At 36.4% G+C, this 144,179-nt stretch overlaps 1 protein-coding gene and 1 long non-coding RNA gene across 7 annotated transcripts in view; one reads left to right on the top strand and one right to left on the bottom strand.

Annotated features, from left to right (window-relative positions):
- The window catches only part of LOC309866494, a 10,357-nt gene extending 3,186 nt beyond the window's left edge, over positions 1-7,171 (bottom strand). Inside the window, exon 1 of the long non-coding RNA XR_014312721.1 lies at positions 7,071-7,171. This is a non-coding gene — a long non-coding RNA (uncharacterized lncRNA). The remainder of the gene's footprint in view (positions 1-7,070) is intronic.
- Positions 7,172-51,858: 44,687 nt separating this feature from the next.
- ARHGAP5 (Rho GTPase activating protein 5) lies at positions 51,859-127,003 on the top strand. Of its 6 annotated transcripts, none has more exons than XM_082737918.1 (8): positions 52,679-52,805; positions 66,058-69,945; positions 97,775-97,922; positions 116,627-116,704; positions 119,476-119,607; positions 120,308-120,413; positions 123,420-123,747; positions 125,322-127,003. In XM_082737918.1, exons 2-7 carry the CDS (start codon positions 66,226-66,228, stop codon positions 123,745-123,747), a joined length of 4,512 nt encoding a protein of 1,503 aa, XP_082594044.1. In that variant the 5' UTR covers positions 52,679-52,805; positions 66,058-66,225; the 3' UTR covers positions 125,322-127,003. The 6 variants fall into 6 exon arrangements, with proteins under 6 accessions (XP_082594042.1, XP_082594044.1, XP_082594041.1 ...); XM_082737917.1 differs by lacking the exon at positions 52,679-52,805 and adding an exon at positions 52,950-53,190; XM_082737916.1 differs by lacking the exon at positions 52,679-52,805 and adding an exon at positions 51,859-52,430 and having other exon boundaries at positions 123,420-127,003.
- Positions 127,004-144,179: the final 17,176 nt, after the last annotated feature.

Below are 144,179 nucleotides of genomic sequence, written 5' to 3'. Positions count from 1 at the left end.
TCAAATAAATAAATTTTAAAAAGATCTTTAAGCACTCATTCATAAGATTTGGAAAGCCGGGTTAATCCATAGCAAATTAAAGGCAGGTAATCTGTTTGAGGATTTTCACCAATGAAAAACAATTTTCACTGAAGTATAATTAATATCCAGTGTTATAGTCATTTCAGGTAAACAGTGTAATGATATAACAATTCTATATAGTACTCAGAGCTTATCACAATAAGCATGCTCTTAATCCCCTTTATTTCACTCATCCTCTCACCCGTCTCCCCTCTGACAACCACGTTTGTTCTCTGTATTTTTGTCTCTTTTTTCGTTGTCTCTTAAATTCCACATATGAATGAAATCCTATGGTATTTGTCCTTCTCTGTCTGATTTATGTCATTTAGGATTATACCCTCTAGGTCTACCCATATTGTTGCAAATGGCAAAATCTCATTCTTTTTATGGCTAAGTAATATTCCATTGTGTACATATACCACTTCTTCTTTATCCATTCACCTGTGGATGGATACTTGGACTGCTTCCATATTCTGGCTATTGTAAATAATGCTGCAATAAACATACGGGTGCATATGTATTTTCAAATTAATGTCTTCATTTTCTTTGGGTAGATACCCAGTAACGCAATTGCTGGATTGTAGGGTAGTTCTATTTTTAACTTTTTGAGGAATCTTCATACTATTTTCTGGACTAGCTGCACCTGTTCGCTTTCCCACCAGCAGTACATGAGGGTTCCCCTTTCTCCACATCCTCGCCAATACTTGTTGTTTCTTATGTTGTTCATTTTAGCCATTCTGACAGGTGTGAGGTGATATCTCATTGTGATTTTGATTTTCATTTTCCTGATGATGAGTGATATTGAGCATCTTTTCATGTGTTTGTTGTCCATCTGTATGTCTTCTTTGGAAAATTGTCTATTCATGTCTTGTGCCCATTTTTAAATTGCATTATTTGTTTTTTCAGTGTTGAGTCATATAAGTTCTTATATATATTTTGGATACTAACCCTTTATTGGATATGTCATTTGCAAATATGTTCTTTCATTGCATAGGTTGCCATTTTGATGGTTTCCTTTACTGTGCAAAAGCTTTTTATTTTGGTGTAGTCCCAATAGTTTTTTTCCCTTGCCTGGGGAGAAATACCTAGAAAATGTTTCTAGGCTGATGTCAAAGAAATTACTATTCACCACTGTACACTTTAATGATTTTCCCTATTCCTGATATTTTGAGTGCCCCTCCAACCACTATTCCATTCTGAAAAAAGGAAGCATGAAACAATTTTTGGTACCAGACCACCATGTTTGTATGATATATTCCTACTGCCGTAGGTACAGTTGACTGAGTCAGAGATTCACAGTAGGCACAAAAACAATCATCAAAGGCCTAGGTGGATTGGCTGTGGGTTTGGGGCAGTGACAGCTGTCCTTTGTTGGGTAAGGACTATTAAGCAACCAGATCCTCGCACGGTATCTGAGCATAAGGCATAGACAGAGACTTATAGAAAACACAATGGCAAAGAAGCCATGATACACAGGAAGAAGCTCACAGAAGAAACAAGGAGAGGCTGAGAAGGGCAGAGTGGTCAGTCAGAAGCAGCAGAAAAAAAGAGATGCTACACCCGCACGGAGCTGACTTCTGTGGGTGGGGCACCAATGTCCGTCTTGAGAGGTCCTCCTAAGCTTGCAGGTCTATTGTTCCACATTTGAAGCCCTTCTCATCACCTATGCAAGGTTCTCATGCCAAGAAGCTGGCTGTGGGGTTGCTCAGATTTTTTTCCTGCTCTTTTTTATGCCCTTTTATCTCTTAGAAAATAAATTCAATGAACTGAGGTCACTTTTATAAGTTTCTGTGTCTTGCAAACTATAGAAAATGTACACAACTCCCTAAGTGAGATGTTGGCATTTCTTCATAGTTAAGGACAGAAACAGCATTTGCTGAAGGCTTGTTATGTGCCAGGCACAGTCCCAAGAGCTGTATGTGCATGATCCGCAATTCAATTCCATGGCAACTCTGAGAGAGAGAGATTTTTCCATTATCCCCATTTTTACAGATGAGGAAAAGGTCTCAGAGAACTGAAATAACATGCCCATGTGAGCAGCTAGTGAGCGGCAGAAGCAGGGTCTGAATCCAGACTCACCGGGGACTAGAACTGACATTCCTGACAGCTGTACAATTGTGGTAGAGATGGCCAGTTGCTCCCCCCAACTCATGCTCCACCTTCCATAGAACATAGTTGTTGCTGAGAAGTCACTACCTAGCTGGTCAGTACATTTCCCAACCTCCTTGCTTCTAGGGAAAGCCATGGGACCAGTTTTTGCCAGTGGTGTATGAACTTTGGTTTCCTGTAAGGAGAATGCCCTCTCCACACTTTCCTCTTCTGCCAGCTGAACACAGATGAGAGGGTCAAGGCTTCAGGGAACAACAGAGCCACAATGTGGAAGAGCCCATTTCCCTGAGTCATAACATGGAAGAAAATTAATCACTGAAGAGGAACACCTGTGTTGTATTATTATATGAGCAGGAAATAAACTGAGACGCTTAGGTCTTTTTTTTTCCCCACAGTCTAATACAGCTGTGTTGCCTCCCTTTCTTGCCTTGAATGTAAAGAACAAAATGAGAAGCTTAAAGCTCGAACCTCTCATGCCCGGGGTAGGTTACCCAAGGTTGTTAAAGGATTGTGGTAACTATCTCCATTTCACTTTTTCCCCACACCAGCTATAGCTTTCTTGTTTTAACCAGCATAACAGAAAAACCAGAAGGTGTCATAAACACAGAGTGTGTTTGTAAACACATTGTTCTCATGCCTTCTCAAAATTCTTGAAGATTCAGGAGGAAACAAAACAGCAGAGCTCTGAGCCTAGTAGCACCTCTCATCTGTTAGCGGCCTCCATTCTCGTCCAACTTATGTTTAGATTTCACTTCCTATTTTACACCCCCACCTGCTGAATTGCAGCCACCTTTGGTGTGAAACCCAGCACCTGTTTGATGGGCTCGTGAGAGATGACGCAGCTGTTTTCAGTAGTAAGCAAAAGAGTAACACACCTGGAAAAAGACAGAGACTGGAAAGGATAGAAGCTAAGGAATTTGAAGAGCTGCCTGTACTGCTACCTGTTTGTGGACTATGTCACTGATGGTGAACAACGGGGATCCATCCCACAGGCCCCTTAAAGGGAGACATATAGGATGCACCTGGAGTTATCTGCCTGAGGAGATGGAGGAGAAAGAATTTACTCAAGAGTAACCATTCTTACTGGTCAAGAGTTGCCCTGTGGGTTGGTAAGACCCCTACACTCCCAGGTTTCATATTCTTGAGGACCAATCTGGGAGGTATACCATACTCAGGTATCAAAGAGGCCCCATTGAAGGGAGGAAAGGATAGGAGGAGGAGCTCTGGCAGCATCTAATATAGACTTCAATGCTGGGAAATGCAGGTGGGATTCGAGCCCATACCTTCTGGTATGTCACTGCCACTATGTCACTGCTCACTTGGCTGGGCGGAAAGAAGGCAGACCTGAGAGTTGGAACATTTGTCTGTAATTCTGGAATTGCTGCTATTCGCTACTTGACCTAGACAAACCATTTAATATCTGGACCTCAGTCTCCTTATTTCTAACATAAGCATACTGGACTTATTCATTAATTCCCAACATGTGTCAGTGGTAATGTTGCAGAATGTTGTTTAACAGGTATAGCTGGGAAGAAAAGGTTTTCTGCCCAAACAAGATTGGTAAATGGAACTAATGAAGTTCTATAGATTTCTTCATTAACAGGTATCTCAGAGTCCTTATAATATATATTGTACAAGATCCTTTATTTGAGAAACATCTTATAGAACGAGGTTGATTTTTATTCTAATATTTATTGAGCACTGTTTTCCAGGAATCATGCCAATAATTTATGATTTTTTTAAAGGTTTTATTTATTTATTTATTTATTTATTTATTTATTGCCAGACAGAGATCACAAGTAGGCAGAGAGGCAGGGAGAGGGAGGTGGGGGGAAAGCAGGCTCTCTGCTGAGCAGAAAGCCTGAAGCAGGGCTCTATCCCAGGACCCTGGGATCATGACCAGAGCTGAAGGCAGAGGCTTTAACTCACTGAGCCACCCAGGTGCCCCTAAAACTCATTTTTTAAATACTTTATTTGAGAGAGAGAGAGAGAACAAGTAGGGGGAGCAGCAGAGGAAGAGGGAGAAGCAGGCTCCCAGCTGAGCAGGGAGCCCAGTGTGGGACTCAGTCCCAGGACCTAGTGATCATAACCTGAGCCAAAGGCAGATGCCAAACTGACTGAGCCACTCAGATGCCCCCAAAATTCATTTATTTTTTAAAAACTGTGTTTGTTGAGCTCCTGCTATGTGTACTACATGGTGCCTGGCACTGGATATACCTCCATGAATAAGACAAAATCCTGATTTTTTACTTGGAGTTAAGATAGAGAAAAGAAAGGCAATAAACAGATACATGAACCAAAAAATTGGCATTCACCATTTCATCTTATTCCCACAACCACCAGTGAGACAGGAACTTTTAAAATTATGCCTATTTTGTAAATAATAAGACTGAGGATTTGCGAGGGTAACATTTAAAATCACAAAGGTAGAAATGACAGAACTAGGACTATATCTGCATTAAAGTCTGCTTGAACTATGTCGACATCAGGTGCATAGATTGAAATAATCAGTATCCTGGGACTCTTACATACTTTGCATTGATCCATGTTCAGCTCATGCCGGTAACCACTATTGTCTTAACCACTTTGCTCTATTGTCTCTTCCACCATCTTAAAGGTCAGTGCCCTGCAAAACACCAGCCTGAGAAACAATACACCAGAGATATTCTGGAGGAAGGATCTTTCAACCCTAATGAGACAAGTGGCAGCAAAATATTTTGTTTAAACACGGGGCAGAGATTCAGAACTCAAATGATTGAGAAGTGACAGTATTGTAAAGTATCTCATAAAGTTTTGGGAGTTATGCCTTTTAACAACTCTGAGTAGACTTACATTATTCTCTTCTTACCATAATAATTAAATTTTTCCTCTATAAAAAGTAAATGATGTTGTGGAAGTTCTTGCAACTTTAATAATCTAAGGAGTGACTTGTCAGCGATAAGCTGATTTAAAAAGCATATACTTTATCTTGACAACTTCCTTTGAAGAAAATAAAAAATCCAGGGCCCAAGTTTTATGATCCCTTGGTCTGTGATATCCCTATCAGAAATAATAAAGTAGGGAAAGGAGGATTATGCTTCGCTGTGTATGTCCTATTGAAATGGTCAGGATGGTTGAATATTAGAACTAAGAAATATTCTTTGAAGGTATGAACTATTTGTATGTAGGTAACACTTTCTTAAGTCCTTAGCTATCTTTACTATTCAAAGACTTTCCTTAAAACTTCATCTTCATCTAGATCTAATCTGACTCTGAAGTTTCCCAGCCAAAAGGAATTTGAGAGAGTTATAGTTCACATGAAATCTCTACAGTAGATGGAAACCTCTCTTTTCTTCTCTCTCCTCTCTCTCTCTCTCTCTCTCTCTCTCTCACACACACACACACACAATATTATCTTTAGATAACAAAGTAACCAGATTTGAAAAATGGAAAAAAACAAAAACAAAACAGATGGCTTTTTTGGTAAATTTTCACAGTAAAGGGTCACAAACAATTAAAACAAGGTAATCTTAAAAAGATGGGACCTCAATCATCTGAGGCCTTTAGAACCACATCCCCACTGGCTCTGGGAGGTAGGAAAAAATATCAGAAGAATAGTGCCTTTTACTTCCATCAATTGATATTCAATAGGGTCATGCTCTTTAGGTGTGCACTAGGTAAAGGAATGAGAAGGGGACAAAGAGCAGGAGAGTCAATGTTTTGACCATTCACCATAGACCACATGTTGTTGTTTTTAATGTATTATCTTATTTAATGGGGCTGAGGTAGGAATCATGTATCTTTGATTTCTGACTGAGATGCAAGTAAAAGTGATTTGAAATGTGTTGGAGGCTGTGCTGGGATAATATTAAGAGCCCTAACACTTTTAGGACTTTAGGACATTAACCCCTAAGGCAAGCCTCAAAAACTTCTCAACAAGAAAATATGGTTACCTATGAAGAACCTCTTTTGAATAACCAAGGTTTCATCAAACATGGAATGATTTTACAATGTTCAAGTAGATGATCAAGGCAAATGCATCTTCTGTTTTAAACAGTTCATAACAGAAAACTAATTGCAAATGATTGCAAAAAGAAAAGAGCAGGGTATATGGATAGTGAGATAGAAAACCGCATTATGAAAGGCCATCTCATTAGATCTTTGAAATTATTGTTCAGGATTCCTGGGCCCTGGTTAAGAGGAAGTAAATGTTTAGTTAGAGTTCTCATCGTACACAAGGAGGAGGCCATTTGCTAACAAGAATTCTTTGGATACTCATGTAAATTTGGAAAAAAGAGAACAAACGCTTGCAAAAGAAACTTTTGCTTGTCCTGGTAGAATAAAAACAGAACTGTAACTGCTTTCTAGCAATTATTGGGATAGTAAAGGTCCAGTGTTTTGTTTCAGAGGGGATTTAGTGCAACTATACCTCCTACACTTTGATCTCTTTGATCTCTTTCTACCTTGTTGATTCCCAAGTGTAGACTCCCCTGCCTGGGGTCAAAAACCTACCTCCAGCCTGAGATAGCCTAGTTTTTCATCAGGATGACACAAACAGGACACCTCCCACTCTACAAGCCTATACAGGTGGTCATTAAAAGGAACTACTCGTAATAGGTACAGGTGGCTATTTTTCCCCTTTATTAATCCATCAAATATATTTTGAGACATTCTCATGTCTTTACCAGGCCTTGGACACACCAGAGTGAATTATACCTTGTCATCTTTGTAGAGCTTTCAGTTTAGGATAAGTGACAGATAAAATCAGTAAACCACAGTATGATAGTTAATGGGACAGACACACACTTGGGGAGCACAGAGAATAGATGCTTCAGAAGACCTTGGAAAGTTTGAAAGTTTCCCCACGTTGCCAAGCAATAATGACTATGAAAAGATTGGAATAAAAATTTTTCTTTGTGTACCTTGTTCTGTTGGTGTCCAAACATACGGATGTCCTTTTGGAAGTCTACCATACTTCTTTTCCCTGATCGCTGTCAGCTCTTGAGGGTTGAATGACTCTGGCCCTGAGGACCTATTGGTGGCTTATTATGGAATGAATGTTTGTGTCTCCTCAAAATTCATACTTGGGAGCCACACCCTATATTGCGATGGTGTTAGGATGTGGGGCCTTTGGAAGGTTATTTGATTTAGATGAGGTCATAGGATGGAGGCTACAGAAATGGGCTTAGTGTCCTTACATGAGTCAGGAGAGAGATTATTTCCTCTCATTTCTCTGGCATGTGAGGATACCCCGAGAAGTCAGCAGTCTGCAACACAGAAGAGAGCTTTCAACCAAATCTGCCCATGCTGGCACCTTGATAATGGACTTGCAGCTTCCAGAACGATGAGAAATAAATTTCCGGTTTCTTTGTCATTTAGCCAGTCTATGGTATTTTGTTTTAGCAGCCTGATCTGACTAAGACATGGCCTCTTGCTTACCTTCACTTAGTCTTACAGGTCACATTGGTTACATGCTGTCTGAATCCTTTTGCAGGCTTGTTACAAAGGCAGTGCTGGGCACAGATCCAGCTGAAGAGCTTGGCCTTCATTATTGTCTTTTAACCAAAGCACAATGTCAGCTTTGTCTCTTTTATTATGCTGATAGCCAGCACTAATCAAATTTAACATTTTTGTCCTTCTATTCATTTTCTATAGCTATCATTCCTCTGATACTTCATTACCTACTTCCTCAGAAGACGAAGTTTTTATTCAAGGTAGCAGGGGTGGTGGTGGAGAAGCTGATTGCAAAAGATTTATCCAAGCAGAAATTCCCATAAAATCAGTTAATATCAATTCAATGAAAACTGAAGTGTCTATTTTGTGCCAAGTAGAGACAATTTAAATTTGGGGAATCTAAACTGACATATATGCAAATAAATGAGGGGATGCAAAGCAGTGTGCAGATTTAATGCAATCCCTATCAAAATGCCAACAGCATTTTTCACAGAACTAGAACGATCCTGAAATTTGAATGGGACCACAAAAGACCCTGATTAGTCAAAGTGATCTTGAAAAAGAAAAAACTGGAGGTATCACAATTCCAGACTTTGAGTTGTTACCAGACTTTGAGTTATGTTACAGAGCTGTATTAATAAAAACAGTATGGTCTTGGCACAAAAATAAATACACAGATCAATGGAATAGAATAGAAAACTCAGAAATAAGCCCATGATTATATGGTCAATTAATCTTCGACAAAGGAGGAAAGAACATACAATGAGCAAAAGATAGTCTCTTAAACAAACGGTTTTGGGAAAATTGGACTGGAACATGCAAAAGAATGAAGCTTGGCTTTCTTAAACCACACACAAAAATAAACTCAAAATGAATTAAAGACATAAATGTGAGACCTGAAACCATAAAAATCCTAGATCAGAGCACAGGCGATAATGTCTGATGTCAGCCATAGCAACATTTTTCTAGATGTATCTCTTGAGTCAAGGGAAACAAAAGCAAAAACAAACTATTGGGACTACATCAAAACAAAAAGCTGCTGCACAGTGAAGGAAATAGTCAAACTAAGATATAACTTACTGTATGGGGGAATATACTTGCAAATGGTATTTCCGATAAAGAGTTAGTATCCAAAATATATAAAAAACCATACAACTCAAAACTAAAAACACAGGGGCACCTTCGTGGCTCAGCAGTGGGTTAAGCCTCTGCCTTAGGCTCAGGTCATGGTCTCAGGGTCCTGGGATCAAGCCCTGCATTGGGCTCTCTGCTCAGCAGGGAGTCTGCTTCCCCCTTCTCTCTCTGCCTGCCTCTCTGCCTACTTGTGATCTCTTTCTCTGTCAAATAAATAAATAAAATCTTTAAAAATATATGTATATTTTTAAAAAAACAAAAAAAAGATAATCTGATTAAATCTGGGCAGAAGACATGAACAGATATTTCTTCAAAGAAGACATACAGATGGCCAAAAGACACATGAAAAAATGCTCAATATCACTCATCATCAGGGAAAGGCAAATCAAAATCACAATGAGATATTATCTCATACCTGTCAGGATGGCTAAAATCAGTAACAAAAGAAACAACAGGTGTTGGTGAGGATGTGGAGAAAGGGGAACCCTCATGTACTGATGGTGGGAAAGCAAACAGGTCAGCCAGTTTGGAAAAGAGTATGGAGGTTCCCCACAAAGTAAAAATAAATCTACCCTACAGTCCAGCAATTGCATTACTAAGTATTTACCAAAAAAATTCAAAAATACAAATTCAAAGGGACACATGCACTCCTATGTTTACAGCAACATTATTTACAGTCACCAAATTCTAGAAGCAGCCCAAGGTTCTACGGATAGACAAATGATAAAGAAGATGTGATATACACATATATACAATGCATTATTATTCAGCCATAAAAAAAGGTGAAATCTTACTATTTGAAATAACATGGATAGAGCTAGAGAGTATAATGCTAAGTGAAGTAATTTAGAGAAAGACAAGTATCATATGATTTCCTCATCTGTGGAATTTAAGAAACAACAAATGAACAAAGGAAAAAAGAGGAAACAAACTAAGAAATAGGACTCTATTTCCTATTTCTTTGTTTGTTTGTTTAGGGAGCACATGAGTGGGTTGGGGAAGATGGGCAGAGGGAGAGGGAGAGAGAATCTTCAGCAGTCTCCACTCCCAGCATAGAGCCCCATGTAGGGCCTGACTTCATGACCCTGAGATCATGAACTGAACCAGAGACTTTACTGACCGAGCCACCCAGGTACCTACCCCAGACTCTTAACTATAGAGAACAAACTGTTGGTTACCAGAGGGGAGGTGGGTGGGGAAGATGTGTGAAATAGGTGGGGGCAATTAAGATTTCATGTATCATAATAAGCACTGAGTAATGTATAGAATTGTTGAATCCCTGACTATGTTATATTGTTATATTGTACAGCTGAGACTAATATAACACTGTGTATTAACTGTACTGAAATTAAAATTTAGAAGTTGATTAAGATAAATAAATGAAGGTCAGATGGATGGTTGGATATGGATGGGAGAAGTGGCAAACAGATAAGGCAAGTGCCTTTGCCCTCCAGAATCTTACCAATAGGAAAACAGTTCACACCCTTAGTAGGATATATGCCATAACTATAGTTGCCATGTTGTCTAAACCAAGACTGCCAAGTACTGGCATTGCCAGATAACTAGGACTGAAATTCACTTTACCTGTAACACAAAATGAAATCTTAAAGGAACAAATTAATTCTAACTGGGAAGAGCGGGATGTCTATACAAAGGAACTGGTATGTAGGTAGTCTGTGAACAGTGAGCAGGATTAGACCATCAAGCAACCAAGAAGGACAAAGTTTTGGGAAAGAAAGAACATAGTAGCAAGGGCACAGAGCTGGGTAAGCCCAGTGCTGGAGGTAAGCCCAGAGCTGCTGGAAGATGAAACTCAAGAGAGGGTTTGGGGCTGATGGTGAGGGAATTTTTGCTCCATAGAAAACGAGGAGCCATAGATTAAACCTGACATGGGAAGGAGGACACAGGATTCTGACAATACATCTTAAGCTCCAGAAGGCCAAAAACCATGTCTTCTGGTTCAACTCAGTTCTACAAATAAGCATCAGAGCTTGAAGGAAGATTAGAAGGGATCTAGTGTCTAGTCCTAACATCCCTCAATCCAAATGAGAAAAATTAATGACTTAAATGACTCACATAACTACTCAAATGACTCATGTACTACTTAGTGATAAAAACAGATTCCTGCTTTGCCACTTACTATCTCTGGTTTTAGGCAAATTATTTAACCTTTTCAACTCTTAGTTTCCTCATCCATAAGAGGATGGTTGTTATGATGATTCAGTGATAATATAAATAAAATGTTTAGTAACAGGCCTGATTATGTAGGAAGAACTCAGTAGTCACAAAAATTATAGTTAACAACAAAAATAATAACTACATTATTAGCAAAGTCCCCCATTCTGTCTGAAGCTCTTTTATATGTGCCTGTGGTACCCAATCCTGACTGATCGTCTGAATCACCCAGGGTGTTTTAGAGGGTTATAAATTTCCTGGACTACCCCAAACCTACTGGCTGTGAATCTTCAGGTGGCTAGGGAATCTGGACTTTTGAAAAGTTTTCTAGACATTCCTGACAATAAGAACCAGGATTAAAAACAACTAGCCGTATTTCCTGCTTTTCAATGTTTATTTTCTTAGTCTTTGAATAAGAACATGGAATTACTTCCATATTTCAGTCCCTTAACTGTAGGTGCAGGAGGTAGGGTTGGGGCAAAGGGTATTGCACATAATGCTGGGATCCCAGGAGATTAGAAACACACATCTGTACTCAAAAGAAAGGAGGGATTGGACAGCAAGATTGGAAATGGGATATTTATCCCTGGTGGAAATGATTAATTATGCCCATTTTGCACATACATTTGCATGTCTCTTAATATAACATATGCAAATACATCTTTAATAGCATGACTTGTTTGCCAATGTTGAATGCTAACTGTAAATAATTTCTCTTTTTTTGTTGTGCTTAGGAAACTTCAATATGGCACTTGCTGGCAGACAGTTGCTATCTCCTGGATTTAGCAACATATTAAGTAATCATTTCAGAAACATTTTCCACTTACTACTAACAAAAGAGATCTAGACAATAATTTGTAGTTGTCTGTGGAAATAGAGGATAGGTAGAGCAGGAATAATTTAAATGTATGGAAAATTGAAAAAATGTGACCTATAGTTTCCATTTTTTTCTTACTGTTTGTTAATACAGAGAAAAAATAAGCTATTAGAAATTTTAGCCCTTCTTTTAAGATTCCAGTTACTTTTTTTAAAAAAATATTTTATTTACTCATTGGACAGACAGAGATCACAAGTAGGCAAAGAAGCAGGCAGAGAGAGGAGGAAGCAGGCTCCCTGCTGAGCAGAGAGCCCGTTGCGGGGCTCAATCCCAGGACCCTGAGATCATGACCTGAAGGCAGAGGCTTAACCCACTGAGCCACCCAGGTGCCCCTCCAGTTACTTTTTTGATAATGTCACCAACAGCCAACAAAATATGAGCAATAGAATAAAGGAGAGAAAATAGCTGTGGGCCTTGCCAATCAGTCCCTGGAAAGATGGATCACTGAATACCCCCCGTCTGCATTCCCTTCCCCCTTGCCCTCCTCTTCCCCACTCTCAGTCCTCTGGCCATTCAGTCTGTAGAAGAACCCCAGAAACACTGGTTCAACCTACAGATTCCTAGGGCCCCACTTCCAGAGTTTCTTCCTAAACACAGCATATCTAGGGGTGGACCCAGGACTCCACACTAAAGGCAGTCAGTACCTTCTCTCCCCGATCAACCCTGTGATTTTGAAATAGACAGTTCTCAGGATACACTTTGAAAAACACTGCCCTGAGTAATGTAGAATCTCAGTGTGGCTCCTGGACCAGCAGCACCAGCATCACCTGGAAATTTATCAGAAATGCAGAATCTCAGAACCCCTCTAGCCTACTCAGTCAGAATCTGGATTTTAACAAGACCCCCCAGGTGATTCATAGGCACATTCAAATTTAAAAAGCACTGGTCTAGGGATGCCTGGGTGGCTCAGTTGGTTAAGCGGCTGCCTTCGGCTCAGGTCATGATCCCAGCGTCCTGGGATCGAGTTCCACATCGGGCTCCTTGCTTGGCAGGGAGCCTGCTTCTCCCTCTGCCTCTAGCCTGCCTCTCTGTCTGCCTGTGCTTGCGCTCTGTATCTCTCTCTCTCTCTCTAACAAATAAATTAAAAAATCTTAAAAAATAAATAAATAAAAATAAAAAAAATAAAAAGCACTGGTCTAGAGTAAGCATCTTCTCATCTCTTTGCATATGTGAACCTATTTGTTTCCCCCACAGCCCTACCCTTCTTAATTACCTGGGATTGCTAAATTCTTGGGATGGGTCCCCAGATGGGCCAGAAGCTCTGGGGGAGGGCCCACCAGCGAGTGTTCTAACAAGCCCTTTTGTCCAGGTAATTCTTTTTTTTTTTTTTAAAGATTTTATTTATTTATTTGACAGACAGAGATCACAAGTAGGCAGAGAGGCAGGCAGAGAGAGAGAGAGGGAAGCAGGCTCCCTGCTGAGCAGAGAGCCCGATGCGGGCCTCGATCCCAGGACCCTGAGATCATGACCTGAGCCGAAGGCAGCAGCTTAACCTACTGAGCCACCCAGGCACCTGTCCAGGTAATTCTGATGCATACTAAAGTTTGAGAACCACTGGCATTGATGTTACTGGCCTGCATTTAAAAATGACATTCACTGGAATATTCAGCATCTTCTGCTGTGTATAACAAATCGGCCAATGTCATATGATATAAAGCAAATCCCACAGGGTCTTGCTTCATATTGTCAATCCTCCAGAATCAGTCAATCCCATAATATCTCTTACCTCCTACTTCACTGGTGAAGAGGATACTTTGACGAATACAAGTGTCGGAAGTGATCTTCTCTTGCAGTAATTAATGAAATGCCAGGATCCGAGAAGAACCTGGGTAGCTGTGCTGTATAAAGTGGCTCAGACTGTTGAGTTTCAAATGAAAAATAACTTCCTGATCCAAAAACCTTGGAGGTTACAAATTCATATTTTCTACTTTCTGGCAACTGACTCAACTGAAACAGCCTGAGTGAAAATACCAAGTTTGGCTGATGCTCAAAAGAGAGCCCCTGAACATGAATGGGGTGCGGTATGGTGGAAAGGTCAGGGAAATTATGACTGGGACACTGAGCAAGTCCATTTAAGCTGAATGCATCCACCTTTGTTTCATTCTTGTTTGGACTTCCCAATAGATTATCAAACTCAATGCCTGACCTAATACCAACTTGTTCTTAGAAGTTTTTGTTTCCCTCTTGCCCCACTATCAGTTTGACTGTCTTGGGCTTTCTGTATCTCTCTGTCTCTGTCTCTCTTCCTGTCTCTGGTCTCTCTCTTTTTTTTTTTTTTAAAGATTTTATCAATTTGACAGACAGAGATCGCAAGTAGGCAGAGAGAGAGGGGGAAGCAGGCTCCCTGCTGAACAGAGAGCCCGATGCGGGGCTCCATCCCAGGACCCTGAGATCATGACCTATCTAAAGGCAGAGGCTTAATCCACTGAGCCACCCAGGCACCCCGCCTCTTTTAATTTAATTTAATTTAATTTAATTTAATTTGTGTGTGTGTGTTCCAAAATTCATTGTTTATGCACCTCACCAGGGCTCAATGCAATACGTGCCCTCCTTAATACCCACCACCAGGCTCACCCAATTCTCCACCCCTCAGATTGTTTTTCAGAGTCCATCGTCTCTCATGTTTTGTCTCCCCCTCTAATTTCCCTCAACTCACTTTTTCTCTCCATCTCCCAATGTCCTCCATGTTATTCCTTATGCTCCACAAGTCGGTGAAACCATATGATAATTGACTTTCTCTGCTTGACTTATTTCATTCAGCATAATCTCCTCCAGTCCCGTCCATGTTGATACAAAAGTGGGATATTCATCCTTTCTGATGGAGGCATAGTACTCCATAGTATATATGGACTATATCTTCCATATCCATTTGTCTGTTGAAGGGCATCTTGGGTCTTACCACGGTTTGGCGACCGTGGCCATTGTTGCTATGAACATTGGGGCACAGATGGCCCTTATTTTCACTACATCTGTATCTTTGGGGTAAATATCCAGTAGTACAATTGCAGGGCCATAAGATGGCTCTATTTTTAAATTATTAAGGAATCTCCACACTGTTTTCCAAAGTGGCTACACCAACTTGCATTCCCACCAACAGTTTAAGAGGGTTCCCCTTTTTCCACGTCCCTTTCCCTGCCTTTTCATCATAGTCTATGTTCTCTGCCAGTGACTCTCCCTAGCATCCCATCCCAATCTCTTTGAGGAAAAGATCAGCATGCCTCCCTGGGGATAGGGATGGGGGGAGGAGTGGATTGCAATATGGACAAAAGGAGAGAGGCTGCCAATAAGGCTTTTGTTGGTACTGTTGATTACTTTTTGTGCTGTTGGAGACTTGCATGTTATCCTGCTATCTCTGCTCCCCCCCCCCAACCTTTTTTTTAATTTGTGAGTGTTTGCCATAGATCATTATCATGATAGTTCTCGTTGGGACTGGAGTACTAGTTTATCAAAATGTCAGCATAAAGACCAAAAGTCAAGCAAATTTGCTGCAATAAGGAGAGGCTTTAAATTTGCTGTCAGTTAAGAAATCCTCTCGAATTCAAAGTACAAGCCTGGTTGAAAGCATTTTTTAATAATTGTGACTGAATGAGTGTGAGGTTAACCCGGTGTGCACGCACTTTGATCTTGTGCCTTGTTAAATTTCTCAGTTTTAATAATTGGGGCCATTATTTATGCCATGATTTCAGGAGCTATGCTATCAGGGACTGCCTAAAATATAAAATCAGTTTCATTTTGCTAATTTTACTTGTTGAAACTCACACTATCCCCCTTTTATTCTCTTTGAATGTTAATGATAGTGTACCCTGGAATAACTTTCTTCTTCAAGTTTTAATTATAGTTTGGTTAAAATACCAAACCATTTTAACATTGAAAATATTTGGCAAATAAGCCTGATAAGAGAATTTTTATAAAAGTTCTCATTGTGTCTTGGATAAAAACACAAAGAAATGAGGCATGGGGAAATAGAACTTTATCTCCTTGGAATTTTATGTCTTTCTGCAATACATAAAATTGAAGTCCTAGCAGACCAAAGGGGGGAAAAAAAAAGAAAAGAAAAAGAAAGAAAGATTCCTTAAATCTGATTATCAAAAAGCAATTCATCTTGCTTGAGTATTTCCATCAATGCATCCCCAAAGCCACTTTCTCAATTAGCCTTCCTGTCTTGATGTATGGATTTTTGTGCATGTGTTATCATTTGGAGAAACCTCTTAGCATATGGTGGAAAAAACACTGTTTTTCTAATTTTATGTTTTATTTCTTAATGACCTACTTCTCTGCAGTAGCTTTAGTGGACTGGTTTAAGTTCAGTCTGACTCTTTGGAGAGTGCTTTACTCTGTGGCAGTTGTCTCAGCTGGGATAGAGCCAAGATGTTTACATGAATGTGGTGGGGGAAGGGAGTGGTTACATCGTCTCAGCTTTTGCCACTTTTGGAGACAGCTTACAAATTGTAGGCACTCAGAATAAGTAGCATCATTAGTGGGTGTAAAATGCCCTAAGGATATGGAGTGATTTAGAACTCTAGGATTCAGTGAAGAGAGAAAGTTAGGGGCTCAGTTGTCTCAGGGAACTGGATCCAATAGTGTGCTCAACTGTGACCTTGGGTAAATCACTTGACCTTAATTCTTCATCTTTAAATAGGGTGAATACATGCATTTTCCTTTTTTTTTTGAAATGCTGCAAGTTATCAGGGCAGTATTGACCACACACAAAGAAATCTTTTTTACTTTAAGACAATTATTTTGGGTAATGTTTTGTAAAAGACTGCTTCTGTGTAGATTCTGTGAAAATTGTAGGTGCCATAAAGGACATTAGCTCCTAGCTGAAGGGGTCATTGACAGAATAATTATTTCATTTCCCTAAAAAGGAAGATGGGCTGGGCTCTTTGTAAATTTGGTCTTTTGAAGCTAAAGTAGAAATTGTATGCATAATTTAATTAGTCAGTATTTTGTAGCCTAGATTAAGTGATCTTGCTTACATTAATATTTCCATCAAACATGAACACTCTTGGTGAATCAATAAAGCAAAACATAAGTACTCAATTGAGTTCTTCCTTTGCAATCACTATGTTATGCACTGCTGGGTTTCCAGAACTTTGCTCTCAAAAAGGCTTATATTTTAGATAACTCTCCAGCAGAACTTTCTATGGTGATGGAAATGCTCTATGCTGGTGCTAACCAAGATAGTTGAAACTCGCCACATAGAGCTATTGAGCCCTTGAAATGTGGCTAGTGTAACTGAGGAACCAAAAATTAAAATTTTATTCAATTTTATGTAATTTAAATTTAAATCACCACATAAGGGTAATGACTACCTTAGTGGGTGGCCATTTTAACTGAAGACAAAATCAATGCCCATAAAACCATTAATGACCACCATAAAGAGGTATACAAGGAAATGTTAACTTGGATGAAGGAGATCTTGAGCTGAACCTGGTACACTAGAGTAAAGCAGAAAATGGAAGAGAAGAGATGTTCTGGGCTGAGGGAGTAATAAAACAATGACATGAAGACAAGAAGAGCCTGCTGCTATGTCTGAACAGTTAGGACATCACATTGATGGGTGCTGAAGAGTCCTGCTAGAGCTGAAGGGGAAAGAAGACTGGTGGTGAGGGAAGAAGGGGTGAGTGAAGGGGGAATGCCTGTCATGTACCATGCACTTCACATGTGTAATAGGACTTAATCCTCACAACCAACCGATGTACAGTTACTACTCTTATCCTTCTTTTATACCCAAGAAATAGAGTCAGGGAAGTTATGTAATTTCTCCCAAGGTCATTACCTAGAAAACAGTGAGCTAAGGTTTAGAATCCAGGTAACTTTCCTCCAGGTGCCATGCTCCTTAACTGTATCACTCTACTGCTCTGGTCTAGTATGCAGATTTTGGGGTGCCTGGGTGGCTCAGTGGGTTGGGCCTCTGTCTTCAACTCAGGTCATGATCTCAGGGTTCTGGGATTGAGTCCTGCATCAGGCTTTCTGCTCAGCAGGGAGCCTGCTTCCTCCTCTCTCTCTCTCTCTGCCTGCCTCTCTGCCTATTTGTGATCTCTGTCTGTCAAATAAATAAAATTTTAAAAATCTTATAAAAAAAAAAAGAATGCAGATTCTGGGGACGCCTGGGTGGCTTAGTTGCTTAAGCAGCTGCCTTCGGCTCAGGTCATGATCCCAGTGTCCTGGGATCGAGTACCACATCGGGCTCCTTGCTTGGCAGGGAGCCTCTTCTCCCTTTGCCTCTGCCTGCCATTCTGTCTGCCTGTGCTCGCTCTCTCTCTCTCTCTCTGATAAATAAATAAAAAATCTTAAAAAAAAAAAAAAAGACACACACACACACACACACACACACAAAGAATGCAGACTCTGGTATCGTTGCTCTTCTGTCTCTGTTAATTTATAGCTATAGACATCTATAAATTAAGGAAAAGAAAAGTACATCATTTAAGAGCTTTGTGGTAGGACTATATAAGCTATTGCATGTGGCCCACCTAACCGTGCCTGGTACCTAATAAGGACTCACTAAATCTTTGCCTAATGTTATTATACCAGAAACAGACTCAAAAGGCAGCAAAGTAGTTAGGAGTTGTATGAGTAGGCATTAGGCAATTATTGCAGCTTCTTGAACTGAGGATTGTCATGTTGAATCTATTTTTTTATAAGGGACAAAGGATAGGGGTACTTGGCTCGTTCAATCTAAAGAGCATGTGACTCTTGATCTCAGAGTCATGAGTTCAAGCCCCACATTGGATGTGGAAATTACTTAAATATATAAATATTTTTTTTAATTTTAAAAAATAAAGAATAAACGACAGAAGGGGGGAAAGGAAGGAAGACTGGAATCAAGGAGGCCTCCACAAGGCAGACATCCAACAGATGACAAAGTGTTACTTTATTTTTGCCCTTGACACAAGAGTAATAAATATTGATTGGGGATAATTTTTAAATTTGAAACATAGGCAAGGAAAAAAATGAAATCTCCCATAATACCATATCTAAGAGATAATCACCATCAGTATTTTGGTATATGTCCATCCAGGTTTTTATGTTTTGTGTTTGTGTGTATTGTGTTAATTTATCATACTTACCCACAGTAAAATCGTACTTTTGGTATACTTTTCTATGAATTTTGGCTAACGCACACTGTCGCATAATAACCAGTATGACTAGGATACAGTACAGTTTCATTGCCCTAAAAATTTCCTTTGCTGTCCTTATTCCTCCTACTGCCAACTGTAGCCACTGGTGACCACTGATCTGTTTTGTATTCCTATAATTTTGTCTTTTCTGGAATGTCATATGGTGGAAGCATATAAGATTTAGCCATTTGAGTCTGCCTTCCCTTATCAGCATAAGGCATTTCAGGTTTATCCATATGTGTATAAGTACTTTGTTTCTTTTTACTGCTGAGTAATATTTCACTGTGTAGATGTACCACAGCATACTTCCATTCACCAGAAGAACATTTGAGTTGTCTCCAGCTTTTAGCAATTTGAAGAAAACCACTGGAAAATAAGTTTTCATTTCTCTTAGGTAATACCTACAAAGGGTTTGCTGGACCATTTGTGAAGTAAATGTTTATAAGAAAATGCCAATCTCTTTTCAGAGTAGCTGTACCACATTTGTATGTCTACTACCAAGTATGGGTGTTCTGGTTGCTCCACATCTGGACCAACACCTAATCAGTATGATCAGTTTGTTTGTTTGTTTGTTTGTTTGTTTTAAAGCACTCTAATAGGTATGTAGTGCCATATAATGGTGGTTTAATTTTCATTTCTTTATATGAATGTTGAGTATCTTTAGATGTGTTTTTTTATCTTCCAATAGAGAAAATGTTATTTCTGCTTTTCCAAATATATACCTTTTATTTCTTTTTCTTAACTCATTGCATTGACTAGGACCTTAAGTATGGTGTTGAATAGGAGTAGTGAGAACAGACATCCTTATCTCGGTCCTGTTCTTAGGGAGAAAAGTACTCATTCTTTCACCACTGGACATGAAGTTAGCTGTAGATTTTTTGTAGATGCCCTTTATTAGGAATTCCCTTTATTAAGGAATTTTCCTTCATTTTCTAACTTGCTAAAAAGATCATGAACAGGTGTAGAATTTTTTCAAGTGCTTTTGCATAAAATTGGAATATCTTATGATTTTTCTTCTTTAGTCCATTGATATGGTGAATTACATTGACTGATTTTCTAATGTTGGGTCAGCCTTGCATTCCCAGGATAAATCCCACTTAGCCATAATATACTATCTTTTACACATGTTGTTGTGTTTAATTTACTTGTGTGTATATGTATATATATTTTTTAAGATTTTATTTATTTATTTGACAGAGATCACAAGTAGGCAGAGAAGCAGGCAGAGAGAGAGGAGGAAGCAGGCTCCCCACCAAGCAGAGATCCCGATGCGGGGCTCGATCCCAGGACCCTAGGATCATGACCCGAGCCAAAGGCAGAGGCTTTAAACCACTGAGCCAGTCAGGCGCCCCATGTATATGTATATTTTTAGAAACAAAAACAGAATGACACCATATATACTCATTTGTAATCTCTTTCTGAAAACTCGTATTTTCTTTAAATGTAGAGAAAATACATGTTTGCAAAGTTCTTGCTGATTACTTTAAGATATTCATTTTTTCCCCTATTTTCTCTTAGTAGAGGAATAGCTAGTTTTTCTGTGTATTTTGTTTCAGTTTCATTAAATTCAAAACCTGGAATGAGAAATTTCCAACCCACACAAACCAACTCTTAGCTGATAAACTTTGAAAAGAATTATCCACATCTTGACAAAATATGAAGAGAAAACTGCTCTGAGTTTCAAAGGCCATTATTAATGGTGAGAGCAAAGAGATGAACAGAGACCCTTGAAATGCAGCTACTCATCAAGGATTTAGGGAGTCTAAAATTTCTGTCATGTCCTAGTTACTTTATACAACTGAGAGTTCTGATGTTTGTGAAGTAAGCTATTTTTTAAATAGCTTTTATTAAACAACACTTAAACAGCTATTTTTAAAATAACTTTTATTAAACAACACTTGTGTAGATAGATATAGATGTAGATATACTTATGCATATACATAGGCTTGAAGAGAGCATCAGCAACTTTTTGATAAGTTTTGTTCTGTAGAGTTTTGTTTTGTTTTATTGTGTTTGAGGTATTTCTTAATTGGACAAGTAAGTTTTTGAATTTCTTTTTTAAAAATAGAAATGTGAATATTTTCTACTCCAGAAAAAAAATGCTTTCAAGACTAATATGCTCCAGGAGTCCACTTTGGGCCTACTTTTAGAACTCCAAAATCTGGGTTTTTTTCCCCCAAGTTTTATTTTAGAAAATGCACTCTAGTTACTCTTCACATCCTCATAAAGAAAATGGCATTGCTTTATTTTGTATGTGAGACAGAGTTCAAGATAATGGTAAATTTTGCCAAAGCCTCAGGGACACTAAGCATGAACTCTGGGAGGAGCTATTTTGGGGCTTGGTTTTGTTTTGTTTTGTTTTGTTTTAGTGTCCCTCATTTCCAGTCCGGGTTAAGACTGGTCTGGGTCCCTCAAAATGTTTGCACGAGAGGATGAACTTCAATGTTTGCATCGTTTCCCCTGTTTTACACTCTCCTCGCATAGACCACAGCTGAGACTTTTAGAGAAAAGGCGCTTTGGGCAAGTGCAAAGTGGTATTGTCATGTTGCTACTGGAGCTGTCTGTGAGAGCCAAGAAAATAGGACAGAATAAAAAGGAAGTAAAATAAGTCATAGTGAAACCTTCTCCCTCAGAGGAAGGAAAGCAAACATTGAAATATTGCTTTTTTCCTGGCTGCTTATTAAAGGGGAAATTTGCCTACTGTGCTGGAAGATTCTTCTGTTCATCGTTCTGTTGATGCCGAGCATCCAAGTTGAGGCTTGTTTTTGTATGCCTCACTCATTCTGTTTCTTAAGGTGAACTCTGCTGACAGTAAGTATTGAACAGATTCAGCATTTCACTGATTGCAAATGATGTCGATTTGTTTTAATCATTCAATAATTTATCTTAGACCAATTCCCCGAAACAGTCTAATTTGAACATGTTTTGCTACAAAGTCTTTCCAAATTTCTAAAATATATGTAGTCATTGTTTATATAAGAATGGAAGTCTTATTTTATTTTGGATATGCATCAGTTTGTTTGAAGTAAGATGCAATTTGGATATTTTGTGGAGCTGACAAAATTTTGTCACTTTCAGAGATGTTTAGGTAGAGGATATTGTAAATTAATTGAATCTGAAAACCTTAAATTTATAGGTATAGAATTGTAGTGTCACATTATGCAATTAAATACCCCACATTCTATTTTCACAAGTGTAAGGTCACTGGTCTAAATTGCAATTACATAATTTCTGTTATGATTGTTAGTGATTGGTATAATTTGACTAATTATTGCCTAAACAATGGAAGTTGGCTGGGACTCAAATTGCAACAAATGCTTTTTTATATGAGAAGAGCAAGGAAATGGAATGCTTTTTTTCTTTTGTCATTCATTACGATGAGTTGCAATTAATCATAAATATTGCACTGGGGAGTGTAGAAAGCTTTTTTTTATTTTCCAGGATCATCTTTCCTGAACAGGATAGAAGGAAACTCTCCAGAGAAAAATAAATGATCATGTTTAGAGAAACATCACATTGACTGACTAATTGGAAGGATAGTGGAAAAATCCCACAGGAAATAGTCCAGAGCCTGTGACTTTTATAGTCAATACTCTTCTTAGACAGAGCAAACATTCCTTTTAATGGCACAAAAATCCATTTAAATTGAAAGTACCATCTGCCCAACCTTCTTATCTGACCACAGGGTCACAAATAACCATTGTCAGATAAGGAAATAATAAAAATGTTTCGTAAAACACAGGATAAACTTGTGTCTAAACAGCAAGAGTGCAATTACAAATTTGGACACACTGCCATTTGAAAAGGCACTTGTACTTTTAGACAACTAAAGACTACATAATTTACTAAAACCTTTTTAACCTTTCCAATTCTTCCAGCAATTTCTTTTGTCTGTTTCAACCACAAGCTTTGAATGAATTGGTGATAAGAGAACTTGGTCATTGTCATTCCAAAGCCATGGAGATCTGTGAGTGTGTGTGCAGGTAATTCAGAACCCCACAATTCAAAATAGAAAGTTAGAAAAGAGAATAGTGTGTGCTATTCAGCTATGCCCCCTAACTCTTAGAGACAACACTGGTTCTTAGGATTTCTTAGCATCTCTACTGGGGCTGTGGAACCCAACAGCCCCTACAGGTGAGTGGGAAGGTGTAAGGATCCATTGCTGAGGGTGCTGCTAGGACATCCCAGGCTTAGAGTGGTCCACAAGTTCCTTCTAAGGAGCTCCTCCAGGCAATAAGGTTTTCCCAGTCAAAGTGACAGGAGTAACAATTCCATCTCTCTAACAGCCACTTCCCACAAATTTAGGTAAAGAGTTGCCTGTTTTCCCCAATACCTTGCAGGGAGACTTGTTCCTTGGAGTGTGTTCATAGAGGCTATATTTCCATGTCCCTAAATGTATTCTCAATGCCAGAAAAATTCCTATTGAAAGAATAACAGATTGTACAGGTCAGGTCTTCTGTGCCACTATCACATTCCTAAATTAATAGTGTAGTTTCTGAGGTATTAAATGAAATATATTCATTTTAGTACGACACAATGTAGCATAAATAAAAATGTATAAGTTCCTCATTTAAATCGCATTTGAACATTTTACACTGCTTACCTTAGAGATTGCCTCATTACCTTGGCAACTAACGACAGGTAGGCAGAAACAAGCTAACCATTGTAGAGCTGGAACTTGTGGACAAAAGAGGCCTTCTGGGAGATGGTATATCATATGGTCTATAAACATGTCAGATCTGGAACCCTGCTGCCTGGGTTAAATTCTTATCCTGCCGTTATCACCTATGAATCCTTAAGCAAGTTGCTTAACTCTTTGGACTTCAGTTTCCTCATTTGTAAAATGGAATATGTAATTTACACATCTCAAAGGATTATTACAGAGGTTAACTGAGATCATTCGTGTCAAATTCTTGATAAATTTTAGCTGCTGCTAAGTATTTATCTACTTTGATATTCCTTCTTCTGCCCTTTCAGACACTGGGATTATTCAGAATTATTATTAGTTGGAATTGTTATTGAGACTTACTTAGTCTACCCAAATTTTGAATGTCTAAACAATTCTAGAAAAAGCTATTTGTGTTTTAGGTACAAAATAGACACATTTCCAGTAAAGGCCTATCTGTGTTTCTCTCAACATTGACAAGATATTCTTATACCATAATTATACCCAAAGTTATTTAAGTGGGCCCAGAGCCTCTACAAAATTAGGTAAATGCAAACTTTGCGGGTTAACTAGCATTCTGACAATTTCTGAAAGTCATGATTATAGACATCCCTGGCCTGCTAGGGACATAGTTTTCTCACTTGTCTTGGTAGAGAGAGCTTTGGAGTTCCACTGGCCCCTTTCAGGCTCAGAGAATTGTTTTGTTCATTTCAGAAGATGTAGTAAAATGTGAAGGGAGAAGATGCTTGAGCATCTACATAGCCTTGTGCCCACCTGGCCTTTGATGGGTTGTTAGTGGTTTGGTTCTGGAGTTCATATTTTGAGTTATATGTGGATTAGAGGCTATTGGCTGGCATTTTTTTAAAACCAGGACAAAAAAAAAGTTACTTTTGTGTTTTTAGGTCATAACACTATGAATGTTATTAAAGATTAGTATGGAATATACAAAAAATTGTTTTCCTTCGAATTCTTGACCTAAAAAAAGTAACCTTTTCATTTTAACTTCTGAGCTTACCTTGCAATACAAGCAAATAGACTGTAGCAATATTATACTCCTTAGCTGCAGCAGAAAACATTTTATCTTTCTTGGATGCTGCAAAATCATAAACTGGAGAAGTCAAAGTCAATTTATGAACGCTCCAAGATCTTGCTAAGAAAGTAGCTAGAAAATACATAGAAAAGGAATATTTATCCTTATGATACATGTGAAATAATCTCAGAACACTTCCCTAAGTGACTCTACTCTTCTATATAGGCTATGTGAGATTATGAATGCTTTGAGTTTACTTAACATGATGCTTTTGGGAATGTGGTATAATTGAAAGCTTTGGAGATAAAACTAGCGTCAATTGAGTTGAAAAGTTCCTTTTTAAATAAGAGCTGTTAAATTATACTGCAAAATGTTGGAGGAAATATTACACACTATCTAAATGTGAAATTAATGTCTCCCTCAGCATTGCTATAAGTAGTGCATCTCAACTTAGTTCATAATTGAGCAAATTGTTTCTTTTGTTTCTGGTGATTCAGATTTCTCTTATAATAATATTCCTTTTTCTTATATCTCTATAATCAGGTTCTGTCACTAGGCTAGGCTGAGCTATCAAATTAATGCCTCCCAGGAAGGTGTTAATAAGTCTTGGAACAAGGAGGTAAATATCTACGTGATTTTCTGAAAGTGTAGCAAATTTGCATCATGATTTTCTTTGGTGAGTTAGAACCTAGACATTTCACCAGTGCTCCTCTTTCTCTTTTGCAACTTGTGTCTTCATTTATGTGACTCATTTCCTTTGTTAAGCTTGTCTCCATGGACACTAACCATTCAATAAGCCACACTTTGGGCATTTTAGAGGGAGAGTGCACACAAGTGGTGGGGGAGGGTAGAAGGAGAGGGAGAGAGAATCTTAAGCGGACTCCATGCCGGTGCCCATCCCTAAGGCAGGGCTCAATCTCATGATCCTGAGATCATGACCTGAGGTGAAATCCAGAGTTGTTCTCTTAACTGACTGAGTCACCCAGGCACCCCCACGTTTGGGCATTTAAAAACAGGACATAAATTAGCAATTCTCAACCTGTATTTTCAGTATCCAAGGGTGTATTGACATAAATCAAGGCCACCTTTAGTTCTTTAAAAATAAGCTCAAAATAGCTCTGAACTTCTAGATGCTGCTGAAAATTAAAATGAATAATTATTGTGTAACAACTTGCTTTCTAAGATTGGAAACACTGTATACTTGAAAAATTCTTAGTATAGATACAACTGCCTGATTGAAGAAATTGGTTGTTAAGCAAACAACTGAATTGTCTTAGAAATATAAGTTATACCTGCTTTCATTTTTGGATTCCATTCCCTTCCCCTAAACCCATGATATGTAGAGACACTGTGTTGATATTAAAAAATTTATGAAGAAAATAGACCCTGGATCTTTCTTTTTACCATTGAAATGTCTAGGCCCTATAGATCATTATCAATTTAAAAATTGGCTTCCTTCAGCAAAATGAAATCATAGATGTGCGATTTTAGAAACTCTTCATTTTACAAAAGAGGAAAAGTAGTCCCACAACATTTAAAGGAATTGTTTGAGTTTACCCAACTAGTTAGTAATAGAGTTTTCTATCAAGGCCTCTCCCACCAGTACTGTATTTCTTTTTCCGCTACACCAGGCAACGACTATGATAGCATGGCTCCATCTACCCTTTTTTTTTTTTTTAAGATTTTATTTATTTAATTGACAGAGAGACAGAGATAGCACAAGTAGGCAGAGTGTCAGGCAGAGGGAGAGGGAGAAGCAGGCAGAGGAAGAGGGAGAAACAGGCTCCCCACTGAGCAGGGAGCCCGATGCAGGGCTCAATCTGAGGACCCTGGGATCATGACCTGAGCTGCAGGCAGATGCTTAACCAACTGAGCCACCCAAGTGCCCCTCCATCTGTCTTAGAATAAAGCAAGTGACAAGGCAACAGAGTAGTGAACTGAAACGTGGCAATTTGGGGTAAGGTCAATGACATTGTTTTTTAAAGTGTGATCTGAGGACCACTTATATTAATTACCTAATTGCCTGTTAAAAATATCAATTCCTAGACCCTACCCAGGCCTATTGAAACTCAGTCTCCTGGGGATAGGACCGAGGACTATGCAGTTTAAACAAGCTATATAGGTAATTTTTTGGTATGCTATAATTTGCATCCATGTGCCAATGATACCCTACATGTTTCACTAAAATATTACCTAATATGTTTTAAATTGTCATAATAACATAATATATTCCCATTTGAGAAGGGTGTAATGTTTTGCAGTGGGTTCTAATGTGTAGTGCAGAGGAGTCCTGTGGTGAAAGGGAAGGGCATTGAGTTTAGGTTCCAATCCAGGCTCTACCACCTTGCTGTGTAGGTCTGGGCCAGTTACTTAACTCTCTGAGCCTCCAGTTTTTCTTCTTTAAATAAGAATAATGAAGCCCTTTCAGGATTGCTGAGAGATAATGGATATAAAATACTTGGTAGGCCCTGGACCTAGTGTAGTAGAGGCATATATTTATTAATTACTGTCATTATCTAAGTTAATACAACTATGAATTTCCATGCCTCTTCCCTTACCTTGCAAAGTGGAAATACACTAAATTCTACACTGGTTCGCACCTAGCTACCTCGTGTGGATTATTCCTGTCCTTTGCTCCTCCCTCTCTCCTCTGTGGCTTCCTGCCTACTTTTTGGATCTTTGACTGTTCGTTAATCACCTCCACCAGGAAGAAAGGTAAAATAAGAAATTGGACTCAAAGCATCCATTTTCTTCATATATCATTACTTTTAGTAAAAGTTTCAGTTTGTGGGAAAAAGACCGAATCACGAGCCAAAATAACATATTTTGGTTTTCGGAGAATTTAATTTACCTATTTTTTAGATCGTTTCTGTTCCTGCTCTTATAATGGATAGCTTTACATGCTCTTGTTTGAAAAAATGACTTTAAGCCACACTGCATGATAAAAGGACATTTCTACATGAATCATCTTGATTTGGTTTTTTAGGGAAACTGAGAAGATTCGGTTCAACAAAAACTCATTAAGATCCTATGGAGAAGGAGGCAGAGTATGAAGTAGGTCAAATTCAGTCTTCCTGGTCATGCCCTTCAGGCATTGCTGACAGGAGTTTCTAGCTTGACAGAAGTAGACTGTGTGTCGATGAATTCCTCGTTTGCAGAGCTCCTCGGCACAGGCTCAGACTTAAGAGTAAAGTGCTTGGCAAGGCCTGTGGTCAGGAGTCTCGATTTTCACATAAAATGTTCTCAGTTTTTTAATTTGTTTCGCGTTCTCCTCGTGAAAGGCTCCATATTGGTGCTTAGTGTTAGGTATCTTCTGGAACTGAAAGGAGAGCGACAGGTTCAGCCACAGGAACAGAGCTAGAGGTGGTCACCACCCAGAACATCACACAAAAGAGAGTGAAGCATTAGGGAGAATTTTTCTCAACCTTGCTGGTATGTAGTCAGACTCCAGCAGGAGAGTGAGGTGAGGGACAGTGTAGGGGGAGGGAGGAGTGTCAGCTGTGTGGAGGCCTGGTCTTCTTATCTCCTCATTTTTCTTCTTCTTCTTTTTCTTTTTTAAAATATAGTATTTATTTATTTACTTATTTGAGAGAGACAGAGATAGCAAGAGAGAGCACAAGTGGGAAGGACGGGGAGAAGCAGACTCCCTGCCAAGCAGGGAGCTCCATGTAGGACTCGATCCCAGGAGCCTGGGATCATGACCCAAGCAGAAGGTAGACACTTACTTAACCCACTGGCCGCCCAGGCACCCTTGTCTCCCCATTCTTTACCCATTGCCAGGCTTGGGTTCTGACAGGATGTCTGATACTGAAACCTAGCTGACTGATGATCTGGTTGAGATGCATGGCCTAATGGAACCACTACAGTGGAATCTTCTGGAGGGCAGGTATTTTTGTCTGCTTTATTCATTGCTCTCATCCCACATCTGAAACCAGATTTGGCATAGAGTAGGCACTCAGTATATATTTGCTGAATAAATGGATGAATTAATTATGAGAGTTAATAAATGTTTGTTGAGAGCACCTGGGTGGCTCTGTGGGTTAAGCCTCTGCCTTCAGCTCAGGTCATGATCCTGGGGTCCTGGGATCAAGCCCCACATTGGACTCTCTGCTCAGCAGGGAGCCTGCTTCCTCCTCTCTCTCTGCCTGCTGCTCTGCCTACTTGTGATCTCTCTCTCTCTCTCTGTCAAATAAATAAATAAAATCTTTAAAAAAAATGTTTGTTGAAGAAAAGAAAGAAGAGGGGGGAAATGGGAGAGGGAAATGATGTGAGGGTGATGCGTTGGTCGAGTCAATCTGATTATCTAAGACTGCCTCTTCCAGACAAAAGAAGATACTTCTTTGATCAAAGGCATATGAGATTCCTGCTACTGGGAGACCCTCCAAATAGTTTTAGGGTCTACCCCTGATAGTACTAAGGCTGGTGACTGGTTGGATTGGGAAAACAACAAAAGTGATGATGGATAACAACAGCAGCAGCGACTAACATTTATATAGCACTTACACCATGTGGATAATCTTTTCCAATCTGTTTGTAAAACTTGATGAATGATAATAGAAGTCTAATGGCACTTTGCCACAGCGGTGTGAATATTATATATCACATTCTGATATTATATGGTAGCAAGGCCATTTAGTCACTGGAATGTGATGTTACAAACAGGGCCTAAGGGCAACAGGCAAGTCTGGTTTTTCTAAAAGATACTTGGTGTGTGTGTGTATACATCTAAATGCCTAAAGCCTCCTCAAAATCATTTTAGTAATAGCCTCAATTCTGGAAGGTGGGTTGCTAGGTAAAGCTAAGTGTCATTTTTACCTTAATACCACATTCTTTTATTCAGATCATAGTTTTCTGGGAAGTTTCCAAAACCACAAATGCAAATGACACATGCATCTCTAGAAAATTCCCTTTTAGGAGAATGGCAGTAAGCCAACAAAGGTGAAGTATAGAGCATATTTTCAAAAAGAGCCCCAACTAGGCCTGTATTTCATAGATCTGCTATGGGACCCTTATTTTGTTCTCTCTGCTGCTTTAACACTTTGGCTCTTGAAGGCACTCTATTTAAATTCAGTGAAGGCAAACTGGAATGAATGGAACCATTAAATAAATTGTAGTGTCCTTGAGTGTGTCCTCTGTGAAGGGCCATGGGTTTGGGAGGAAGACAAACCTGATTGGTGTGAATTCCAGCTCTGCCAGTGATCATCTGTATGACCTTTGTAACTTTCTTAGCAACTAGAATTCCCCACAAAATAAAGAAATAACTTCTGAGTGTTGTTATTAGGATGAAGTGGTTAATGGACATAAAAATGTGTAGCACAATAACATGGCATTGATAAGGTGTGTGCGTAATTACTTCTCTTTTTTCTTGGTCTCAATAACCCCGGTAGCACCCTGCACAGTATAGACTGCTGGAATACCTGCACAGCCCAGAACTAGAAAGAATTAAGGAAAAAACTCAGTTGTTCCTTCCATCTTTCTTCTTTACTTTCACACAAAAACACTTCGCTTCGATACTCTGGTCAACAAATGTTTGGTTTTTTTCCCCTACAACAAGCAATTCTCTGTGACATCAGCTGGGTGTCCTACAATTTAACTCAATTCTAACACAATCTCCTTGGAGACAGTATCCAGATCCCACAGTTCAAGGGATCATTCCCACAAGATAGCTCCCATCGCACATCAGACACCAGTCTCAAGCAATAGGTCCCCAGGTTACCCAAAATTTCTGTCTTGACTTGGTTTCAAGTTGGAGCGTCCCACCCATTTGCTAGAGCAGCTCACAGAACTCAGGAAAACTCTTATATTTACCATTTTATTAAAGGATAGGAAAAAGGATATGGATAAATGGGGCAGTTGGATGGCAGTGGGTTAGGTGCCCAACTCTTAGATTTGGGTCAGGTCATGGTCTTGGTGTCTAGCCCTCAGCTCAGAGTCTGCTTGGGATTCTCTCCCTCTCCATTTGTCCCTCCCCCAGCTCGCTCCTGTGTGTGTGCACACACGCGCACACACACACACTCTCTCTAATAAAATAGATAAATAAAATCTTCTTCTTTTTTTTTATAAAAAGGATACAGATGAACAGTCAGCTGAAGAGATACTTAGGGTGAAGTCTGGGAGGATCCCAAGTACAAGAGTTTCTGTCACTGTGAACATGAGGCACGTCACCCTCCTGATGTGGTTATGTTCACCATCCTGGAAGCAATCTGAACCCCATACTATTGGGATTGTATGGACACTTCCTCATACAGGCATGATCAAATATTAACTCCATTTCCCACCTCTCTCCCCTCTCTGGAGAAGTGGGGGTGGGGAGGACTGAAACTTCCAAATGTCTTTTAAAATTTATTTTTATTTTTATTTTTATTATTTTTTAAAAGATTTTATTTATTTATTTAACAGAGAGACAGTGAGAGAAGAAACACAAGCAGGCGGAGTAGGAGAGGGAGAAGCAGGCTTCCCGCTGAGCAGGGAGCCCAGTGCGGGACTAGATCCCAGGACCCTGAGATTATGACCTGAACCGAAGGCAGACGCTTAATGACTGAGCTACCCAGGCAGCCCCAATAATTTTTTAAAAACATTTTTTAAAATCTGAAGTGCCTTGGTGGTTCAGTGGGCTAAGCCTCTGCCTTTGGAGGCCCGCCCACCTCTCTGTCTGCCTCTCTGCCTACTTGTGATTTCTGTCTCTCAAATAAATAAAAATTAAAAAAAAAAAACTTAAAAATTTTTAACAAATTTATTTGATAGAGAGACAGAAAGAGAGAGAGCGTACATATGGGGTGGTGTAGGGGTGTTAGGCAGAGGGAGAGGGAGAAGCAGGCTCTCTATGGAGCAGGGATCCTGATGCGGGACTCAATCCCAGGATCTTGGAATCACGACCTGAGCCGAAGGCAGATGATTAATGACAACTGAGCCATCCAGGTATCCCAAATTCCGACCTTCTCATCCTGGTTTAGTCTTTCTGGTGATGAGCCCCTAACCAGGAGCCATCTAGGAGCCCTTTCAGAGTTACCTCATTAGAACAAAAGATGCTCTCAATGCTCCTGTCACCTAGGAATTTACAAAGGTCTTAGGAGCCCTATATCAGGGCCTGAGGACATAGAGCAAATACATATTTCTTATTATAAATCACTTATGAGCCTCAGGGAAGCCCATTCCCTCTCCCATACACTGTTGCAGTTATAAGTAGACATGGTAATCTAGCCCACTCTGTGACACAAGCATTATCTTAAACAAACACACACACACACACACACACACACACACACACACACACACACAAATTTTTATTTTACTCCCTTCTTAGCTTTCTGCTGCCTGCAGAATAAAGCCCAAGCTCCTGTTCAAGCATGTGAACTTCCTCTCTAGCTCTAGGTCTGTTGACTCACTTCTTGCTGATCCTCATCTGTTTCTTCAACCTTGCCATGCCCTTTTACACCTCCGTGCCTTTGCATATTTTGGGATTTTTGGTTTCGTGTTTTGTTTTCCAGCCTAGAATGCCCTTCTAGAATGCGTTCTTCTCCACCCAGGGAATATCCAGTATTCCTTCTTTCAAGGTAAAGTTCACATGATATCTCCTCTATAAATAATCTCTGGACTGCCTGAAGCCAAGTCAGTCACTTCCCTTTATGCCTTTCTGGCTCCCACAGCTCTTTGTTTATATCTCTGTTATAACAATGTTATATAGTAATTAAAATTCAAACACACCTAGCAATGCCACTTTCTGTTTTGTGAGCCTAGGCAAGTACTTAACATCTATTAGCTTTGTTGTCTTCATTTGCAAAACAGAGACAATATTTGTGCCTGACAGTTATTTCTGATATTAAATGGGATAGTCTATGTAAAGCACAGAATACAGTGCCTGGAACATGGTCTTTTTCTTTGTTAGACTGTGAACCCTTTCATTTTTATATTCCCGCCACCTAGAACAAAACCTGAAATATAGTAGGTATTTAATGGATGTTTGTTAGAAGAAAAGAAGGAGGCAAGCAAGCTACCATTCTTCCATTAACAAAGAAAAAAATGTTAAACTGTATTTCTGAAGAAGGCTCATTAACTGTTTTTTCTTCCATACTTTAGTTATATTATTCTTGTATCTTCGGTTTCACCAGCTATAAAATGCAGGCCCCTCCCCTCCCAAAAAAGTTTACTAGGTATAATACATAAAAATGACACAGCCTTAAGTCCTCTAGATATTTCTTAGCTACAGAAACTGAGCCAATGCTGTCCCAAAAAAGGGAAGAAAAATTATCTCCTATTTTAGGAATATATATAAACAGTGAAATTAAAGAAACATGGTAAAATGGAGATAAGCCATTCAGTAGTTCAAGAATTTTCCATTTTTGTGTATAGTGTTAACACTTTTTTTTCCAGGAAAATTCATTTGTCCATTTATCAATTCTTTTCTAATTAATTGTTAATCATATAATACTATTGTCATTTACTTAAAACTCAAGACCCAATTATTAAAAATGAATACTGAGTTTTACTGTAATGATCTACTTCAGCCCATTTCTTTCTGTTCATTTAAAAGTTGAGCATTGGCAGTGGGTAGCAAGATTTTTGAGTTCTGGCGCAGGAGCAGGTATTGACAAATCAATGACTCCAGCCAAGTTTATAATTTGCCATCTTCATAGCATTGCTGATTATTTCTCAGATGCTTTGAAAATTTTTAACACTATTTTTTCTGCAATTTGAGTTCCTCATTTGCAAAAAAGGAGGTATAAGTACTTATGTGAAAGTATGAAGATTAAATTTAAAGGTTAAATGAAAAATGTATATAAAACATCTAATATCGTGCTTTGCCTGTAGTAGACACCCAGTAAGTGTATGTTCTTTCTCATTAGGATTTTGTTTATAACACCATGTTTTTATTCAGATTAACCTGTTTGCATATGGATCTACCTTACTCTACTATAGACCCACCCAAGGCAGAAATTATGTCATACTTCTCTTTGGATCCTTAACACCAGCACACTGACCCATTACAGGAGTTTAATACATAATGATGGAAGGCAGGAAGTAAGGATGGGAGGAAGAAAAGCAAGAAGAAAGGGAAGAGGAAGCAACTAAATGCCATGAGTACCATGGGACAAAAGTTGCTGTATAGTTATTCAAGTTATTGTGTTTTAAGTATTTATGTTTTATTATATTAATTCTAATAATTCTAAAACATTAACATTATAAAAAATATAGTTGAATTCTCTTTCATACTTTTGAAACAAAAAAAAGACTGATATATGTCTCCTTTTGTTTTATGCCATTTCATATGAACAAACATTACTGAATGAAAATTGCTTGTCAAAAATGTGACAAATGTGAGATAGGGCTGTGATTTTGAGAGCATGTGTCATTTATGCCAGCAAAATGAGGAGTGTCACCACGTTTCAGGGCTCCTACATGGTGCTTAAAAAACCCTGTAGTCTGCAATCTACTCATTCTGTGACCTAGTCAAGGTGATTTATCACAGGTAAAAACCATACGTTTCATGCCTTTTTAGTGACATGCTTGACACATATTATAAAATGATACAATCTATATGGTATAAAGTCATAGTGCATACCAATCAGAGATGTTATGCTTTGTTGTTACTAATTCACTGTTTGAAAATAGCTTATCTGAGGGTGTCTGGGTGGCTCAGTTGGTTAAGCAGCTGCCTTCAGCTCAGGTCATGATCCTAGAGTCCTGGGATCAACTCCCACATTGGGTTCCCTGCTCGGTGGGGAGTCTGATTCTCCCTCTGACCTCTCCCTTCTCATGCTCTCTCTCTCTCAAAATAAATAAATAAAATCTTAAAAAAAAAAAAAAAACAAAAACCTTGTCTGAGATCAAGAAAAGAAATAAGAACCCGCTACTAGGATAATTTTCAGTCTGCTCAAATAGGCTCCCAGTACCCTTTCTCTGATGTGTACTGGGACTCTTAACTTTCTTCACTTTAGGCTTTTTGTTGCATTGCTGTTCTTTTCTCTTAGTCAACAGTTAGTGAATGCTGCTTTCTTTTTAATCTTTAAAAAAGTTTTAATCATTCCAGTGTCAACAACAGAAAAGCGTTAAGAAATAACAAATGCCTCTTTGCCATCTTCTGCCTCCTTTCCACTCATTCTATCCACTTTCCCCACAGGTGGGCATCCTTCCCAACCTTTCCTACATATCAAATATATAGATATAGGTACCTGTACCTGCATATGCATTGTTGCATATGAATGGGATCCAGCTATACAGATGCATTATCAAGCAACATGTTTTTTTCACTTAATTTGTCTTGGAGATCTTTTCATGTTAGTACACATAAATAGATCTCATTCTTTCTAATGGTTGCATGATATTTCATACCATTGTTCTAACATAATTGATTTTTCCATTCCTCTTTTTAATCAGAATAAGTTTCTTTTCCATTTTTCATAATATAAATAATACAGCCATGGACATTCTTATCTTTACCTCTCCATAGGCCAGAGTCCTAAAAATAGAATTGCCCTGTTAAAGAGCACATCTCTTTTTGGAGTGCCACTGAAAGAAGGTTATTGCAACATTTAGTAAACACTTTTTTTTTTGTTATTCTTCTCCATTTTGCAGGAGGTTGAAATTCTACCCTGTAACTGATCCTTCAAATATATTGAGATATCAATATAAAGAAGATTTAGTTTCTTAAACAGGAGGGGGAAAGGAAAGATTATGTCACTAATGTTAGTTTAATCAAGAAGTGTTAATGATGTGATATTTGGGTTTTCACCATAACAAGATTCATTTTTGAGTTCAGCTTAAGTTTTTTTTTTTAAGAGTTTATTTATTTATTTGAGACAGAGTGAGAGAGGTAATGCACAAGCAGGGGGCAGGGAGCTAGGGAGAAGGAGAAGTGGGCACCCCACGAAGCAGGGAGTCCAATATAGTCTTCAATCCCAGAATCCTGAGATCATGTGGAGAAGGCGGATGCTTAACTGACTGAGCCACCCAGACACCCCTCAACTTGAGTTTTACATTGATTTTATCTTGTGCCACATCTGGGATTTTAAATGGGTATTTAAATGGGTAGTCATGTAAAAAAAAAAAAAATTATCCCACATCATAGATTTGAGGAGTGAGGCAGGTAAATATGGGATGAAGTGCTTCTGAACATATTAGACAATTGTAATCCAGTTCTACTCAACCCCTACAAAATGATTTCTGTTAAATTTAATGTACATTTTCTGTTTTGGTTTATTTCTGTTTTTGTAATCACATAAATATTTCTATTATTTCCTTTAAATTAAAGAAAGGGAAGCACCTAAGAATTCTGACCTTTTAAATGTTAAAAATGAGGAATGTAGGCTACAATTATGTGGGTCATGCTTTGAGCTAACTTCTAAAAAGGTAATGGAGATTTCCAAGAATGGGGATATATCACAGCCTCTCAAACAGAAGGTTATGAATAATGTTCAAAGAGGTTTGAGGAGCTAGGGCTACACTGGGTGATGTTTTTGTGGGTTGTTTGATAATGTCTTTTGGACTCCCTCTTTTATTCTCCCAGTTCCCTTCCATACCTATCCTGACTGCTATAGTCACAAATGAACATTGACCTTTCTTACCACTTTATTGTTAAGTTTGTGTTGCAGCTTCAAAAATCAGAAAATTTTAAGTGGAAAAGGAGTCCTTGGCCATTGATTCCTTTCTCTTGCCCTGAAGTGATAAAATTCTGAGCTGTAATCTAATGTAAACACACATCATCTGTCTTTCAAAAAAAGATTCCTATTGAGTTTCTTTCACCTTTTTTTGTACTTAAGAAAAGATGGTTGATGAGAATGGAATGATCAAATCAAACTCCTCTCTCTATGTCCTGTGCACATGTGCCTATTCCTTCGTCCTTTCTGACTCCATCCACCCCTACAGCTCCTTCTCCTCTTTCTAGCTCTGGTTGAAAGCCTTCTTGCTACATTCTCACTCACAGGGGAGAACCTTATTCTATCATGTTTATCACTATAATTTGAGAGGGTTCTCCTGTTTGTCTTTCCTATTAAACAGTGAGGATAGGGGATCTATTTTTTCTTTGTGTCTCTAGTACCAAACACAATATATAATGATTAAATGAATGAATGAATGAATGAATGAGCAAATGACTGACGAAACCAATTGGGAAAATAGTCCCAATTTATTTCATAAATATATTTCAATATAGAAGAAGAAAACTGGGTTTTCTCCTCTCAAGTTTCTGAGTCCAGGTTAAAGCAATATTATCTTACTTAGAATCTTTAAAGTCTTTGTGGAGGGGTGATAACCAATTACTTTGGAAAATGACTACTACATGATTTGGTGTTTGTTAATGTGTCAAAAGCCATCATGACGGCATTTGTCCATCCATCATTTGGTAATTTTCTGGATTCTTATGTAATCAATGGAAGTGGTTCCAGAGGTTTGTTGTAGAGACCTCTGATCATTTGGACTGGGCCAAACTAATTAATAAAAATTTTAATTCTCTGGGCGCCTGGGTGGCTCAGTGGGTTAAGCCGCTGCCTTCGGCTCAGGTCATGATCTCAGGGTCCTGGGATCGAGTCCCGCATCGGGCTCTCTGCTCAGCAGGGAGCCTGCTTCCCTATTTCTCTCTCTCTCTCTGGCTGCCTCTCCGTCTACTTGTGATTTCTCTCTGTCAAATTAATAAATAAAATCATTTAAAAAAAAAGTCAAATCTTTAAAAAAAAAAAATTTAATTCTCAGGGGCATTTGTACCAAGAAATATTCCAAAATTTTTGTGATTGTGTTTAGATTTCATTGCCTTTTTTTTTTTTTTTAATTTGTAAGTTGAGGGCAAGAATGATAAGACTTGTATCAAAACAAAATATATTGTGAAACCTGCTAAACAGTGGCATTTGGGAAACATGGTGTGTGCTTTTGTAAAAGTGATTAAATGGAAACAGGATTAGCAAAAATTTAGGGTTCAAGATTAGCATAGAAATTAATTTCTGAACAAGCAGGTTGTCTTGTTTCATTTAATTGCTTCCTGTGTGATTATGTAAAGCTGAAATTAATTTCTGAACTTTTTTTAAGGCTTGCAACTATAGTTGTGTCTTTCAACTTCTTGTTTGTGTCTAGATTCCCATTTTGTCTCCTCCCGTCATGCAGGGGCCAACCAAGAGCCTATATTTTAAAACCCTTGTGAATTTCTTTCTTTCTTTCTTTCTTTCTTTCTTTCTTTCTTTCTTTTTTTTTAAGATTATATTTATTTAGAGAGAGATAGCGAGTGAGAGCATGAGCAGAGGAAGAAGTAGACTCCCCACTGAGCAGGGAGGACTACGCAGGACCTAGGATCACGACCTGAGTGACCTGAGTGGAAGGCAGCCACTTGACCAACTGAGCCATCCAAGCGCCCCCACCCTCATGAGTTTGAGTTTCTGAGCAGTTGTTTCTGCCCCTATTTATCTCATGCAGCACTTTCTAGACTGTATCTGAACTATTCCTTAATCAGTATATTTTTGAGGAAGATCTTTACCCTGCTGAGCAATCCTGGGAAAGTTTTATGAAGTTTTTATGAAGTTTTATGAAGAAACTGCTCATCAGCACATCATCTTGGTGTGACTTCTCAGATTCTTACTCAGCAGAAGTTTTTACACCTGGGTGGAATGTAAACCTACTAAACCATTGTTAGACTGGGACTGGTTTGTTCTGGCAGAGTTCTCTTGTTCCAAATTGAAAGCTACTCTTCTTCCATGTCCATTAGGTGCTCATTGCCCTTAAAACACTGGCTACCCAAAGTTTCTTGAAGGAGCAATCTTTTTATTTCTAGACTTCCAAGATTCTAAAACAAAATGTTTTCCTGTAGTTCAGCTTTAAAATGATGGTGCAATTACAAATAGAAGCTATTCCTGTGGCTACCTAAAATATCTACTGAGAGTTCAAAGTGATCAAGAAGAGGAAGAGATATGTGCATGGCATTTATATGTGCATGTTTGTGTGTATGGTTATATTCGTTTGTATATAAACTCACTTCAGGAAAAATATAGAAGGGTAAAATAAATGATAAAAATAACACTAGAATCATATTACTGAAGAAAAGTAAACATATTGAGTAGATATATAAACATTAAAATATGACTTGAGAAAAATGTATAAATATAAAGGGGGGAATGCCTGGTTGTCTCAGTCAGTTAAGCGTCTGCCTTTGGCTTGTGTCATGATCCCAGCGTCCTGGGATGGAGTCCCACATGGGGCTCCCTGCTCCACAAGGAGTCTATTTCTCCCTATATCTGACACTCCCCTGCTTGTGCTTGCACATGTGTGTTCTCTCTCTCTCTGGCAAATAAATAAATTAGATCTGTAAAAAATATATACATAAAATGTGACTTGATATTTTAAAATTTAAAAGTATATTTTAATTAATTTTATTGAAATTTACTAAGGACAGCACCTGATAGAATTTCACTAACTCATCCATTCTCAAAATTTTCCTAAAAATGCTATTTACAGAAGAAATAATATTTCTATTAATTATTTTAAGGTAGAGTTTAGTTTCAACATTTAAGAAACACACAAACCCAGATATAGCAGCATTATAATCTTTTAATCAATTCCAATCAAATAGCATAAACTAGAAAAATACTGAGTTAATAGTCATCAGTAATTAGGACAGTGATAATTTTGGAGAAGAAAATCACCTACAGTGATTATTTCAATAACTTACTCATTACTGTGAAGAGAGCATAAACAGCTTCTTTTAGTGTTCTTTGCAGAAATAATCTCCTAATGACTGCTCCATTCTAAACTGTGTCATTGACTTACTATGCGATTCTTTGGACAGACTTCATTGTTCCCATCTATGATATAGGGATAAACATGTTGAAACCTAGTTTTGGAGATCTATGACTAAATGAAATATGAAAAGTAAAGCCATATTTAAGAATAGGCAAGCTGGATATTTAAAATGGGTTCACTAAACATAAACACATAGGAATATTGATAAATTTTTTGTAAGAACAACTTCCCTAGCACGAAAAGCATATTAATAGGGCCACACATTGACATTTACATCTACTTGTGACATTTAAATCCAGTTGTATATGGTTGCTAAATAAAAGACCTGATATAATCAAAGAAGTTTTAAAGCTCAAAGGATTCTTAAAGAAAGCTAGTTTAACCTCCTTATTTTTTTCTTTTAGAGATTTTATTTATTTATTTGACAGAGATTACAAGTAGGCAGAGAGGCAGGCAGAGAGAGAGGAGGAAGCAGGTTCCCTGCTGAGCAGAGAGCCCAATGGGGGCCTCGATCCCAGGACCCTGAGATCATGACCTGAGCCAAAGGCAGAGGCTTTAACCCACTGAGCCACCCAGGCGCCCCTTAACCTCCTTATTTTATGAATAAGAAAATTAAGGTTCAGAAAAGAGAAGACTTTTACTCATGTGTTTAAGGAGATACTACAAATCCAGATCTCCTGGCTAGGGTTGGGTAGTTATTTCTCTTACAGGCCTGAATTTGTTGGGACTGTGAATATGTATGCCAAACGTTGTCTGGAAACTTAATGCATAGTGTCCCATAGGTACAATTTTTCCAAATGTATATATGCCACTGGGATTTAAAAAATACACCCATTTAAAAAAATGCTAAAAAAAAATTGATGGTAGGTTTTTGTTTTTTTTGTTTGTTTGTTTGTATTTGGTTATCGTTTTGTATTCATCTCATCAATAGATTATCAAAATACAAAATATCACACAGAAACCATGGAAAATTTTTGAAGTGTATATGATGTTTGAGAACCATGACACAATATCTCTTTTCCTCTCTGTTCATTACAACTTGTAATGATTCAAAATGTCACAAAAATTAGAAAAGGGTAATGAGGGGCACCTGGGTGGCTCAGTGGGTTAAAGCCTCTGCCTTCGGCTCAGGTCATGATCCTAGGGTCCTGGGATCGAGCCCCGCATCGGGCTGTCTGCTCCGCGGATAGCCTGCTTCCTCCTCTCTCTCTTTCTACCTGCCTCTCTGCCTACTTGTGATCTCTGTCTGTCAAATAAATAAATAAAATCTTTAAAAAAAAAAAAGAAAAGGGTAATGATTTCTTTATTTGTTACTATTATTATTATTAATATGAACTGAGGGAACAGAGGGCCAGTAGTACTGATGAAAAGATGAGTCGGAGACTAACGAAACAATAGAAGACAGTAGTAACTCTGACACTGGTAGGTACTCCATGCCCCTGGAGCATTGGTCACCATGCGCTCGTGTCAAGTGAAGGTGATCTCCTTGTTTTACACACATGTTAAGATACATGGAACATTTTATTTTAATGGCATTTTTCACTTGAGAAAAGAGGATCATAGGAATATCTACCTAGTCCTTTATCCTAACTTACCAGTGGCACCCCTGACTCTCTCTGTTGTTTTGTTTTTAAAGATTTGTTTATTTATTTGAGAGAGAGTGAGAGAGAGAGAGCTCGCACAAGTGGGGGCAGGAAGAGGGAGAGAGAAGCCCAAGCAGACTCCCTAGGGATTGGGGAGCCCAGTCCAGGGCTTGATCCCATGACCCATGAAATCATGATTTGAGTAGAAACCAAGAGTCAGATGCTCAACCAGCTGAGCCCCCCAGATGCCCCCACTCTCTCTGGTTTTTCAACATCTCTAGAGAAAATTACAAAATCCTATTTTTACAATCAGCACTGTCAGGTCTTCCTTCTTTTTAACCTTATTGCCATGTAAGCTCATTTCCTTTTGTTCATTCTTCACTGCATGCTTTATATGCTTCAAAGTAGTTTTCCTTTTCTGAAGCAAAAAAAAATCCAAGTTACTTCAACTCTTACGGGGCCTATTTCCCCCAAAGGAGCACCCTCTAAAGTATCTGTATTAAATTGTGCTGTGCGAGTAGGCTGTGAGCAGCACATCCCTAGAACGAAACACTCTGCCATGAGTCTGCACAAAGGCAGGGTTTGAGAAAATATGCCAAGCCTTTCCCAGATGAAATGAGGACCCGGAACACACAGCCCTTATTACAATTCAGCAAACCAACTGCTCATTCACTGAACGTTCTCAGAGTCTCCTCTGCTATTATAGTCTGTGGGTTCCATGCTCGCCTTGATGTATGCGGCCTCATCCCCATTAACTTTAATGAGTTTTACTCGCACATCAAAAGAGACTGACCCACGTATGTGGGGAGCTGCCTTCCGCTTTATTTCTCAGGAAGCAAGATGCCACAGGGGTAATCTTACATGGGATAATAGCCAAGGTCTTCCTTAAGTCCTTCTCCCCATAGCAGATTTTTTCCTCTTTCTCTTTGCATTTGAAGTGCTTGCAGTCCAACTAAACTTTTGCATTTGAAAGAAAAACTAAGATTTTTTTAGGCTAAAAATTTGGCAACCCAGAAAACCTAGTTTTTATTTAAATGATTTGAGAAATAGCACACATTGTTAAAGAATTGTGCCTGTTATTGTATTGAATCAACTAATACATGTACAAAAGGACATTTTTAACTCTTGGATTTTCTAGATTTGTTTAAAAGGGTTGGTGTTTTAAGTGTTTAGCTATATCACAATTATTTTTCTATACTACTATTTCTACTGGTCCTGCTGTTGCTACTATTAATATACTACCAAAAGTACTTGCTGAGTAAGAATTCTGCTTTGCTTGTCTTAAAACACCTCCTTTTCTCACTTTTTTGGGAATGTCCTGCTAAAAGTTTAGTTACATTGAAGGAAATGGAAACAGTATATGAAGGAGGGATGGTTTTTAAGAAATGGAATTTGTGGAATGCCCTTATTTTGGATGACTTGCAGACTTCCAAATTCCACAGAAACCCAAATAAAAACAGTTATATGCCAGTTAAAACAAGACTTCACTCAGTCTTGGAGCAGCCTGTATGTCATTTGGTGGTATGGCACTAACCTAAAGACTGCAAAAAACAAAGTCACAAGACTACAAAATTGACAACAGAAGAGAAAAATGAGTTGATTCAAAGTGCTTTTAACATTCAGAATGTAAGTCTGAAAATATCCTAATCATGAAAGTAATTTGAGAAAGTTAGTTGGTTAATTTGATTAAGAAGAAATTATTGCCCATTCAAATTTGTCCTTCTTCAGTTTATCTATATATTTATATACCCACAAACCAACTTACCTACCTACCCAGCTATCTATGCTTGTCATGTTTAAAATGAGAAATTGCACATGACAAATCTATTATAGCATAATTGAGATTGAAAGACTTATTTGCTCTTTGTTAAAAGATGCAAACTATGAGCCTACTTCTAAGACATGATACAATCCTGACATGAAAATGAGCTCATTGCAAATAGGAACCATGTCTTTCATGTTTATATTTCTAATTTGAACAATCTTTGGCACATAGTGGGTACAAATCGATGATAGTTAAATGTGAGGATATACCAAAGTAGTATTTCAAAGAGATAGCCTCCCTAAGTTTCAGAACTCCCGTACATTTTATCCTTCCAGTCAGTGTAATTTTAAGAAATGTTGTGAATGAGAAGGTATAATTAGTATGTGCAGCATTAAACAAAAAGCCTCTATTTCAAATTCTAAGAAAGTATGTAGATATATGAGAAAGTATATATAAGGAAGTATCTAGGATGAACATATAAGAAAGTATATATGATGAAAATATTTCTCAGAAAATTACCCAGAGGTAGCAACTATTAATATTTTATGTATTTTTATCCAGGCTTAATACTTAATACTTAAATATATTCATATGTTCTTTTATATTTGAACAAATTTGGGATAATATTGAATCTCCAGAATGTATCTAACTCCAGATATATTTCATATACAAAATGTAGGAAATAAACTAAAAATACCCTATAGCCAGTATTATGTTATACTTAATATAATATTACTTTGAAACGATAAGAGTTCTCAACAAGATTAAACTAAAAGCTAAAGCCAAATAAGATTTGGGGCCAATGAGACTAAGGAGGTTCCTGGATCTCTAGATTGTCAGCATTCCTAAAATGTTTCTTATTCATATGAAGACACTTCTATTTTTAAAGGAGGACATTCTATCTCAGTAACTTAGGGTATTTATTCTCTATGATTTAGGAGAGTTTGATAGGCAAGTCTTCCCTCTATGCTGCAGGTGTATATAGTAGCATTTGATCTAAAAATATCCTTGCAAATACCTATTATTGGGATGATTTAGCTAAAAATACTTACCCGAATGGTAGGCTGTGGCAGCCGATTTCGGGTGACTTAACTGATGAGACGATTGGATTAAAGTGAAGAGTTTTACCCTAAGGTAAATTCAAAGAATTGTCAGCAGCCTGTTTCAATACAAGGTGAACATACAGAACACTGTCATAGCCAGGGTTCTTTTATTAGAATTAGGATGACACTTGGGATGCGTACCACAGTAACATGAACCCGCAGGCCACACCGTGGATGTACACACAGTAAATCAGAAGGCAGGATTGGAGCTGCAGTAGCCTCTTTTCTTTCTAATCCCTGAATCACTGTGGCACATGATTTCTTTGGGGCCAAGAAGTTGCCTTGCCCTGCAAAATATTAAAAGGCTTGGCAGTATTTTGAGGTATCAAATGAAAAGATCACTTTGAAGTGCTCTAAAATTATAGTCCTTTGGTTTAAAAGAGTTAACTCACTTTCAAAAATACTTATAACTGAAAATGAATCAGTCACCAAGGAGGAAAAGATTTGTTGTAGTTACTCACTTTTGATTGAAGTGACTCAAAAGTCCTGCTCAAGGCTCATGTTATTGAAATCCTAATTGTTGTGGATCAGGAAGCTCACTGTTGAATAATTCTTTACCCAGTTTTTCTGATAGAATGAATATACTGCTTCTAACAACAAAATCAAATAAAATAATGGCATGAAGCTATCCTGTTTGAGTAAGGAAGAACTAGGAAATAAAACCTAAAAAACAATGCATTGCCAAATAAATAAACTGGCTGTAAGAATGTCCTAGAAGAGAAAAAGTACTTTACTTAACGACATCTTATCTTTTCCAATTTTTTGCAAGTTGGGAAAAAGAAATATTGCGATCATGCAAGGAAGTGATTCTTGAGAAGTATTGGGAAATATTAAAATCAAGTCATCATTGCCTTAAGAAAAAATCTTTAAGATTGTTTGTGGAAAATTCAATCCAAGAATTTAAGATCCGGTGAGGCTCAACTCAATTATAAGGCCAAGAGCCCAATTAAAAAATGGGCAAGAGCTAAATACATATCTTATCAAAGAAGAGATACTGAAGCACGTAAGAGATGCTCAACATCATTTGTCATCAGAGAAATGTGAATTCAAACTGTAATAAGACATTACTTCATATCCACTAAAATGGCTATAATAAAAAAGACAAACAACAAAAAATATTGTCCAGGTTGTAGAGGAACTAGAACCCTCATACATTGCTGACAGGACCGTAAACTGCTACAGCCACTTTGGAAAATGTTTGACATTAGCTTATAACATTAAATATACATTTACCATATGACCCATTAATTTTACCCAAAGGTATCTAAGAGAAATGGAAACATATATCCACAGAAATATTTTTATGGTCAAAGAAGCATTATCCACGACAGCCAAAAAAGTGTAAACAATCTAAATGTTCACTAACTGATGAATGGACAAATGTGGTATATCCATATAATTGAATACTAGTCAGCAATGAAAAAAGAAGGAATTATTGATGCATGCTAAAATATCAATGGACCTCAAAAATGGAATAGCAAATAAAAGAAGCCAGATGCACAAGACCACATATTGTGTGATTCCATTTATATTAAATGTCCAGAATAGGCAAATCCTGAGAGAAAGAGGGGCTGAAGATGGAAATAGGATTGACTACATGGACACAAGGGAGAAAAGACACAGATTGTGGGGACCCAGTACTGGCTACTTGGATGCTCTGGATTATACTGCTTGTGGAGGATGCAAAGTGATGAATACATTGTGGGAGTATAAAGAACTGTGGTATTAGAAACCACAGAGTGACCTTTTGGCAGAGAAGGTTAAGAGCAGTTGACCTTATAATGAGGATGGGGCAGGGTTGCTCTGGGAAATCCAGAGGTTCAAAGCAAATGAAATCGATTTTAGGAAGGAGTTTTAGAGGAATGTAAATTAATTCAGTTTCATCAGGATGAAGTTTGTTTTGTTTTGTTTTGTTTTGTTTTGTTTTTTCTCTTGTAGGGAGAAACAAAGTAAGGGCACTAGACAGAACTGATAGGGAAGCTGAGAGTAATAGCTTTATCCTGGGTGTGGTGGTGGGTATGAGTGGGTGTTAAACTAAGTGTGAACCAGGAAAAAGTGAAGCCTGGTTCCTGGACTAACCCTGCAAAATAATTTCAAACTTAATAATGTCAGAGTGGCAAACAGACAATTTTGTGGATGCAGAAATTTCAGCTCAGGAAGCTTCAATGTCTTCTGAAGGTCATAACATAAGCAAATCTCGAGATACAAATTCAGGTTTCCTGACTCCCAGTTTGGTGGGCTTTCTACTGCAGATGAATTTGTGCCTCAGCATTCCTTTGCACTGTAGTAAGACCATTTAGGGATCTTCTTTAAACTGGTAATTGATTGCACTGTGTTGAGGAGGATATAGTGAACAGGAGTGTTAGAAGAGAAATGCCCCAACTTAAAACAGTAACCCTCAGTTCCCTGGGGTGATGGAAGCCAACAGTAACCTAAGTATCAGCAAAGCCACGTGGGAAACCTTCCAAATGGAACACATTTTATCATAATTCTTGTGGTCCAAAGGGAAACACCAGAGTATGTGGAAATCAGCATTATCAGCATTAGAGATACTATCTATTGTCTATACCTGAAAGCTTTGGAATAGAGTTTTAGTGCAGAAACAGCTTAAAAATAGAATCTGTGCCACGAGATCGCAAGGAATATAGACAGTACTATTGGCAGATTTACATAATTAAAAATAAAGTCACTAAGTAGAATAAAATGCATTTGATATGTTTTGGTCTCTAAGACCTTTAAAGAAAAGAAGGCATCATCAATGACAGGCTACAATCCAGTGGTGGCAATAATATGTTTACCTATACCATTTCATTCCATTACATCAGAGGTTGCTCAAATGGAACCAGTCAATGCCCAAGGTGGCCTGTAAAAGACCCAAGAGAGAATGAAGAGAAAAGCAAAAGCAGATAGAGATTAAAAAAATAAAAAAGAAAGATAGAAGAAATGATCTAAAGTTGGGGTAAGAGGGAAAAAAGAGAAAAAAAGGAAGTAATAAAAGAGCAAAAAATAGATTTATGTGGTAGGCAGTTATTGCTTCAAGAAAGTTTACCTTAAAAAAAAAAAAAGAAAGAAAAGTTTACCTAATCCTGCTTTATATATTGTATCTCTCCATTTTTAAATACCATTATACTCCAGATTTTTATTTATTAATTTATTAAAGATTTTATTTATTTATTTGACAGAGAGCGATCACAAGTAGGCAGAGAGGCAGGCAGGCTCCCCGCTGAGCTGAGAGCCCAATGTGGGGCTCGATTCCAGGACCCTGAGATCATGACCCTCGCCAAAGGCAGAGGCTCAACCAACTGAGGCACAGGCACCCCTATACTCCAGATTTTAATGGCACAAGAAATAATATGTTCATTGTAAAAAATTAGAAATATAAAAAAGCAAAAAGGAGAAAATTAATATTAGCTATAATCCAGTGATCTAGACTAGATCTCTGTTAACATGTTGGTCAATAATATTGTCATCTTGTTTTCAAAACATTTTCTTTCTACAAAAATGGAATCATACTACTTTTATTTCTTTGTAGCCTGATTTTTTTTTTTTCACAGAAATCATTATGGATATTTTTCTATTTCAGAAATCTATACTTTTAAAATATTTTAAATATTTGCCTTCACTTAAATGTAATTTTACAAAAATTTGATCTACAGGACACGTTATGAATTTTTGCTACTTTACTTTTACTTTTATTACCATGTTTGTAAAAACTCAGAATTTTTTCTTTTAAGATTTTATTTATTTATCTGACAGAGAGAGAACACAAGTAGGCAGAAAGGCAGGCAGAGAGAGAGAGGGTGAGAGAGAGAGAGGGAAGCGGGCTCCCTGCTGAGCTTAGAGCTGGATATGGGGCTTGATCCCAGAGCTGAAGGCAGAGGCTTAACCCACTGAGCCACCCAGGTTCCCAACAACTCGGAATTTCTAAAGTAAATACTTTTTGAGGAGGAAATAGAATTACTTGTGGGTACTAAAGCTAGAAATAAATGAAGCATATGCTATCGTCCTGTGCTAAACTATGCTGAAGAGAGATTAGAAGCCTATTTGGGGAAAGAAGAATATTATTATCCCTCTCTATGTAATAGATGTGTTTGAAAGAAGTTGTGTGTCCAATCAGAAAAACGGCATTATTATTTGAGAGGCTTTTTGAAGAAAATGCAAAAGCTTGGATTGGCAAAGCAAACATTTATCATCTATTGCAGCTTGTAATAATAGAGAAAAATAACAAAGCCTTAAATGTGAAGTGATTAGACAGCTTCTCATTGATTTCAGAAACTCTTGTGCTGCACCAATTCTTTACAATGTTCCTTAATGTTATTACAGCTATTTGTTGCTAGTAACTCAGTTACCTTCTAGAGAGATGTGACCTAGAAACTATGGGTTACACTCAGGGTAAGACATCTAACTTGACTTTCACAGGTAAATCCAGCAATTTCTTTAAATGATTTATATTTTCCAAAGTGATTATCTCAGCTAGTATTTCAAAATATAATCTAAAGCCCTCTGTTAGTAATCTACAGAAATCCATAAAACCTAGAGTGTTTTATGTTATTATTCATCAAACATTCATTGAACTTTCTACTAACTATGTTCTACTTATTATACAGGGCCAAACATTCATTTGCATTTCTTACCTAGAGGGGCTCACAATCCAAAGGTGGCCTAAAGAGAGCAGGATTAAGGGGTATTCACAAAAATTATGTTCTTGCAGTTAAATAGTCAAGCAATATGAGTTCTTGTTACCCACTGTAATGATACAAATCACAGTGGTAATGATCTCAGAGAGAGAAATCAGTTAGCAACCTTTGCAATTATTTTTTTTAGCTTTGTGGGGTTAACCTTATTGGGGTTGATTAAATTCAAGCTGTGATCTTTCATAACAACTCAATGGAGGGTCCAGATGGCCCAATAATACCTCCTTTTGTGAGAGAAAATAACTTGAAGATTTTTGTCTAATGAAAGTATTGTGCTGGTGGGACCTGAATGAATTGTTATCCCTTTAAAAGGAGTCTGCATTACAAGTAATCTTTATGAAATACTAATTATTCAAAAAGAGAGGTCTGCTTTCACTCTTCCAGTTATGTCCTAGGACCAGAGTGGCAAGAACATGACATTTTGAAGCTAGACTCTGATACCATCTTTGGGATTTCAGTCTGAAAGTACAATTCTGGAAAATCAACAGAACAAGGCTCCATGGAACAAAATGCCAGGAAGGTCAATGCATTACTTTACTGCTATTCCAGTCCCATGCTCACAATTACCTTAACTCCTATGAAAATATTTTCTACAGTAACAGACAAGACATAATTAGCACCTTTTCTTCATGCTGCAAAATATCATTGGTAGCCATAAAACAAATTTGAACAAAAGTCTTTCAGCGCACAACTCAGTGCATGGTTACTGGGCTTATTGGTTATATCACAATTTGCCACTTGTGAGAATAGCACTCCATCCCACTCAGCCTTCTGTCCACCTGATAGTCCTCACTATATCAGACGGGCGGAAAGAGAATTCTAGGCAAGAGGTGAGGGTTAGGTGGGAGGAGGAAGTGAGTTGTGAAATTCAATAAGAAATTACACAGTAAACAATCCTTTACTGCTTTGGTTATTTATCTAATTTGCCTTCGTTATTCTCCAACTTCTTTGTGTAGCCTGTCTGTAATCAGGTGACATTCTGAAGTAGTTTGTTCTTCAGAAGCTTGTCTTGTATCAGACAAGCAACAAGTATTGGTCAACTTTATTATGAATGCAAAGGCCCTTTATTTGGCCTTTCATTTGTTCTTAGTTGAGGCTATAAAAGCCAAAGTAGTTATGATCAGAGATTTCCAGCAGGGGGTGCAGCTGCTTCTATAGGGTAAATTCTTTTGAAGTCAAATCACATCAAACATCTAAATATTGTACTGTTACCACTGATGATAGAGCTGGGATTTTGATAACATTTATGGCTGTCATTTCTTTTGATCTTAGAAAGACCATGCATATTAATATTTTATTAGGATGTGTTAAAGAACTAGCAATTTGTGGAGAATATTTAACTTAAAAACCTAAAATGCCTGACCAAAATTTTATTCTGCTAATTTTTTCAAAGTAAATGAAGAACAAAGCTTCGGGTATTTTAAATTGTCCAGTACAGCAGAATAAGTACTTAATTTTTTATTTTAGAAAAGAAGAGTAAACGATCTGAGATCTCTCTCTCTCTCTCTCTCTCTCTCGTGTGTGTGTGTGTGTGTGTGTGTGTGTGTATATGTGTGTGTGTGTAAAAAATACATTACTTATTTTTTTTCAAAATTTCTCCTTTGGGGTGGCAAGCGTGGGTATTTAAAGCTATTTCTCTGAAGGTATGGCTCCTGATCAACTTTAAAAATACCATCTTATTCCTTGTTTTTTTTTTCCCCCCTTTATTGCCTTTTATTTGTAAATATTTGAGCATTTTCAAGCACAGAACTTTGGCCTCCAATTCCCATGTTCAGATTTATATTTGTACATAAAAGTGTACGTTTTATTTTCTGAGTAGAACAAGTAATATAAAAACAATAAAATATGTTAATTTTTTTATATTGGTAAGCAGCTTTAGACTACTAATACTGATAAGGAGCAAAGTTTTAAAGTTCCAGACCCCATAAATCAAGATAGATGATGTAGGAGGACTAACAGTAATGTCAGCTATGAAAAGTATCCTTTGAAAATCATGGCTTTGTTTGTTACATTTTCTGAGTCTTCATTATGAGAATGTAACATTTCAAGACTTGTTTTTCCCTCCAGAATCATGTCTTGATCCTTTAGAATCATGTCCTGTTTTAAACATTATCAGGTAAAAGGTGTAATTTTCACCTTCTTTATATGATGATGCTTCTTTTAAAAGCCCTGATTTATTTGACTTGAGTTTATGTTGATACATGTCCATAGTTATGAAATTTCTGATTATTTAGGAAGTAATTTTCAAAATATCTTTAGGGTGGACAACACTCCATAACAGTTAACATTTTAGAGTGTAAGTCGTGACTCTGAATCGATTACTGTATTTTTAAGGACTCTTAGTACAAAGGTCAAGAAATAGATTTAAATGCACAAACTTTCTAACCTGCACAAGTGGTATGGGTACTTATGGCATTAGAACCTCACATCGACAGTTCCATTCTCTTTCCCCAATTTCTTCTTCTCCTCTTTTTCCTTCCTTTCTATATTTACTTCCATCGCAAGTTTTCTTTTGCATCTTTCCTTGCCTATGGTTTGTAACTAAAAGAAAGAAGTGCCTAAGGACCTTAACTACTTACCTACTTGGTACCATTCAGATGCAAGAAAGTGTCTGGAGTAAGGGATTTCAGTGATGCCTTTTTAAAATTAGGGAGGAGTAAGAGACATAGAGAAATTAAACATGTCTCTTCTACTTTGTTAAGTTTACCTTTGAGAAATGTGAACAGTAGAGGGGGAGGAGTGTGGAACAAACTTGTGCTGGAATATTGTGATAGATTTACTGACAAATATTTTCTGATTTTTACCAAAAGGCAGTTTTTGTTTTTCCAGTTTACCAGCAGACCATAAAGGTACTTCTGGTTGGCAGTAGCTGTATCATTATAACACAAAGAAGCAAACTTGGCTAACTTCAGTACCTTATGTAACATAAGAAATAAAGAGTAACTGGAACTTAAAAGATTTTTCATACATTAACTTTACTGATGATGAACTGTTTTCAAGATGGGAAACAAAGCTTTCCCCAGAGAGAAGTTCTCCCCCAAATTACTTCTTTTAGACTTAACAAATTGGGGTGGATTTATGTTTCTGCTCATTCTTTTATCTACTGGCAACTATTTTAAGACCTCTCTATGAGACAGATTCTGATGACCTTGGGAAAGTCACAAGACTTCAGTTTCTTCAATGGTAAACAAGAAAGGTATTTTTTTCCACCGTCCATCTTTTCTTCACCTTTCAATACCAATGCTCGGAAGAGAAATACAACGAAAACCCAGTGTACCCCCAAACTTGAAAAATTTCCATGTCTCAAAAAACACTGAATACACTTACGGTAAGATAATAAAAGCCTGGTTCCTAAGGTTGGGCTGGTAGTGGTGTGAACCGGGTCTTTGGGGCCACCCTAAGCCCCTAAATCTTGGTATCTCGCTTAACTTCCATAAGAACGGAATAAACCATGGGCCTGTCTGAGTCCGTGCGGTGTGGGCGGAGAAAGGGATTCTAGCTCGTATGGAGTTTTGCCTTCTGGGTGAGCATGGCACCAGGTCCGGGGCGGGTGATGTCTGTAGTTGGCGAGCGATCCCCAGGCGGAAAACTGGCTGCACACGTAGGAGTAGACATGAGAGCATGTCCCCGCGAACAAGCGAGGGCGCATATTTTTCTCCCTTGAATTCTTTAATGCTCTGAGACCGTAGGGGGATTTATCGAGAATCTTTCGGTGCCCGTACGATGTTTTGCAACGGCTAACACAATATCAGGTTCCTTTGCAGTATTGTGGTTTGCTCTCAGTTTCAGCCAGAAACCGGAACAGAAGGAAAGGGAGAAAGCAGGGAAGGTTCGGAGACGACCGCGCTCAGGGCTGCATGGTCTGCAGCTTCTAAAGCGTGGAGGATGGGACGGAGAAGGAGAATACCGAGAAAGGGGAAAGCTGAGGAAAAATACCCACGCCAATGGGTAAAAGGGAAAAGGTGAGAAGGAATAGAGTAGGAGAGAGAACCAATGGGTGGGAGAGGCGGAGGAAGAAGGGGGAGGGGAGAAGCCAATGGGGGAGCCCGGACGCGAGCGAGGACGCGGCCCCGCGCTTGCTCCCCTCCCTCCGGCCCGAGCGCTCGCGCCTTCCCAGGCTCCCCGGAGACGAGGGCAGGGGCGGGCCCAGTCGGGCGCGCGGCGCGGGAGGCGCCGCGAGGTGAGGGCGGCGGGGGCGGGGAATTGTGGGGAGGGCGGTGCGGGTGCGCGCTCGCGCGCGCCCCGTCGAGACTGCGCCGCCGCTCCGCCCCCGGCCGGGTGTGTGGCTGCGCGCGCGCGCGTGCGTTCCGGCGGTGCGCGCCGGGAGAGATGCTGAGGTAAAGTTCGGGAGAGAGGGAGAGAGATCCGTCAGCGCGAGGGAGCCGGAGTGGCCGCCATTACTGAGCCCGGCGCGGCGGCGGGCACAGGGGAAGGGGGGAGGGACGGGGCCGCCGCTGGTGGCGGGAGGGAGGGTGGGAGGGTGGGTTACCCGCCTGCGGGAGCTGTAGGGCTTAAGGTTTCGGGGCGTGTGTGTTGGGGAGGGCGGGGGGAGGTGGCTGAAGGGACGCGGCGCTTGGTGAGCGCGCCGGGGAAGAGAGGCGAGCAGAGAGTGGAGGAGGAGGAGGCAGCGTCGGCGGGAGCGCTCCCCAGGAATGTCGCTGCCGCCGCCACCGCCGGGGCCGCTGCCGTTGAGGAGGAGACGGAGGAGACCGACGGTGTTAGGTAGGACCTTGCGATCCCCGCTCTTCTGGGCCTGTCCGCTCTCCCCCCTCCCGGACTGGGACCCTCCCGCCACCGGCTGCCCCGCTCGGTAGCCGCCGCCGGTTGTAACCAGTTCAAGGCGCTGGGGCCCCGCAAGCACGGAAGGGAGCCAGGCGCCGAGCTCTGTCCTCGCAGGCCGAGCGGGGAGCGGCTGCCACGGGGGGCGGGGGTACGGTCGGCGTGAAGGGCAGAGAGGCCGGGGGAGGGGGCGCTTTCTCCACAGGTGACGCGGCCGGGGTCGGTGGAGGCCTGGTGGTGGCCGAGGATTGCGCCGGCCCCGCCAGGCGTCCGCTCTCGCCCGCCGCCCTCACTTGCCTTGCTCTCCGATGGTACGAGGGGAGGGAAGGTGGCGGTGTCTGTTGGCTGGGTTGCTGCTGTTAACGAGTTCCACCTGGAAGGGGAGAGGGAGTAGGCGCATATTCGCGGAAACATAATCTTGGTTGCAAACTTAAGCGCCTTTCAAGGGGATCGGCCCTTCCACTTTTTCCCGATTTCCCCCACTTCTCCTTGGGTTCTCTTCACCAATTTCCCATCTGCTGCGAAAGCTCGGGGTAGGGTGTGAGAAGTTGCACTGCGCAACGAAAACGCGGAGTCTTACCAGTTCACTGCGGCTGGGTTAAGGCTTTGATACTGAGTTTTTGTGAGAATAACCTCTAGATTCTCCCTCTGTTTCCACTAAAGAAAAGTATCGGGGTGGGGGTGGGGAATCGCGCGGGAGCGCGCGCGCACTTATCCACACATAAATACTCACTCCCTCACACCCTCCTTCTACAGCGTTATTAGAAATGCAAGTGAGGTGGAGACTGTGGGTGTAGCTGGCGCCGAAAGGTGCTCGGAAGTAAAGGCAAACTATTAGGGTGTTTGGTAAAATTCCGGGAAAGTTGTAGGGAGACGCTTATACTTACGCCGTATGATAGAAATCCAGTTTTGGCTCATGCTTAATAAATGGGAGTTTTAAGTGTTTTTAGAACTAGACCAAAATAGGCATACAGATTGTGTGTACACCCATTTTTAAGCTCCTAACGAAAATTTGCTTTTTTCTTTGTTATAGTTAAGAAACTACCTTTTTTTTTTTTTTTTTAAAGAGTCAAGTGTAAAACGGTAGAGTACGTTGTATTTACTGATCTTTGCCATTGCTGCTTTCTACAGGTGTTGGCCGGGCATGTGGAGGGAAGGGTTTGCGGTCTTCATTTTGAACATCCAAAACCAGTACCCAATTTCAAAGTATATGGGGACAGGGGAGTTATTTGCATTCGATACACTTGGATTCACTTCAGGAAGTATTTCTCAAAATCTCCTAAAATGTTTCTTGTAGCAAAAATTTGATCCAGATACAACTATTTGGAAAAATACTGAGATATGTTAGTAAAATGTGTTTTGGAGATGTTTTATTGTCAATTCCAGTTTGACTTCAATATGATAAACTTTTTTTTTTTTTTTTTTGGACAGAGAGAGCACAAGTAGGCAGAGAGGCTGGAAGAGACAGAGGGTAAGCAGGCTTTCTACTGAGCAGAGAGCCCAATGCGGGGCTATATCCCAGGACCCCGAGACCATGACCTGAGCCGAAGACAGAGGCTTAACCTGCTGAGCCACCCAGGCTCCCCTTGTTAAAACTATTCTTAATGAATAGTTTTAGATATACATACTATATAGGTAATCTACTGGAAAGTTTGCAGACAGTTTCCATTTTAAATTCTTTCTCACTTTTGGCCTTTTCATCCATCCTTTCAGATTGACTCCCATTTCCTATATCTGTAGTAGAGCAGAGGAGATGTGTTAAGTGTTGATCACCAAAAACTTTCATAGCCCTTAGAGCACTGTATGAACAAACATACATGATTGAAAAGCTGGGTATAGCTGTGTATTTAACTCTCAAGAATGGTGCTATTGCGCTATCGATCTGATTGACTTAAAGCAGACTTTAGTCAAGAGGACACAGATGACTAGATAACAATTGATTTGGTTGTCCTGTGCAGGCTACATTTTTTTTAACCCTCCTCAGCATGTGGTGTTATTTAACCATTCTTTGTATATGTTCGTTTTAAAAGCATTGGGGAATGGGTGGGTTACACTTTGCTGTAAAAAAGACTTGTCACAGAAGTCTGGTATCTCTGTCATTTTTAAGCACCCACCCCATTTAAATTACTGTAGCAATTTTTAAAATGTATTGCAAAATTCATATTTTAAATTCTGTCACATCTCCAAAATGCTTTGAAATCCCTCCATGCACATACACTTTTTTCTGTTTGAAAAGCAGATTTAGTATACTTACTTTTTGGAGAAAATTATTTTGACTTTGAAAGTTAAGTTTTATTTTTTTAAAGAAATAGAATATCGTTTCTGCATTCCTTTTTTGGAATTGAAGTTGTGATACAGCTTAGAAAATAGTTTTGTAACTCAGTTTTTTAATACTGAAGGAAAAGTTTTGTCTCAGAATTCTACTAAAGTATTTTCAACATTAGCAGGCCCTAAGGTAAATTTTGCCTTTTAGTATGAAATGGCATAATAAAAACTTTCTGGTGGCTACAGAGTAAGTTTCAAACTATAGTTTCTATACAAATTATTTTACAAACTCGTTCTAGACCTGTAAGACCCATGATTTTTTTCTTTGCACACCAAGAAGTTATGCAGAGAATGTAATTTACCCAAGAAGTGCTGTGTTGTATGGTGTTCTGTTTAGTAATATCTGTGTTCCTAAAAAATGTTTATAAAATACATTTAAAGTACACCAGGGGAGCTTGGTTTTCTATAACAAATGGTGAAGAAACCTTGATAAAGTGACACATCATTTGGTGACTTGAGTAATCAAGCTCCTTATTTGTTTAAATGAAGGCTTTAGTTAATCATTTTCTCAAACCAGGAAAAACTGTATTAGAAATTTTAAAAAATAGTTCGGTGTGAAGGATTTTAAGCATGAACTTTAACTTAATTGGTTTTAAAACTCTGTTACTTGAACCCCTTATGGATTTTTCCTGGATGGCTTGAGACTTCCTCTGAAAACCCAGCAGTTACTATTTTTGTTTGTTAAATGTATTGTACTTAAATCTAAGAATTTCTTTGTAGAAAGAAATCTGCATGTAAAGGAAACTTAAAGCCTGTGTTTTTTAATTCATTAATTCATATTACCTTTATTTAGCATTTACTGTGTGCCTTGCCTTGGGGATACCAAGATAAATTAGAGATTGTGTAGCTTGAGCTTTAGTTGAAGAGGAACTATAAAGGAGTAAAAATGGGCGAGCCTGGGTGGCTCAGTGTGTTAAGCCTCTGCTTTCTGCTCAGGTCATGATCTCAGGGTCCTGGGATTGCCATCGCCCCCGCCCTTTCTCTGCCTACTTGTGATCTCTGTCAAGTAAATAAATAAAATCTTTAAAAAAATTTTTTAAAAAGGAATAAATATGTACATGCAGAAAAGAGAACTATTATCTAAGATGCTCTTAGGGAATCATTTACAGAATAATCATTTGAATTTGGATGTATTAACTGCAAATAGGAGTTTGAATATAAGAGGGATGGTAAACAAGGTTGGTCTTTTCTGGAGGTTAACTCTACAATACCTTAGATTTGCAGTAAAAATAGATTGTTAATGTTTGGTCATGTCTTTTCTATTTGACTCCTTAGAACTATTACTTGGGAATAAGAGTTACAGAACTTCATAATTTTAGGTTTAAAATATGACCTGTGTATCATTTGGTTAGATTCTCAAGCTTTTTTCATCATGAAGAGTTAGTAGTAAAAGTGAATTTTCATTTTTCTAGCTTCATACTAGGTTTAGCTGTTTTGTTCCTACACGTTATTTTATTGAGCAGCTAGGGCATTGTGAATAATACAAAGAAGTATAAGATACTACTCCCTTAGAAGAGCTTACAGCTTTGGTGGGGAGAAAGCTTGACAATTTAGGAATGGTTAGATGCCAGTTCAAGATAGAGTAGAAGAGCCATATAGAAGGCAGGGCATAATGATTTTTAAAATTGTTGTAAAGGAATTTAGATAAAGGAAATAAGATTTAGAATTTGGGGAAGATGGGGATGAGTAAGAAAAAAGACAAGTTAAGGACACTGTGGACCAAAAGCACAGGGAAGTGAAGATAGATTGGCTGATGAGGGGAAAATATAAAGTAAAAATTTAAAAGCATCTGTACCTTTTGAGTGAAATGTTTAGGGGAAAGTTTTTAACACAAGGTTAATAGAAGTGTTGGGGAAATAGCTTTTGTGTTACTCTTTATCTTTGCTGTGTTTGGCATTACAAGGAACCTTGCAAAAACTTGTACGTTGATTATTTTATAGTTTTTTCATTTTCTTCCTGTTGATGTATTCTTCCTGGTCCAAAAATTTGTTTCTTTCTATACTTACTTTTTTCAGAGCCAAATATTAACTCTTTTTATTTACTTATATTTTTATTTTGGTTGACTGTTTAGAGAACTAGTGGAAAATTAACATTTCTATGATCTGGGGGATTGAAAGATCCAGATTTCTTTATTAACTAATAACTAGGTGTTTTCTTATAAGAGTATTGAATTAAATACGCTCTTAAATGATTTTTCTTACATTTATGATCTTGAGATTTATGTTATTAATTCTAATGTTGCCTTATTTAATTTCTGTATTTTCATTTTTCTTTAGAAATACTGTCACCTGAAACTCAAGTGACACCACCATCTTTTGCTGAAACTGATCAGTTTTTTGTTAAGAAACACTGACTCGTTTGTCTTTATTTCTTAAAATTAGCAGTCAGTCATCAAATTCTTTTTCTTGGATTGTTCTTTCGAATTCTTTGGTAGTTGAGGTACTTTCAAGCCTCCAGGATTTGTCCATCTTTTGGGCTTTGTGCCTCAGCAAATTAATTTTGTATTCCATTTCTAGCTTATAATGATTTCTTATTGCTTATTATAAGGTTTAACACCTGCTTGTCCTTGAAGACCTTCTATAGTCGTACTTTATGTCTTCAGAAACAAAATAAGTTTGCTTTTCAGCATGGCAGCTGTGCTCAGCCACTCCACCCTAGTCACACACCTGGAATGACTTCTTTCTAAAATTCAAATCCAGTTTATTTATCCTTCTTTCTTTCTTTTTAAGATTTATTTATTTGACAGAGAGCCAGCAATCACAAGAAGGCAGAGCAGCAAGCAGAGAGGGGGAAAGCAGGCTATCCCAGGACCCTGAGATCATGACCTGAGCTGAAGGCAGATGTTTAACCCACTGAGCCACCCAGGAGCCCCAAATCCGGTTTATTTTTCAAAGTTGGTTCAAATCCTTTCTCCTCACTATTACTTAATCTATTCCAGGGGTCTGCAGTTATGGCCCTTGGATCAGATTGGCCTTCTGTCCTGTTTCTGTATAATGGCTTTTTACGTTTTGAAATGGTTGAGGATACAATTGAAAGAATAATGTTTTGTGGTTCATTAAAATATATGAAAATTCAAATTTGTGTTCATAGACAACAACCATGGTCATTCATTTAAGAATTGTTTATGGCTGTTTTTGTGCTATGACAGCGGACTTGAATTGTTACTGACAGACACTATGTGATATATAAAGCCTAAAATATATACTGTCTGGCCAGTTTTCCAAACCTCATCTGTCCCAGCTTACACTGATCTTTCATGTTTTGGAATTCCTGTTGCATTTATCAGTTCCATGTTATAGCACATCACCTTTGTCTTCTCAGCTATGGTACCATAAAGTTTCTTTTAAAATTGTGGGGAAAGTGGTTTTGAGCCTTTTTTTCCCCTGCATATCTATACCTTCTTTTTAGTCTATATGTCTTCCTGAGATTCTTATTTAACCTTAGTGTTGCCATCAGTAAGAAAATTGTTAAGACTTATCTATCGTATTTTGTATAATGAAAATAATGATTTTCCTTTGTTACAGCATTATAATCTTGTATGTCAAAATCATGACCTTTCCCTCACTTCTCTGTTCTCCGGTGAGAATACCTCAGAATCTGGAAGGGAGGTGAATATTCATAGCACTAGCTTAGTGGACTTCCCTATACTATATACCTTTGTACCCTCGAAACCTCTGACATAAAGCTGAGATAGGCACAGTAAATACTTACTGGATTGTTCACAGAGGTTGATATAAATGAAATGACCTTTGTTTCTTCTGTTTTCACCACAGAGTGAGGATATGGTCTAGAAGGAGTTTAGAATAACTTCATACCAAGGCGTTGGACATAACGTGTTGTTAGAGGAAACTGTTGATTAAATAATAGGGTAGTTAATCGGTTTGGAAATAGTTTAGGTCATTGGTTTTCAAAGATATTTAATGAAGTGAAACTTTTTTTCAAACAAGAAGTACTTGAAATATCAAAAGATAAAAATGAATAAAAGCAGAATTGTCTTTGTTGAGTAGGACTTCACTGCTCCCAAAGTACTGCCTCCTTGGACCCTCCTGGAAGTATTTCCAATGAGCCTTCAGGGTTACCTAATCTGTCTTAACAAGTGGACTCTTGAAAAAAACTGGAGACTTTTTATTTTAGAATATATTGCTATACTAATAGTGTTTGGGCCCATAACATGGTTGTAATTTTTGTTAATTTTGACTATAAATACGACTTCAGGATTGCTTAGTGGTTTAGGATCTGAGTCTGGAGATTGACCCATGTATTCATCAGTAAGAAAATATATGAGTACCTGCTGTGTGTCAGGTGCTGTTTAGGGTGTTGGGAATATGGTTAAAAATAAATAACAACAACTACAACCAAAAAAACCAGAATAAAATTTCCATCCTAACATAGTTTAATTCTGAATCCTACCAAGATATGCTTCCAGGTTATTTAGTTGCTGTGTAAGTTGTTGAAATTTTTAATAGATTTTTCTTTTCATTAACTTGGTTATAGTTTTGTGTAAAGAGCAGTTCATATGAATGATGTTTTTAGCATTCCATTCAGCCTTAAGATTATGTGCTTATGTGGTAGAAAACTTGGTCAATGACATTATTATGGAATATAACTGACTTTTCTACAGGTATTACATTGTTTTTAGTTATCTTGTATGTTAAAATGGCTTTCCCCTTGTGATTTTTCATGGCATTGATAAATTTGTTACTGAGAATGAGCAGTGTTAAGAAAAGTAGTACTATATCGGTATTGTGCCGTATTCATCTTTAGTAATTCAGTTGCTACTTTTATTAAGCTAGTCTAGATTGTCTGACATTGTGAAATATATGATAGTCTTAGGGCTTGGAACTGTCTTTTCTCAAATATTTGTTTATATAAGGGATATTATATTTGGCCTAAAGAAGATGGAATGTGTAATTTCTTATAATTGTGATTCTAAAAAATATTTTTGAAAAACTAGGTGGTTATTCTGACTGAAGATACTATAGATATAGATCATAGTCTTCATTTTGGTGGCTTAATTTTTGACTTGTAATGACCTTGAAATCCATGTGCACTTACTCCATTAAAGCTGTCTATCTATTTATCTATTGATTTATTTTAGCGAGAATGGCGTGGTGGGGGTAAGGAGAGGGACAGAGGCAGAAGAAGAGGGAGCGAGAGAACCTTAAGCATACTCCGTGCTGAGCACAGAGCCTGACTCAGGGCTAGATCTCACTAAACTGAAATCACTACCTGAGCTGAAACCAGTACGATCAGCTGACTGAGTCACCCAGGCTCCCTTCCATTAATAGATTTAGAAAACTTTTAGATTAATATGTTACAGAGCTTATTTAGTAAACATCATGTGATTTCCTCTTTTTTTTTTTCTTTTGGCCAAAGAATTAACAACATTGTGATTTGAACATTTATTAAGATTTCATGAATTTATTGAGTAGCTAATACATGGGAAGCACTGTTGGAGGCTTTTGGAATACATTGATGAAATAAAGATTTGAGCCTTTGTGGATCTTTATTAAGTATGGTCTGGGGTGGGGAGAGGGAAAGAGTTAATGACAAGTAATAAATAAGTTGTATAGTAACTTAGGAGTTAAGAGGCAAGGAGGATTTGGGGGGGTTTTGGGAAAAGCAAGTGTAAAAGCAGAGATGCTGAGGAACAGTGTTCCTCTATGTGACTGGAGCAGAATGAGAATGGGAGAATATATGAGAGTAGGTCAGAGAGCAAGACAAGATTGGAGAAGGTAGATCTTATAGTATCCCACAGAAAGGATTTGACTTTGACTTTTAGGAGTCTCTGGAGGGTTTGGGGCCTAAGAATGGGAAGCTATGACTTAATGTTTTAAAGGAAATTCTGGCTACTCTGGTAGTAATAGATGGGAAGAGGAGCAGGAATGGAAGCAGGGAAACTAGTCTTGGAATAATCTGGGGCCAGATATGTTGGTGGATGGGGTAAAAAAATAGAGCAATAAATGTAATGAGAAGTAATAAATTCTCAATATATTTTGAAGATAGGACCAAAGGGAATTTCCTGACAAAGTATAATAATTTAAAAGTATAAAATAATTTTAAAATTCCACCTTATATTTATGAACACAAACTTTGTGAGAAGGTACAAAACGAATTTTGGGTTAAGTCCAGAATCACTAAGAATTGATTTTTCCTAGGTTCCCTGTAGGACTTAAAAAATTTTTCTTGCAGAAAGCACTTGATGTTATTACAACTCCATCAGAAGTAGTATGTTGTGTTTGAATGGCTGTCACGTATCTTAGAAAATTCCGTTGTATAGATGGCTTCATTTTTAAGACAGTTTTAGGGACCACTCAACAATATCAGGCAGATAGTTGGTGTATCCCTCCATCTCTCTCATCAGCTGTAGTTCTACTCAAATTATACATTGTTGTTAATTTCTGGGAAGGTACTTAATCTAAACATTTCCTTGAAAGGGTTGTAAAATGAACTTAAAGGTAGAATGAGAAAGAAACTGATTGCTGGGGCACCTGGGTGGCTCAGCTGGTTGAAAGCCAGCCTTCCACTCAGGTCCTGGGATCGAGCCCCACATCAGGCTCTCTGCTTAGTGGGAGTCTGACACCCCTCCCTTCTCTCTCTCTCTCTCTCTCTCTCTCAAATAAATAAATCTTTAAAAAAAAAAAAAAAAACAACTGCATTGCAAACTGCTGAAAAGCAGTACTTTGCTTAAGAGAATAAAGATTGGTCATCCAGAGACTCCTTTTAACTGGATAGCTTTGAGTCGATGATTGCTACTTTTGTCATGGTTTCTTCAGGGTAAAGATAGGAGAAAATGAGAACGAGTTACATGAAAGTAAAGTCACATCAAAAATCGGGAAGTTGGGGGGACCTGGGTGGCTCAGTGGGTTAAAACCTCTGCCTTCGGCTCAGGTCATGATCCCAGGGTCCTGGGATTGAGCCCCACATCAGGCTCTCTGCTCGGCAGGGAACCTGCTTCCTCCTCTCTCTCTGCCTGCCTTTCTGCCTACTTGTGATCTCTGTCTGTCAAATAAATAAAATCTTAAAAAAAATATCGGGAAGTTGTATGGATCAACATAATCAAATATTATCATTAAACATTTGAAAGGAATTTTCAGATTAAATTGAATAGCCTGCATATAGATATCAGCTATTAGTTTATTACTAGGAGCACACACAAAAAACAGGGGATTCTTTTATTCCTTTTTTTTTTAATCAGTGCAGAAGAAAAACTACCTTAGTTACTTAATGGATAGTAATTTTGACCTGGATGTTGAGGGCCAGTAGAAAATTCATGTATGTGTAAACTATCCAGGTGGCTGAAATTAAATGCCCTTGTATCCTGTTACAGCCAAATTCATGAATGCTATCTTTCTCTCATGAGGTGGTAACACCATACTCTCCCAAACAGATAGCAAAATGTTTTTGAGGGCGGGTTATAGCAGTTTTTTTCCTAGTCTTCTGGTTTCTCAAACTTTTTAAACTCTGAAAACATTTTTTAAATATTAAAGCTTTTGGAAAAACATTTTAAAAGAACTTTTGAGTTAAGTAAACCCTGTAAATCAGATAAAGCATGTACTGCTTTTGATGATTGAGTTGGAGGGAGAGAGCGCTTATTTGTCCAATATTTTTTACTACCTGAAAGTGAAAGAATTTTCCACCACCGTTTGAAAATCACTTTGTAGTGACTCATGACATAAACTCTGGAGCTGATTTCAGAGTAACCAGGTAGCCTTCCTGGAAGAACATGGATGTTCTTCAGTGTCTAATTGGTAGTTTACCGTGAATTTGGTGTGAAAACCATAAATGTCACACAAAGCTACCTCATTTTTAATTTAAACTTTAATATTCATGATTCAGAGCCTGCCACTATCAAATTTATTAGGATGTGTGTTGAAACCCCAATATTAAAATTTATCCTCCATATAATAATTTTATTCTCATTAGATATAAAGCCTCCCCAAAAGGGTGGTAACTTCATGCTCCACTCATCTCCATTTAATTTTAAGGCCCTTTTCTTCCTGTAGCTTTTAAAATACATTTTATGTTAAGAGTGTTTTTATTTCTGATTACACTCTATAACTTAAAGTAGAAAGTATTCTGTATTCTCAGTATTCTGAGGTATATGCTGTAGGAGAGCAAGAATGTTTCTTTTAATGTGTTTGGAATAAGCATATGAGAAATGAATAAAGTGACTGTTAAGGCAAGGGATTAGGTTTGTAGTTGAGAATTTTCTATAATACTTAGGTTCATGTGACTTTGTACTGTTAACCTTTCTATTTGTGTCTTTTAAACTAGAAGGCAGGGAACAGTCTTACTTGTCTTTGAATTGCTCTTAGTTTTAGAACAGATTTTTGTTTAATAAAGAGCTGCATGTAGTACTAGTGTATATACTATTTAACATAAAAAATTCCCCAGAGTAACCACTAGGTATGTTTTCTTTTGATGTACATCTTAAAGTGTACTGTCTGCAGTTTTCTGCTTTTCTAGTAAGAAGGAGGGTAGGCCTTGTATTTTCCTTTGTGTGTTTTCCATTTTTTTCTCAATTGTTATAGAATCATGCTGTTTTTGTGAATTTTGTTTTACCTTTTTATCGTTGTATATAACTTTGTTATCCAGTTCATTCCCTTTTGTTTTCTTATCAGTAAATACAAATATTTTTTTATGCAGGTTAGGTAAAGAAACTGGTGCTAGGTGCAAGTACCCAATTTAACCAGATGAATATTTTTTAGAAGTTCCACTAATGAAAAAGAGTTATCAGGATTGGATGGGACTCCCCTAATTTCTTTTACTTCTAATTATTGTATATACTGCTGCCAGGTAGATATTTTAAAGTTGCAATCTGATCATGTAATTTTTTACAAAAAATCTTTTGACAGCTTCACGGATTCCAAGAATCAGACTGATACATTACTTATTAAACTTCTTTTGTTTTCTAGGCACTTATTTTAAAAAATGATTTCATTCTTAAATTTGTATAGATAGCACAACCCCATTTTATAGGTGGGGATGCTATGACTCAAAGCAGTTTCGGTTTTGCTGTTTTCATAAACTCATAAATAATAGATTTAAATCAGTTGTATTTGTGGTTTTCTATTTCTTGTGTTGCTCCTTCAACACAGGATTATTTTATCATGAAAGTGAATCTAATAAATGCTTTGTTTGTATATCATATGGCAGATACTAATATTTGTAGTTGAAGCTAAAAGAATACACTTCAGAAGTACAAAAGTAAATCTGAAATTTTAACTTTTAACATTGTTTTACCAAAACTATTAGTCATAATTTTAAATTCAATAGTTTTTTTAATCATTAATAGTAGTATAGTAAATGTATAGTATAATTTGAATAGATGTTTACTTCACACCAATAGCTGTTTACTTATTTACTTGCAGTTGAGGTCAATGTAGAAGCCAGGTATTTGGGGGCAAGTGATGGTTCCTTTCTTTTTTTCCCTGTGTTCTTTATTTTGTCTGGATTGAAGATAATTTTCATGTATGTTGATGTATACAACTGGATATTTTCCCTGTCTTGTGAAACTTTGGCGTGGGAGAAATGATATATTACTTTTAATTCAACTTCAAAAGTATGAAGAATCTGCAAATAAAACTTATATAAAAGACTGACTGACTGCTTTCACGTAAATAACGTAAATTAAATTACATTCAATTCTTAGGGTTATTTCATGTTGCTGGTATGTCAAATAATTCTAAACGATTGTCTCAAGTAGACAATCTCAAAATTCTTCAGCTTGGTTCTACTCAAAATGTTATCCATGAGCTTTTTATAACTATTCTGACAGGAAATGAATATAGAAATCAAGAACATTTAGAAGTAGTTGGGCAGTAATTTTATGTCTCTTGAATCTTATTAGGGTTTGGATTTTTGAAAAAAGTTCACTTTGGATTTTACAGAATTGGACTCGCAGATATGAAATAAAAATTGATCCTTCACCTTGATAGTTTGAGAAACATTGGTCTAGTTAAATACTTTCAGTATTTGTATTAACTGTCCATTTCAGTTTTCCTATTGAAGTATTTGAATGTTCTGAATTCGTTTTGGGGCATAAAATTTGATAGACTTGTTTTTGAAAGTTGTAAGGGAGTTGTTAATGGCAACTGATACATTTAATTATCAGCAAGTATAATGTAGTCACAGAAGGCAAGAAAATTGAGGAAGGGGAAAAGACTAGTTATTTCTTCAAACTTAAAGGAAGGAGCAGAGGCAAAATAAAATGCACATTTGGTTATTAGGGGCTTATTTTAAATTTCTTGAGACATTACCTTAAATTATGTGTGTAGTTATTTTAATTGTTAGATTTGTCTTAAATTTTGAAGTCATCTTGCATTTAAAGCAATAAATCATAAGCAGTCTTTATGGTGGCTTCCAAAAATACATGTAATATTTATTGTTAATGTCCATAGTTATTTGTTATAAATATATTTAGTGTGTATATGATGTAATGTGTAATTTCATGGTTAAAGTTTTTCCTTTTTCTCTTTCTAGGAAGATGATCCATATGATTTTGAAGACCTTTCTGCACAGAAATGAGGGAAATACAAAGAACCAAATATAGTTCTGAACTTTGGGATCTGTATTTTGAGAGGATTTTATTTTCAGAATGAGAAGTATATCTGGTTATCTTTATGAATGTAGAGACATGAGAAGAGAGTTATGATGGCAAAAAACAAAGAACCTCGCCCCCCATCCTATACTATCAGTGTAGTTGGACTCTCTGGGACTGAAAAAGATAAAGGTAACTGTGGAGTTGGGAAGTCTTGTTTGTGCAATAGATTTGTACGCTCAAAAGCAGATGAATATTACCCAGAACATACTTCTGTGCTTAGCACCATTGACTTTGGAGGACGAGTGGTAAACAATGATCACTTTTTATACTGGGGTGACATAACACAAAATGGTGAAGATGGAATAGAATGCAAAATTCATGTCATTGAACAAACAGAGTTCATTGATGACCAGACTTTCTTGCCTCATCGGAGTACGAATTTGCAACCATATATAAAACGTGCAGCTGCCTCTAAATTGCAGTCAGCAGAGAAACTAATGTACATTTGCACTGATCAGCTGGGCTTGGAGCAAGACTTTGAACAGAAGCAAATGCCTGAAGGGAAGCTCAATGTAGATGGATTTTTACTGTGCATTGATGTGAGCCAGGGATGCAATAGGAAGTTTGATGATCAACTTAAATTTGTGAATAATCTTTTTGTCCAACTATCAAAATCAAAAAAGCCTGTAATAATAGCAGCAACTAAATGTGATGAATGCGTGGATCATTATCTTAGAGAAGTTCAGGCTTTTGCTTCAAACAAAAAGAACCTTCTTGTAGTGGAAACATCAGCACGATTTAATGTCAACATTGAGACATGTTTTACTGCACTGGTACAAATGTTGGATAAAACTCGTGGCAAGCCTAAAATTATTCCCTATCTGGATGCTTATAAAACACAGCGACAACTTGTTGTCACAGCAACAGATAAGTTTGAAAAACTTGTGCAGACTGTGAGAGATTATCATGCAACTTGGAAAACTGTTAGTAATAAATTAAAAAATCATCCTGATTATGAAGAATACATCAACTTAGAGGGAACAAGAAAGGCCAGAAATACATTTTCAAAACATATAGAACAACTTAAACAGGAACATATAAGAAAAAGGAGAGAAGAATATATAAATACTCTACCAAGAGCTTTTAACACTCTTTTGCCAAACCTAGAAGAGATTGAACATTTGAATTGGTCAGAAGCTTTGAAGTTAATGGAAAAGAGAGCCGATTTTCAGTTGTGTTTTGTGGTGCTAGAGAAAACACCCTGGGATGAAACTGACCACATAGATAAAATTAATGATAGACGAATTCCATTTGACCTCCTGAGCACTTTAGAAGCTGAAAAAGTTTATCAGAACCATGTACAGCATCTGATATCAGAGAAAAGAAGGGTAGAAATGAAGGAAAAATTCAAAAAGACTCTGGAAAAAATTCAGTTCATTTCACCTGGGCAACCGTGGGAAGAAGTTATGTGCTTTGTTATGGAGGATGAAGCCTTCAAATATATCACTGAGGCTGATAGCAAAGAGGTGTATGGTAGGCATCAGCGAGAAATAGTTGAAAAAGCCAAAGAAGAGTTTCAGGAAATGCTTTTTGAGCACTCTGAACTTTTTTATGATTTAGATCTTAATGCAACACCTAGTTCAGATAAAATGAGTGAAATTCATACAGTTTTGAGTGAAGAACCTAGATATAAAGCTTTACAGAAACTTGCACCCGATAGGGAATCTCTTCTACTTAAGCACATAGGGTTTGTTTATCATCCCACTAAAGAAACCTGTCTTAGTGGCCAGAATTGTACAGACATTAAAGTGGAGCAGTTACTTGCTAGTAGTCTTTCACAGTTGGATCATGGCCGCTTACGGTTATATCATGATAGTACCAGTATAGATAAAGTTAACCTTTTCATTTTAGGGAAGGATGGCCTTGCTCAAGAACTAGCAAATGAGATAAGAACACAATCTACTGATGATGAGTATGCCTTAGATGGAAAAATTTATGAACTTGATCTTCGGCCAGTTGATGCCAAGTCGCCTTACTTCTTAAGTCAGTTGTGGACTGCCGCCTTTAAACCACATGGGTGCTTCTGTGTATTTAATTCCATTGAGTCACTGAATTTTATTGGGGAATTTATTGGAAAAATAAGAACTGAAGCTTCTCAAATCAGAAAAGATAAGTATATGGCTAATCTTCCATTTACCTTAATTCTGGCTAATCAGAGAGATTCTATGAGTAAGAATCTACCAATTCTCAGGCACCAAGGGCAACAGTTGGCAAACAAGTTACAATGCCCTTTTGTCGATGTACCTCCTGGTACATATCCTCGTAAATTTAATGAAACCCAAATAAAGCAAGCTCTCAGAGGAGTATTAGAATCAGTAAAGCATAATTTAGATGTCGTGAGCCCAGTTCCAACCAGTAAGGATGTATCAGAAGCCGACCTGAGAATTGTCATGTGTGCCATGTGTGGTGATCCCTTTAGTGTGGATCTTATTCTTTCACCCTTCCTTGATTCTCATTCTTGTAGTGCTGCTCAAGCTGGACAAAATAATTCCCTAATGCTTGATAAAATCATTGGTGAAAAAAGGAGGCGAATACAGATCACAATATTATCATACCATTCTTCAATTGGAGTAAGGAAAGATGAACTGGTTCATGGGTATATATTAGTTTATTCTGCCAAACGGAAAGCGTCAATGGGAATGCTTCGAGCATTTCTGTCAGAAGTTCAGGACACCATTCCTGTACAGCTGGTGGCAGTTACTGACAGCCAAGCAGACTTTTTTGAAAATGAGGCGATCAAGGAACTAATGACTGAAGGAGAACACATTGCAACTGAGATCTCTGCTAAATTTACAGCACTGTATTCTTTATCTCAGTATCATCGACAAACTGAGGTCTTTACACTGTTTTTCAGTGATGTTCTAGAGAAAAAAAATATGATAGAAAATTCCTATTTATCTGATAATACAAGGGAGTCAACCCATCAAAGTGAGGATGTTTTTCTACCATCTCCCAGAGACTGTTTTCCATATAACAACTATCCTGATTCAGATGATGATACAGAAGCACCGCCTCCTTATAGCCCAATTGGAGATGATGTACAGTTGCTTCCAACACCTAGTGAACGTTCTAGATATAGATTAGATTTAGAAGGAAATGAATATCCTATTCATAGCACCCCAAATTGTCATGACCATGAACGCAACCATAAAGTGCCTCCACCTATTAAACCTAAACCAGTTGTACCTAAGACAAATGTGAAAAAACTGGATCCAAACCTTGTAAAAACAATTGAAGCTGGTATTGGTAAAAATCCAAGGAAACAGACTTCCCGGGTGCCTTTGGCACATCCTGAAGATATGGATCCTTCAGATAACTATGCGGAACCCATTGACACAATTTTCAAACAGAAGGGCTATTCTGAAGAGATATATGTTGTCCCGGATGATAGTCAGACTCGCATTATTAAAATTCGAAACTCCTTTGTAAATAACACCCAAGGAGATGAAGAAAATGGATTTTCTGATAGAACATCAAAAAGTCATGGAGAAAGGCGGCCTTCAAAATACAAATACAAATCTAAAACCCTGTTTAGTAAAGCCAAGTCATACTATAGAAGAACACATTCAGATGCGAGTGATGATGAGGCTTTCACCACTTCTAAAACAAAAAGAAAAGGAAGACATCGTGGAAGTGAAGAAGATCCGCTTCTTTCTCCTGTTGAAACTTGGAAAGGTGGTATTGATAATCCTGCAATCACCTCAGACCAGGAGTTAGATGATAAGAAAATGAAGAAGAAAACCCACAAAGTAAAAGAAGATAAAAAGGTAAGTTTAACTCATAGTAGGTGATGTTTATAAAAATGTTTGTTTTTGCTTTTTAAAATATGTATTTTTTTAAGATAATGAATTTGACATCATTGAGAACTTGGGATGCCTATGTCATTCAGTAATTTTGTGAATATTTTGTGAGGATGAATATTTTCGTTACTTTTTAAATTGCCTTTTTATTTGTGCCTTATTTAATGTAGAAGTTTGAATTCATATTCTTCAGTGTAATCATTCTAGGTGAATATGTTTATTTTCCTAATAGAAGCCCAGATATAGTGTGATTTTGCTCTATTTTGTTGTAAGCATCCCATTTATCTCTCTTTTTGCCTTCTTGACCTATCAGTTTTGGAAAATTATTTTGAAATACCTGTCTCAATCAAGGATCATGACAATATAGTCAAAATGATAATTTGTAATATTGGAAATTTAACAGTTCTAGGATTCTTTTTTGTTGGTGGTGGTGTTTTGTCTAAAGACATGTAGAAAAGTTTGTGAAGTTTGAGTTGTAGCATTTTGACTAAATAGCAGTATCTGTTTTTAGTAGATAGTGATTGTATTAAGCACTGAAAACTTAAATATGTATGCTAAGTTGTATTTTATAATTTCCATTAGATCTTTATTACAGTGGTACTTTAGCACCTTCACTTCTAGTACTCTTTGACTCTTGAGTGTGCACAAACTTTGCTGAAGATTTTTGTGGTTTTGAGATAGCTTTCAGCAGGCTTTTATTCTGCGTATTGATAGTTTCTTCATCAGTTATGTCCATAGTCTTAATACATGTTTGTTTACTACAGGTACTCTCAGCACATGCTACTGGCTAAGTATGTTTGGCATCTTTTGTACTCAACCTGTTACCACTAGTTCTCTCTACACGTTTAATCACTGTCAAAAAATTTCAGCATTTTTTCTCAGTTTGTTATTAATACTACTTAATGCTTATTAATGAGGATAAAGCATTTACAGTCATTCCATTTTATTTTATTTTTTGAAAAGATTTTATTTATTATTTATCTGAGAGAGAGAAAGAGCATGAGAGAGAGCAGGATCAGGGAGGAGAGGGAGAAGCAGGCTCCCTGATGAGCAAGGAGCCAAGGTGGGACTCTATCCCAGAACCCTGGGATCATGACCCGAGCTGAAGGCAGACACCTAACCAACTGAGCCACCAGGTGCCCCTTTTTAAATTGCTTTTGTGTGTGTGTTATTTTTCTATTTTTGATCAGAAGTCTGCTAATTGTTTTGGTAACTTTCTTTTAAAATTTCAACTTCAAGAATAGCTGCAGGAAGAGTAAAAGGAGCTTTTAAATAAAAGCTTTACTGAGATTTACCAGCTGTTTATTACATTTTGTCCCTCTTCCTTGATTTATTTCGTGTGGGTATTTATTGGGGTTTATTCATTTTGAACCCTGTGAGATGAAGTTGCAGATGTTGCGACTCTTTTTACTGTTAAATACTTTATTTCCTAAGAATAAGACTCTTTTTACTGTTAAATACTTTATTTCCTAAGAATAAGAACATTCTCTTAAATAACAACTGCATAGGTATCAAAATCAGGAAATTTAATTAGGTTAAACAGTATTATTATTTAATAGGCAATCTGTGATCAAAAACAGATTTTGAACATGTTGAAACCTTTCTCATTAGTTTTCTTTATATCTTCTCCCAATTTTCCCTAATTTCCATTTAGTTCCAACAATAGTATATATGTAGTTTTTATTTTTTCACTTAGTTGTATTTTTCCCTGTTGCTCCATAGTATTTTGATTATACTTCTTATTTTTATTTTTTTATTTTTAAAAAAGTTTTTTCGATAATATGTTTTAGTCATTATATTTTTCATTTAGCAAATTATATTAAAAATGGGTGGTTAGGCTTCCAGGTTTTAAATTTTGCTATCATTTTTTGTTACAGTGACCAGTTTACATAAAAGTTTATTCCTTTTCAGTCATTTATTTAGGATGAATGTACAACAATAGAATCACTAGATTGAGGACATAAGTATTCCAATGACTTGATATTTATTACTCTACTTTTAGTATTAATTTCTTAAGTATGAGTACTATGCAAGGAAGGAATATGCCAAATCTGTATTAATATTTTGAAATTTTAGCACAACCTCTGATTCCAGTTAGTTTATTTTTTTTTTAAGATTTTATTTATTTATTTGACAGAGATCACAAGTAGACAGAGAGGCAGGCAGAGAGAGGGAGGGAGGAAGCAGACTTCCTGCTGAGCAGAGAGTCTTATGTGGGGCTCAATCCCAGGACCTTGAGATCATGACCTGAGCCTAAGGCAGAGGCTTTAGCCCACTGAGCCACCCAGGTGCCCCTCCAGTTAGTTTATTAATAATGATATTCCTCAAATTGAAGCAAATCTCCTTATACCTGATTTGTCTTATGTAGTCACTTAACTGTACACATGGTACCTGGCTTAGGATGGTTCATTTTAGGATTTTTCAACCTCATGATGGTGCAAAAGGAGTATTAAGTAAAAACCATGTTTAGAATTTAGAATTTTGATTTTTTCCTGGGCTAGGAAGATACGCAGTACAATACACTCTTGTGATACAGGGCAGTGGTAGTAAACTGTAATTCCAGTCGGCCCGATGATCACAAGGGTAAACAATCATTCTGTTTTTCACTTTCAGTACAGTATTCAGTAAATTACAAGATGCTCAACTCCTTATTAATGGAATAGGGTTGTGTTAGATGTTTTTGCTCATTTGTAGGCTAGTATGTTTTGAACGCATTTAAGGTAGGCCAGGCTAAAGTATATGATCAGACTATTAGTGTATTAAGTGCGTTTTTAATAAAGTATATGATCAGACTATTAGTGTATTAAGTGCATTTTTAATTTAATGTTTTCAACTTACAGTGGGTTTATTGGGATGTAACCTTATCATAAGTTCTGGAAGATAAATATTTTAATTGATTATAAAATCCACGGTTTTGGGTTTTGTTTGTTTATAGCTCCTGAATCTGGTATGTCTAGTAATTGATGGCATATCTTAACACAGGATTTTATTCTTTCTTTCTTTCTTTTTTTTTTTTTTTTTAGAGATACATAAAGTATTGGTGGTGTTTATAATCACCTCATCTTAAAGTCACTGACTATAGCAATTTGTCTTTAATTTTTTATTATCATCCCACAGACAAAAATGGGCCTAGATTCTCTTCCTCCACACCTGCAAATGTTTCATATATTTGATTCCTCTCAATCTTCTGTTTAATACAACTCTTTCATTTGGTGTCCATCTTTTCCTCAATTCCGTTGAAGTAGTGAATCAACTTAGAATCATATTTATAATCTGCTTTCAGTTACCTTAACTCCGTAGTTTCAGCTGTCTTTTAGAGTTATCTTAGAATTTCCTTCCACTTCTCTATAACATTGCTTTAATTTTTAGATTCATGTATTATATTTGAAATCTAAAAATATTGGAGGAATTGTATTTTAGAAGACTTCTCTTCTGTAAGTAATTTTTAAATCAGGTGTCATTTAAGTGTTTGGCTTCTGTACCTGTGGTCTTAAAAACATAGGTAACAGTGAAATTTCACACATACAGTTTTGTGTCAGAGTTTATATTTTATGGTTTTGTATATATGCACAGTGAAATTCTTTAGCGCACTCAAGGCTAACTTTATTACTACTTTTAACTTAATTTAAATTCAGTTAATTAACAGTGTATTATTAGTTTCAGAGGTAGAGGTCAGTGATTCGTAAGTTGTAATTAGCACTGGGTATTATATACACCACTTGCCCTCCTTAATACCCATCACCCAGTTACCCCATTCCCCCAACCTTCTCCCCTCCAGCATCCCTTAGTTTGTTTTTGTGGTTGAGAGTCTCTTATGGTTTGTCTCCCTCTCTGATTTCATCTTGTTTTATTTTTATTGTATCACAGTTATCCATGGTATCTTTTTTTAAGCATTATGGAAAGGCTGGAGCACTTCAGTGCAACCTAATTTCTCTAAAAATTATATTCATTGTGTCATCTGGACTTGAGTAATTGTCATCTCATGTTTCAGTTCAGTAAGCATTCATTAAAAACCTGCTAGACACTTAAAGTCTGTACAAAAAGCTGTTGAAGGATAAGAAAAGTTAAAAATGATATGCATCCCCCCTTAAAGAGCTTAAATGGAATTTGAGAGATCGTACCTTGTGCTTGGGGCAGTGTTAAGAAAGTACTACTAGAGCAATTTAAGGAAGCATAGTGTAATTCTTAAGAGCACATGGTCTAGAGCCAGACTTCTAGGATTTGAATTGAGGCTCTGCCACTTACTAACTGTAAGTGCATAACTTCTTTGCACTTCCAACTAGGAAAATAGAGATAATCATACTACTTAGGACTGCTTTGAGAAATCAGTTCCTATTTATTTACAATGGTGCCTGACACATTGGTAAATTTGTTAAATAAAAAAGTGTATCTACTATTTTGTGATAGTTTGTTTAAATATAAATATTAAAAGAATATAGACAGAAATTGCCATGGAGTATGTAGTATGTCACAAAACTTCATAAAGAGAAAGGTGTAAGTCACTACTTTTGGGTTTTTAATTGGCTTAGAAGAAGGAGTAAAGATATTTTAGGTGGGGAGAATCATTTGTACAGGGGCATAAAATTATGACTGAAGTAAGGTGAGAGGTGATAGGAAAGTGCCCTTATTTGGGTATTGAGAAATAGCATTGTATTTATAGAAATCTACAAAACTGAAAAACTAGTTTAAATCCAAAGCAGTTAGTTAATAAGCAAGGACAGAGGAGCAATGAAGGTTGTGTTGGTTAGGTGGAAGGTAGGATTGAGATTGGTATCACATAGTCTCAGTGGGAAGCTGATGTACATATACAGTTTTTTTTTTTAATTGTATTTTTTAAGTGCACTCCCTGCTGAGCATCAGGCTCAACATGAGGCTTGAAATAACTCTGAGATCAAGACCTGAGCTGAGATCAGGAGTTGGACACTTACCTGACTGAGGCACCCAGATGTCCCCAGTTTTTTATTTTTATTTACTTAAGAATTTATTTTAGGGGCGCCTGGGTGGCTCAGTGGGTTAAAGCCTCTGCCTTCAGTTCAGGTCATGATCCCAGGGTCCTGGGATCAAGCCCCAAGTCGGGCTCTCTGCTCAAAGGGAAGCCTGCTTCCTACTCTCTCTCTGCCTGTTTGTCTGCCTACTTGTGATCTGTCTGTCAAATAAATAAACGCTTTAAAAAAAAAAGAATTTATTTTAAAATAATCTCTGTATTATACGCAGTGTGGAGCCTGAACTTAGAACCCCAACATTAAAAAATCACATGCTCCACCAACTGAGCCAGCCAGGCAGATGCTTCTACATATTCACCTTTTTTTTTTCTTTTTTTTTACATATTCACTTTCAAAGTTATAGGGGTACAGAGGCCAAATGAGAAATCAGTAAAGCTAGAAGTTGATTCTTTAAGACTAGAAAAATAGATAAACATCCTGCAAGACTGATGAGAAAAAAAGAGAAGGCACAATTAAATACTGAGAGTGAAAAAAAGAACATAATTGTAGATCAGATTAAAAAGAGAATAGAATACTGTCAAGAATTTTATGTCAAGACATTAGAAAGTACAAACAAAATTAGCTTCTAAAAATATATAATCACCTATACAAGAAAGCTTCGAATAATCCTTTAACTATTAAATAAGTTGTAGAAGTTCTGTCTTGCACAAAAATACCATGCCCAGATCATTTTCCAGAAGGCTCTTTGAGGAACAGATCATTTCAGTGTTCTACAAACTGTTCCAGCAAACAGAAGGCAGGAAAATACATTTTTAATTCATTCTCTGAAGTCCTTTAGTATTAATTTCAGAACCAGACAAGGATGGTATTAGAAGGGAAGATTATAGTCCTGTTTTACATAGGAGTGTATATGGAAGAATCCTAAATAAAATACAGATCAACAGACCCTTGACTGCAATTTTGAAAACCATCAACTTAGGAAAACCAAGGTGTGGTTTTTTTTTTTTTTCCAACTTTGCAGCATAATCTGATTTGACCTGTTCTTGATGGCGGAATCTGATTTGAGGCTGTTTTTAATCATCATTTATCTTATAGAGTAAATATCTGTACCAAGTCACAAGCAAAAATACTAGTGTATTTGAAAAGAGTACAGCGTACTGACCCACAATTTAATTGCATTAAATAGGGGCGCCTGGGTGGCTCAGTGGGTTAAGCCTCTGCCTTCAGCTCAGGTCATGATCTCAGGGTCCTGGGATCGAGTTTTGCATTGGGCTTTCTGCTCAGCAGGGAGCCTGCTTCCCTCTCTCTATCTCTGCCTGCCTCTCTGCCTACTTGTGATCTCTCTCTGTCAAATAAATAAATAAAATCTTTAAAAAAAAATAAATGCATTAGATAATTGACATTTTTTTATACTGTACATTTTGACTAATGTCTAAAAATATCCAAATTCTAAAGCCCGTTTTCCTCAAGAGTTTTTGATAAGGGATTTTGGCCATGTAACAGCAAAAAAACATGCAAGAACAATATATGAAAGGCACTTTGTAATTTAATAAATTCATAGAAAACTATATTGTGAACAGATGAGAACCTTAACTTGAAAAAAGATGCCTACAAATAAACCAGTGAAATCTGCAACATATACCCTAAATGGGGAGATGGATTTCTTTTTCAACCTGGAACAAGATAATGTACACACTGTCACCACTTTATTCAGTGGTGGAGATTCAGTATTATGTGGAGATCCCACTCAAAGCAATACGATAGGAAATAATTTAAAGCAGGAATATTGGAATGGAGGAAACAAAATTGTCATTATTGGCTGATGTGATAGTTTATGTAAAAGCCAGAAAGGATTAACAAATAAATTATCAGTAGATAGAAGAGTTAGCAAAATAGCTTGATATGTATCAGTAACCAAAAGTCAATTGCATCTCTATATATCAGTGATAAACGACTTGTGAAATAGAGAAGGTATCACTTCAAAAAGCAAGGAGGGGCGCCGGGGTGGCTCAGTGGGTTAAAACCTCTGCTTTCGGCTCAGGTCATGATCTTAGGGTCCTGGGATCGAGCCCCGCATCGGGTTCTCTGCTCAGCAGGGAGCCTGCTTCCCCTCCTCTCTTTCTGCCTGCCTCTCTGCCTACTTGTGATCTCTGTCTGTCAGATCAACCAACCAATCAATCAATCAAGCTTTATTTAAAAAAAAAAAAAAAAAAAAAAGCTTGGGAGATTGTCCAGTGCCTGGGAGTTAACTGTGCAAACGACTATGTAAAAAAGTAACAAAAGTATTGAAAGACAGTGAAAAATATCTAAATGAGGAATTCTAGTGCCTTTCTATCCATGCATATAGTGTATCATGAAGTCACTGCTCTTCAGACTAATCTCTGGATTCAGTGTTTCAAAGTGTTAGGTTTTCAGGTAATTTCACATACAGATTCTAATCCATATATGGAAGAGTAAAGAACCTAGAATAGGACACTTAAGAAAGGCAGAAGTGGAGTGGTGGTGTTGGGTGTATATGCTTATTTTATCAGATAATGTAAACCTTTGGCATGTAAGATTGGTACTGGCACAGCGATAGGCACATTGACCAATGGAATTGAATAGGGCACCTCAAAGCATACAGTCTTCTGGCTTGGAGCTCCTGTTCCAGTGTGGTACCCATATGGGGCTATTGCATGTGGCTAATCTGAATGGGGATGTGCTGGTTAGAGAATGAAGAATGCCCTCCCTGAGAAGTATCATTTTAATTCAGATCTGATGGGTTAATAGGACTTAAGAGGAATAGTTGGTTGGATGGAAGAAGATTGAGTACTGAATGTTGTAAAAGGGAAAGTGGTGTGTTCTTAAAAAAGACCACTGTGGGTGGTCATTAATGTAATGAAGGTTCTGGCATACTTGTATAAAGAGCCAGATAGTATTTTAGGCTTTACAGGTAATACAGCCTCTGTTATAACTGGTCGTATCTGCTCTTGCAGTACCAAAGCAGCCATTGACAATATGAGTATGGCTGTTTTCAAAAACAGGCAGAAGCCTGCCTCTCTGCCTACTCGTGATCTCTGTCTGTGAAGTAAATTAAAATTTTTTTTTAAATTGTGTAAAAACGGGCAGAAGGTCCCCAGGCAATAGTTTGCTGACTCTTGTTCTATGGGAGAGAGTAGTTAAAGGGGAGGGACTTGAGAGTTGGGACTAGACTTGGACCTTTTTAGCATTGTTAGACATTTTTGTTTTAGAGTATTTTAGACAATTAATTGATTTTTTAGAGTAATTTGCAACTAGACCACGATGGATTTGAAATCACTTTGTTTTGTGTGGAGAACGGGTTGAATGATGGAAGACTAATTGGCATACTAGAGTAGTCTAAATAAACCCTGATGAAGGCTTTGAGTAGTTGTAGTGGAGAGGGAGAGAATGAGATGGATTTGAGAGTACTTAGAATCCCTAAGTTTGATGATGTATTGTGTGGGGGAAGAGGGAGGGTGATGAATGAGATAGGGAAGATACCTTCTTGGTTTTAGCTTATGCAGCTTAAACAGTGATGATGCTGATTATGATGTAGAGCATTAGAAATTTGCCAGGTTTGGAATTGGGAAGTGGGAATTAAAACTGGCTTTAGAATTCAGGTTGAGATATCAGTTTGACAGTTAGATATACCATTCCTCATAGGAGAGCACTGAGTTGGAGATACATATTTAGGAGACAATGAAGTAGAGATGGCAGTAGATGAAATTGACCTAGGGAGAGTACCTACAGAGGAATGTCTTCAAGCCTTGAGGAATTGCCAGTGTTGAATGCTGTGTAGTAAGATGATCCTTAAGAACAGTAGGTAGAGAGTAATAGTAACACTTACTGCTTCTGAGCTGATTTCTTCACTTGTAAATGAGTGATTTTAATATTTGGAATTGTGATAGACATGAGAACTATGTGTTTCAAATGCTTGGCATGCAGCAGTGCTTAATAAATGCTACAGTAGTATGTATTAGGCCTAAAATTTCCCCGTGTACTCTGGCTATATTTCAAAACAGTCCTTTGTCCCATAATATTGGATTAGTTTCTGGACTTATTTTTAAATTAAATACTCTTACTAATTCTGAACCTGAGTTTATGCATTTCTTTGCCTTTTTTTTTTTTTTTTTTTTTAAATCCTCTCTGAGAGGAAAGGTCATCTTGTTTACCTTCATCCTTTGATTCCAAGATGGGAGCTGTAGTCCAGGAATCTTTTCTCAGATTTCTTAACACCTGGAAAATCATAACCTTTGGGCCCTAGTGGCATCTGAGGAAGGCTCAGAGATCTGAGCTTGTCATTCAGAGGCTCTGTGCTTGATTGTCCTTTATACTCCAAAATAAGTTTAGTGTTAGTTATGAGATCCAAACCTTGTATGACATTTCTTGATTGCAACCATAGGAATTATTTTGTTTAAATCATACACATAAATGTTTCTATATAAGTGCAATCTCAAAAAATAATACTTACTGCTACTGTATACGTTATTTTGATTTTCTTGTCTGTTAGAGTGGAATGAGGGGGTGCTGGTTGTGACCTACTGAATTGATTTCATAACCTGCAGGTGTTTGAAAGTGCTTTGAGAGGATGAGAAATTTGAGTTGTATTGATAAAATTGCTGGTTTGTAACACACTCATTCAATGAAATGAGGTATAAGTGTGTTTAATCCAGTTTGGTTTCTCTTCAGTTATCTCTTTCAGTGCTGTTAGCTTGATTCAGACAGGAAATAGTAAAATATTTGGTGAATTTTATGGTGCATTAGAGTAGTTGTTACGTTGATTTTTCATTTCCAGCTTTTAAAATTATTTTCCGATCTTCCAGGTCCTGAATCTTTTCATTCTCTTATTTGTATTAACAACTACCAATTCCTATCTTATTTTCAAATGTTGCTTCCAGTCCATATTCTTTTCTCTGTTTTTTTGCTTTCTTCTTACTAAACCTGATTCTCAGATAATGTCTTAGAAGAATCTACTGCTATAGCCATTGTAACAGGGTTTGAGGAAGAATACTAAAATAGGTATGTTACCTTCAAAACAAGCTGTAAGGAGATAGATGTCTATCTGTATATATTGAATCAGAAAATGTTAATTTAATACTAGTAAATAGTGAACTGATACTTAATATTAATTAGTATGATCGATCCTTTAGAATGTAATCTTAAGTTTAGAATTATTTGACTTCTGACTTCTAGAATCTTAGTCTTTATTAAGTAAAATACCTTTTAAAAATACTCTTGCCCAGATGGTGGTGGTGAAGATTTTCTCTTGATTGTTCATTCCAGATAGAAAAGTAATCATAAATATGTCTATATTGAACTCTTGTTTGTCTATATCGAAATGCATAAATTATAGGGTAAGTTTTCATTTTTAGTGTATATCATTTAACCTCTTGGCAGTTATTTGATGGTCTGTCAGTGTTCACATCTGAGAGAAACTAAAATTCTTGAAAGAATTTTAATTAAGGCTAAATAAAAGTTGGGTGCTAAAAAGCTTCCTATAGAAAGAACAATACTTACAGATCACATACAGATAGTAGTACAGATAGTGTAAAGTCTACTGACTTTGTTTCATGAGCAAGGTCATTTAACAGTAGACTTTGTTTCATGAGCAAAGGTCACTTAACAGTCTTGAACTGCCTGAAAGTTTGAGATTTTTATATTTTTTACCTATTCTGGGAGAGTACCTTGGTTAGATTTCTTGCCAGTTGAGAGTATCCATTATATAACCATTATGGTCTTGCAGAATTAGTTTGGAGAGGCAGTGTGGGTTACTCTTATAAAGTCAGTTTGAGTACGTGGCTTTTGTTATGGTGATAACAGAACCATTTATGTGGGTTGGGGTTTTTTTGTTTGTCTGATTGTTTTGTGTTTTTGTTTTTGTTTTTTTAGTAATTACCATTTATTTTAACTTAAGAAAACTGTCATTTTATTCAAAGAGCACTTTACTAAATGTCTGCTATGCCTGAGCACTGTTTGAAGCTAAGAATACAGAAGTGAATTGGTTATGGGTTCTGGTCTCAAGGAATTCAGTCTAGTAAAATGTGATTTTGTTGAAAATTAAACATTTTATGTTTTCAACAAGATTTAGCTTTTTAATCTCATTTGGGAAGAATTTGGTGAGGTGTTCTTTAGTAACCATTTCATTTGCTTTCTTACTGACTGGCTAAATTGGTCTATGCCTGATTGGTTATATGGAGTTGCTAAAATTTCTCATAAAGTTGGTGTCATTTCTGGTATTGGGTACATCAATTTATGGTGTTATATAGGTATGGATATATAAGGTGAGTATTTCTGTTTATATTTTACTATTTCTTTGAACTTGTTCTGTGGTGTCCATTTGACCATGATTTAGTACTTCTCAATTCAGATTGAAATGTAACTAGATGGTCAATTTTTCAAGTATATTTATTTCACTCATGTGTTCTAATGGGGCTTAATTTAAATGATTGTATCACTGGTGTGCTTGTTTTCACTAACTTAAAAGCACATGTAAATTTCTTTGGTGTGGCTTTCTATTCAAACTTTTTGTCTTGGCTTTCATAGCAGCATATTTTGAATGTTTAGCAAAAACTGGCATACTGCAAATATTGAAATTACTCCTCTGCAGCACATTAATTATAATTGTTAGGATGTATTAGTATATCAAGGAGTCACTTAACTCCTGTATCATAGAATATTCTTACAGTTTTTTATTATTGGATAATTGTTACTATTCCAGGACTTATGGGTAATTTTATAGGGTTCTTTATTTTATGTACTCCAAAATTTGGCATACTACAAATTGTTCCACTTAATCCTAGAAGAGTTATTTCTACAATAGGTATAGTTTTATTATTTCTAACTTTATAATGTTTTCTTATCATCTCAGTTGATGTTGTAAAAGAGTCCTCAAGTAAATAGGGCTTAAGCTATGATTGCAAAAAAGGAAACCCCAAAAGGACTGCTTTTTAAAAGTGTAATTTTTGTGGTTTCCAAATTTTAGAACAAAAAAAGTGTGTGACAGAAGTGATCTTGTGATTGTATCTAATTTTGTCCAAATAGAAGGTATACCTTGAGTACTTTGTACAAAGTAATAATTTTGAGCTTCAGGGGAAGTGTTCTTAGCCTGTGAAAATTTGAAGAAAGGTTTGGGTACTTTTCCTGGGAAAATACACATGTACAAAATTTTACTGAGTTTTAAGGGTTTCCTATACTTTCTAAAGCTGTGGCCTCTTGCTTAAGAACCTCTGTTGATAATGAGGAAGGAGGAAGAGACACTGAATTTTTTTTTCCCTCTCTTGATCCTCTGATTGACAATCATTAGAGTAAGGGAAAGTACTTTACAAATTAGTTGTGAAGCAAAAAGAAAATCAGTGGTTTTAAGAATAAAGTGCTGGTATAATAAAAAAACCCATTTTCATGTGAATATACTTAAAAATATCTATGTGGGGAAACTAGGAGGAAATCCATCCATTATTCATTTGAATAGTTAGATATTTTGCTAGGACCCTCTCCAGAGGGTTTATTTTTTGGTTTGTGAAGTTGTTAATGTCATTAATAGTCACTGTCAGGTAGATAATTTATTTTGAAATGCTTTATAGAGAGATGGCATCTTAGAGATGAATCAATGCTAGAAGCAGTCTGTCTGTTAGTATGTATAAGAATCCAGATCACATTTATTTACCCTCAGTTACTGTCTCCCCTCTTTTCACAAAGGATGTGAAAGCCTTGACAACATCCCTCATTTCCAAATTGTGGGCCCACAGTCAGTACCTGTAGCTTTAATAGACTTTTTTTAAAAGGATTAAGTAAATCTTCATGGAGTCCTGGCTCCCATTAAAGGCTTCTTATATGGATATAAGTGTATGCTCTGATGTAATACTTATTTCTCTCACCTAAAGTAATTGCTTTGTAGTAGCTTTATCACTTTATAGTTTAATTAGTTTTTTCTTGCTACGCTGTAAGTTTCTTGATGGCAGTTACGATTATTCATCTTTGTGTTCCCTACAGTAATGTTTTTTCAATCATGAGTTAAGTACTGACCTTTTTTAAAGTTAAAATTTTCAGACTTCTCAGAATCTGTCTGTAGCTATCTCCCAGACTTGAGTTCTTTGTTCTTGTTTTTAATGAGCCTAGGACAGTAGTTCTCAACTGGGGTCAGTTTTACTCTCCAGGGAACATCTGGCAATGTCTGGAAACATTTTTGGCTGTCACAGCTGGGGTAGGGAGTAGCTACTGGTAGCTCTTGGGGAGAAGCCAGGGTTTCTGCTAAGCAATTCATAGGTGATCTCTCACAACAAAGGATTATACAGCCCAAAATGTCAATAATACTAAAGTTGAGAAACTCTGTATAACAGAATGTGGTCTTTAGGGAAATTCTGTGAGATTCTAGAAGTCAGTTATGTAAGACAAGCTTGTACCTGCTCTTTATGAAAGACAGAATTTTCCTCAGAGGTCATAGAATTTATTTCCCTCTTCTTACCTTGATTGGATGAGAATGTATTTTCGGGAAGGAGCTGCTATGGGCCAAACCTACATGCTGTTGCTGTTTATCTTACTTGGCTGGTGTTCATTCTGCTGTAAAATATGTTGATACATTTCATTGTTGCGGTCCTGGTTAAAGTTGTCATAACTTCTTACTTGGATTATTGTAGTGATCTTTTTTTTTAAATAGTAATTTTAATATATGGGATAATTGTAGATGGACATGTTTTTGTAAAATAATGCCAAAAGGTCCCACATGCCCTTTGCCCAGTTTCCCACAAATGTTGTAAAACTGTAGTACAATATCACAGCTGGGGTTTTGACATTACTAAGATTCACAGATCTTACTTAGATTTCCCCAGTTTTACTTGTACTTGTGTGTGTGTGTGTGTGTGTGTTTAGTTCTAAGTAATTATTCACATGGGTAAGTTTGTGTATTGACAACAAGATGCAAAACAGTTCTATGACTGACAGATCTCTTCTGTTGTCTTTTTATAACCACACCCTCCCCTTATTCATAACTCCTGGCAACCAGTAATTTGTTTTCCATTTTGTCATTTCATAATTTTGCCAGTTCTAGAATGTTATATGAATGGAATTATACCATATGCACCTTTGAGATTGACTTTTTCTTTTCAGCATCATTACCTTGAGATTCAGTCAAGTTGTTACCATAAATCATTAGTTTGTCCCCTTTTTTGCTGAGTAATATTTCATGGTGTGGATATACCACAGTTATGTAACCTGTTGAAGGGAATCTATTGTTTCTAGTTTGGGACTCTTATGAATGAAGTAGTTATGAACCATAAAGAACAGATTTTTATGTAAATACAAGTTTTCTCTTCTCTGGGATAAATGCCCAAGAGTACAATTGCTGGGTCATTTGGTATTTTCATATTTAGTGTTACGAGAAACTGTCAAACTGTTTTCCAAAGTGGGTATACTATTTTAGAGTCCTACTAGGAATGTGTGATGGGTTGTTTCTGCATAGCTTTACTAGCATAGGTGGTATAATAACTTAAGTTTTTGTGTCTTTTGTTTGTCCTTGCTCATACTTTTATGTTACTTTCTGAGGGATAGTACTAAAATAAAGTGCCTAACCTTTCTCCCTCCAAAATATATTTTGTAGCCGCTGTATAAAGTTCAAATTTCTTAGGGACTTACCTAACGCCATTAACAATGTGGCCTTTACATACCTCTCTACCCACATTATTCATTCCTGCATATTACAGGTGTATTGAAATAGATGTGAAATAGATACAGAATAGTAGTAGTAGTAGTAGTAGTCTCAGAGCTATTGTGACAGTTATACATGTAATATTACCAAGTACCTAATACACAGTAAGGAATAAATGCAGTGTATAGTGATTTCCGGGTTCTTAGGCTGAACCCAAGGCACCCAAGTGTTTAAATGAGTAAATACAGACCAGATTCTTTCTAAATTTCTGAAATATCTCTGACCTCATCGCTTCCTTTTTAAGTTCTAGTTTTTGAAGTCCGGATTTAAACCTTGCTTCTGGTTATTTTGACACTTAATCATGTACTATTTTTATATGTGCTGTTAATTAAATGATAGGTAGTGAGGTTTCTTTTTCTCCATAATGTATTTCTTGAGAGCATTAACATTAGCCTTATGATTTTTATATTGTGAACAATATCTAGCATGATGCTATGCACATAGTACTCAGTTCTTATACACTGTTGGAAGTACATCACCAAACACTAGTACACAGTCCAAGATGACAGAGAAATAGGAAACTTTAGTTTAATCTGGTACCAAGAATTGAGCTAGAGAGCTGTCAAATCATTCTGAATACCTGTGAACTCAACCAGATATCTAAGAAAAGAATATCCACAACTCTATAAATAGAAAAGTGACCATTTTCTTCTGTAAGAATGACAAGATAAAAAAACTCACCGCAGAGAGAACAAGAGGTAATACTGAGTGCCAGGGACTTGATCAGTATGGATATAAGTAAGATATCAGAACTAGAGTTCAGATTAATGATTATAGATATTAGCTGGGCTTGAAAAAAAAAAGGCATCAAGGACACTAGAAAATCCCTTTCTGGAGAAATAAAAGAACTGAAATCTAATGAAGTTGAAATAAAAAAGGGTATCAATGAAATACAATAAAAAATGGAGCCTCTAACTGCTGGGACAAATGAGACAAAAGAGAGAATTAGTGATACAGAAGACAAAATGATGGAAAAAAGCTGAGAAAAAGAGAGATTAGCAACTATTAGATCACAGAGGGAGAATTCAAGAGTTAAGTGTTACCATAAAATGAAACATTATTAGAATAATTGGGATCCCAGAAGAAGAGGAAGTGGGGGGAGCAGGAGGTGTGTTGGAACAAATTATAGCAGAGAACTTCCCTAATGTAGGGAAAGAAACTGATGTTCAAGTCCAGGAGGCACAGAGAACCCCTCTCATGATCAGTAAAAATAGGTCAGCACCCCAACATAGACATTATATATAGTGAATCTTGCAAATCTCAAGAGACAAAGAGAAAATCCTGAAAACAGCTCAGGATAGGAGGTCCATAACCTCAAGGGTAGAAACATTAGACTGGCAGAAGACCTATCCACAGAGACCTGGCAGGCCAAAAGGGACTGGTATAATATATTCAGGTGCTAAATGATGAGAATGTGCAGCAAAGAATACTTGAATGACTGGGATGTCATTCAAAATGGGAGGAGAGATAAAAAGCATCCAGAACAAACAGAAACTAAAGGAATTTGTGATCACTAAAACAACTCTGTAAGAAATATTAAAAGGGATCCTTTAAGCAAAGAGAGAGTCCAAAAGTAACGTAGACCAGAAAGGAGCAGAAACAATAATAGTCACTTTACAGGTAATAAAATGGCACTAAATATTATCTTTCAGTAGACTCTGAATGTAAATGGCCTAAATGCCCCAATCAAAAGACACAGGGTATCAGATTGGATAAAAAAAAAAAAGCAAGACCCGGGGCTCCTGGGTGGCTCAGTGGGTTAAGCCGCTGCCTTCGGCCCAGGTCATGATCTCGGGGTCCTGGGATCGAGTCCCGCATCGGGCTCTCTGCTCAGCAGGGAGCCTGCTTCCCTCTCTCTCTCTCTGCCTGCCTCTCCATCTACTTGTGATTTCTCTCTGTCAAATGAATAAATAAAAAAAAAAAAAGCAAGACCCGTCGAAATGCTTTCTGCAAGAGATTCATTTTAGACCCAAATACACTTCCCGATTTAAAGTGAGGGGGTAGAAAACTATTGGTCATGCAAGTGGACATTAAAAGAAAGCTGGGGTGGCAAGCTTATATCAGACAAATTAGATTTTAAACCAAAGACTATAATAAGAGATGAGGAAGGACATATCATAATTAAAGAGTATCCAATAAGAAGATCTAACAATTGTAAACGTCTATGTTCCTAACATGGGAGCAGCCAATTATATAAGCCAATTAATAATAAAATGAGACACATCAGTAATAATACAATAAAATTAGGGAACTTTAACACCCACTTTACTGAAATGGACAGATTTAAGTAGAAGATCGACAAAGAAACAAGGGCTTTGAATGACACACTGGACTTCACAGATACATTTAGAACATTTTTTCCCAAAGCAACAGAATACACATTCTTCTCTAGTGCTCATGGAACATTCTCCAGAACAGATCACATCCTGGGTCACAAATCAGGTCTCGACCAATACCAAAAGATTGGGATCATTCCCTGCATACTTTCAGATCACAGTACGTTGAAACTGGAGCTCATCACAAGAAGAAATTTGGAAAGAACTCAAATACATGGAGGCTAAAGAACATCCTACTAAAGAATGTATGGGTCAGCCAGGAAATTAAGAAAAATTTTTAAGAGTTCATGGAAACAAATGAAAATGAAAACACAACTGTTAAAAACTTTTGGGATGCAGGAAAGACAGTCCAAAGAGGGAAGTGTATACTAGAACAAGCCTTCCTCAAGAAACAAGAACAGTCTCAAATACAGGACCTAACGTTACACCTAAAGAAGCTGGAGATGGAACAGCAAATAAAGCCTTAGCCCAGCAGGAGAAGAAATAATCAAGATTAGAGCAGAAATCAATGAAATACATGGAAGAAATACAATTATAAGAACATATTATGAGCAGATTAGGCAATCTGGAAGAAATGGATGCATTCCTAGAAACATACATATTCCCAAAATTGTACCAGGAAGGAATAGAAAGCCTGACCAAACCTGTAACCAGCAAGGAAATTGAAGCAATAATCAAAAATCTCCAAACAAGGGTCCAGGGACATATGGCTTCCCAGGGGAGTTCTACCAAATATTTAAATAATTAATACCTATTCTTCTGAAGCTATTTCAAAAAACTGAAATGGAAGGAAAACTTCCAGATTCTTTCTATGAAAAAAAAAAAAAAACAGACAAAGACCCCTCCAAAAAGGAGAATTACAGACCAATATCCCTGGTGAGCACGGATGCAAAAATTCTTACCAAGATGCTAGCCAGTAGGATCCAACAGTACATGAAAAGAGTTATTCACCATGACCAAGTAGGATTTATTCCTGAGCTGCAAGGGTGGTTCAGCATCTGCAAATCAATCAATGGTGATACACTACATTTAAAAAAAAAAAAGAACAAGAACCATATGATACTCCCAGTAGATGCAGAAAAAGCATTTGACAAAATACAGTATCCCTTCCTGATTAGAAGTCTTTACAGTGAATGGAGAGAGAGAATATACCTCACTATCATAAAGGCCATATACAAAAAGCCCAGAACAAGTATCATTCTCAGTGAGGAAAAAACGGAGAGCTTTTCCCCTAAGGTCAGGGATGTCCACTCTCACCACTACTTTTCAACATAGTACTAAAAGTCCTCATCTCAGCAATCAGGCTACAAAAAGAAATAAAAGGCATCTGAGCTGGCAAAGAAGAGGTCAAACTCTCACTCTTTTCATATGGTATGATACTTTTTGTGGAAAACCCAAAGGACTCTATCCTAGAATTGCTAGAACTCATACAGGAGGTTAGCAGAGTAGCAGGATATAAAAATCAATGCACATAAATTAGTTGATCCCATTTATACTTGCACGCAAAACCATGAGATACCTAGAAATAAACCTAACCAAAGAGGCAGAGGATCTGTACTCAGAAAACTACAGAACACTCTTGAAATTCACAAAGAAATGGAAAAACGTTCCGTGCTCATGGATTGGAAGGAAAATAATTTCAAACGTTTATGCTGCCTGGAGGAATCTATACATTCAGTGCAATCCCTATGAAATTACCACCAACTTTTTTTCACACAGCCAGAACAAATAATACTAAAATTTGTATGGAAACAAAAAAAAGACCCAAATGGCCAAAGAAATGTTTAAAAAAGAAAACCAAAGCTGGTGGCATCAGAGTTCCAGACTTGAAGCGCTGTTACAAAGCCGTAATCATCAAGACAGTATGGTACTGGCCCAAAAACAGACAAATAGATCAGTGAGCCCAGAAATGGACCCTCAGCTATATGGTCAACTAATCTTTGACAAAGCAGGAGAGAATACCCAATGGAAAAAAAAAGGTCTCTTCAACAAATGGTATTGGGAAAATTGGATGTCCACATGCAGAAGAATGAAACTGGACTATTTCCTTACACCATATACAAAAATGTATGGAAGACCAAAATGTGAGACAGGAATCCATTAGTCATGGAGGAGAACACAGACAGTAACCTCTGTCTGTGACCTTGGCTGTAGCAACCTCTTGCTAGACGTGCCTCCAAGGATAAGGGAAACAAAGGCAAAAATGAACTATTAGGACTTCATCAAGATAAAGGCTTTCGCGCAGCAGAGGAAGCAGTTGATGAAAACAAAAGACAGTCGACAGAATGGGAGAGGATATTTGCAAATGACGTATCAAATAAAGGGCTAGTATCCAAAATCTATAAAGAACTTACCAAACTCAACTTCCAAAGAACGAATAATGGAATCAAGAAATGGGCAGAAGACATGAACAGGTATTACAATTATTAGAAGACATCCAGATGGCCACCAGATACATGAAAAAAATGCTCAGTATCCCTCTGGCCATCAGGGAAATAATAACTCAAAATCACAATCAGATACCATCTCACACCAGTCAGAATGGCTAAAATTAGTAAGTCAGGAAATGACAGATGTTGGTGAGGATGCAGAAGAGGAGGAACCCTCCTGCAGTGTTGGTGGGAAAGTTGATATAGCCACTCTGGAAAACAGTATGGAGGTTCCTCAAAAATGAAACCAGCATTACCCTATGACCTGGCAATTGCACTAATGGGTATTTACCCCAAAGATAGAAAAGTAAGGATCTGAAGGGGCACCTGCAGCCCAGCGTTTATAGCAGCAGTTCCGACACTAGCCAAACTATGGGAAGAGCCCAGATGTATGTTGACAGATGAATGGGTAAAGATGTAGTAAACACACATAACAAAGACTGGAATTTTACTCATTTTTTAAAAAAATGAAATCTTGCCATTTGTACAACATGGTTGGAACTAGAGGGTACTTTGCAAAGCAAAATAAGTAAGAAGAAAATTATGTGACCTCACTCATACGGAATTTAAGAAACAAAACAATCATAGGGAAAGAGGGAAAAATAAAACAAGGTGAAATCAGGTAGGAAGACAGACCATAAGAGACTCTTAGTATAGGAAACAAACAGGGTTCCTGGAGGGCAAGGGGGATGGGCTAACTGGGTGATGGACATTAAGGAGGGCATGTGATGTAATGAGCACTGGGTATTACACAAGACTGATGAATCACTGACCTCTGCCTCTGAAACTAATAATACATTATATGTTATTTGAATTTAAGTTTTAAAAAGTGCATCACCTTATATCCAAATGAATTCACATAGAGTTGGCTATATAATTTTTCTTGTAATTTTATGATATGTAATCATTGTATGAATCCTTACTTTATTAGGTTTGGGTGCTTAAGTGTAGGTATACCTACATAGTGACTCCCATAGATATGAAGAATTTGGTATAATGAAACTTTCCATAGACTGGTAAATAAACCGACAAACAGTACTTTGTGTATTTATTAACAGAAATCTTACATGGTAAAGGCTTTCTCTGGTTCTTGTTTGTAATTTTGTGTGCTTCTCTAAGTGTTTACTGAACATCTGTTTATCATGTGCTGTGTATTTTGCTAGTACAGATGCCAAAAAGGGAAAAGTGGATAGTTTCTGCATAATATTTTGGAAATCATACCAACGGGGCTTTTTATGCAGTTGCTGTGGAGAGTAAGGGAAGAGGGAAAATCAAGATCAACTCCTAGATCTGTGGTCTAAGCAACTAGGTAGATATACTGAGACAGTGAAGACTTAAGGTGAAAGGTTTCAGACCAGAGAAAAGAGATCTACTATGTGCTTATTATGTTAATGTTTAAAATGCCTGTGTCAAGGTCCTAGTGAAAGTATAGAAGTTAAGCATATGAATCTGGTACTTAGAAAAAGAGGCATCAGGATTTAAAGGATTTAAAACTCAAAATTAGATAAATTCACCTAAGTGTGTAGAATAGTGAGAGAAGAATGGAGGGCTCAGAACTGAGTTTGGTAAACCAGAATGTTGGCAGGTGAAACTGAAAAAGAAATCCTTTGAGAAAGAGTAATGAAATGGGAGCTGGGAAAGCAAGTGGTTAAGGAAGCAGTAGTCAGGAAACAGTGTTTCTGAGAGCTCAGGAAGGGTAAAGCGAAATGTTTCTTTTTAATTTTAAAGTGTAGAAGTGTTTGGTCTAGACAAGCGGTTAAGTAGAATGGAAGAGAAAACCCTGATTGGAATAGGTTGAAGAGTGAATGGGATGTGAAAAGTGGATGGTGGATAGTAGATATAGATGGAATCTCCAAGAAGTTTTGCTGTGAAAGGGAGCAAAACACCTGAAACTAATATATATCATTCTATGTTGATTAACTGGAATGAAAATGAGAACTTAAAATGCCAGTTTAAAAAAAAGCACAAATTGGGGTGGTAGATAGAGGTCAACATGGGATCAAAGGAGGGTTTTCATGTTTGTTTTTAAAGATGACAAGTATTAGAAACTAATGATAAGTTCAGGAGAATGACCCAGGGAAGGGACAAATTAATGTTATAGGAGAAAAGGGTTAGAGTATAGGGGTGACTCTATAGTTCAAAGCATTTTCCCTTGAAGGCAACTCCAATTTAACATTGCTCTTAAAAAAGAAAACGTCATTACTTTTCTTTTCCTTTTATTTTCAGCTCTTAGGAGTCCCTTTGTTTAAATGGCATGTGTTTAGTTGGGTTTAGGTTTTTTTGGTTTTTTAAGATTTTATTTGTCAGAGATTGAGAGAGATACAGAGCGTAAGCAGCACGAGCTGTGGGGAGGGGGAGAAGCAAACTTCCCCTGAGCGGGGAGGCCAGTGTGGGACTGAGTCCTGGGACTGAGATCATGACCTGAGCCAAAGGCAGACGCTCAGCCAATTGAGCCACCCAGGAGGCCCTCGTTGGGTTTAGTTTTTACCAAGTCTGAGAATCTTCTTTAGTTGATCTTACTTCATTTGTATTTATTTTTGTAAGTTTCAATTTGCTTTTGTCTTATTTCCTATTTTTATTCCACTTCAGTTGGAGATGAAAAATGTAAGAAAGAAAAAGAAAAATGAAGAAACTCTTAGTTTGTGTGTTGCATATTTTTATCATTAAATACATATTGAACCCCTATTTCAGTTTCTCTTTCTTACTCCCAGTAGTCATGATAGTCTGTCCTGCATTAGTATAATTACACGATCTCTTATTTTTTTTCTCCTTCTCTTTTAGGGTATATTGAGGCCTTTGGTTTTGGCCTATTATCAGATTATTTTTACATTTTGTAGTTTGAGCCACTAAATTGTAGATGTGATTTTATTACATAGCCAAACCACTGTAATTTAGAATTAGTTCTGTGTGTAACTAAAAAAAAAAAAATTCATTCTTCCATAGCACAGATTCTCAGCATATAAGCTCTTTATTATCAGTGATGTTTCATCACATGTTTTTTTCAGGAGTTTGTGCTGTTATTTAAATAATATTACATATTTGAGAACTTTAAAAAAATTTATAGTTGCTTGTAGTGCACATCCAAATTGATACACTAAGTAAAGAATTTTTGACAATTCCTTTCTCATGAATATCTCTATAAATGAGTCTTCTGACTTCCCAGTTTTCCTGAGAACTTTAAAGCTAGCCTGATACTTTCCCTCTACTGTTCTTGATTTCTTCTGCCTGGATGCTTCTAAGGTTCTTTGAAGCTTACTGAGTTGAATATGTCTGTAACTTGATGGTCCACTCCTGTTTATCTTTCCTAGTACATGATGAGATCATTTAATCTATGTATTGGCGTTCATTATTTCAAGAGACCTCAAATCTTCTTACTTTGCTCTTTTTTGCAGGCAGTATTCTAGATCTTTGGAGTATGTTGATGAGCAAAACAGATAAAAATCCCTGCCCTTGTGTGGAGCTTAAATTGTAGTAGAAGACACCAAGTAATAATAACAGTAATAATAATACATAAGTAAAGAATATAGTGGTGTGGGTAGAAACAGCAGTAGAAGGGATTGGATTGGAAATACTGGACAGGAGCTAGAAGACAGGGATTAAGATAATAGTTCTTAATAGGGTAGTCACTGTTGGCCTCGTTGAAATGGTAAAGGGAACAGCCAGTATATAAAAACCCTTAGGAGCATGCCTGGCATGTTAAAACAGCAAGTAAGCCATGTGGCTGGAGGAAAGGAGTAAGTGATGAAGGAGGTAGAGGGAAATGAAGTCAACAGTACAGAGAGGCAGAGTTCAAGGCATGCTGATTGTATATGGCCTTGTATGCTGCTATTTAGAGAGCCATTATCATTCTGGTTGCTTTATTGAGAATGGTCTGAGGGGATTGTGGTAGAACTGGGGGCGGGGGGATGGATTGAGGAGTTGATTAGTAGTCTAGATGTATGAAATGATAGCTTTAAGAAGTAGTTAGATTCTGTATCTAATACAATTGCTTAACAGTTGGAAGTAGTGTATGAGAGAGAAAGAGAGATGAAGAATGACTTCCAAGATTTATAGCCTGAGCTACTGAAAGGATGGAATTGTCAGCATCTGAGATGGAGAAGGTTGCAGTTGGAAAACATTTTAAGGAAATCATCAGTTAGTTTAGTTTTGCATATGTTAACAAAGATATCTTTCTTAGACATTCAAGTGGTGATGTCCACTAGAATGTTTGAAATGAGTCGAGTTCAGGAGAAAGAGCTGAGAAGTATCAGCAGATGGATGACAGTATGAAGAGGGTGGATATAGATGTTGAGAAAAAAAGATGGTCAGGGACTGAGGATTGGAGTTTTCACAATATTTCAGGGATGGCTAAGAGACATCAGTGAGGAGACTTGTATGGGGAGCGTGAGTGAGGAAAGTCTGGTCTCAAAGTCCAGTGAAGACATAGAGTGACTGCTGAAAGGTCAATGAAGTTGAAAACTGGGAACTGTTACAAAACAATCATTGGTGACCCTAATAAGAACAGATTTAGGGGAGTGATGAGGGTGATAGACTAATTTGAGTACATATAAGAGAACTGGAAACATATATATGACTTTTGCAGAGTTTGCAAAAGGAATAGCACTATGGGGCAAATACCTAAGGAAAGGAAGATTGAGACTTCTTTTTAAAATGGAAGCAGAAGGGATGCATGGGTGGCTCAGTCGGTTAAGCCACTCTGCCTTGGTCTCAGGTCATGATCCCAGGGTCTTGGGATCGAGTCCTGTATCGGGCTCCTTGCTTGGCAGGGAGCCTGTTTCTCTCTCTGCCTCTGCCTGCTAGTGCTCACTTGCTCGCTCGCTCTCTGACAAATAAATGAATAAAAATCTTTTAAATAAAATAAAATGGAAGCAAAAGAGTATTTTTTTGGAATGCGTCATAGGAATGATACAATAAAGGGGAACCAATGATCACTTTATTTTGATCTTTACAATTGTATGGAGTCTTACTAAAGAGTTTTCATTCCTCTAACGGGTTTTCTTTTTTCCTCTGTTTCTTTACATTTTGCTTTCTGTTGTCTCATCTCTTTGTTATTTTTCCCCCCTCTGAGAATCCTATCTTAAATTTAAGAGAATAGAGAATACCAAGTTTTCTCATTTCCTGGATTGGCTCTTTGGAAGCTTCCTTAACTGCTTTTTTTCTTCAGTTTGTTCATTATGAAAGAAGCGGTTGAGGTATATTTTTTTAAATGTTACTGATAACAGTATTTATTTGAGGATGTTGCTTAGGTGCCCTCCCTTGTTGTATTGCTGATATTACCGGAGTGTGAGGGCAATTTCTAGAAAGAGTTACTTATATACCTTTTCCTGATCCTGTTTTCTTATACTAATGATAGTTTTTAGTGTCTATTGAACACTTAATGGATAACATTGTATACATTATTTGTGAATGGGATGTTTAATTTTCTGTGGCTATTCATTTGCAGCAGCTAACATGACATGAGATTTTCCTGAGTGGCCAGAAAAATAAGATTGGGCATTTGCATTTAAGCAGAAATAAAGATAGTGTGACTGTAGTATGAATTAAAACTTGGGTTATCATAAATCAGACGTTTTCCTGCTGGCATAATTATTTAAATTGGGGCTGCCATTTCTGACAGTGCTTTTTCAAAAGTTATGGAAATAATTACCAAATAACCATACTCCTCCTCCTCTTCTTGCATTTCAGAGAATCTTGATGGCGTTTTATAGCAGTTACAATCATCCAACCTTAGTTAGTAACTTAGAAAATTCATTTTGAGTTGGTATAAATGTATAGCTATAGATCAGCATCTCTTAGTTAAGGGATGTATATCAGAATATGTAGAGTTTTTCATAATTCACATATTATAAAAGAACTCCCTGAATTCTGATGATTAAGAACTGTCACTGTTAGAAAAAAGGAACTATATACATTTTTATCATCATAAAAACTAATAGAGGAATGTCTATTTCAAAACTTTTCCTGCATAGAATGTTTTATATCAGTGCCAGTTAGTAGAAAAATTAGTAAAATCATGGAACTTTTTATGCTTTTTTTCCTCCTAATATATTTGAATTAAAACTTGAGCTGTCAGGGCAGTACTTTATTAGCAAATTATCCGTTTAGAGTTTGTCAGAAATGCCATGCTACATGACACTTAGCCTTTCATTATCTTAGATTACTAGCCCTGCATCTTGGTATAACCACAGAATTAAATAATTTGCCCTTGTAATTTTATAGACCATGGGGGATGTTCCCTGAGCATAAGCCAGAGAAACTACCTTACTTTGTTTTGTTGGCTTTAGCCTCCCAATTTTAGTCAGGTATTCAGTGCTTACTAGATAAAGTTTACACTTAATTGTTTTTTCTTTTCTATTATCCCAGGGATAAGGATGGAATGTTTTCTGAGTCATCGGGGAGTTTAGATAGATTCCTAAAAGGCAGTATTAAAAAGAGGATTTCTTAAGAGTTGACTGAAACATTGAGGACCAGCTAGCTTACTTTTCTTGTAACTGTTCTTTATTTAGGTAGCAAATATCTATTAAGATCTTATCATTTCATTACTGATGCTTCTGTCATAGGCTGAGCATTGGTCTTTCCATTAATCTACCTAAGTGTAATCTTTTTCATTGCTGTATTATCACTTTAAATAAAATACATCCATCTTTGCCTCAGTTTTCAGTTTTCTAATAAAATTTTGCACCTGGTAGTTTGCAGGCTAGAAAGCACCTTAATGTTTCTGAGAAAAAGGACTCAGCCACTGTCTACCTAAGTGTCTTCATTTCCATTTCCTTGCATATTGTTCTGTTTTGGTTGTGATAGTGTGGTACTGGAAGGATTATTTAAGGAGTAAGGATTCACACTGCTTGACATGGTAGATTTAGGTCTTGAGCCAGATCAAACATTCCAGTGTTTTGTTGGCAACATTCCAGATATCTAGTTATATTTTATGTTATCTGTATGTATCAGGGTTATACGTAATCCGATCATTGAGATGCAGTATGTGAGAATTGAGAAATTGGATTTCATGAGCTCTGGAAGTGTGCTAGGTGGAGCAGCCTGAAATCAAACTGCAGAAAGGACTTATTTATTCAAGATAGCCAGAGACTTGGAAGAATACATTGAGGGATCCATGTAAAGGAGAGACTCCTCCAGCAAAAATGGGAAATTAAGATGAATATTGCTTTAGGCATAGAAAACTCTCCTGTCTCCCCCCCCCCATCTTATTCTTCCCCCACTTTCTGAAAAGAAATAGTATGCTTTTATCCTATTTACAAGTTAGTAATGATACTTAAGAGTGATACTTAGGACAGATTTGAATAGGTTTGTGATTTATCAGAGGAAATAACTTTGTAGTTGCCTGGGTGGCTCAGTTGGTTAAGCAACTGTCTTCACCTCAGATCATGATCCTGGAGTCCCAGGATCAATCCCAAATTGGGCTCCCTGCTCAGTGGGGAGTCTGCTTCTGACCCTCTGACCTCTCCCGTTTCATATTCGCGTCCGCACGCTCTCTCTCTCTCTCTCTCTCAAATAAATAAATTAAAAATCTTTAAAAAAAATTTGTAGGTAAACTAAAAAGGGAACGATAAAAATGCTCTAACATCTTCAAATTTCTGAAAAATTATTTGCATCTTCCTGTAAAATTATCTTTGGAGATGCTTAAAATAGCTTACTCCAGAAAAATTGACTCAGAATCTCCATAGCAGTTAATTCTAGACAGTACTTCCTTAAGTTTTTGAGATGTTCACTCCCTTGTTAAGAACTCCTTTTCTCCCAATATGCTAGATTGAAGTTAAACTCTGAAAATAAAGATTTCATTTTGTTTTTACTATTGTGAAAATGTTTTTTCTGTTACTTAAAAAAACCTGTCTTAACGTTTAAGAAACAGAGTCCGTGGATAGGAAGAAAATGGGAAAATAAAGGACAAATGATGGGACTAAAATTCATGAAGTTACACTGTTTCATTGTATAATCAATAATTAAAGCTATATTATGTTCTCATAAATACAGCTACGCACAAAAACCTCACTTGGACCTGCCCCAAAGACCAAATAGAATCAGTAGACTGCACCTAAACTGAATTAACTGTTATTTACTTCCAGCTTTTCCCTTGAGTTAGCATTGAAAAATGATCTTTTCTAATTTCCCTACCTATTCAGTTTCCTAATATTTTCCAAAAGGAACTTTCTTTCTAGTCATTTTTTTTCTCTGTTCATGTTTTGTTTTTCTTTCCATTGCTCAAGTTGTTTCTAGCGGGATTGAATGGATTCCCATATTCATGGTCATTTAGGTGTGATGTGGCTTTTAAATACTTTTTTTGATACAAAATATGTTTGCATTGCTAAATACTACTGTTATTCTGAAGGAAATTAATTTTAATAGTTTTAACTTGAATATGTTTTCTTATAGCAGAAAAAGAAAACTAAGAACTTCAATCCACCAACACGTAGAAATTGGGAAAGTAATTACTTTGGGATGCCCCTCCAGGATCTGGTTACAGCTGAGAAGCCCATACCACTGTTTGTTGAAAAATGTGTGGAATTTATTGAAGATACAGGTAGGATAGAAGTATCATTGCAAGAGATTTAATTTAAAATTTCAGTTTTGCTATACCAACAGTTTGTCAAATGTTCATGATTCATAAAAGCTAAGTTTTGAAAGAGGTGTACAGTTCTTCTTAGGATTGATTTGTTGAATAGTAACTCTAGACATAACTGTCTGGTACTTGAAAAAAGCTCTCTTGTTAGCCATTAATGCTTTTGTTGGACTTCTCTTTAATAAATGAGTGAGTTGAATGCTAAAATTTTATTTCTCTTACTCTGTAATTTAGAATTATGCTCCTATTTATTCATAGTTACAATTTTAAATAGATGATTTGAAAGTTAAAAATTTTTTAACTCTAGTACTATTTTTATTACCCATTTTACAGATAAATTTTTATTTTAAAGTTCATAGTGATATTTATAAATGTATGAAAGGCTACTTATTTGAGATGTTACTGTTTATTTAGCAGCACTATCTTGATGTGTTGTTTATGGTTTGAGTTGTATTTTTAAGGAGTGTACAGATACCCTCATTATTTTAAAAACTAGCCTGTGTTATTATCTGAGGGCTGGATTAGTCAAAATTGAAGAATAAAGATAGAATCATTTAAAAATAAAATTAAAAATATAAAAATTTAAAAATATGAGTTAACATTAAACCTCAGTAACTGAATGGACTACAAAATTTAATGGTTTGAAAACATGAGCTAATTCCCTCTTAGCTTTATTTGTTCTTAATGATCTTTGCTAAATAAGCATTGTTTAAAAGACAAAACTAGGACATCTGTCCTGTTTAAAATGTCAGGCTCCTTTTTGCTTGGATGTACAGTTCTATACCTATTAGATTTTCTGTTTGGTGAGAAGTGCTGACTTTAAGTTTTAATAAAGGAGTAGAATATGGGACAGTAACTGTTACCCATTAGTATTATAGTTGAAATAACTTATCTTCCCCATTTCATTAATAAGGGTTAATTTGTGGAGCCTGCATTTGGATATGCTCTTAAGCATTTGTTTTTTCCCTTCAACAAAGTGTGTTTTAGCCAAATTTCTTGTCTATTTTTCTGCCCATCTTTAGCATAATAGAAGTGCAGATGTTTTTAAAATATTAGCTTTCTGCTTTGAGCTTGAACTCTCATTTACTCTAGTAAAATTTGGCTTTATGGGTATAACTGAGAAATTAGGAGGTATTTTTCTTTAGTAATTAGAAAGCAAAAAATTAAAAATTGATAGTATTTTGTACATTTATTTTATATAGTTAAAAATTCCTATTTCTTGGGGCTCCTGTATGGCTCAGTGGGTTAAAGCCTCTGACTTCGGCTCAGGTCATGATCCCAGTGTCCTAGGATCGAGCCCCGCATCGGGCTCCCTGTTCAGTGGGGAGCCTGCTTCCCTTCCTCTCTCTCTGCCTGCCTCTCTGCCTACTTGTGATCTCTGTCAAATAAATAAATAAAATCTTTTTTTTTTTAAATCTCCATTTCTTGAATATTTTTACGGTAATTGAGTGATTTGGTATGAGGAAAATGAATTAATTCCAAGTGTAAGATAAAATTAAATTCTACCCCAATTCTTAGCATAATTTGAATTAATTCGGTTAACTGACAGGAAATTTTATATATTTAAAGTGCTTTGTTAGAAGTGTACTGAGGAACCATAAGACCGTAAGAGTAGTCGTATAGAAGATTAAAGCCCAATTCTTTGGTGGTGGTAGTGGTAGTGTATTTGATTTTACGAATTAATGCAGATGAGTTTTAGCAGAAAATTCTTAGTTGCTCAAGTTCAGTGTTGAATTCTCTATATGCACTTACAGCACAACCATCTTTTGAAGGTTTATTTATAATGTAAATACATATCAGATACTTAGAATTAAAAGTCGTTCTTCGGGTGCCTGGGTGGCTCAGTGGCTTAAGCTTCTGCCTTTGCCTCAAGTCATAATCCTAGGGTCCTGGGACTGAGGCCCACGGCAGGCTCTCTGCTCAGCGGGAAGCCTGCGTTCCTCATTGTCTGCCTGCCTCTCTGCCTACTTGTGATCTCTCTCTCTCTCTCTGTCAAAGAAATAAAATCTTTAAAAAAAAAAAAAATAAAAATCGTACTTTGTTATTTGGAGTTCCATAGACATAGTGGTGTAAATGAGCAGTACTTTTACGGTTAGAATCAATCAACATGCCTTATTTAAAGGACTAAACTTATTAAACAACCTTGAAGAAGCCGTTATGTTAGTTATAAATTCAACTTCATTGATGATTTACATACAGTGAAATTTACCAATTGTACAGTGAAGTTTTGATAACTCTGTAGTCATTTAAGCACCACCGCAGTCAAGATACAGAACATTTTCATCATCCCAAAAAACATCCAGTGTTTCATCATGAAGTATGATAATAATGATAGCTAGCTGTTGGGGATTTTGTAGAAGCTCTTTATCAGATTGAGAAGTTCCCTTCTGTTCTTGTTTCCTTGTATCCAAAATGAATGTCGATTTTGTCATGTGACTTTCCTTCATCTGTTGAGGTGAATCATATTGTTCTTTTTAAAGTCTGTTTTTATGGTGAATTATATGAATTGATCTTCAAATGGTAAACTAAACTTGCATCCCTGGGATAAATACCACTTGGTCATAATGTTTTGTCTTTTAAATACTGCTGGATTCAATTTATTGAAATTTAAGTATTTCTGCTTCCTGGGGGATATTGGTCTATAGTTTTCAATATTTGCGATGTCTTTTTCTGGCTTGGTATCAGAGTAAAATTGGCATCACAGACTTGGGTCTTTTCTAAAAAGTTTATACAGAATTGGTAATATTTCCTTCTGTAAATTTTAGTATAATTCACCAGTGAAACTGTTTGGACCTGGAATTTTATTTATGAGAAACTTTTTAACTATGGATTAAAAATTATTTTAAGTAGATCCTGGGCTTTACGGATTTTTGATTTCTTGGTTTTTTGGTGTGTCTTTCAAGGGGTTTGTCTATTTCACCCAGGATGGCATAAGCTTGTTTATAAAATTCCTTATCCATGTTTTAATGCCTGTAGCATCTGTAGTGGTATCTTCTGTTTTGGTTTTGCGTCACTGATTTGTCTTTTTTTACCCCTCTCATGAGATATTTATCAATATTACTGATCTTTTCAAAGAACCAACTTTTTGTTTTATTGGTTTTTATTTCCTGTCTTTTGTCTATTTTTTAATTCAGTGAATTCTACTTTTAATTCCCTTTTCTGCTTTCATTTGGCTTCTTTATAGTGTCTTAAAGTAGAAGCCCAGATTAATGATTTTGACCAGTCTTTACTGTAACATTGAATTTTAAATATTTTCCTCTAAGCATTTTTTTACCTGTATACCACAGATTTTGATAAGTTTACATTTTTATTCAGTTTGGGATACTTTGTAACTTCTTTTTTGATTTTTTAAAAAATTTAATGCATTGGTTATTTAGAAGTATTTTATTTTTTTTAAAGGTTTTATTTCTTATTTATCAGAGGGAGAGGAGGAAACAGGCTCCCCACTGAGCAAGGAGGATCCCAGAATCCCAGAACCCTGGGATCATGACCTGAGCCAAAGGCAGATGCTTAACCAGTATTTTATTTTGAATGTTTTCCAGATATCTTGTTACTCATTTCTAGTTTAATTCTATTGCATTCAGAAAACAAGCAGTTTGATTTCACTGTAAGTTTATTTAGATTGTTTTATAGCTCAGAATATACTCTTGTTTTGAAGACTGTTCCATGGGACCTTGAATAGAATGTTTTATTAAGCTGTTGGGTAAAGAGTTCTGTAAATGGAAGTTAGGTCACAAGATGTTCTTTAAGAATTCTCATAGATCCCTACTGATATTTTTGTTGACTTTTTTTTTTTAATTAAAAAATACTGTTGAAGTCTGCCCTCCCTCATGATTATGTATGTCTCTCTCCTTTTCCATTCTGTTAGGTTTTGCTTCGTGTGTTTTGAAATTTGTTTAGTTGCATATACATTTAGGATTATGTCTGCTTGATGAACTTAGTTATAATTATAAAAAAGATGCACTTTATGCTTTATAATATTCCTTCTTAAGCCTACTCTATGTAATATTAAGATAGCCAGTGGTATTTTCCTTGAGTAATGTTTGCATGGTATATCTTTTCCATCCTTGTAGCCTATTTGTATCTTTATATTTAGTTTAGCTTCTTGCAGGCAGCATGTTAGTGGATTTGGTAATTCATTTGTGTCATTGGAGTATTTATTAGGTCATTGGTTTTTATTATGATTATCAGTTTAACTGGTTTTAAATCTCCCATCTTGTTTTTGTTTTCTTTTTGTCTGTGTGATTATTATTCCTTTTTTCTTCTTTTCCTGCCATCTTTTGGATTAATTGAATTTTTTGTTTTAACCCGAATTTGGGTTATCAGTTATGTCTGTCTTAGGTCTTTTAAGTGATATGCTTAGTGTTTGAGATATATATCTTTAATCACAGCTCATTGTCAAATATTACACCCCTGTAATGTACAATTTAGAACCTAGTAACAATATATTTAACCTTCCATCCCTTGTTCCATTGTTACACATTTTAATTCTGCAATTTTTTAGAAATTTCAGTATAGTTAACATAGTGTTGTATTAGTTTTAGGTGTACAATATAGTGATTCAGTCATTCCATACATCAGAAATTGTAGTATGAAAAGGAGAAATGATATTTTGGTAATGGATTCATTATGTACATGTTAAACTGTCAGTTGCCTCTGGGTTATCATATAAAAGCCCCAAGACTCCATTGAATGTATGGCTGTGGATCTTTGGAAAATGATTTAGTCTTAAGACTTTGGTAACTGTGAAAAAAAAAAATTGGTAATTGTCATTATATAGTTATTAATGTAAGCTATGTGTTGATGAAATTGAGGGTGAATATACAGAGTGAGAAGAAAAGCTCAGTGCAAATAAGCTATAAAAAGAATAGGCTTGGGGCGCCTGGGTGGCTCCGTGGTTAAAGCCTCTGCTTACGGCTCAGGTCATGATCCCAGGGTCCTGGGATCGAGCCCCACATCGGGCTCTCTGCTCAGCCGGGAGCCTGCTTCCTCCTCTCTCTCTGCCTCTCTGCCTCCTTGTGATCTGTCTGTCAAGTAAATAAATAAAATCTTTAAAAAAAAAAAAAAGAGAGAGAGAGAGAATAGGCTTTAAAACACTAGAGAGGAGGAAAATTTTAATAAGGAAGCATCAGTATCAGCATTGAAAATAAAGAAGTCAGGTGACTTAGAATGAAACATTTTTGTTGAGATAAAATTCATATGACTTAAAATTAGCCATATAAAAATGTCCAGTTCAGTGACCCGTAGTGCATGTACAGTGTTGTGCAACCACTAGCTTATCTAGTTCCAAAGATTTTTATCACCCTAGAGGAAACTAGCCATTGAGTAATTACTCCTTTCCCTATTCCTCTCTTGGCCCAAGACTGTGGCAGCCACCAACCTGCTTATTGTCTCTGTGGATTTACTTATCCTGAATATTTCATATATATGGAATCATACATTATGTAACCTTTTGTCTGGCATCTGTTACTTTGCATAGTGTTCATCTGTGTTGTAGCATATGTAATTGTGTAGTAGATTTACCACATTTTATTTATTCGTTGATAAGTTGGTGGACATTTAGCTTGTTTCCACGTTTGACCATTGTAAACACTGCTGCTGTGAACATTCATATACAAACATTTGTTTTGAGTACCTGTTGCAGTTCTTTGCGGTATGTACCCAGGAGTTGAATGTTGAGTCATATGGTATTGCTGTGTTTGTCTTTTTGCGGAGCTATCAAATTATTTCCTGTGGTGGATTCACCATTTTATATTTCCATCAACAATGTATAAGAGTTCAAATTTGTCCAAATCATTGGCAAATTGGAAGAGCAAGATAAGATTATCAGCAGCAGGAGGCATACTACCAGCAAAGCAGCAAAGTGAAAAACTGTAAAATATAGGGAAAAAAATTTCAAAGACTCTAACCCAAGAATGCCCAAATAGATTCTGAAGGTAGGACTCTTTCAAAACGAAAGAAACCAGGAATTATGTTAGTCTCTTAATGAACTTCCTTAGTTTTAGTATGTTGTGTCTAGCAGAAATTCCTTGAGGTTTTCCTGGTATATTAATACTACTTTTTTATGGTTTCTGGCTCTGAAATATATTTTTACCTGTTAGCAGGAATATGTCTTCTTTAAGTAGATACTCACTGAGTCTTAAGTAATGCTTTTTTGTTATTGTTGTTGTAGTTTGTTTTAACAAACCCATGGTAGTGGCACATGTAAGTAACTCCTTACTTAATAAACGTTTAAACAGTTTTTTCATAATAACCATATTTGTCCTAGTGATGTTGTTACATATGATATTTCAGTCTTTTTATTTTCCAAACTATAGTTAACATTTATCGTTTTCTCATGTAGACACAAAGACTGCATGAAAAGATGAGAAATGGAGACATTTCTGTTGCAGTGAAACTTAATATAAATGTATAGCAACTGGATAATTTGCATTATGCTTGGCCCCACTAAGTTATAATATCATAAAAACACAAGTTTTGCATTGTAATAATAATGGATGAGGGTGATACTCAATGTGTAAGATATTTTCTGGTTTTTCTGTGGAAAGAGACTGTTCTTAGGTGAAAGCTGTTCCAGATGCTTCCTTTATAAGTTAATCAGCTTTTACGGAATATTTACTGTTTGTATAGTAATTTTTAGTACTGTAAAATAACTTGGATATTCATGTAGTTTTCAACCTGTATGAGTTGTATGTATGATTGTTGTATCTGTTTTACAGAAGTAGAAACATGTCAAAGAAATTAAGTAACAGATCTGAGGTCATACAATTGGAGTCTAGTTCATTTACCATTACTGCTTACAGGTGACTTTTGATGATCTTCAGAATTGTTTTATTGTTGTTCGTTATAGCAAGAAGAAAAGTGCAGTTAAATCTGTAAGAAGTAGACTGAAAAATCACTTTTAACTTTATTATGATCAAGAGTTAAGGTTTTCTATACCTTTAAGCATACATAGCTTTTTCAGAAGGGGATAATTAAACATGGTTTTATAATGATTTTAGTACATGAACAACAGCATTCTGATCATGGTTTATTCAATTACCCTGTATTTCTGAACATAAGTCTCCAAACATTCAATACTGGCAGTTACCCTCTACGTTTTTTACCAAGGTTCAGCCTACATTAATGCATCGAAATCACCCAAAGTCTCTAGTGTACATTAGACTTCACTCTTGGTTTTGTACATTCTGTGGGTTTAGACAAATGTGTAATGATAATATCCATCATTTTAATAACATACAGACAATTTTCACTGCCCTAAAAATTCTCTGTGTTCCACCTATTCATCTTTCCCCCACTCTCCCTTCCTCTACCCTAGGCAGCCACTGAACTTTTTATTTGCCATCATTTTGCTTGTCCATGATATCCTATCGTTGGAATCATAGAGTATGTAGGTTTTCCAGATTGGCTTCTTTCACTTAGTAGTATACATTTTTATATGCTTGTAGTTTTGTTCAGGAAAGTATTTAAGACATGAGTTTTCTATGCCCAGCCTGAAGTGTTAGAAAGTATGCCCCATAAAACAAGTAAGCCTGTACTGAATGTGACAAACTAATTACCCTAGCTTGTTCAGTGTGTGACCTTGAGAAAGTCACTTCACTTTTCAAAGCTTATTTCTTTATCTTTAACATAAGGCATTGTTATTTTGAACAGGGGATGAAAATGTTATAAAGTAGTATCGTTTTTATGAACTTTGTTTTTTTTAAATGTATTAAGTAATCTCTGTGCCCAGCGTGGGGCTCAAGCTCATGACCCTAAGGTCAGGAGTTGCATGCTATACCGGTTTAGCCAGCTAGGTAAGCCTGCTTATGAAATTTGAATCATTATAGTAAGGAAAATAACAAAATGAAAGATTGGAGAGCTATTATTTTTTTTTCTCAAATATTACAGATTTAGTGGCTGGAAAATATAGTGACATGTTTCTTAATTTGTTTTAAAGATTATATTCATTTGAGAGTGAGAGCACAAGCTGGAGGAGGGACAAAGGGAGAGGGAGAAGCAGATTTCCTACTGAGCAAGGGAGCCTGACATGGGGCTTGATCCTGGGACCCCCAGATCATGACCTGAGCTAAAGGAAGTTGTTTAACCGATTGAGCCACTCAGGTGGTGACATGTTTTAATTCAGTAAATTTGAGTTGTAATAATATACATATCTTTTCCACCCTCCCCCCAGTGGAATTTAAGATACTGTTTTTTATTAAGAAAATACTGCAAAAAAAAGAAAAAGTACTGCCGTTAACTTTATTATTCCTGTAATAGCCTTTGCCTATTATGTTACTTAACACTGGTAGAAGATTCTTACTGCATTGATATTAGTTCATCCTTTTATTTATTTATTTATTTATTTAAGATTTTATTTATTTGTCAAAGAGAAAGAGAAAGAGCACTAACCGGGAGCTGCAGGAAGAGGGAGAAGCAGGCTCCCCACTGAGCAAGGAACCCAATGCAGAACTGGATCCAAGGACCCAGTGAAGGCAGATGCTTATCTAACTGAGCCACCTAGGTGTCCTGATGTTAGTTCAGCATTATAAGCTTGATATATATAAATAGATGCATTTTTTAGAGCAATTTTAAGTTTATAACAAAATTGAGAAGAAGATATATATTCCCATATATTCCTTGCTTCCACATATGAACCTCACCCCACCCGGCATTACTAGCATCACTCATCAGAACACTACGTTTTTTACCAAGGTTCAGCCTACATTAATGCATCGAAATCACCCAAAGTCTCTAGTGTACATTAGACTTCACTCTTGGTTTTGTACATTCTGTGGGTTTAGACAAATGTGTAATGATAATATCCATCATTTTAATAACATACAGACAATTTTCACTGCCCTAAAAATTCTCTGTGTTCCACCTATTCATCTTTCCCCCACTCTCCCTTCCTCTACCCTAGGCAGCCACTGAACTTTCTATTTGCCATCATTTTGCTTGTCCATGATATCCTATCGTTGGATGTAGAGTATGTAGGTTTTCCAGATTGGCTTCTTTCACTTAGTAGTATGCATTTTAAGATTCTTCCAGGTCTTTTCATGGCTTAATAACTTATTTCTTTTTGGCACTTAATAATTCCATCATGTCTGGATGTGGTACAGTTTGTCTGGATTGCTTCCAGCTTTTGGCAGTTATGAATTAAAATGCTATGAACATAGTCTTCAGATTGTTGTGTGAATATAAGTTTTCACCTCCTTTGGGTAAATAGCAAGAAGTGCAGTTGCTGGATGGTATAGTAAGGAATGTGTTTGTTTTGTAAGAAACTGCCAAACTGTCTTCCAGAGTGTCTTCCATTTTGCATTCTCACCAACAGTGAATGAGAGTTACTGTTTTTCCACATCTTTGCTAGCAGTTGGCTTTGTCAGTGTTATTTTAATAGGTATATAGCGGTATCTCATTGTTTTAATTTGCAGTTTTTAAAATGTAGAACATATTTTCATACTCTTATTTGCCATCAGTATCTCTTCCTTTATGGTGTCTATTAACTATTAAGGTCTTTAGCCTGTTTTGTAATGGACTTGTTTTCTTACTGAGTTTTAAGCGTTCGTGTATATTTTGGATAACAATCCTTTATCAGATACGTCTTCTGTAGATATTTTTCCCCCAGTCTGTGACTTGTCTTCTAATTCTCAAAATACTGTTATTCACAGAACAGAAATTTTTAGTTTTAATGAAGTCCAGTTTATCAATATTTCCTTCAGGGATTGTGTCTTCAGTGTTGTATCTAAAAAGGCATCACCATACATACTCAAGGTTATCTAGGTTTTCTACTGCTGTCTTCTAGTCTTCTGCTAGTTTACTAGCTTCTACTAGTTTCTAGTTTTCTACTATCTGTCTTGTATTTAAGACACACTGTATTGCTGTGTTTTGTATTTAAGCCATTTAACTTTTACATTTATATTCCATTTTGAGTTCATTTTTGTCAAGGGTGAAAGGTTTATATCTAGGTTTGTTTTGGGTTTTTGTTTTGTTTTGTTTTTAAATGCAGATATATTGTTTTTCTTGCACCATTTGTTGAAAAGATTATCTTTGTCCTGTTGTATTTATTGCCTTTGCTCCTTGATTAAAGATTAGTTGACTCTAGGTGTCTGTTACTGGGTTCTCTATTCTGTTCTCTTTCCCTATGTTTTCTTAATACCACATGGTCTTGTTTACTGTTGCTCTATAGTAAGTTTTAAAGTTAGGTAGTGTCAGTCCTCCAGCCTTATTCTTCTCTCTGAATATTGTATTTGCTTTGAATCTTGGCCTCTCTGTGTAAAATTTAGAATCAGTTTGTTGATAACTTATTTTTTAATTTATTTTTAGTTGATATTTATAATAAAACTACTATAATTTGATAATAGAAATAGGAATTTGATTGGATTGTGTTGAATATGTAAATCAAGTTGGGAAGAACTGACATATTGACAATATTGTATCTTCCTATCTGTGAACATGGAATATTTCTCTACTTAGTTCTTCAAGTTTTATCATCACTTTTGTGGTTTTCCTCATGTAGGTCTTATACAAGTTTGTTGAATTTATACTTAAGTATTTCATTTTGGGGAGTGCTAATGTAAATGGTATCGTGTTTTTAATTTCAAGTTCCACTTGTTCATTGGTATATAAAGGAAGTAACTGACTTTCGTATGTTAACCTTGTGTCCTGCAGCCTTGCTATAATTACTTACTCCAGATTTTAGCCTGTTGACTTAATACATAGAAGATTGTGTCATTTAAAAAAAAAAAAAAAAGATAATTTTTCTTCCCAGTCTTTATGCTTTTGATTTCCTTTTTTTGCTGTATTGCTTTTGCAAGGGTTTCCAAAAATACTGTCGAAAGGCATGGTGAGTGGGGACATCCTTGCCTTGTACCTGATTTTAATGAGAAAGTTCTAGGTTTCTTACTATTAAGTATGATGTTTGCTATAGGTTTCTTTTTTTATAGTCTTTATCATATTAAGGAAGGTCCCCTCTGTTCCTTGTTTGCTGAGAGTTTTTATCATAAATGAGTGTTGGATTCTGTCAGATGTTTTTTTTGTATATTGGTATGATTGTGTGATTTTTCTTTTTTAGGCTAATGATTTAATGGATTGTTTAATTGATTTAATGGTTTTTGAATATTGGACAACCTTGATTACCTGTGATAAAACCCACTTGTTCATAGTATATCATCTTTTTTACACTTTTTAAAAATTCATTTTGCTAATACTTTGCTGAGGATTTTTGCATCTGTGTTCATGAGAGATATTGGTCTGTACTTTTATTTTCTTAAAATATTTTGTCTGGATTTATAAGCTTTTGCCATATGAAAAATTACACGATACTCAGCTTGAAATTGATGGACATTTTACTTTAGCCATTGTTTTAAGACTTAAAATAAGTGGCCTGTTGAACTACCTACTGCTTCATATCAGGGACAGTATATTTTATGTTTCATCTCATGTATATTCTAATACACAGCCCATAGTATGTGTTGTATTAAGGAATATTAAATCCTGGTTCAAATAAATACATACCATAGTAGGGATCCACATGTTCATATCTTTTCTGCATTTATGAAGTACACTTTTAATTAATTTCAATAAGATATAGCTGCCTCATTTAGTGTTCATCTCATTTATGCATATTCTGTCACACATTTGTTTTAGGCTTGGGATACCACATCTAAGAAAATTACTCCCCCACACCACTCCTTCTCTTGATTTCCTTTTTTCCAATAGTGCCAGTTTCTTTTTCCCAGTTAATCTGGGCAAAGGTATTTCATTTATCTGACTACTCTTTCACCCTTTGTGCCCACACAGCATTAATTACTAAGCCTTGACCTTTCTTAGTAGTATTTTTCTTCTGTCTGTTTTTCATTGTCACTACCATATCAAGATCTTTTTAAATCATATTTACACTGTTCCTGCTTTACTGCGTCTATCTAATCCAATTGTCTTCCTAACCCCAAATGCGTCTTCTGCTTAAAAATAGAGTGCTTAAAAGAAGGGAAAAAAAAAATGAATCTGTAGCCTAGGAATTAAGGCTTTTAAAATCCTAATTTTGGTTGCCAGAAACCAAATGCAAAAAGTAACATTTAATTGAAAGGAAATTTATTTCTGGAAGCCAAGAGAATCTGTCCCCAGTGGACTAGAATCAAGGTAGTAGTATCATCTGTTTTTCTGTGTCCTTTTCTCTCTCTAGACTTACCTTGTCTGTTTACACATCCTACATTTTTATGTCTCAGTTTGAATTACATGCTGAGTCCCAATTCCATATTCTCAGAGAATCTGATGAGTATATCATAAGCATACTATAATGACAAGTTTGTTGATTTAGCATTTCCAAATAAATTATTTAATTTTTTAAATAACTGATTAATGTAGGTTGTTTTATTTTGTCTAAATGCACATTGCATTGTGCAGTTTTCTTGAAATAGTATTTTGCCTTAATACTACTGTTTACCCATATACCTCCCTCTGTGGTGTTTACATTTCTGTCAAACAATAAGAATGGATTTTTAAGATTTTATTTCTCTCTTCCCCTCTCTCTACCTATTTATTTTAGAGAGAAAGAGTGTGTGCAAGTAGGGGGGAGGGGCAGAGGGAGAGAGAATGTCAAGCAAACTATGTGCTGAGTGTGGAGCCCACTGCAGGGCTTGATATCATGACCCTGAGATCATGACCTGAGCCGAAACCAAGAGTCCAGGCGCTTAACCAACTGAGCCACCCAGGCGCCCCAACAATGCATTTTTAATTGTGTAACATCTACCTTGAATAGCTTATATACTACCACCAGTGCTTGATTTTTTTCCCCCCTACGTGAGATTTTGAAATTTTTTTTTTGAGGTAAAAATTACATAATATATAATTAACCACTTTAAAGTGTACAATTCAGTAGCATTTAGTATATTCACAGTGTTGTGAAAACATCACTTCTAATTAATTCCAAAATATTTCATCACTCCAGAAGAAATCCTGTACCCATGAAACATGCAGTTACTCCTTATATACATTTTGTTTGTCCACTCATCCAGTGATGGGTCTATGGGTTATTTACATTTTGTGTCTCTTGTGAATAAATAGTGCCTTTATGAAAATCTGTATGTAAGTATTTCTTCAAAAAGCTCCCGCCATGGAGCCCAGTGCGGGTCTGGATCTCACAACCCTGAGATCACGACCTGAACCCAAATCAGAAGCTAAACCCTCAACCTATTAAGTCATCCAGGCACCCCTTGGCCATTTTTTCTTCAGATATTTTCCTTTCCACCTAGGAAAGCCCTTGTGCATATGTTCGTAAACCTGATGGCGTCCCAGAAATAACTTAGGTTTTGTTAATTTTTCTTCATTCCCTCAAACTAGCCAATCTCAACCAGCCAGTCTTTAAGGTCACTATTTCTTCTACCTGCTGATAAAACTCTGCTGATAAAATCTGCTCTTAAACCTGTCTGGTGATTTTTTTTTTTTTTTAAGGATTGATTGATTGATTTGAGAGAGCACCCATGTGAGTGGGAGGAGGGGCAGTGGAGAGAATCTTCAAGCAGACTCCCTGCTGAGCATAGAGCCCAACTTAGGGATCACTACCATGACCCATGAGATCATGACCTGAGCGAAAACCGGGAGTTAGACACCCAACTGACTTACCCAGGTGCCCCTCTGTAGTGAATTTTTCATTTTCTTTATTCTGATTTTGAGATCCAGAGTTTCTCTTTAGTTCTTTATATAATTTTTATCAGTTTATTGATACTCACTATTGTGATCATTCTCCTTGTTCCTTTCAGTTCTTTGTTAATGCATTTTTTTAAACAGTTGATTAAAAGTTTTTGCATAGTGCAAAGACTGGGTTTCCTCATGGACAGTTTCTGTTTATTTTTCTTGTTTCTTGAGTGTACCATTTTGTTTTGTTTCTTTCTCTCTCTTAATATGTTTTTGAAAACATATTTTGGGGTTTTTATTATTGTGGTATCTTTGAAAATTCTCCTTAGCAGGGTTTCTGTTGTTGTTTATTGATTATGTTTGCTAGTTTGGTGACTTTTCTAAACTACTCTTGTAATGTGTGCATTCTTTGTCATTTGTGGCCACTGAAGTCTGTACTCCATTAGCTTAGTGGTTAGCTAGTGTTTTGACAGATTAAATATTTGATGTCATTGGGAAAAGTCCTTTCCAAATCTTTGCAGATTGTATTGGGGCACTCTTTGAACACTTAACCCAAGCCATTTATCACTCACCTGAGCCTTCACTTCCAGGTTGAGCAGAGCCTGTGGTCAGCCTAGAAATGAAAGTTTCTAACCTTGTCAGGCTTTTTCTGAGGGTGTATCTAGCCCTGAGCATGTATGTGGGCTTCTTGATTTCCCAGTATATGTAGGAGCGTGTTAAAAGCCGTAATATGCCACTGTCTCCCTGGCCAACATCTTCCATCATAGGCTTTCCCTCCCATTGCTTGTCCTGACTGTTGTCCCTTGCTCCAAATTGCTACAGCCTGTACTTGTGCCTTTACATGCCAGAGAAGCCACCTTAGCCCTCGGATACTTCATGTTGAGTGAAACACAAGTAAGCCCTTGTGCTTTTTCCATCTGGGAGACAGGTGAAAACCCATCACCACAGTTCTTTGAGAACAAGATTGCTGTTCCCTCTGGCCCTTGAAACCTTTGTCCAGAGCATAGACTGCATCAGTATGGTCATGGCCAATCTGAAATGTAAGGGTATTTCAGTGGTAGATGGACAATTAAAAGCTCCTTTCTTCACCAAGCCTTTTAGTGGTTGTGGCTCTTTTTTTTTTTTTTTTTTTAAACTAGATTTCAGAGTTCTGCAAAAATTTATTCTGACACTTTTTGACCACACATTAGTTGCTTTTCTGGGGGAACCAAGCCCTGAAATTCCTGCCTCCATCCCTTACTGATGCCGTTCCTCATGGAGGTATTTTCCTAATTTATGGGTTATCTCCACACCTTAATTTGTGATCTGTTTTATGATTTAGGATTATTTCAACCTAAAGGTATACAGAAATAGTCTGTAAAACTCTTGTTTGATATCCTATATTAGTAATTCAAACAGACCATTTTGAGATACTAAGAACCTTGTACAGCACAAGGGTTAGGCACTTTTCTAATAAAAGAAAAAAGAGGATACTTGGTTAAAATTTCTAAATTTTTATATTTAGTTTTTGAGTGTTAGAATAGATCTCTAATGTCTTTATTATTTGGAGGCCCACAATAGATTCCTTGGGTGATTTAAGTCCTGGTAAAACTTTGATAGTTCACATCTAGGTAAGTGAGTTGGGGATGTTTTTTATTTGTTTATTTATTTTACATCCTTTAATTATTAGTGAATGGAAGGCAAAATTTTTAGTACATATGATTAAGTACCTTAAAATTTTCACTTAGCAAGAAATAATAAATGCTCATCACTATGTCAGTGGTTGTCAACCTCAGCATTATTGACATTTTGGGCCATTTAATTCTTTATGAGAGGGACAGTCTAGGATATAATTTAATTTAGGTGCATTGCATTTAATGTTCATGTCTTTTTAAACCCCTTTAATTCAAAAGAATTTATGAAATTATCATCAGACTTCTAGCCACTAGTTTTAGTCTTCATTGATTTTTAAAATCTCTATTATTTCTCCTGTGTTAATGGTTGACATTTCGCCATACAGATGAACTCTTCTTTCTCTTCAATTTGAGTTTGTGTGGTATTTCCTAGTTACTAGATTTGAATTATGCTTTTTTGTTAGAAATACCACCAGGATGATATGTCTTTTTAAGTACATCATCTGTTGAGACAGAATGTCAGTGTGTCCCAATATAGGTGATACTGATTTTGATTATTTGGTGCTGTATCTACCAGACTTCATCACTGAAGTTAAAACTTTTTTAATTTTTTGTTTTTTATTGATACAGATTTATTCATTCTTTACTATACTCAATTGAGCTATAATCCATTAATGTTTTTATGTATTTTGATAATTCAGATCATTGCAGCTTAGTCTCTCTCCTTCATGGCTTCTGTGTCCTTTGAAGATATGTCCCCATAGTTCATTAAGTAGTTTTCCGTTTTCTGGCACAGGATGTAACCAGCCAGGATTGGCTTGTGCTTTTCCTGATTCAGCTTTGGAATTAGCCTTTGTTTCAGATTGCTCAGATTTGTTCTGGTGGAGAATGGTATTTAGAAACCACTATTAGGGCTGCTTATGGACCATTTTAGCAAAAAAGCTAGGAAAGCTTAGAAATACACTTGTGTATGTATCTGTACTTATTTCTGTAGCAGTGTTTTAAAAACCCTAATTTTTAATTTCCTTCTCCAACAATGAGAATCCTTGCTCCTTTTGTTCTCCACATATTTATTCATTTGCTGAAGTCTGGAATGTGCAAAAAGTATACATTACACTCTAGATTTAAAACCTGCTGAGCAGGGGCGCCTAGGTGGCGCAGTGGGTTAAAGCCTCTGCCTTTGGCTCAGGTCATGATCTCAGGGTCCTGGGATCAAGCCCCACATCAGGCTCTCTGCTCAGCAGGGAGCCTGCTTCTTCCTCTCTCTCTGCCTGCCTCTCTGCCTACTTGTGATCTCTGTCTGTCAAATAAATAAATAAAAATCTTTAAAAAAACAAAACAAAACCTACTAAGCAGAGTTCCATAAGTGCTCGCAGTTTTAATTTTTTAAGGTCCAGTTACATAGAGTGAAGTGCACCAAACTTATTGGTACACTTAGATTGAGTTGAGACAAATACCCCTGTTTGATCTATACATACCTGTCAAGAGACAACATTTTCTTTGTCCTTTATGTCTCTTCCAATTAGTTTTCCAACTACCCACAATAACCTTCTGATTCCCCTGTCCCCCACTTCTAGGTAAGTATTACCTGTTTTAGAACTTGATATAAATGGAATCATACAAAATAAATTCCTTTGTGTATGGTTTCTTTCATTCATTACAGAATAATTCATGTTGATTATGTCAGTAAAATTTTGTAACATTTAAAAAATACAACTTTAGCCCATGAAACTTTTGTCATTGGATTTTTGCTCCCTTTTACATTCATGGATTTCTGAATATTACCTTTTTTCCTCCAGCATGAAAAATACTTTGTTCTTTCCTGTTGTGTTTTCTTTGTAAACACTAAGGTAATTCTAATAACTAGGTGGAAAAGTAGAAGGAATTAATAATACATTATCCCATGCAAAAGCTGTGACATTGGTCAAGGAATATTTCAAATAATCTACTTTTTCATTCTTTTTTTTTTTTTTCTGTTTGTTTCTTGTTTTTTTGTTACTCCTGTGATCATAAGAGTACAGTGCCTTATCAAATTGAGTTTCTTTTAGAAGTGCTTTGAGGAACTTGATGAAACGTAGAAAATAGCTATAGACTTTTGACCAGTGACATATAAATGTTAGATCTTTGTTAACTTTCCACAAGTCTCTGAGGTTTTTCTTTTTTCCTTCTTTCTCCCTCCCCCCTTCTTCAGTATAATTTCTTCAACTGTTTAGATTCTGTAATTTCAGTTGATTTTTCAAGGTCATTCATTCATTACTCTCTCATCTCCATTCTGGTTCTATTATTTCTTAGTTTAAAAATTTCCAGTTCTTACGTTATTTCTGGTTTTTTTGTTTTTTTTTTGCTAAAACTTATTTTTTTTTATTTCTAGTGTGCTTATGATTGCTTATTGAAATATTTAATGATAGCTACTTTAAAATTCTTGTCAGTTCATTCCATAACTGATGCCTTTGTGTTGGTGTCTGTTAAATTGTCTTTCCTTATTCATGTTGAAATTTCGTTTGTGGTATGATGAATGAAGTTAGCTTTATTGTTTTTTCCCAGACATTTTGGAGATTATGCTACGAGATTTTGGATCTTCTGTTTTAGCAGGCCTCTTCTGACACTGCACCAGCAGGGAAGGAGAGCTGCTTCATTACTTCAAGTTAGGATTGGAAGTCCAGATGCCCTACTTGGTCTCCATGGGGCTCTACTGACACTGCCGTGGTGGGGAGGGTAATTTCCCTCTTACCTAAGGGTCTAGTCTCCATTCACCCTTATTTGACATTCCAGAAAGGGGAAGACGAGGGGTCCCTTTCTTGCTGCTGGGCAGAAGTGGAATTCTAATCTCGCTGTTTGGTCACAACTGATGTCTTTGGTTAGAGAAGGGCAGTTAACAATTAAAAAAAAAAGTTTTGTTTTACTTTCTTTTTGTTTGTTTTGTTTTGCTAAGTCTACACCTTTCAGTAGAGAAAGCAGGTTTTTCTGGTTGTGGTTGCTTTTCTGTCACTTTCTTTTTTTTCTTTTTTTGCCTGTGCTTAGTGGTAGTTCTGGGTTGCAGGCTTCTGTTGCCCAGTCCAGTATAAGACAAAAAGAAAACTCGGAGAACTCCTTGTCCTATTGTTCTCCAAGTTCCAGAGTCATTAGTTAGGTCACCTTCTCTCTACCAGTCTTTTGACTTTCTGTTCATTGTGCTCAGGAATTTTAGCTGTAGTTGGTGGAAGAAATAAGGAGAAACTCTGTTTCTCATTTTGCATGGAACCTGGGTGTCTTAAATTATTAAACAGAAAAAATAGTTCATTGAGATTTAAAGAGAGATGCTTTAAAAAAATTTAATTCTTAACAGTAGTTTACCACCATGTTTTTGTAAGTCACTAAGATGTACATAAGCTTAACTATATTCTTTGTTGTAGATAAGTATGTATGTGTAAAAGCTTGTGTATTTCTTTATTCTTTTAGGATTATGTACTGAAGGACTCTACCGTGTTAGTGGAAACAAAACTGATCAAGACAATATTCAAAAGCAGTTTGACCAAGGTATAGTATATAAAATAAAATCATTTTTAAAATTATTTTCCTTATTGAAATTTCATGGTGGGAAGATTGATTTTCTAAGGTTATGGGATTTTGAGGGGTAAGGATTTTAAAACAGGATTAGAAGTATGTGGGGCACCTGGGTGGATCAGTGGTTAAGTGTCTGCCTTCGGCTCAGGTCATGATCCCAGAGTCCTGAGATCGAGCCCATCAGGCTCCCTGGTAGTGGAAGCCTGTTTCTGCCGCTCTCACTCCCCCTGCTTGTGTTCCCTCTCTCACTGTGTGTCTCTCTATCAAATAAATAAATAAAATCTTTTTTTAAAAAAAAAGGGGGGTAAGAAGTATGTGATAGAATAAATACCATAGTCAGAAATAGAAGAACTATAAAGATCCATTACCAGAATTAGAAAAGCAGTAAATTGACTTATGAGATACCAGCATCTTTGTATATCAGAGATATACTTAAAGATGTAGTTGACATTTTTTTCATGCTATAGGGCGTTAGCCATTAGGAATAAAAGCAAAACAATTCTCTACTCAAAGCAAATTCTTTAAGAAATCAAAGTTTTAAATAGGAAAAATGAAAACAGCATTATGGAGAAAAAGGAGTGGATATTTTTATAATCGTAGAGTAGGGAAAGGCCTAAATTTGATATGAAGCCCAGAAAGCATAGACAAGATAATAAGTTGGACTACCTAAAAATGTAAGGATTCTATGTGAGATGATGGATAAAACATAAAATCAGGAGACAAACTATAAACTTGAACAAGGTATAGAATATTACCTAGGCTAGATTAAACAGTTCACATCAGAAGAAAGTGACCAGCCAAGTGTATGAAAATATGCTTTGTCTCTGATTTATAGATACAAAATTAAAACAAAAAGATTTGGTTTTGATTTATTATTTCTGAAAAAGATTGTTGAAAGAGTGTAGACAAGCAGGTATGTTGACTTTTGAGAAGTAGTTCATGTGTATCTATTAAAATTCATATTATCTTTGCTAGAAAAATTGCACTTAAAATATTTATGTTACCAAAGTCTTAGTTTAAGCTTACCAAGATATACTTGAAAGGTCATTTATTGCAGCATTGCCTGAAATTTTTTTAAAAGGAGGAGGGGCCCTGTCCACTGGGCTTATGAGTAGAATATTAGATACCCATGTAAAATGTAGATTAGTATGTGTTTTCATTACTTTAAAAGTATATTGTATATATAGTACGTAATTTTAAAAAAATATTTTGTTGGATAAACTGGACTTTATAATATCAAATTTGTGCATTTTCACTTAACAATAATGAAGGAGCAGGTAGTGGTCAATACTAGGGCCTCTTGAATTAGATTTCCTGTTTTGTTTTCTGGTTCTGCCACTCACTGTCTTTGGGCCATAGGAAAGTTAATTTTTCTAAATCCTAACTTTATCATATTTAGAATGGGAGTTATTTAGAGGAACTATGATGAATAATGAGATAATGAAGAGTTTTCTATACAACCATATTAAATACTCTTCAGGTAGCTGTTGTTACAGAGAATGTAGACTAAGAAAATAAGATTTATTATATAAAAGTATTTATCATAGTATCTGTAATGCTTTTAAATAAAATCCAAATGTTCAGTAATAAAATATTATATGTATTGTTAGATCTGGGAGAATATTTTGGGGTCATTAAAACTAGGGCAAAAGGCCAGTAATGGGTTAAGGATTATATATAGGTTCTTGGTACTGTTTTTTCACTTTTCAGTTATATTACAATTAAATGTTACCTAGCATACACAGAAAAGTTTTTAAAAGTTGCCTGTAGGGACGCCTGGGTGGCTCAGTTGGTTAAGCAGCTGCCTTCGGCTCAGGTCATGATCCCAGCGTCCTGGGATCGAGTCCCACATCGGGCTCCTTGCTCCGCAGGGAGCCTGCTTCTCCCTCTGACTCTGCCTTCCACTCTGTCTGCCTGTGCTCACTTTCGCTCGCGCTCTCTCTCTGACAAATAAATAAAATCTTAAAAAAAAAAAAAAAAAGTTGCCTGTAAAATTTTAATAATCTTAGGTAATGCCTTAAAAATGAAATCCAGTATAAAATGTATTTATGATTTTGCTGGTTGTTTTATTTTTTTAATGAGTAGAAAAGGGCTGAAAGGAAATATGCTAAAATAAAGTATAAACAGTGATTATCTCTAGGTGATGTGGTAATTTTTTCTCTTGTTAGTCTGTGTTTATACATTTTCCATCATAAGTATCCATTGTACTTATAAAAGGGAAATATTGATTCTTTTAACAGCAAATTAACCTTATAATACACCTTTAGTATGTTCCATTCTTGTCTTTTAAGTCAGAATTTCATTGATAAATGTTGAAATTAAAATATTTCATTTAAAAAATTAACATAAGCCAGAAGGTATAAACTCAGATTTATGTGCTTAATTCCTATCTTTTGTCTTTCAGTTTTCTTATTACCTTTTTAAATAGCTTATGTAAACAAAACATTTTAAAAGATAGATGTTAGTGAAAGCTAATATTTTCAACATACTTATAAGCCTAACAGCATTTTTTGTTGTAATAGAAGATGCTTCTTGCTTGGTTCTCTCTTCCCTTATGTCAGGCAAACTTACTAGAAGAGTGGGGGAGGAGGGATGAATCAGCCTGTAAAGAAACATGGCTGATGAGAAGATTCTAAAATCTCTGGATCTACAAATACCTGTTTAGCTTATTTCTCTTATAATATATTAAAAATTTATTTTATAAAAAAGAATTTATTTTATAAATTTAAATTTTTGTCTTGTAGATCATAATATCAGTCTAGTATCAATGGAAGTAACAGTAAATGCTGTAGCTGGAGCTCTTAAAGCTTTCTTTGCAGATCTGCCAGACCCTTTAATTCCATATTCTCTTCATCCAGAGTTACTGGAAGCAGCAAGTAAGTCATAAGCCTCCTTTTTTTGGAGAGGGATGATGATGGCCGGTGTTATATATTATATATTGATTGCTATGTGTTAAAATCAGTCATGCACTAGAATGTGTAGCAAATAAAATGTTAACTTACAAGACTCTTTTTAAAATTTATTTTCCTCCAAGTAAACAAAATCAACCTGTGGGAGGTGTAGGGGGTGTTCCCCAGGAATATTTAATTTTAGCTGGTCTCTCAAGTGACTCAGTGCTTCTAGAAGTTTGAAGATCATTTTATTAGAAATTTGAGATTTGCATTTTTGCAAACTAAGAGGCTTTGTAAGAATTAAATGAACTTTTCAAATGAATGTATCTATAATGTATTTCAGTAAAATTTTAACATATGTATGGTGTGTACATGTGTGTATTTAAATTTTTTAAAGTCAAATTAACTTTGGCCTCTTGTCTTCATTTTTTGAAAAAGATAGGAAGATAGGTACTTACTGTCTGTCTCTTAGACCCTCTCTGACTAGCTTTATTTGGAGAAAGGCTGTTGTAGTAAATGATGAAGTATTTAGCAGGTTCTTTAGAATATTTTGGTTTTGTTTACCTATCCTAATGTGCTTCAGAAAGATTGTTCATTGTCTTTTACAATAAGCAAAGCAGAAAGCTTTATCAAATATTTTAAATGTGTAAGTTTCAACAGATTTCTCTCTACTTTAACTTTACAGAAATCCCAGATAAAACAGAACGTCTTCATGCATTGAAAGAAATTGTTAAGAAATTTCATCCTGTAAACTATGATGTATTTAGATATGTAATAACACATCTAAACAGGTATTTTCTATTTTTTGTTTTTGCAAATACACTATAAATTTCAAACTTTAAACTTTATAAATATAAGAGAAAAGGCAAACTAAACATACAGTTCAGTTTTGTTTCTATTTTTTCTGGATTTTTAAAACAGATTTTTCACCTACTTGTTTAAAGAAAGACATATGACTTTTTTAGTACATTTAATGATTATGAATAGTATAATAGATACATCTTCCTGTTTTTTTATTACTGTTATTTTTTAACACTTCTCTTCTGTAGATTCTTGGAATTATAGGTATGAAAGGACTCTTAACCAAATCAGCCTCATTTGAAGTTGGAAGAATTGAGGTTTTTAGTCAGATGTAATGGAAATTTCTTTCTTCTAAAACTAACTTACTTTCTGAGGGAAAGTTACATGCTCAGAGGGAAATTGTATGCTCAGTGTCACATAGTAAGTGACACATCTTATAAGTAGAATCTAAGTCTTTTTTTTGAATCTAAGTCTTATTAAGATATTTCATTTGCTTTTTGTATCACACTGTGTTGCTTTTGAATATTTTGCCTGTTTTGTTTGGATATAGCCCACAAGGTGGTATTTCATGAGACATTTAAATTCATATTATAATCTACCCTGTTAACCTGAAGTGCAGGATACTAATCCTGTATTAAAAACCTTAAGTATGTTAAGCTTCAAGTTTATTCTTTTTTCTAAAATGATACTACTCACAATGCCATTTCTTAAGTGAAAGACAATATTGAATAATAGCTTAAAGCTCCAACTGTTGAGTCAAACAGGCCTGGTTTTGAAATATTTTTATTAGTTCTTTGACCTTAGGCAGATTACTTACCTTGTGTAAGTCTTCATTTTCTTAACCATAAAAATGAGAAAAATAACACCTCACAAAGTTGTCCTTGGGACTACATAGAATTATTAGTATTCATGATAATATTTTCAAAAGTCCATTCTTCATAATATTTTCTGTTGACACTTCAGTGAACTGAAGTTTGGGTGTTTGGGTTTTTTTGTTTGTTCTTAATAAACCTCAATGCTATTTGTTTTTAATAACATCAGTGTTAAATAAAACCCAAGTACATATCAGTTTCTACGTCTTAGAATATTAACCAATGTTTAAGGTTTTATTGTTGCAGTCAATGTAGTATAAAATTATACTAACATTCCTGGTAATTGTTCTCTGAAGTCTCTGTCCTTGAGAAAATACCAGCATAAAAATTACCATACAAGTGGTTCTTGATATAATAACATGTATACATGGTACTGTCAGAGACCTTACCCGATATGGAGTGTAAGGATGATTTGTGAAGATAACTATTGTCTGGCCAGATTAGAATGCTGAAGTAAGAATTGGACTCTTCCTTTGATCTCGTCAGAATGATCTTTCTATAAATATCTCTTCCCATTGAATAACATCCTATATCCTAAAGAAAAAACTCTCTTAAGTGGTCTGGTTCTACCTCTTCAGTTACACCTTCTTTCCATAAATTTCCCCCATGCACACATCAGGTAACTGTACTAAGCTAATAGTGCTTAATCAAAAGTATTTGTTTACACCTGTCTGTCATTACATCTTAATGTCACTGCCTTGGTCCTCAAACCAGCAGCATCACCTCAGAACTTGTTAGGAATGCAAATTATTATGTCTCCCCTCAGACATAATTATCAGTCTGTTTTAACAAGCCTTCCAGGAGGTTCTGATACACACTTAAGTTGAGAACCACTGTTTTGACGGAATTCCCTTTCCTTCTACCATTTTACCAGTTGCCCTTCACTCTTAACTCACACATCAAACATTATCTCTTCAAAGAAGCCTTCCCTGGCCACCCTCATCTCTTATTTGGTACCTTTCTTTTATAATTTTTGACCCTGCGGTTAGACCTGATGTCCGTACTCTAATTTCTCTCAACTTTAAGGTTTTTTCTTTTTTTCAGAATCTATACTTGACTGCTGCACAGAAACACCTGACTGGGCCCACTATATTTTAATAAGAAGTTAATTTTATTCTAAATATTCTAACTTTGTCTCTTAACAAATAGTAATAATTTTTACCATAGAACACATTTTTAAGACACATATTTTACCTCAGATGAGCAATTCTTTGGTTGGGGAGAGGGGATTCTTTGGTTTATATTTTAAAAGTTTTGATGTGCAAATTTAATTACGAGATTTTTTTTCACTACCTTGCATAGTGGGCTGTGTCTTTATGTGTGGAATAAGAAGGTCAGATAAAAATACTAAGATTCTTTCCCAATTTAATAATTTTGAGTTAAAAATTCAAGATTTGCCTCTTAAGTTTGTTTATTACAGATAATGGTAGAAGTGCTTGCTCACATATTTAAAGAACTAGATGTAAATTTTAATAATGTATGATCATTTGTAAATTATTATTAAATCCTAAGAATTTTAAGGTGGAATGTATTTCTGTGAACTATTGTCTTCCAAATTAAATTTGTAGCAAGGTAAAATATTTAATGATTGGAAAAATTCTTTTTTGCAATACTAGAAACTAATTTTGTTTTTAAGTTAAAAAGCCTCTTGGAGCATTGTAATAGAGTCATTTTTCTAGAGTTTGGTTTTTCCAAGGTTCAAAGGGATGGCATACCATACTTTGTCTCTTCATCTCTCATAATAGTCAAGGAATTTGTATATACAATTAGAATTTTCTGTTTCTGTTGCCAGAAACTCATTAAAATTATCACGTTTTCTTTTACTATGAGAAAAAGGTTGGGTTTTTCCCCCCACACACAAATTAAGGAGGCTTCTATAAGTCTAAAACCCCTATGTACAACCTTTTTATAAAGACTGTCTTTGGTTTTCATAAGGAATCAATTTTATTGCTGTCTCCTGATTCTGGAATTTAGTTTAACATCTTAGAATATACAAGAAGAAAAATGGTTTAAATTTGAAGTTAGGATAAAAGATTTTAAAACTATATCATCTGAGATCTACAATACTTAAGTTGTCATGAATTTATATTGGTTTCTAACTGTTTTTTCCTGTCATAATTTCAGGGTTAGTCAGCAAAATAAAATCAACCTAATGACGGCAGACAACTTATCCATCTGTTTTTGGCCAACATTGATGAGACCTGATTTTGAAAATCGAGAGTTTCTGTCTACCACTAAGATCCATCAATCTGTTGTTGAAACATTCATTCAGCAGTGTCAGTTTTTCTTTTATAATGGAGAAATTGTAGAAACTGTGAACACTGTGGCTCCTCCACCACCTTCAAACCCAGGACAGTTGGTGGAACCAATGGTACCGCTTCAGTTGCCACCACCCTTGCAACCTCAGCTGATTCAACCACAGTTACAGACAGATCCTCTTGGTATTATATAAGTAGGTATTGATTGCAGACAGCCTGAAATTGACAAAAAGCAAAACTAAGCATGCATGTTTCAGGGTTCAGTAGTATACTTGATTTTTCTTACAGGTAATTCACATTCAAAATGATGAAACATTTTCTCTTTGAACTGTATGGTATTCCTTATTCACTTACATTACAAATCTAAGACCATGGATAAGCATGACTGGAGAGGTTTAATTTTTATAAACAAAAATAGCTATAAAATACAAAGCTGCTGTTGCATGCAACCTTATTGCAATCAGTATATCATTCCTGTGGCATTTTCTGTCACATTATATTGTGAATAAATTTTTCTATAGAAATTAAATGATTTAAAAACTCACATATATGAAACACTTAATGCTTTTCAGCCTGCTTTATGGCTGATTTTGTTATTTGATGTGTTAATTTGGGCAGCTGAATTTACATTTTAGCAATCTGTGTAGATAACTAAAAGCCCAGTTAAGTATTTTATAATTTCAGGCTACTTATGCCATGCTTGGGATGTTGTTTGAAAGAAAGAAAAATACACTTAACATTTCTGCTCCTTCATCTTCTAAGTAAACCTGTGGATAATTTGATGAGGGGTAAACAAAGATACTTCTTGTACACACATACCAAGGACATACTTGTGGCTAAAGTGGGTTGATAATGTTGTGCAAAGGATAGTTGTCACCAACTCATTTCTTTATGGTCCATAATGACATAAACATCTTGTATACTGTTAATTCTGTAAACAGATGCATGTTCAAAAGATCTATGATGGTCTTATAATCTTAATCTAATATATTTTAGATATTTTAATTTTTTCCCTCTTGGGAAATACGTTTAGTATAGTGTAGAAAATACTTCATGACATTTTCATATAAGGGTTATATAACTTTTCGTACATAAACATGAAATTTGTTGTAGAAAATTCTTTAAACCAAACATTTTAATCTAGGACTTCAATTTAATCTGTTCCTTGAATCTATTTTTATGTGGCCCTTAAAAACATATCCAAAAATCCATTGCTAATATAGCAATAAAAATACTTTGGGTACTGACAACCTCTTTGAAGTGTGTATATATAAAATTGCAAACTTGTATTCTTATTCTTTTCTGTGATATGTTGTACTAAAATCAAAATGCTTTTGCACCATTTTTTAAAACAGTTTTTTCTTTTGACGTTGGTACCAGATTTGCTGTAAATTACTGCTGCTTTGGGGGTTAAACATTTTGTTAGCAAAGAAAAAACCAGAACACTAAATTATGGATAAAAATTTCAGAATAGGTGGCATAGGTAAATATTTTTAGACTTTATTCAGAATTCATTTATTATCAAACGTTCCATTTTTTTTCTGGAAAGGAAAAAAAATGGTGTGTTCTTCATTGTTCAATTACATTTTTCTGTAGGAAGAGGAAATTCTTTGGTCCATATTGTAAACCTCATTCATACTGCAATTTTAAGGTTGTCTTATGTGTATTATAGTAAATAGATGATTTTTGAGATTCAAGGCTCCTAAGAGTTTGATTTGCTCATTGTTCCCTAAAATAAATACTGTCTTTCCCAACGGTTATGTCCTAGGTATTGTACTTCTAATTTCAACTTCAGAATCAAAATGTCAACCTGAACCAGGCTGCTGTTGAAGTACATGTATATTATAAATTATCTTATTTGTGTTATACTCTTATGTGTTATTATCTTTTCTAAGAAAACAAAGTCCCTATTATTCCTATTGCAAAGCACACAGGAATTAAGAAAGTACAGTAATTTTTAAAAAGAAAAATCCGGTAAATGTAGTATTCTTAACTTGTTCTATATTACTTAATAACCTATTGTCTATATAGCTTTAATTTATAGCTGTCAGTTTAACATTGGCATGTCTGGCAAAGAAAATTAAACTTTAAGAGTTTTATAAACTGTTTCTAGGTTGCTAAAGAATTTATTTTTCTACTATATATGGTATAGACAAAGCTCAAAACTATGTACAGGAAAAAAAGCCTGACTATTTCTTTTAGAAGTAGGCTGAAAAAAGAATTTCAGAACTGTTCTTGTCTTCAGTTCATTCGGTCACAACTTTGCTATTGTAATATGTGAATCCCAGTTTATTTAAGCTATTCTCTTTTATACTGTGTTAATTTAACTTTCATGTACATTTAGTACCATTTTTGTTATTAAAACTAGCATTTACCATATTCCACTACCTTACACCTTCCCCAAAACTTATCTCTGCTTTTCTATGCGTTCTATAATTGATTTGAAAACCTTCGGTAGGGGTCATTTAAAATTCTGCATTTGGTTCAGTTAACCTGTAGGTTACAGTTAATTGAAAATTAAAGTACAGTTTAAAGCTCAGTCTGTTACACTGAATTGATTGCGTTTGTTTTTGCCAAGGGCTTAGATGTTTTTAAATATTAGAAAAATAATTCTAAGAACAGAATAATATAATTAAACTTTTTTTCTGGTAAGTTACTGGAAGGTTTCACTGTTTAGGGACATAATGTATATGAGACTTAAAGGATGAATATTAGGTAGTCTCATAATTATGGGTAAATATTAAGGCATTATATTTTACAATTTTAAATAAAATTCCATCTACACACATGTTGCCATTGTTTCATTTAAGCTTTAGTGCTTATAGTTATTACAGTATTATACTTAACAGTGTCTAGATTAGCAAAATAAAGAAGCATAGTGGTACTTCTTTTCAAATTTTTAGTAGATATATTGGGAGACAAATTCTATTCAACAGACACTAGGATATACAATTGATTTTAGAACAAAGTTCTAGGCATAATACATTTCCATTTGAAATAGTATTTGTTTAGTAGTGCTTTTTTCCCCCTAAAATTTACTATATATATACTGTAGGTAACAGCAATCTAACTTAGCCAAAAAGCAGCTTTTATTTTCCATACTGTGTGTAAATAATGTAGACCTTTTTTTTTCTTTTGGTGATACTGGAATTTAATTTCTAATATCTCTTAGATAAAAACAAAGGGAACAATTGGAATACGAATTTAGGCCTTAGCGTCCATGGTGATTTTTAGTTTTTTATACAGTAATGTGATGCTATTTGTCAACTGAATATAAATATATATATATATATATAATTTTTAAAAGTCAGAAGTGCTTTGTTTCTTTGTTTATAATTAATGTAATTTTGTGCTTCACCCACAGGATGCTGCAGTAAATTAAATATCAGTGAAGCTTCTTCTGTGTAAAGAATGCTATGAATAAAACATTAAGAAGCTGTGTAATTTTAAGTTATAGTTGCCTCTAATTTTACCATTTCATTGGTAAAAAGTTTTTTTGGGGGGGGTGCGTAAAATAGGAAAATAAAAATAAATTTGTCAATATGATGAGAGTTTTATTAGGGAGGTATATTACTGAGTTTTTACTGTACCGTGAGTGGAGATCCAAAGTTCGTTTTGGATATATACATACTGATGGAGATTCACTTTTTAAAAATGTTCAGGAAAAGATGGATTGCTCAGATTTCTCACTCAGCTGTTACATGTTACAGCTGTTACATGTTACAGCTGTTATATGTTACAGCTAGACATTCTTTTGAGCCACTGGAAATCTTTTTTGAAGCCCATTCTAGTTTATTAGCAGAGCTGCTAACACTGAAGAATATACTTTTGTTTTCTCTTCATGGATTGTGAGTATTAAGCCCAGTATTGTGGATGTATGCTCTCAGATTCTATGGATCTGGTAAAGTTTTTTTGACTTTAGTCTTTGTGTTTGTCTTGAATTCAGTCATTTTAATTAATTACTTCAATTTTTAGGCTGAACACTTTCTCATCTGGGTCAGTGCTTTATAGGTCTTGCTTAATTTTTTATTGTATTTGAACTCTTGGAATTCTAAGCAGCCTTTCCAATTTATCAAATATCTGGAAATAAAATTTTCTAAGATTTAATAGGGGAAAGAATTACTCTTTTAAACTGATTTCTCATGGTAACGTCTGTGTGTAGTTGAACAGACTGTTTACAGGCATTAATATCTCATACCCAGCATCTAGCTATTAGATATGCAGGTACCATGATCATCTTAAAGTAGTTAAAATCTAATTGTTGAACTTTGGACAAAACATTCACTGTTAAAGTTGAATCTTAGCATCCTTCGACCCTGATTCCATTTACCCCCCCCCCCACCTCATACTAGTTTTATTTCTTTGTGGCTAGGTGGGTCTAGGTGGGGGGATCCATAGTTCTCATATCATTTAAATCTTAACGTATTTAATACTAGTCTTACAGAAATCTTTCAGGCAATAGGAACGATATTGAAAAGCTAATCAGTGTAGTCAAAGTTAAGATTTTGATTGCTAAGTTAATATATAAAATTATAAGCCTTAAAATGAATACAGTGCTAGCAGTTCAGGTTTAGTCATTTTACTGAAAGTTTAAGACTTGCATTATATACACACTGAGTAATTGTCATGGAATTTGTGGAAATCGCGTTTGTATATTCCCTCAATATAGATTTTCTGTTCAATTTTATTTGCCTCACGTGGTAAAAATTACGAACAATTTAATAATACTTCTCCTGAAAGTTTACGTTATTTTTAGTTAAGATTCTATTAGTGTTGTGACCTATTTTTTCAGATTTATTTCTATTCTGTATTAAATCTTACTTCAGTACAGGTGATAGAGGCTTAACAATTGACCTGTTTATTCATTGCTTCACTAAACCATCCAAGTTACTTGTAATTAGGTATTGTACTCACAAGATCATTTTCTTGTGGCCTTGAACTGAAGGTTTTGTCCTAATCATTTAATGTGTTTTAAGTGCTTGCCAATTTTTAAAAGATCTTAACCATTTTAAATTTGGAGTTCTCAGTTTTCTTTCTCTTCTCTAGATTTTTCGTATTTCATTTTATTCAAATAAATGTCTTTTTAGTTCATTAAAGCCACCTTATATTTAATAATCTAAAATAAGTAAGATCAGAAGCCATCTATACTATCCTTGCTGTTATTTGTATAGGACTTAGGTTATTTTAAGAGTGTAGGTGAAAAGATTTAAAAAATAACAAAACCCAAGCTGTCTGAAAGAACATAACTTTTAGATACCCTCTCAAATTTACTTCTTGGAAATTCATTTTCAGGTTTTTCATCTTTGTTGGTGCTCAGAGGTATAATTGCTAAATGCTTTTGGTTTATAGAGAGAAACCATTATCAGGGATGTCTTTTTCAAATACAAACTAAAATGCTCTATTCAATTCTTTAGTTACAAAATGATGGTTATGGGGCACCAGTCTGGCTCAGTCAGTGAAGCATGTGACTCTTGATTTTAGGGTTGTGAGTTCAAGCCCCACATTGGGTGTAGAAATTACTTAATAAATTTTTTTTTTAATGGAAGTTGTAAGTTACTTAAAAATCCATTTATAATAATAATTTTCATGGTGTAGATCAAGGTGAGCAAACTTTCTGTCGAAGAGCAGATGGTAGGTATTTCAGTCTTAGCAGGCCATATGATCTCAGTTCTATTGTTGTAGTGCTAAAAGAGCCATAAACAATACAGAAAAATAAAGGAACATGACTATGTTCTGGTAAAACTGTGTCTACAGAAAATATGGAGCAGACTGACTGAAATTGCCCCATAGACCAGATGATCCCTGGCATAGATTGTTAGTAAAATCCAATCTTCCAAGTTTCCAGTTATATGTAGTAATTTATGATAGATTAACTCCAAATAATATAGGCTGAAGTAATATTTTACAGAGGGTGGTGATAATTGTCCTCTATTTTAGCACCCTTTATTCCCAAAGGGAATTACCTTTTTTAGTTGTAATAAAGTAAATGAGCTATGTGGAATAGTTCTTTAAAAGATCATAGTAAGTTATTGAAGTGTTAAATTCGGTGTTTTAAGATTGGTGATATAATTGTATATTATCAGAATTAAGTTTCTTCCACAGTTTTCTTTCTTTTTTCTTCTTCTCTTTTCTTTTCTTTTCTCTTTTCTTTTCTTTTCTTTTCTTTTCTTTTCTTTTCTTTTCTTTTCTTTTCTTTTCTTTTCTTTTCTTTTCTTTTCTTTTCTTTTCTTTTCTTTCCTTCCTTCCTTCCTTCCTTCCTTCCTTTCTTTTTTAAATTGAGGCTGTGAGCAGGGGAGGGACAGAGGGAGAGAATTCCAAGCAGGTTCCATGCCCGGAGCAAGGCCCAATGCAAGGCTCAGTCCCATGACTCAAATTATGAACCGAAACCAAGAGTTGGACGCTTAAGCAACCCAGGCATGCCCCGCCTTCTTAAAGATGAAGTAACATTTTTTTTTAAGATTTACTTATTTTTAGCTTGACAAGGGAGAGTGGCAGAGGGAGAAGAGAATCTCAACCAGACTCCCCACTGAGCACAGAACCACAGGGCTCAATCCTGAGATCATGACCTGAGCTGAAATCAAGAGCTAGATGCCTGACCACCTGACCCACCCAGGTGCTCCTTACAGTAGTATTTTTAGTGGTGGTAATTGCGTCTCTACACACTATACATTAATCATGAGCATACATTAAATACTTCAGTAGATTGTAATGTTACTGAAATAGTTAATATTTTTAAACAACTAGCCAAAAATGCCAGTATCGTGTCCATAATGGATCTGGAAGTATGTGACCACTATTTAATGGATGATCTCTTCAAAATGTAAGTTTCTGCTTCTGAATCTTTTCGCTATTTTTAATCTATTTAAATGCCATATGAGGTGTAAAAAAGATTCAGACAAATTCAAGCAAGTTCCTCCAACTAAGAATAACGTTAAAAGTTTTCAGAATGTGCTGGCTTTTGAGTATTCTTCTGTTTATAGCCATGGTTTCCAAGTCTCAGAATCACTAGTCGAAACTATTTAAGCTATCCGGAAGTCATCCGACTATACAAATCTCTGAGGTGCAAGAATAAGAGATTTATCCCCAGTTATGTGCTTACATGTATTCCATCTGGGGAAGATTAAATGGAATTTCTGGAAGAAAAAGTTCGTATGAGAACGGTTCATTGCATAGAAAAAGCCTTGGCATTCAAATTTAAACTTAACTTTGTGTCAATATGTAGACTTAATAGTTACAACTTTATGGCTGTAAGTTGTCATAAACTAGTCAAAACTGAGTATTTTAATGGCAAAGATCTGAGCGTATTATTAAGGAAGCTTTTACTGTTATCAAAAAATTCAGCTGATTAGTCTTCTCCCTCCTTAACTCTTTGTGAATTAAAAGGTTCTGTCCAGGGTGCCTGGGTGGCTCAGTTGGTTATGCTACTGCCTTCAGCTCGGGTCATGATCCCAGGGTCCAAGGATCAAGCCCCGCATCAGACTCCCTGCTCTGTGGGGAGCCTGCTTCTCTCCCTCTGCCTGCTACCCCCCCCACACACACACACACACTTGTGCTCGCTCTCTCTCAAATAAATAAATCTTAAAAAAAAAAAAAAGATTCCATCAAAGAGGAAACTGATAGTCAAAGGAATTGGAGGATATGGAGTAATTTGCATTGCAGAATGTGTGTGTGTGTGTGTGTGTGTTTTGTTTTGTTTCAAGATTTCTTATTTGACAGCAAGAGAGGGAACACAAGCAGGGGGAATGGGAGAGGGAAAAGCAGTCCTCCCACTGGGCAGGGAGCCCAATGCGTTGCTTGATAGCAGGACTCTCAGGTCAAGATCTGAGCCAAAGGCAGATGCTTAGCCACCCAGGCACCCCAGAATGTATTCATTCTTGTAAATTTATACATTCTGAATTTTCCAAAGTCACAATTTTAATTTTTCTACCACTTTTAATTATTTGTCTTAGAAAAAAACACTAGATTTCCAGTTTTTCTCATGAGAGGATATAGCTCACTTAAGGTCAACAAAACACCATCTATTAAGCAGGATAATTTTCAAAAGCCATACTTCAAAGTATGTGATGTGGAGGGAGGATGTACATGACTCAATCCCATAAAGGGGAGAATTATTCAGAGGTTAGTGGAAGATCACAAACTCTTTTACACTCTAGTTTACTTTGTAGAAGCTGGGCTTAGTCTGGGCATCAGGATTTGGCCCAGGCAAAGGGCCATGTTAGGGAGAGAAACCAGCTATGCTTTTACTGATTGCATAGAACAGGAATGACAAAATTGGAAGGTTTGAAAGCCTTAAAAGAATAGCCAGTTTTTTTTTTTACCAAGGTTTTTGTTAAATGTGAAATTTGGGCTAAAAAGCTAAGCTGAAAAATTCTGAAAGGTAAAACTATTTGTTGCAGTCTTTCAAGGCCGAGGAAACAAAAGTCCATCCGGCTTCTCAACCAAAAATTTCTCTAGGCTTATACTCTAGGCATAGGGATGAGTTTGGGCTAAATCTAACCAAAAGTCTGCCTAACAAAGCCAAGGGGAACTCTTTTTCAAGAGGAATAAACAGTCTTGGAACCTCTGCAGTTCTTTATACACAATATCCAGCATACAGTTCAAAGATTACTAGGTATGTGAAGCAACAAAATTATATGACAAGAGGGGAAAGAAATGTACACTTGTATCCAAATTATATTGTGTAGAACTATGACTTTTTAAGTAATTGTGATTTAAAGTGAAAGAAAATAGGGTTGACATGAAATAATGAAATTTTTCGTCAAGGAATGATTTTTGTTTGAAAGAACCTCTAGAACTCAAAAGTCAAGAACTTCCTACATCAGGGACCCCTGGGTGGCTCAGTCTATTGAGTATCTGACTTGATCTTGGCTTTGGTCTTGATCTCAGGGCTGTGGGTTCAGGCCCCACAGAGGGTTCCACACTGGGTATGGAGCCTACTTAAAAACGGGGGCAAAGAACTCCCTAGAGGAGATAACAGATAGTGTGCACCAGAAGAAAAAAAAAAAAAAATAAGAAGACTGGATTTTCACTGCACATTATCAATCAGGATATGTTCAAAATGTTTGACATAATTTGGAGTGGTAGGGGGAGAGGAGAGTAATTAGAGCAGAAACAATGCTTGAGGTTATGGCTAGAAAGCAGTTTTGCAAAAATGATGAAAACCCATAGATTAAAGTTCATCCAATACCAGTCAAGCAGAACTAAATGTTTAAAACTATTAGGTACCCATGGCAAAGTGGTGAAAATCCAAGATGGGCCTTATTTTTAAAGCTGCTAGAGAAAAGTCACATTACCTTCAGTGGATAATCAATAAGACTGACAGTTGATATCTCAATAGAAATGATCGAGGACAGAAGAAAATGGAATGACATCTTTAAAATGCTGGCAGTATGGGGAGGAGGGGGAGCAGGATCTGCCAAAGAAAATGTACTTGTGGAGTACATACAGCTGTAGACCATCATCACCAGTAGGCCTTCAATAAAAGCTAAGGAAAGCAGAAGTAGTCCTCAGGGAGTTTACTGTTACCATTGAGATTTCCAACTATAGTTCCTGAAAGACTCATTACAAATCAAGCTCCCTCTAAAACCTACAAGGTTTTTAGGTTTTGGTGTCTCAGAACCTGAGAGCTCAGTCCCGAGATTAATCCAGCTCTTCTAGCAACTCTGATTGGAACTTAAAGACAGCTGAACCTCTTTAAGACCCCTGTGAAAAATAAAAATATAGGCCTATACCCTCAGGGATATAGGTAGGGATAAAGTAGGAAAGACCTTGCCCACCAATGATTACTTTGATTCCTTTGAAGAATTCATATAAAAGAATTACATGTGTACAGAATGTGAGCAGGTCTCCATTCAGAAGCCATTTGCACATCAGACCATTTGTTTTGGAAAGAAACATGGTACCTGGGAAATTGAAGTCACACAATGGTTGAATATTTGCGACCATTCAGAACTAAAATCTTACGCATGCATTTAAAATGTAGAGATTTACCAAAAGATGACATATCTTTGAACACTGTAATGCTCACACTGGAGAGAAACCCATGAATGTACTGAAATTTGGAAAGGTCTTTACCTGTTAAGTCTTGGTTACACTTAAGAAAATTCGCACTGGCAAGAAGCCATTTGAATGCAATGACTGGAAGAGCCTTCACCCGGAAGTCAGAACTCTGTGTACATCAGAATTTCATACTGAAGAGAAACTGTATTACGTACTGAGTTTGGCAAGTCCATCAAACTCAAGTTAAACTGGCTTACTAAGTGATAGCCAGCTCCCAAGATGGCCCCTGAGGCCCTGGTATCTGGTGTTTGCATATTTGTATGATCCCCTACATTCTACCAAGATTGGTTTTCTGTGACCAGTAGCACAGCAGAAGGGATGATATGTTATGTCCAAGACTAAGTTACAAAGGACTATGGTATCCCCTCTATATGATGAATGAATTTGGAAGCTGATTCTTCTGCCCCCAGCTGACACCTTGAGTGAAACCTTAAAAGATAACCAGAACTAGATCTATGAAACTAAGCTTCCCCCAGATTCTTGACCCTTGGGAGTATAAGTGTTTTAAGCTGCAGCGTTTTGTGGGTAATTTACACAGCAAAAGATAGAACTAACAGCTGCAGATAGAAGTTCATAGTGGGAGATATTTTATGAATGCATGGTGTGTTTTCTTCATTTCCAAGTCACAATGCCAAGTGTATCAGAAAATTCACAGAGTGAAACCATATATATGTAGTGAGTAGGAAAACACTAATTGCTCAAGTAAATTTCAGTATCAGAAAATGAGTGGAAAAACTTTACAAAATAAGAGCATCTTCATGGAGAAATCTTATTTTAAATACATGTCAGAGAATGCACTATGTAGTAACTTCTCTAGAAAATACCACAGCAGCATCAGCAGATTGACAAAGTAGAAAAGGTGCGTGGGGAGGGGGGAGTGTAAGGCCTTCCCCAACAGATTGATATGACCATAGTACCTGAGTCACTATTGGTGCACTTACTGGGGAGAGGCCTTGGCATGAGTTTGCAGTATATATCAGAATTCATAAATGAAAGAAAATCTATAAAGTGAGAAAGCTGCTCACAGAATAAGCTGAAATTGCACATTACAGATTCTATGCAGCTCAGAAATAATATGGATATATTTGTGAGAAAAATTCTGAGGAGAGCATCTAAGAATGTGTTGAGCAAAGGGCATCTTACTGCACTTAGTAATTCATAGGAAAAACTTGCTAGTTTGATATATTAGCATGTGGACTGGCAAACTTTATGAAGTGTCAGATGGTAAATATATTTTTTAATTGAAATATAGTTGACAACTGTGTTATATTAGGAGATGGTAAATTTTTTAGGCTTTGCAGCCCAGAAGGCCAAAAGCAAGGATATTTTAAAGACAATTAGGAAAAAACAAATGTCCATAAATAAAAATTTAAAATGTCATTATGTTACAAATTAATCATTTCTAAATAAAGGTTAGGTGGAAATTCCACAATCATGTGGTTAAATAAATTTCCTTTGGAAATCCATAAAGGTCCAAAAACTGCTAGACTTTTAATGTGGGCTTGGAAAATACATCTGATACAGATTTGGAATTGGCATTTTTTTATTTTAATTTCTGATAGTATAGAAGATGTATAAAGCATCTTGAGATTTGCTTGTGATTCAATCAATATTAATTATCATGAAATGAGCATTGCAGCGTAGATTTTGCAAGTTACCTACTTTGCCTTGTAATTTTAGGTTGAATTCATTGAGAAACTTCAAGTCAGCAACAATGAGGTAATTTTGAAAACAATTCAGTGTTCAGCAATGGTGGTTGGGGTAGGTCCTCTCATCCAGAAAAATTTCAAGTCCTGGCCCTGACCTCAAAAAATTACAATCAAACTTTATCAGTGCTAAGAAATTGAATTGCCATGTGGAAGGGCAAATCAGGGCATGTGGCTGCTTCTGACAAATTCATGATATTTACAATGGATACGTGTGTAAATATTGATGAAGTCAAGCACTGGTTTAATAACATGATAGTTTCAAATATTTTCTGTAAAGGACCTTTAAATAATATAATGAATAACCACAGATTTGAAGCCTTAATGTTGCAAAAGCTTGATCAATTTGTCTAATAAATCTTTCTATTTTACACCTATGTTTTACCACCATCAGTTCTAAGAACCGATTCTATTTAAGGTTGTATTGAACATTTTCTCAGCTTACTTTGATTGTTCCACAAAACATCCTTACAGGTTGTTTAATCAGTTCAAACTCAGCATTGACTGAGTAGATAGTAACTAAGCAGTATGGGTAAGATCTGTGACTCAAGGAAAACCACTTGGAATTGTTCACATTGTTTTTAAACGGATGTTACCTAGTTCTAAACTAAGCAATTGTTCTTGCCAAAAAGCTAATAGCCTTCAGCAAGTTTCCTCTGCACACATTTCTTTGGCTACTGTAAACGTGATTTCATTAACTCACTACATGCTATTTCTGCCGTCTCTTCAAGGAAATCGAAGAGGAGCATTGTGCCATCTAATTCTTTTTTTTTTTTTTTAAGATTTTTATTTAATTATTTGTCAGAGAGAGAGAGGGAGAGAGAGCACAGGCAGACAGAGTGGCAGAGGGAGAAGCAAGCTCCCTGTGGAGCAAGGAGCCCAATGTGGGACTCGATCCCAGGACACTGGGATCATGACCTGAGCCTAAGGCAGCTCCTTAACCAACTGAGCCACCCAGGCATCCCTGTGCCATCTAATTCTATAATGCAAGTGTTATCCTGATACCAAAACTGTAAGAATATTAGAAGAAAACTACAGACCAATATATCTCTTGAATATAGATTTTTTTTAAAATCCTTACCAAAAATTTAGCAAATTGAAACTAACAATATACAAAAAGGATAATATGCTATGATCAAAAATGCAGGGTTGGTTTGACTTTTGAAAATGAATGATAAAATGACATCGGTGAAATTGGCACAGTAGATAACTCCAAGGGCCATCCCTCCAAAAAAGAAAGTTAAATCAATCATTTTATGTGAACATAACACATGAAATTTTAAAGGGAAGGAGCAAAATTTAGTTACAAAGGTTTATTTCTTTACTGCAGTTCCCACCCTTCTTATGCTGTATTTGCCTTAAAGTCAGAATCCTATAGAGTTAGAATGTAAGTGGCATAAAACAAGAGATTTCCATTTACAGTAATGCCAGGTAGTATCCTTTGGACCAATCCTCCAGCTTAGGACGCCTAGGAAAGAAAATGGACAAATTTGTTTCAAAACATCAATATGAAGGCCTTTAAAAAAACTAACAAGATCAGGGCTCCTGGCTGGCTCAGTCAGTAGAGTGTGCATCTCCGGATCTTTAGGGTTCTGTTCTCAATCTTTTATTCTATTTTCTATTAACCACTTGTAATTCATGAATTATATTTTCAGCTGTGTCTAATCTACTAGAAACTAATCCTGAGTCCTTAAAATCAGTTAATAGATTTCTCGGTTCTTTAACTTCTACTTGGTACTTTTCTCTCTTCTTGTAGTCATCTGCTGAAATTCTCTATCTTGACATTTATTTCCTTGGGCTTAGCATATAGTCCGTGTTGTTCATTAGTTTTAATTCATGCTGTCTGTATACATCTTGTTATTTTGTGTAGGACATCAAATTTGCAAAACTGTAGAAACACTGAGGCCTTGAAATCTAATTCCTGCCCACTTATAATTACAGAAGGCCATCAGAAGCATTATCCAGATTCTGTTACCTAAATAACTGGACGCCAAAAGCAGGTTTACCTATGTTGCCCTTTTTTCACCCCTTTTGCTGACTGTAATCCCTCACTCTCCTGTTAGCTTTTTTTTTTTTTTCCTTTCTTTTTTAAAGTAACTTCTACAACTAATGTGGGGCTTGAACTCATAACCCTAAAGATCTCTTTTTAAGGATTTATTATTCCATTTCCCCCCTTTCTACTGGTTCAATGTTGCACTTTTTACTTATCATTAACATTAGATTTACCCACATATTCACCACTGTTGTTGCTGCTGCTTCTTTTCTATATATTAACATTCTATCTGGGGTTAGTTTCATTCTGCCTGAAAAACAGTCATTTTAAGAGCATTTTCTACTTCATCTAAAAATGTCTTTTACTTTTAATCTTAATAGCTACCTTTTTTTTTTGCTATTAATTTTAGGGAGATGTTTCACATTCTTTGGCTTCTAATATGATCAAGAAAGCAATTTGTAGTCTAAGTGGTACTCTTTCTATCCTTTATCTCATTGCTTTTGTCTAATTTTCAGTCTAATTTTAGTTTTAGTTTAGTTTTATTTTGATCTGCTTCATTATGTATTTTCCTGCTTTCCGTTGATTCACTTGAATCAGTTGTTTGTGATTTGATAGCTGTGGAAAGATCTCAGCTATTATCTCTTTAAATACTACTTCTTTCTCTCTCTGCTCTTTCTGGAAAGTTCAATGAAATTTATGACAAGACTTTCCTCTCACTATATATTTTCAGTAGAAAGAGGGGAAATGGAATAATAAATCCTTAAAAAGAGAAAAGGAAACAAAAATAGGACAAAAATATATTATGGTGCATTACATCCAAACATATTAAGTGCATTGAGTTTGAAAATTTAATGTTCTAAATAAGTGATATGGGAAGTCAGACTGGATTCAGAAAATGACAAAATCACATTTACCAGGGGCTCACCAAAAATCATAAGGATACAGGAAGATTAAAAGGAAAAAGATGGTATTATAAACAAATAAATGCCAATATATTTGAAACTTTGAGTGAAATAGAAAAATCCCCTCAAAGCACAACATACAAGAAAGGAGTAGAAATTACTACTAATTGGGTATCTACTGAAATGAATTTATAACTTCAAAGTTTATATGCATTCATAGGCCCATATACATTTGCTGGTGAATTTTACTAAAGGAAGAAATAGCACACATGTTTTATAATGTCTTTAGTAGAATTTAAAAAGAGGAAACACTGGAATTGATTTTATGAGGCTAACATCTTGATAAGTAAATTCAATGGTGACATAGGACACTATCATATAAATAAGTGAAAAATCTTATTTAGCAAGATATTAAAAGGAAAATACAGAGTTGATTTAACTTTAAAAAATCAGTCACTGTAATGTGTGTTTATAGAATAAGAGAAAAAGTATTTGACTTAATAGATAAGTATAAAGCACTTTATGAAAAAGATGTATTGGGCAAATACTAAGAGCTGATATTGCCATACTATTGTCAGACAGTAAAATGTAAGAAGGTAAAAACCATAGAGATAGAGAACACTTAATAATGGTAAAGGTTTGATTCAGCAGGAAGAGATAGTAATGCTAAATTTGTAAGCACTGAGTAGCATACCATTAAAGTAAATAAAGCCAAAACATATGTTAGAAATACAAGAGCTAGATCTCCACTATCCGAGTAAGAGAGTAACACACGGGAAAAGCAAATTAAATAAAATAACAGTAAAAGTATCAAAGATTCAACAGGATAAGAAAACATAATATAGAGGACCCATGTTAGACACTGCACCCAATAACTGTAGATAATTACATGAAACTACTCCAAAATTGAATACATGCTGAACCACAAAGGAAATCTCAAATTTCAAAGGATTAAAATCATATAGAGTTTATTCTCTGGTTATATTAAAATTAAGATAAAAGTTAACAAGATAAAATCCCCAAATGCTTGGAAATTAAGCATATACTTGTAAAAAAATAGTTTGTGGCTGAAAAAGAATATAAAAATGGAAATATTTTGAACTAAAAGATAATGAAAATATCAAATCTTATGATGTGTTGAATTGTGGAGATCTATGGCTTTGCACATATATAAGCAGAATTCATAGCTTTGAATTCATATATTAGGAAACCTAAATTATCAGCAGGGAGAAAAAAGTAAAAACTAAACTAATGAGGTAGAAAACAAATGTACAGAGTAAATCTTTGAGAAGATATGAGTTATGAGAAGGTATGAGAAGAAATAAGCAGCTGCCTATATTTTTAGAAAGGCCCGTGTGACAGAATGCGGAGTTTATGGAATGCCCCAACAGGAGAATTACAACATAGACTCAGAGTTTGGGAGCAATCCACACCATCTCCTGTAGAGAATTATATACTGTTCAAGAAGTTCTTTGCATGCTCTACACCTTGGAAAAAGAGCATGACCATGGCTATCAAGTAACCATGTGGCCAGAACTATCTAAAATAAGGTAGGTTCTGTTAGATCTGTCAGGTCGTAAAGTCAGGAAAGACCCAGCAGCAATCTGTCATAAGATGGAAGTGGTACCTCTGTGAGTGGGCATTAGTGCCAATTAAGTTGCACAAACAAGTAGTCCTGATCCTTATCTCATTAACTCCCGTTGCCCTAGTGCTTCTTTCTCAGTTAAAAATCAGGTCCATATGGCAGCCATGGAAGTGCACTGCTCAAAGCTTTCGAGAATTGCCTTTAGGACTGCGGTCAGTTGATCTTTCTCAGCTGGTGTACTCCCAGAATTCACTACAACATTTAAACCCAAGACATACTATTCTTGGGCATCCATAGCCAATGATCAAGTAGTGGGTGGGCATGAGCACATATTAGGAGCCAGACCTTTCTGTGTTCACAAAGAAAGACCCTGTGGCCTCACATTTTACAAGAATCAGGAATGTTTTGTGTGGTTTAATTTTTTTAAGATTTTATTTAGTGAGCTTTGAGTACAGAGTGGGAGGGAGGAGAAAGAATCTGAAGCTGACTCTGTGCTAAGGGTTCAAATCCCAAGACTGACTGAGAGTTCATGACCTGAGTTGAAATCAGGAGTCAGAGGCCTAACAGACTGAGCCACTCAGAAGCCCCTTGACTGTCAGGAATGTTTTTACAAGAGGGACACCAGTATCACAAAGAGTTTGTTGGTCGTTCTTCTCGTCCACAGGCTGGAAATGATAGTAGGAGAGGTGGTCACAGAATTGAGCTCATTCATAGCAATAGGAATAATGGCATCTCAAAGCAGGTAGCACACTCAACTGCCAGAAGCCACAGAGATATACTTACCATATTGATCTCTAAGGTTGGAGAGAGAGCCATGAAGGCTTAGCCAGGAAATTGTGGAGATTGGTAATAAGACACGGCAACCCTCCCTGCAAAAGAGATGAACATTCAGTGATGGTGCTACTTCATATCTAAGATATTCTTAACAAGTGTGGAGAAGCGAGAGGCCAATGGCAACCTTTCCAATAAAAGTTAAAAATCCTTTGTTTAGTTGCTTGAACTGAGCCAATGTTGAGACCTGGAATCAACTGACTAGAAGGTAAATAGATCTCTAGGAGGAAAGACCCCACAATATCTCAGCAAGTATATATTAGATCTCCCGTGTAATTTCCCAAAATGGACTAGGCTATTCAGATAGGTAATTGATTGTACACTGGGGAAAATGGAGGATCTTACATTTTGAGGAATATTAGACAAAGGTCTGAGTTGATGTTTGATGCCTAAAAACCCCCTTTTTAGTATAGGAGTATAGAGGGGCCAAGTAAGAGGAACCCTGTCCAAAGTCTAGCTTATAGTGGGTCCACTGTCTCAACAGAACCCCACAGTGGTTATTTGACTGACTCTTTAAGTGTGTATTTGGGATTGATGTACTTGTGGTTAGACTAACCCTCCTGTGGTCCTTGACCTAGGGAGCAAGTGTTACTGTAGTGAGCCAAGATATGATCCTATCTTCAACCTTTAGCCAGGATAGTAAAGAAAATACATTATCTCATCCCAGAAATGGGATGAGAAAAGGGATTAGTACCACCCTTAAAAATGCAAAGTGTGGTAGTCTCTATCAAATCTCTAATTTGCTCGTCTGGCTTCTAAAGAAACAAAGTGGATCCTGAAGAATGATTATAGACTTAGTAAGCTCAACCAAATAGTAGTCCTAATAACAGCTGTTATGTTAGACATGATATAATTGTAGAGCATGTTAGTAATACTTGTAATACACGGTGTATGGACATTGATTTGGCAAGAATGAGAATATACCCACTTAGGAAAGAGAATCAGAATCCATTTTCATCCATGTACAGCTGACAATATTCATTTACAGTTTTACCTTAAAGCAATGTCAATTAACATCTCTTATAATGCATTTTGAAGAGATTTGAGTGTCTGGACATCCCATGGAATATCACTTTGATCCATTCTATTGATATTTTACTGATCGGGCAGGTTGACTGAAAGATAGCTAGTATGCTACAGTCCCTGATAAGATAATATACTCTAGAGGAAAGAAATAAACCCAATAAGGATCAGGGAACTCTCACTTCAGCAGAGTTTTTAGGAGTCCAGTGGTCAGACTAGATATTCCCTGCAAATAAGAGAAATTTGCTGCATCTTGTATCCCATGCTACAAATAAGGAAGCACAGCACCTGGTGGGCTTCATGCTCTGAAGGCAACACTTTCTAGACCAGATTTTCTCAATTTTGGCACTACTGGCCCAAATAATTCTTTGGGAGTTGTCTTGGGCATTGCAGGATGTTTAGCAGTATTCCTGGCTTCTACCTAAATTGATGCCAATAGTACTCCTCCTATTCTAGTCATGAAAATAAAAAATGGCTTCATACTGCCAAATGTCCCCTGGGGAGCAAAATCATTCCTGGTCTAGAACCATCATTATATACCTAAAAATTCTGCTCTGACCCACATACTAATGACAAGGGAAACTGCCAGATTTCAGAGTGGTCCAAATAGCAAAGAGTTCCATAGAAGGTACAGGCTTTGGTATATGCAACTCTGCTACTAGGGCCTTACTATCCAGCAGACCCTATCAATAGTGGGAAAGATATAATAATGTAGAGTTTATAGTCTTAAAGGGATGATTAGAATTCAGGTCCCTGGAGTTCTGGAGCAAAGCCATGCCATCTAGAACATAAATTACTATGTCTTTTGAAAAATAGCTCCTGGCATGTTCCTGGGCTCTGGTTGAGAAAGGGATAATCAACCATGGATACCAAGTGACCATGTACCTGGGATTGCCCACAATGAGTAGGTTCTGTCAAATCCTTAATTCATAAAGATGGGCAGACCCAGCAGCTATCTACTGAAAGAGAAAAATACTATATTCGGGATCATACCTGAGAAACTAGAAAGTACAAGTAAGCTTTTAAGGATGTAGTTCAGATCCTTCTGTTACCCACCACAACTCACACCTCTAGCTGAATAGGGGTCTCCTATGATCAGCTGAAAGAGAAGAAAGGAAAAAAAAAAAAGCTTGGTTTATAAATGGGATATTGCTGTAAGAGGGTACAAATTGTTAATAGATGCAGCTACATTATAACCACTCTTGGGAATGGTGCTGAAAGACAGTAGTATAAGAAAATATTTCAAATGGGTGGAACTAAGAGTGATGTTTCTGGTCGTTCACTTTTTGTAGGAGAAGTAATCTGAAGTGAGAAAATCTATGGACATACAGGTGGTGATGAATAGCCTCGGAAACCAGTTAAGGGCCCTGAAAGAGAAAGGACTAGAACATCAGAGATAAGGAGGTCCAGGGTCAAGGCATATAGCTGGGATTATGGGAGTGGGTATGAAGTATGAATAATAACACTCATCAGAAAGCATTAACCGTGGAAGAGGACTGAACAACCAAAGAGATGTCATCAGTTACCCCAGTGGTACCGTGAGCCCACTCTGCTCCTGAGCTCACGGTACCACTGGGGTAACTGATGACAAAGGCGGGCTAATGTCAACTGGTCAAATCATTTAATCTATTTAGTTGTTCAGTCCTCTTCCATGGTTAATGCTTGCTTTCTTATTTATTTATTCATTTATTTATTTTGACAGAGATCACAAGTAGGCAGAGAGGCAGGCAGACAGAGAGAGGAAGGGAAGCAGGCTCCCCTCTGAGCAGAGAGCCCGATGTGAGGCCCGATCCCAGGACCTTGAGACCATAACCTGAGCTGAAGGCAGAGGCCTTAACCCACTGAGCCACCCAGGTGCCCCCGTTAATGCTTTCCGATGGGCATTATTATGTAATACTAAAAAATACAAATGAAGACTTGATAAAATAAATGTTGTAAGAAGAATAATTTGGTAATGGAATTTTGCTGGGACTTTTAGTAGTCTGGGCTTAGGAATTGTCGAGATTGAGACCATTACAAAGAACATGACCCCCTTCATTCCCAATAGCCCACCAGCCCCACTGCATCTGGGACCTGCTATCCGCTTTTTAGATACCTGGAGCTTCTTCTTTTCCCACATCCCTTTCCTCCTCCAGCATGTATCTTTGATGTGCAATGTCAACCAAATATGCCACCAACAAATGATTTTGTGGACATGTATATGTGACAAAAAAAGAATAAAGATTTATTATTTATAATTTCTGAAGAGAGTGATTCATGACAGGAGCAGTGCATTTGCTTTTTCATTGAGGATGATGTTAAGTGATAGGTTTGAGGAGACAAAATTGGAAGAACTAAAATGCTTTGTCTCAGAAAAGGAGAGTGGTGAAGAGAGGCCCTGGAGTGGTTAAGCTCCCTCAGTGGAGACCAGGGGAGAGAAGACCAAGTGGCCAGCAGTCTCCATAGAGCTTTTAGAGAAAAACCCAGAAGCCTGCTGGGGACTTTTGTCACACCAGTAATATGCATACTATGAGTAAACCTCCTTACT

The sequence above is a fragment of the Mustela nivalis genome, assembly GCF_964662115.1.
Source record: "Mustela nivalis genome assembly, chromosome: 6".
NCBI lineage: Eukaryota > Metazoa > Chordata > Mammalia > Carnivora > Mustelidae > Mustela > Mustela nivalis.
The sequence above is the reverse complement of the archived record's forward strand: the minus strand, read 5'-3'. Positions and strand labels throughout refer to the sequence as shown.

Excerpts from the sequence above, each read along its gene's own strand:
- ARHGAP5 (XM_082737916.1), top strand. The coding sequence starts at position 66,226 with ATGATGGCAAAAAACAAAGAACCTCGCCCCCCATCCTATACTATCAGT. Across the intron at positions 97,923-116,626 it reads GGAATTTATTGAAGATACAG|GATTATGTACTGAAGGACTC; the intron begins GTAGGATAGAAG and ends TTATTCTTTTAG. Across the intron at positions 120,414-123,419 it reads GTAATAACACATCTAAACAG|GGTTAGTCAGCAAAATAAAA; the intron begins GTATTTTCTATT and ends TCATAATTTCAG.